Here is a 144,179-nt window from a genome sequence, read left to right as displayed (position 1 = left end):
GGTAGACTTTGTTCTGGTCCTCTACAGGAAACCAGGGAGACAGACAAACAAGTGTCGGCGTACTTTCCTCTCACACACTCATCTCTCTCTTTCATATACCCCTTCCAGTAAGTAAAGTCTGAGAACCAGTATCTGGCCCACCAGGGTCCTCGTCTTGACTTTCTGATGCTTTTCCAAATCATAGAGCTGAGAGCGAGTAATTGCCAGAGTCTAGGAAATGAGGCATGAACTTGTCATCTTGGGTGTTTCTCAGTTTCCTGTATCTATTGCCTCCTTCATATGGTTACACACTGAGGGCCCAGGTTGCCTCCTGACCTCACAATGATCAGGATGACTAGGAGGCATGACTTAATCATGGGTAACATCTTAGTTGCTCTGTGACTTGGGAGCTACTTATTCATCCTCTCTAGGCTTTTTGTTTCTTGTGTACAATATGGATGGCAACAATACATATGATATGGAGTCACTCTAATGGTGAATTAAATATATAAATGTACAGACTATGTGGAGAACGTGTGTTTGGTGTGTGTGCGTGTGTGTATGTATGTATGTATGTATGTCTTGCTATGTAACATGGGCTACGTAAACATGGGCGAAATAATCCAGGGAGGCCTCATAGTTCTAGATTGTTGTTAGTAAGTATTGCAACCTGAACTTAGGTCCACTGGTTAAGAGCACTATCCAGATCAAAGTATGGATCTTATTATTATTTCAGCTTTTGTTCATTTTAATTTTATTTGTATGGTTATTTAACCTGCGTGTGTGTCTGCCCACAGAGATCATAAGATCGTGTCAGATCCCTTGAACTGGAATAACAGGCAGTTGTGAGCCACCATTTGGGGTCTCAGGACTGAAGTCAGGTCCTCTGAAATTGCCATCCCCTCAGTCTTGCCTCAACATATATATTTTACTTTTAAGTTTTTTATGTTTTTAAAATTTTAATTTATTTTTATCATATTTTCTCCCTTCCCCAACTCCTCCCAACTCAACATCATGCTCTTTCTCTTGCTTAAAACAAACAAAACAGTCCTTTTATAAGTCAAAAACAGAATCATGGAGTCCTATTTATACTGGAAACTAATGGGCATGGGGCCTGTTCTAGGGTTTCTTTGCCATACCCAGTGTAACTCCATTGAGAAAGCAGCTATCCATCACAAACAGCTACTTGATAGGTATAAGGCTTTGTGGCCACTTCCCCTCCTCCTGCCTGGGATTTTATCTGCTTGAGCTCCTGCCAATCTTGTGAGTGATCTCACGGTCTCTGTGAGGTCCTATGTGCATCAGTTCTGTTGGGTCTGGAGAACGATGTTACCTTGGAGTCATCCACCTCCTATGTAGATTCAGATAGATGCAGACTCCATGAGTTATCATCCGTGACAGAGTGGGCTTTTAGTGATGCAAGTGCTTTAGAATCACCCTGTTTCTGTAAACTCCTTAACCACAATTTGGTCTGACATGGGTTCCCTACCCAGGAAAAGTGTCACCAATGCCATCACGGTGCTGTTAATGGTGACCCTGTCACATGGTGGAGATTCCTCATGTGGCAATGGACAGGATGCAAAGCGTTATAGATCAGATTCAGTGAGTGGTAAGTGTAACAGCCTTCAAAGGCCCTGCCCTCATGCTACAGGCCTGGGATGCTCCACACAGTCCTCCAACAGTGCCACCTACATGCAAACCCCACCTACAATCTAAGTAGACTAAACTGAACTGAAGTTAGCAGCTATTCCCTGCAACCAGCCCTTACTAAATGAGCAGTAAATGATTCTAAAGGCAGAGACAGCTTCACCACTGTCGCCAGCATCTTTTTCATCTATTTTAAATAGAATTACTTATTTTTAATTTATGTGTGTGAATGTTTGATCTGCATGATATAGGTGTATGTGAGGGTGCCAGGTCCCGTGGAATTGTAGTGACTGCCAGCTGTGAGCTGCCATGTGGGTGCTGGGAATTGAACCCTGGTCCTCTGGAACAGCAGTCAGTGATGCTGACTGATGAGCCATCCTCCCAGCCCTCAAACACACTTCTTTAATTACCTAGCTTACTAATAAGGTATTACTGTTCTTGCTTTTGTAACTGTTCAGAAAATATTCCTCCTCTATTTGCAGTGTTTTATGCATTAATAGCTAATGTATCTGTTGTTACGTTCTATTCTTTATCATTTGCACTCTTATCCCCCTCATATTTTGATTCTCTAATTTTTATTTTTAATATTTTAACTTTAGAGTATTCTCATTTCTCATCAGCATTTCTGATATGCCTTAGTGATTATAAATTATATGTCCTTACTATTTTATAGTCTACACAGTATTGCTTTTTGCCCCCTTTATCCAGAAAGTAAATCCTGATATTAGTGTGGTGCCCCATACCTGTAATCCCAGGGCTCAAGAAGTGGAAGCAAAGGGTTTGACATGATTTTGATGCCAGGAGGGGTCACATGGTGAGGTTCAGTTTATTATAGTTTACAGGGTGAGGCCATATTTCAAAAGTAAAACTTTTTAACAATAGAAAATCATTTGCCATTTTCTAGTGCTCTTTATTCTACAATACACTGTGGTTAATTCATGTGCATATATGTTAAACATACCTAAAATATCATCATTTGCTTTTTAGCATTCACATATATTTTACATTTTGTGCACATGTATTTATGCCTGTCACAATATACACGTGGAGGTAGCAGGCTACTTGTAGGAGTCACTTCTTTCTTTTCACTGTACCCATGGAGTCGAACTCAGGTCATTGTGCTTGACGCAAGCATGTGTAGGCACTGGGCCATCTTGTCAGGCACTGTGTGTATTATAAAGAAAAACGTGGAAATAGGGAACTTGGTATTAAGATGACATTCAAGCCTTCTGATGGTCTTTAGTTGCACCAAAGGATATTGTTGTTTCTGGTCATTTTCTTCAACCTGAAGAATTTCTGATTATTTATATTTGTGTATTCCTCTTGTTCCCAGGACTCTTACTTTTCTTTCTTTCTGAAAACATCTCTGTCACCTTCAGACATGAACAATGTTGTCAATGGATAAGAGACTGAGTTAACTTTTTCTGTCACCACCTTTTAGAGGAAGTTGCTCTCTTGATAGGGAAGCTCGGCCAATCTCTTTTGGCTAGGTTGTGGCTGCCTGCGGCGAGGGAAGAAAACCTGGGAATCCAGCTGCCCTTGCTCTCTTTTGCACTCTTCTTGCTGCAGCCAGACCAGTTTTGGACGTGGGAAACTTTATCCGGTCGTGTGAGTTTCTCCTTTTCAATTATTAAATTATATCAGTTTTTTTTCAGCTGGTCTGCTTAATTCTAGCTTATTGGTAAAATATGCCACCCCCTGTCTTCTAGGGTCCAAGGTCACTGATGAGAAAGTCACAGCGTTTTGAATAAAACACATCATACTAGATGTGCTAGCACCTCAAGTGGATGGAGGGGAGTGGCCATCATTTCAATACGTGGTCTTGGGATTTCCGGCTATCCATGTATACAAATGAGGCTTTTTTCACTCACTCTTTCCACTCACACGAAAAATCAATTCCATGGTACCTTTAAAGGAAGTCATCGTAGATCAATTCATCTCATACCAGCAGTAGTATTAGAAAGCCCAAGAGACGGGAGGACTTTGGTGGCTCTGAGAGGAGAGAATGAACATTAGAGACAGGCATTGGCATACCATGACACAGCAGAATACTGTTGTTCAGCGACCTGTATTCCTAAGAGTGGATTTACACTTTCATTTTGTGGTTATCACTATGGTTTTGACTTTAATTTTTGATTCAATGTTTCATTATGTAGCCCAGACTAGTCCGGAATGTGCCTTCCCTAGCCCGTGCCTGCCAACAGGGTGGGCCACAGTAGCAGTTTCTGGTGCTGTTATAAAACACTCCAACACAAAATCAGCTTAGAGAAGAAAGGGTTTATTTGCACAGGCTTCCATGTCACAGTTCATCACTGGGGAAATGCAGGCAAGAACTCAAGGCAGGAACCTGGAGGAGGGAAGCCTGGAAGGAAGAGCACTGTTTCTTTGTCCCTTCTCTGGCTTGCTCATAGGCTCATGCTTCCCTGGTACTTTTATCTAACCCAGAGCCTCCTCCCTAGGAATGGTATTGCCTAAGGTGGTCGGGACCTCTTACCTGAGTTAATAATCAAGGAAACCACATGCAGATGTGCTTAAAGACCAACCTCCTAATCTGATGTAGGTAGTTTCTCCTTAGAGGATTCCCTCTCAGTAGACACTGTGGTAGGTCAAAAAATAACTAGGACTGCCAACATGTCTGTGAGGCTTCCATTTCTGGAGGGAGCTTTTATAAAATGAACAATATACAACATGAAGAACTTGATGTTCTCTGCAACCTTTATGGTGGTGATCTACTTCAGAGAAGAACTTCTTATGGAAGCCTCATCAAGGTGTAGTGTGCGCATGCTCTTCCCAAAGGTGACTCCATTGAGATAAAGACAGGAGGGAAGGATGCAACACACTAACGTTTCATTTTACCCTGGAAATCTAAGAAATGATTTCTTAGCACAAACTACACACACACACACACACACACACACACACACACACACACATACACACACGACATGGTCTTACAGGAAAGCCATGTGAACCACTGTTGTATGAATTAGGCTCCTCGCGGGATTTTGTAATGGACAATGGTAAAGAGTAATGGTAAAAGGTAAGGAAATCTCAATAAACCATGGATTCAGTAATTATAAATGACTTGATTGTCTCAACAATTGTGATACATCCACTCAAAGTAGTACTAAAATAGTCAGCTAGGAGCAGGGCATTTGGGAATATTCTGTCCCATATTTGCAACTTTTCCGTAAAATACAAATTTCTAAATTTAAAGAAATTTTCTTAGAAAAAACTGATCTTATGGTGGTTAGGGGCTCTGAATGCAGGGTATGTGTCACACTGAAGATTATGGATGGCTCAAATGTGATGTTTAAAGTTTTCTGGTTTATCCCCCACTAGGGAATATGTTGTCTTAGTTTAAATTGTAATCACTGTGGTAAAAGTCAAGATGAAAGTGTTCATTTAAGTTTACAGATGTAGTTCATTGTGTAAGGAAATAAAGGAAGGAATCTTGAAGCAGGAATCAAAGCAGAGGTGTAGCAGAATAATGCAAACCCAGATACAGTTATTGGGGTCCAAGCTGAAGTTCAGAAACGCAAAGCAGCAAACACTAGAGAGAACTTTTACCTCTACCAACTGTTCAGACTCAAAGGGCGAGATCCTGTCTCCACGATCCCTCAGTCTCCACACTCCAGTGAGTGCCTGTCTCTTCCCCTTTATATTCCTCTCTCTTCCCAGCATATTGCTCCTGTCTCCAACTCCCTAGTGCTGGGATTTATAGTGTGTGACACCCAAACACTGAGGTGAAATGTATAAACCACTACCATCTGGATCTATTTCTGGATCAATCTTGTATAGCCCAGGACAGCCTTGAAATCACTGAGATTTGCCTGTCTGTGTCTCCTGAGTCCTGGGATTAAAGGTGTCTGCCACCCCCCCATTCCTGTGTAGCTGACGAGTGTGGCTGCTTTGCCCACTGATCTTCAGGCAAGCTTTATTCATTTAAACACAGATATACCAGCATACAGAGGTCATGGCGGGAATGTTGCTTACTGGCCTGCTTCCCATGGCTCTCTCACCTTCCTTGTTATACACCATATCTCCATCTACCTGCTGAAGTCTCTTTATGCAAGGGTGTCGGGCTTTGGGCAGGTGTCATTAGACTCTCACCTGTGAATCCAGCCTCTCTGTGAGGCATGTCCTTTTCAGCTGTGTGTGATTGTGCCCCAGTTACATGTGGTTCCGTAGCCTCTGGAGACGCTAGAGTACCGAGAGTGTAGAAGGTCGATTGATGGGGCAGGCACTTCCATCTATCCAGCTACAGAGAAGGACTCCTCCTTCCACGCCACAGTCAGTTGTTGCTTTGCTCCTGTAAGTAATCCCTCATCTGTTAGCTGTAAGTTTTAAAGTCTTTGGCTCACCAAGTTGGGTTATGGAGGAATAATACCTTGGTCTGTTGGAGTCCTAGCTGATTTGGGAAACACTTATCTCTCAGGGTCTTAGTCAATGTATTCAGAATATACCCATTTTTAAAAAAAATATATCTACTTTTTTAAAAACTATATTTTTGATTATCTTGTATCCCAATTAAAAACTTCATTGTCAGATCTGAAGGCATATGTCAGTTAACAAGGTGCTTTCTTTCCAATCCCCAGAATCTACATAAAACTCCAGTTGTGGTATCCCAGCACAAAACTGTGGAGACATAATGTTCCTTGGGTTTACCGGTCAGACAGCTTACCCTATTTTGTGAACTTCGGGCCAATGAAAGACTCTGTCTGAGAAAATAAGTGGACAGCACCTGAGGAAACACACCCAAAGCTGTCCTTTGGCATCCACCACAAGTGTGCAAAGACACCTTCGCTCGGGAGCTCACACACACACACACACACACACACACACACACACACACACACACATCCTTACATTGGATCATCTGGTGTGGAGGTTCTCCTCCCTGGATACCTCACGAAATCATACTAGAAACTTACATACCACACACACCATTATAACCTCACAACATAGTATCCCACTCACACACACACACACACACACACACACACACACACACACACACACAGAGGGTAGGAGAGAGTGTGAGAGAATTTTGGACCTTATGCCCAAAGGATAATTTGATTTCCCTGAAAGGAGGTTCAGGTATCAGTGCTAAAATATCAGGTGATATTACCCTATCTAATTCCGGCCTCCTGACTCCTACTTCCAGTTACCTCACTGGTTTTTCTTATTAAGTGGAGAGGATCTCTGTTTTTCTCTGGTCTTGACCTTACCAGCAGTTTCATCCTTTCTTTCTTAATTCCTTCCTTTCTTCCTTTCTACTTTTAGCCCATTTTTCATTCATTTGTACATTTGATCCTTCTTCTCAAAAGGGAAGAATTCTGATAGGATTCAGTAGTTGGTCAAGTACTCAAGAATGTAAGCAGAGCAATCAAGGAGGCAAAGCAGACTGGCCAAGTTGAGATTCAGCAACCTAGATCATGGTAGGCACAGGGCTTAAATTTCTCTTCTCACTGTCCATGTCTCCTTTGTGCTCTCCCTAGAATGGATACTTCAAGGGAAAGACTGTTCTTTACCCAGAAGCACAGCTTACCTAGAATTCATTCTAAGTAAGTACGTGTATAAGATGCAAAAATATATAAAGAAGTTTAAGAAACAGCTGAAGTTTGGCGGGCATGGGGGTGCATGCCTTTAATCCCAGTACTCTGTAGGCAGAGGCAGAAAGAAAGAACAGACCTAAGTTGAAATTATACTAGGGAAAGGAGTTAGCGCACTCTGCAAGCCACAGTGTAGAGGACCTCTTGAGACTGTTTTAATCTGATCCAGGTAATATGGACCACCATCCCCTTTGTCGGTTGCATCCTGTTTGGAGAGACATAATCTGGCTCTGTCCCAAGTCTCCCACTTCCATTCTACTTCTCTCTTGACCCCAGGTAGGCCACCCCCATTGTCTTTATACCATCTCAGGACCTTAGGCTGCCTACCCATTGTTCTATGGCCTGTCTTTGTGGTCTGTTGGTCCATCTCAGACATCACCTTATGCCTAATAGCTTCACTGTCAATTGCCATCATATTCCAAATCCTAGGTCTTTTCAGTCTTTTTCCTTCAGCACAATGGAGAGAGTAAGGTGTCCAGACATCTGCTTCAGATCTTGGTTACCCTCAGCTCATTTGGGGCAGTGCACCAGCTCTCAGAGAAGAAAGCAGCCAGCAACAGCCAGCACAGTCTTCCCAGAATCATGCTGAGTGGAAAGAGAAGATGATGAAACTGTACACCAGTCAGGGTGAGTCTAGCCATGTGGAAGTTTCTTTCTTGCTCATGTTTCAGGCCTGACCAACAAAAGCCTTTTAAGCAAGAATGGGCAACACAGCCTCCCTGGGTCCATGGGGACAGAACATGTTGGTCTGGCTGTGGTCAGGAAGGGCACTGAAGCCAACTGCAGTAGTAGATGGACGGCTTCAGCCTGGGGAGGAGGCAGAATCCTCAGACCTTAAACCTGGAAGGTAAGAATGAGGGGTTTGTCAGGCCTGACATAGACTCCAGGGATGCTGAACAGAGGGGAGAGCGGCAGGGTGTATTGCCAGTCCCTTCTGGCCAAGGAACTACATGGTCCCTACAGAGCAGGTCCTGTCAGATTTTCTGACTCCCAGGGGTGCCCATCTTGTGCCAGTAAGTTCTCCAGAATAGAAAGCAGGAAGCACAAGGCTAAGACCCTGCCTGTGGTTCCTATCTCAACAAGACCACTGGTAGATGTGTGGAGTCTTGGTCTCCACCCAAAACACATGAATTCATGGCTCCAGCTCTGGTTTTCAGGAACTTCGTGACATCAGTTTTATGCATCATAGTGCCCACTGTGGATAACGTGACAACAATTGCCAAGAAACGCATCAGAGCAGCGCCTCACAGTGACTTGGTGTTTGGTCTCAAAGCCCTGGCTCTTTTCCCCTTTGCTCCTGGTTCTTACTGTCTTCACTGCTGGACCCCACATGCACATTCCGTGTCAGGTGTCATTCACATTAACGACCACTAATTGTCGACAGAGATTCTGGCGAGCATCTTTTCTGTTCTTTTCATGCTGAGCCAAAATTTCCAATTACAGGTAGACTTTGTACTGGTCCACAGCAGGAAATGAGGGAAGCAGACAAACTAGCCTTCTCACTCTTTCCCATCACACATTTATATCTCTCTCTTTCATATACCCCTTCCAGTGAATAAAGTCTGAGAACCAGTATCTGGCCCACCTGGGTTACCCAGCCTTTACTTTCTGATCCTTTTCCAAATCATAGAGCAAGAGTGACCAGTTGCCAGAGTCTAGGAAATGAGCCCTGAATGTGTTATCTTGGGTGTTTCTCAGTTTCCTGTATCTACTGCCTCCTTCATTTGGTTACACACTGAGTGCCCAGGTTGTCTCCTGACCTCACAATGATCAGGATGACTAGGAGGCATGACTTAATCATGGGTAACATCTTAGTTGCTCTGTGACTTGGGAGCTACTTATTCAGCCTCTCTGTGCCTTACCATTTTCATGATAAATGTAGACGTCAACAATACTTATCATATAGAATCACGATAATAGTGAAATAAATATATAAATGTACAGACTATGTGGAGAACGTGTGTTTGTGTGTCGGTATATGTGTGTATGTCTTGCTATGTAACAAGGACTAGATAAACATGGGCTAAATAGCCCAGGGTGGCCTCACAGTTACAGATGGCTGTTATAGGTACTGAAACTGAACTCAGGTCTTCTGGATAAGAGCACTATCCAGGCCAACAGGTATATCATATTATTTTAGGTTTGTTTATTTTAATTTTATGTGAATGGGTATTTTACCTGCCTGTGAGTCTGTGGATTTTCCCTCAGAGGTCAAAAAGATGGTGTCAGATCCCTTGTAATTGGAATAACAGGCAGTCATGAGCCACCATTTGTGGTCTGGGGACTGAAGTTAGGTCTTCTGGAAGAGCCATTCCCTCAGCCTTGCCTCAACATATTTATTTTACTTTAAAGTTTTCTTTCTTTTTAAAATTTTTGTTTATTTTTATATTTTCCCCTTCTATAACTCCTTTCAACTAAACATCATGCTCTTTCTCTTGCTTAAACAAAACAGTCTGTATGTAAGTCAAAAACAAAACAATTGAGTTCTATTTATACTGGAAACTACTGCACATGGGGCCTGTTCCGGGGTGTGTTTGCCATACCCAGTGTCACTCCATTGAGAAAGCAGCTATCAATCACAAAAGCTATTGGCTAGGTGTAAGGCTTTGTGACCACTTCCCATCCTCCATGCAGGGATTTTTTCTGGCTTGAGCTCCTGCAGATCCCGTGAGTGATGTCACAGTCTCTGTGAGGTCCTATGTGCGTCAGCTCTGTTGGGTCTGGAGATCGATGTTACTTTGGAGTCATCCACCACCTCCGGACATTCAGATAGATGCAGACAATGTGAGTCCTCACCCGTGAGAGAGTGGGGTTTTCGTGATGCAAGTGCTTCAGAATCACCCCTGTTGTGTAAAGTCCTCACCCACAATTTGGTCTTACATGGGTTCCCTACCCAGGAAAAGTGTCACACAATGCCATCACGATGCTGTTAATGGGGACCGCAGCACATGGTGGAGACTCCTCATGTGGCAATGGCCAGGATACAAAGCTTACAGATCAGATTCAGTGAGTGCTAAGTGTAACAGCCTTCAAAGGCACTGCCCTCATGCTACATGCCTGGGATCTTCCACACACTTCTCCTACAGTGCCACCTGCTGGGGGCTAAGTGCTCAAGCAGCAGACTTGCAAACCCCACCAACAGTCTAAGTAGACTAAACTGAACTGAGGGCAGCAGCTATTCCCAGCAACCAGCCCTGAGTAAATGAGCAGTAAATGATTCTAAAGGCAGTGACAGCATCACCACTGTCGCCAGCATCTTTTTCTTCTACTTTAAAGAGAATTACTTATTTTTATTTTACGTGTGTAAGTGTTTGGCCTCATGATACAGGCCTGTGTAAGGTTGCCAGGTCCCCTGGAATTGTAGTGACAGCCAGCTGTGAGCTGCCATGTTGGTTCTGGGAGTTGAATCCGGGTCCTCTGGAAGAGCAGACAGTGATGCTAACTGCTGGGCCATCCTCCCAGCCCTCAAACACACTTATTAAACTCGCTAGATTACGGACAAGGTATTACTGTTTTTGCTTTTGTATCTGTTCAGAAAATATTCCTCCTCTATTTGCACTGTTTGGTCCATTAATATCTAATGTATCTGTTGTGACGTTCTACTATGTGTCATTTGCACTCTTATCCCCTCATAGTTTGTTTCTCTAATTCTTATTTTTAATGTTTTAGCTTTAGAACATTCTCATTTCTCATCAGACTTTCTGATATGTTTTAGTGATTAGAAATTATATGTCCTTACTATTTTATAGTCTACACAGTATTGCTTTTTGACCACTTTCTCCAGAAAGTAAATCCTGATGTTAGGTGTGATGCCTCATTCCTGTAATCCCAGGACTCAAGAAGTGGAAGCAAAGGGTTTGACATGAATTTGAGGCCAGTGGGGTACACATGGTGAGGTTAAGGCCAATATGGGTTACAGAGTGACATCACATCTCAAAAGTAAAACTTTTTAACAATAGACACCCCTTGCGATTTTTTAGTGTTCCATATTCTACAATACACTATAGCTAATCCACGTTCATATGTGTTAAAAACTCATAAAATATCATTATTTGCTTTTAAGCATTCACATATATTTTATGTTTTATCTGTGTTTATATGTTGATGCATGTGTGTCACAATATACACATGAACGTAGCGGGCTACTTTTAGGAGTCACTTCTTTCTTTTTGCTGTATCCAGGTAGGCACACTCAGGCCATCATGCTCGGTGCAAGCATCTGTACGCACTGAGCCATCTTGCCAGGCACTGTCCATATTTTATTTTTTTTTAATTTATTTATTTATTAAGGACTTCTGCCTCCTACCTGCCACCGCCTCCCATTTCCCTCCCCCTCCCCCCACTGTACATATTTTAAAGGAAAAATGTGGAAATAGGAGACTTGGCATTAAGATGACATTCAAGACTCCTGATGGTCTTTATTAGCAGCAAAGGAAGTTTATATTTCTAGTATTCTTTTTCTTCAACCTGAAAAATTTCTGATTCATCAGTGTCAGGCATTGGAATTCCATGACACAGCTAATAATCTTGGTCAGCGACCAGTATTCCTAAGAGTGGATTTACACTTTTATTTTGGGGTTATTACTATGGTTTTGGTTTTACTTTTTGATTCAGTGTTTTGTTATGTAGCCCAGACTAGTCTGGGATGTGCCTTACCTTGCCTGTGCCTGACAACAGAGTCTGTTACAGTAGCATTTTCTGCTGCTGTTCTAAAACACTCCAACACAAAGCCTCTTAGAGATGAGAGGGATTATTTGAAACAGGCTTAAAATTCACAGTTCATCCCTGGGGAAATGGGGGCAGGAACTCAAGGGAGGAACCTAGAGGAAGAAAGCCTAGAAGGAAGAGTGCTGTTTGCTAGTCCCTTCTCTGGCTTGCTCATAGTCTCATGCTTCCCTGGTACTCTTATCTAACCCAGAGCCTCCTCCCTAGGAATGATATTGCCTACAGCGGACTGGGACTTCTTATGTGAGTTAATAATCAAGGAAACCACACAGAGAGTTGTCCAAAGACCAACCTCCTCAGTTTCTCAGTAGACGCTTCCCTCTCAGCTGACACTGTGTTAGGTAGACAATAAAACTAGGACAGCCACCATGTCTGTGAGGCTTCCATTTCTGGAGGGAGCTTTTATAAAATGAACAATATACAACATGAAGAACTTGATGTTTTCTGCAACCTTGATGGAGGTGATCTACTTCAGAAAAGAACATCTTATGGAAGCCTCATTATGGTCTAGTGTGCACATGACTTTGCAAAGTTGACTCCATTGAGATAAAGACAGGATGGAAGGATGCAAAACACTAATCATATCGGAAAGTCATTGGTTAATTAATAAAGAAACTGCTTGGTCCGATAGGTCAGAACATAGGTGGGTGGTGTAAATAGAACAGAATGCTGGGAGGAAGAGGCAGTAAGGTAAGACACCTCAGACACACTCCATAGCTCTCCTCTCTGAGGCAGAAGCAATGAATCTCCGACCCAAGATGGACAGAGGCTAGAAAATTCCCAGTAAGCACACCTCGTTTTGCTACACACATTAATAGAAATAGGCCAGGCAGTATTTAAATGAATACAGTTTGTCTGTTGTTATTTCAGGGTCTAAGCTAGACAGGCAGTCAGGAGCTGGGTGGCAGGAATGCAGCCCGCTGCCCCTTCTATACACTAACATTTCATTTTACCATAGAAGTATAATAAACGATTCCTCAGCACAAACTACCTATATTAGATAATGGTGGTAGCCTACCTGGGTTCAAGAGAGAAGGGGAATGGGAGTGGGAGATTCAGGAAGGGCCAGCTCAGGACATTCCAAACAAGTTGTGATCAACAATGGGGGACGGTGATTCATATTGGTTGGATCAGATTAAAACAGCCTCAATACTTCCTCTGTAGGGTAGTATGCAGAGTGCTCTAACCCTTTCCCTAAAACATTCCTTTGTCTCTTCTTGTCCTTTCTTTCTTACTCTTTCTTTCTTTCCTTCTTTCTTTCTTTCTTTCTTTCTTTCTTTCTTTCTTTCTTTCTTTCTTTCTTTCATTCTTCCTTCCTTCCTTCCTTCTTTCCTTCCTCCTTACTTCTTGTGTATCTGAGTATCTCTGTGTAGCCCTGGCTGTTCTGGAACTTTCTCTATAAACCAGACTGTCCAAGAACTCAGAGATTTATCTACCTCTTCCTGCAGAGTAGTGGGATTATAGACGTGCACCACCATGCCCGGTGAACTTCAGCTATTTCTTAAACTTCTTTACATATTCTTGCATCTTATACACCTACTTACTTATAACAGATTGAATTCTAGATAAGCTGGGCTTGTGAGAAAAGCACAGCCTGTTCCCAGAAGTATCCATTCTAGGGGGAGGACAAAGGAGAGATGGACAGTTAGAGGAGCAATTTAGGCCCTGTGCCTACCAGGATCTAGTTTGTTGCATCTCGACTCGGCCAGTTTGCTTTGCCTCCTTGATTGTTCTACTTACACTCTTGAGTACTTGACCAGCTACTGCATCCCATCAGAATTATTCCCTTTTGAGAAGAAAAAAGATCAAATGAACAAATGAATGAAAGAAAGACAGACAGAAAGATGAAAGGAATGAAGAAAGGAGGGAAACTGCTGTTAAGGTCAAGACCAAAGAAAAATAGAGATCCTCTGCACTTAGTAAGAAAACCAGTGAGGTAACTAAAAGTAGGATTCAGAAGGCCGGAATTAGGTTGGTTAGTATCACCTGATTTCTTAGTACTGATACCTGGACCGCCTTTCAGGACAATCAAATTAGACCTTAGACATAAGGTCCATAATTCACTCTCTCTCTCCATCCCTCTGTGTGTGGCGGCAGAGCGTGTTGTCAGGTTGTAGTGGTGTGTGTGGTATGTAAGCTCCTAGTATGATTTCACAGGGTATCCAGGGATGAGAATATCCACACCAGGTGATCAAATGTAGGTGTGTGTTTGTGTGTGTGGGGGGGTCGGTGGGTTGGTGTGGGTCTGGGTATCTGTGCACACTTGTGGTAGATGCCTAAGGACAGCTTTGGGTGTGTTTTCTCAAGTGTGGTCCTCTTTTTTTTTGAGACAGAGTCTTTCATTGGCCTGAAGCTCACAAAATAGGGTAAGCCTTCTCACAAGTAAACCCCAGGAACATTACATCTGCACAGTTTTGTGCTGGGATTCCAAGTACAGGCTACCAGAACTAGAGTTTTTATTTAGATTCTGGAGGTTGAATCTGTGTCCTCGTGCTAGCAAAGCAAGCCCCTTGCTAACTGAGCTATCCCCTCAGATCTAGAATGAAGTGTGTAGCTGGGATACAAGATAATCAGAAATGTAGTTTTTTTTTAAAAAAGTGGATGTACTAAAAGAGACGGTGGGTATAGTCTGAAAACATTGACTTAGACCCTGAGAGTTATGTGTTTCCCAAATCAGCTAGGCCTCCAACAGACCAAGGTATTATTACACAAAAACAGAACTTAGTGAGCCAAAGAGTTTAAAACTTACAGCTAACGGATGAGGGATTACTTAGAGGTGCAGAGCAGTGACTGACTGTGGCGTGAAAGAAGGAGTCCTCTGTAGCCGGATAGATGGAAGTGCCTGCCCTGTCAATCGACCTTCCACACTCCTGGTACTCTGGAGTTTCCAGAGGCTACAGAACCACATGTAACTGGGACAAAATCTCACACAGCTAAAAAGGAGATTTTTCAAGGAGAGGCGGGAATCTCAGGTGAGAGTCTAATGACACCGTCCCCAAGTCTTGTATAAAGAAACTTCAGCAGGCAGGTGGTGGTAGGGTGTATAACAGGGAAGCTGAGTAAGCCATGGAAAGCAAGGCAGTAAGCAGCATTCCCGCCATGGCCTCTGTATACTGGTATATTTGTGTTTAAATGAATAAAGCTTGCCTGAAGATCAGCGGGCATAGCAGCCACACTCGTCGGCTATACAGGACAAGGGGGTAGTGGTAGCACACCCCTTTAATCCCAGGACTCAGAAGACAGAGCCAGGCAAATCTCTGTGAGTTCCAGGCTATCCTGGGCTATGCAAAATTGATCCAGAAACAGATCCTGGTGGTGGTTTACACCTTTAATCTCAGTGTTTGGGATCACACACTTTTAATCCCATCACTTTGAGTTGGAGACAGGAGTAATATTCTGAGCAGAGTGAGGAATATAAATGAGAAGAAACAGGCACTCACTGGAGTGTGGAGTCTGAGGATTCAGGGTGACAGGACTTCGCCCTTTGAGTATGAACACTTGGTGGAGGTAAAAGGTCTCTCTAGGGGTTGGCTGCTTTGCCAACCTTTGGGTGATACTACCCAACCTAATTTCGGCCACCTGAATCCTACTTCCAGTTACCTCACTGGTTTTTCTTATTAAGTGGAGAGGATCTCTGTTTTTCTCTGGTCTTGACCTTACCAGCAGTCTCTTCCTTTCTCTCTTCTTTCCTTTCTTATTTCTGTCTCTCTTTCATTCATTTGTTCATTTGATCCTTCTTGTTTTCAAAAGAGAAGAATTCTGATAGGATGCAGTAGTTGGACAAGTACTCAAGACTGTAAGCAGAGCAATCAAGGAGGCAAAGCAACCTGGCCAAGTTGAGATGCAGCAACCTAGACTCTAGTGGGCACAGGACCTAAATTTCTCTTCTCACTGTCCATCTCTCCTTTGTCCTCCCCCAAGAATGAATACTTCTCCGAAAAGTGTGTGCTTTTCTTAGAAGCCCAGCTTATGTAGAATTCATTCTGTTATAAGTAAGTAAGTGTATAAGATGCAAGAATATATAAAGCAGTTTAAGAAACAGCTGAAGTTTTTCAGGTATGGTGCTGCATGCCTTTAATCCCAGTACTCTGGAGGCAGAGGCAAATGAATCTCTGAGTTTGTGGACAGTCTGGTTTATAGAGAAAGTTCCAGGACAGCCATGGCTACACTGAGAAACTCAGATAAACAAAAAGGAAGGAAGAAGGAAGGAAGGAAGGAAGGAAGGAAGGAAGGAAGGAAGGAAAGATGGAAAGAAGGAAAGAAGGAAAGAAGGAAGGAAGGTGCCATGGACCGGCCCAGTGGAGCCACTCAGACCGTGGGAGAAGCAGTGTCTTGATAACAGGAAGGCACAAGTTAGGCGAGTGACAGACAGACACAACACACAAGAGAGTGGTTGGAATCTGCTGCAATTTTAATGAATTCATGTTTTCATTATATAGTACTCAAACAACGGACAAATCAGAAGATCATGTATCATTGGGTGGCACAGTATGAATGCTTCTTTTAGTCACATCAGCGATATTTAAGAAAATTGTACTATCAGGAACAGGTGTTAGACATAAAGCGTACTTAGAAGAGGAAAACTTTTTTTGGGAATGTAAACCTTAGGCAAGTGGTTTCCTCTTATGAATAGAAAGTTTCTGTCTCATTATCGCTATCATGGCCCTTCCACTTCCTAACCATTTATTTCATCTAGTGACCAAATATACCTAATCATTTCTCTGCACCTGTTGAAATATACTTTTTAGTACCTCCTTATGCAGCAGACACTATGGGGGTTGGGATCTAGGAAGCCTATCCATAAAGTTTAAAGTATAACATAACAGTCTTTGTCTATCAACATGAACCCATCTATTCCCTAGGTCATCATACACCCTGTGTATGACACAGGTTCTGCTGTATTCTTATACATCTCCATATACTGCTTCCCTATCCCAGAGTTGTTACTGAAGAGATATTCCTTGTCTTGTAGATATAATGAATATCATTATTATATAAGAGATTGTGCAAAGCCCATATCTTGCATAGCCATCTAATCGAGAATTCCGTCTATGCCTCAAGGCCAGTCTATACCGAGGGTCTGCCATTGACCTCCAGGAAGCCTCGTCCTATAGGACATGTAGCTCTAGTCCAGGATAATGACAGATGTCATGTCACACCGACGACACTGGAGTTGATGTGGCAGGAAGGACAGAAAAAAGAAAGGAAGGAAAAAAGCAAGCAAGCAAGAAAGAAAGAAAGAGAGAGAAATAAAGAAAGGAAGAAAGAAAGATAGATAGAAAGAGACAGAAAGAAAGAAAGAAAGAAAGAAAGAAAGAAAGAAAGAAAGAAAGAAAGAAAGGAAGGAAGGAAGGAAGGAAGAAAGAAAGAAAGGACAAACCTAAGTTGAAAGTTTACTGGGGAAAGGGTTAGAGCACTGTGCATTCCACCCTGCAGAGGAAGTCTTGAGGCTGTTTTTATCTGATCCAGATAATAAGGACCACCATCCCTCATTGTTGGTCACATCTTGTTTGGAAGGTCCTGAGCTGGCCCTTCCAGAGTCTCCCACTGCTATTCTCCTTCTCTCTTGACCCCAGGTAGGCCACCATCATTGTCTTAATGGCACATCAGGACCTTAGGCTGCCTACCCATTGTTCTATGGCCTTTCTTTTGTGGTCTGTTTGTCCTGCCAAGAGATCACCTTATGCCTAATAGCTTCACTCTCAACTGCCATCATACTCCAAATCCAAGGTCTTTTTAGTGTTTTTCCTTCAGCAGAATGGAGACAGTCTGGTGTCCGGACATCTGGCTCAGACCTTGGTTATTCCTCAGCTCACTTGGGGCAGTGCAGCAGCTCTCAGAGAAGAAAGCAGCCAGAAACAGCCAGCACAGGCTTTCCAGAATCATGCTGAGTGGAAAGAGAAGATGATGAAGGTGTACACCAGTCAGGGTGAGACTAGCCATCTGGAAGTTTCTTTCTTGCTCATGTTTCAGGCCTTACCGACGATAAAGCCTTTTAAGCAAGAATGGGCAACTCAGCCTACATGGGACCATGGACACAGAATGAGTTGTTCTGGCCTTCGTCGGGAAGGGAACTGAAGCCACCTGCAGTAGTAGATGGACGGCTTCAGCCTGGGGAGGAGGCAGAATCCTCAGATCTTAAACCTGGAAGGTAAGAATGAGGGGTTTGTCAGGCCTGAGAAAGAACACAGGGACAATGAGCAGAGGGGAGAGCCGCAGGCTGTACCGCCAGTCCCTTCTGGCTAAGCAAAGGAGATGATCCCTACAGAGCAGGTCCTCTAAGATTCTGTGACTACCAGGGTGTCCATCTAGCTCCAGGAAGCCCTCAAGAATAGAAAGCAAGGAGCACAAGGCTAAGGCCCTGCCTGTGGTTCCTATCTCCACAAGAACAAGTCTAGATGGCTGAAGACTTAGTCTTTACTCAGAACATATGAATTCATGGTTGCAGCTGTGCTTTCAGGAGCTTTGTGACATCAGTTACATGCATCATGTGCCCAATGTGGGTAACGTGACAATGTTTGCCAAGAAACGTATCAGAGCAGCTCCTCACAGTGACTGGATGTCTTGTTCTCACAGCCCTGGCTCTTCTCCCCTTCTGTTCAAGGTCCTTCCTGTCCTCACTGCTGGGCCCCACAGGAAGATTTTGTGTGAAGTGTAATTCACATCCTTGACTACTAGATGTTGAGAGAAATACTGGCGAGAAGACATTCTGTTCTCTTCAGGCTAGGGAACATTTCCAGTCACAGGTAGATTTTTGTTCTGCTCCACCGCAGGAAATTAGGGAGACAGACAAACAAGTGTCTGCATACTCTCTCCTCACACACTCATATCTCTCTTTCATATACCACTTCCAGTGAATAAAGTCTGAGAACCAATATCTGGCCCACCTGGGATCCCCTGTCTTGACTTTCTGATCCTTTTCCAAATCATAGAGAGGAGAGTAAGTACTTGCCAGACCCTAGGACATGACCCATGAATGTCCCGTCTTGGGGTGTTTCTCAGTCTCCTGTATCTACTGCCTCCTTCATATGGTTACATAGTGATGGCCCATGTTGCCTCCTGACCTCGCAATGATCAGGATGACTAGGAGGCATGACTAAATCATGGGTAACATCTTAGTTGCTCTGTGACTTGGAAGCTACTTATTCAGCCTCTCTGGGCCTTTCGTTTCTTGTGTACAATGAGGATGGCAACAATGCTTATGATATGGAGTCACACTAATAGTGGAGTAAATATATAAATGTACAGATATGTGGAGAACGTGTGTGTGTGTGATTGTGTATGTATGTCTTGCTATGTAACATGGGCTAAAAAAACATGAACTAAATAGCCAAGGGTGGCCTCACATTACAGATGGCTGTTAGTAGTTACTGCAAACTGAACTCAGTTCCTATGACTGAGAGCACTATCGAAATCAATAGTTGTATCATATATTTCAGGTTTTGTTTATTTTAATTTTATGTGTTTGGGTATTTTATCTCTGCGTGTTTTTGTGGATTTGCCCACATACATCATAAGATGGTGTCAGTTTGCTTGGAACTAGATAACAGGCCATTGTGAGTCACCATTTGGGATCTGAGAACTGAAGTCAGGTCTTTTGCAAGAGCCATCCCCTCAACCCCACCTCAACATATATATTTTAATTTTCATTTTTCTTTATTTTTAAATTTTTCATTCATTTTTATCATATTTTCTCCCTTCGGTAACTTTTCCAAATTTAACATTATGCTCTTTCTCATGCTTAAAACAAACAAAATTGTCTGTTTATAAGTCAAAGACAAAACCATGGAGTCCTATTTATACTGGAAACTACTGGGCATGGGGCCTGTTCTGGGGTGTGTTTGCTATACCTATTGTCACTTCATTGAGAAAATTGTTTTCATTCTCCAAGCAGCTATCAATCACAAATAGCTACTTGGCTAGCAGTAGGGCTTTGTGGCCACTTCCCCTCCTCAATGCTGGGATTTTATCTGGCTTGAGCTCCTGCAGATCTCGTGAGTGATCTCACAGTCTCTGTGAGGTCCTATGTGCATCAGGTCTGTTTGGTCTGGAGATTGATGCTGCTCTGTAGTCATCCACCACCTCCGGAGATTGAGTTAGATGCAGCATCCGTGGGTCGTCAACCGAGAGAGTTGCTTTAGAATCACCCCTGTTTCTATAAACTCCTTACCCACAATTTGGTCTGACATGGGTTCCCTACCCAGAAAAATTGTCACACAATTCCATCACGGTGCTGTTAATGGGGACCGCGGCACATGGTGGAGACTCCTCATGTGGCAATGGACAGGATGCAAAGCTTACAGATCAGATTCAGTGAGTGCTAAGTGTAAAAGCCTTCAAAGGCCCTGCCTTCATGCTACAGGCCTGGGATGCTCCACACACTCCTCCAACAGTGCCACCTGCTGGGGGCTAAGTGCTCAAACAGCAGACTTGCAAACCCCACCAACAATCTAAGTAGACTAACCTAAACTGAGAACAGAAACTGTTCCCAGCAACTAGCAGTAAATGATTCTAAAGGCAGTGACAGGTTCACAACTGTCGACAGCATCTTTTTCTTCTACTTTAAAGAGAATTGCTTATTTTTATTTTACGTGCGTGAGTGTTTGGCCTGCATGATATAGGCCTGTGTATGCGTGCCAGGTCCCCTGGAATTTTAGTGACAGCCAGCTGTGAGCTGCCATGTAGGTGCTAGGAATTGAACCCGGATCCTCTAAAAGAGCAGTCAGTGATGCTGACTGCTGAGCCATCTTCCCAGCACTCAAACACACTTCTTAATCTATCTATCTTACTGATAAGGTATTACTGTTCTTTCTTTTGTAACTGTTCAGAAAATATTTATCCTTTATTTGTAGTGTTTGATGCATTAAGAGCTAATGTATCTGTTATTATGTTTTATTCTTTATCATTTGCAATCGTATCCCCCTCATATTTTGTTTCTCTAATTCTTATTTTTATATTTTAGCTTTAGAGCATTTTCATTTCTCATTAGCCTTTCTGATATGTTTTAGTGATTATAAATTATATGTCCTTACTATTTTATAGTCTACAGAGTATTGCTCTTTGTCGCCTTTCCCCAGAAATTAAATCCTGATGTTAGGTGTGGTGCCTCACACCTGTAATCCCAGGGCTCAGGAAGTGGAAGCAAAGGGTTTGACATGAGTTTGAGGCCAGCCGGGGACACATGGTGAGGTTCAGTAAAGTATGGGTTTCAGGGTGAAATCATATTTTAAAAGTAAAATATTTAACAATAGTAATACATTTGCCATTATCTAGTGCTCTTTATTCTACAATACACTGCGGTTAGTTCATGTGCATATATGTTAAACATACCTAAAATATCATTATTTGCTTTTTAGAATTCACATATATTTTACATTTTGTTCACATGTATTTATGCATTTGTGTCACAATATACACGTGGAGTTAGCAGGCTACTTGTAGGAGTCACTTCTTTCTTTTCACTGTACCCAGGAAGGCAAACTCAGGCCATTGTGCTTGACGCAAGCATCTGTAGGCACAGGGCCATCTTGCCAGGCACTGTGTGTATTATAAAGAAAAACGTGGAAATAGGGAACTTGGTATTAAGATGATATTCATGCGTTCTATCGTCTTTATTTGCAACAAAGGATATTGTGGTTTCTGGTCTTTTTCTTCAACCTGAAGAATTTCTGATTGTTTATATTTGTGTATTTCTCTTGTTCCAAGGACTCTTACTTTTCTTTATTTCTGAAAACATCTATGTCACCTTCAGGCATGGAGAATGTTATCAATGGATAAAAGACTGAGTTAACTTTTTCTGTCACCACCTTTTAGAGGAAGTTGCTCTCTTGATAGGGAATCTTGGCCAATCACTTTTGGCTGGTTGTGGCTGCCTGCAGCCAGGGAAGAAAACCTGGGAATCCAGCTGCCCTTGCTCTCTTTTGCACTCTTCTTGCTGCATTAGCCAGACCGGTTTTGGACGTGTGAAACTTTACCTGGTCGTGTGAGTTTCTCCTTTTCAATTATTAAATTATATCAGTTTTTTTCAGCTGGTCTGCTTAATTCTAGCTTATTGGTAAAATACGCCCTCTCCCTTCTAGGGTCCAAGGTCACTGATGAGAAAGTCACAGCTTTTTGAATAAAACACATCATACTTGATGTGCTAGCACCTCAAGTGGATGGAGGGGAGTGGCCATCTTTTCAATACGTGCTCTTGGGATTTCCAGCTAGCCATGTATACAAATGAGGCTTTTTCCCTCACTCTTTCCACTCACACGAAAAATCAATTCCATCGTCCCTTTAAAGGAAGTCATGGTAGATCAATTCACCTTATACCTGCAGTAGTATTAGAAAGCCCAAGAGGCGGGAGGACTTTGGTGGCTCTGAGAGGAGAGAATGAACATTAGAGACAGGCATTGGCCTACCATGACACAGCAGAATACTGTTGTTCAATGACCTGTATTCCTAAGAGTGGATTTACACTTTCATTTTGTGGTTATCACTATGGTTTTGGTTTTAGTTTTTGATTCAGTGTTTCATTATGTAGCCCAGACTAGTCCAGAATGTGCCTTCCCTTGTCCGTGCCTGCCAACAGGGTGGGCCACAGTAGGAGTTTCTGGTGCTGTTATAAAACACTCCAACAAAAAATCAGCTTAGAGAAGAAAGGGTTTATTTGCACAGGCTTCCAAGTCACTGTTCATCACTGGGGAAATGAGGGAAGGAACTCAAGGCACGAACCTGGAGGAGGGAAGCCTGGAAGGAAGAGCCCTGTTTCTTTGTCCCTTCTCTGGCTTACTCATATGCTCATGCTTCGCTGTGATTTTTTCTAACCCAGAGCCTCTGACCTAGGAATGGTATTGCCTACAGCCTTCGGGACCTCTTATGTGAGTTAATAATCAAGGAAACCACACAGATGTGCCCAAAGACCAACCTCCTAATCTGATGTAAGCAGTTTCTCATTAGAGGATTCCCTCTCAGTAGACACTTTGGTAAGTCGACAAATAACTAGGACAGCCACCATGTCTGTGAGGCTTCCATTTCTGGAGGGAGCTTTTATAAAATAAACAATATACAACATGAAGAAAATGATATTTTCTGCAACCTTGACGGAGGTGATCTACTTCAGAGAAGAACTTCTTATGGAAGCCTCATCAAGGTGTAGTGTGCACATGCTCTTCCCAAATGTGACTCCATTGAGATAAAGACAGGAGGGAAGGATGCAACACACTAACGTTTCATTTTACCCTGGAAATCTAAGAAATGATTCCTCAGCACAAACCACACACACACACACACGAGACATGGTCTGACAGGAAAGCCATGTGAACCACTGTTGTATGAATTAGGCTCCTCGCGGGATTTTGTAATGGACAATGGTAAAGAGTAATGGTAAAAGGTAAGGAAATCTCAATAAACCATGGATTCAGTAATTAGGAATGCCTTGATTGGCTCAGTTTTGACACATCTACTCAAAGTAGTAACAAAAGAATCAAACAGCTGCATGGCATTTGTGAATATTCTGTCTTTATTTTGCAACTTTTCCATAAAATAAAATCTCTAAAATTAAAAAAAAAAATTTTCTTAAAAGGACGTGGCCTTATGGTGGTTAGAGGCTCTGAATGCAGGGTATGTGACACACTGAAGATTATGGATGGCTCAAATGTGAGGTTTAAGGTGTCTGGTTTATCCCCCACTAGGGAATATGCTGTCTTAGTTTTAAATTGTAATCACTGTGTTCAAAGTCAAGTTGAAAAGATTTATTTAAGTTTACAGATGTAGTCCTTTGTGAAAGGAACTGAAGGAAGGAATCTCGAAGCAGGAATCAAAGCAGAGGTGTAGCAGAATAATACAAACCCAGAGATAAGTATTGGGGTCCAAGCTGAAGATCAGAAAAGCAAAGCAGCAAACCACTAGAGAGACCTCTTACCCTACCAAGTGTTCAGACTCAAAGGGTGGGGTCCTGACTCCACGAATCCTAAGACTCCACACTCCAGTGAGTGCCTGTCTCTTCTCCTTTATATTCCTCTCTCTGCTCAGAATATTGCTCCTGTCTCCAACTCCCTCTTGCTGGGATTAAAAGTGTGTGACTCCCAAACACTGAGATTAAAGGTGTAAACCAACACCACCTGTATGTTTCTGTACTAATCTTGTATATTCCAGGATAGCCTGGAACTCACAGAAATTTGCCTGCCTCTGTCTTCCAGTTCTAGGATTATAGGTGTGTGCCACCACACCCCTCGCCCTGTCCCTTATAGACGACGAGTGTGGCTGCTTTGCCCGCTGATCTTCAGGCAAGCTTTATTCATTTAAACACAAATATACCAGTATACAGAGGTCATGGCGGGAATGCTGCTTACTGCCTTGCTTTCCATGGCTTACTCAGCTTCCCTTTATACACCCTACCACCACCTGCCTCCTGAAGTTTCTTTATAAAAGGCTTGGGGCCAGTGCCATTAGACTCTCACCTGAGATTCCAGCCTCTCCTTGAAGCATCTCCTTTTCAGCTGTGTGAGATTCTGTCCCAGTTACATGTGGTTCTGTAGCCTCTGGAGACTCTAGAGTACCGAGAGTGTAGAAGGTCGTTTTACAGGGCAGGCACTTCCATCTATCCAGCTACGGAGAAGGAATCCTTCTTCCACGCCACAGTCAGTCGCTGCTCTGCACCTGTAAGTAATCCCTCTTCCGTTAGCTGTAAGTTTTAAACTCTTTGGCTCACTAATTTGGGTTTTGGTGGAATAATACCTTGGTCTGTTGGAGGCCTAGCTGATTTGGGAAACACTTAACTCTCAGGGTCTAAGTTAAAGTTTTTAGAATATAGCCACTTTCTTTTTAGTACATCCACTTTTTTAAAAACTACATGTCTGATTGTCTTGTATCCCAAATTAAACTTCATCCTAGCATCTGAAGGATAACTCAGTTAGCAAGGTGTTCTCTTTGCAAGCACGAGGACATAAATTCCACCCCCAGAATCTAAGTAAAAACTCCAGTTCTGGTAGTGTGTACTTAAAATCCAGCACAAAACTGTGCAGTCGTAATGTTCCTTGGGTTTACCAGTCAGACCACTTACCCCATTTTGTCAGCTTCAGGCCAATAAAGACCCTGTCTCAGAAAAAAAGTGGACAGCGCATGCGAAAACACACCCATAGATGTCCTTAGGCATCTACCAAAAGTGTGCACAGAAACCCACACCCACCCACGCACACCACTGCCACACACACACCTATATTTGATCACCCGGTGTGGTTATTCTTTTCCCTGGATACGCTGTGAAATCATACTAGGAGCTTACATATCCCACACATCACTACAACCTCACAACAACCTCCCCCCAACACGCAGAGGATGGAGAGAGTGAGAGAGCGGGAGGGAGGAAGGGAGAGAGGTATAGAGAGAGGAACGGAGAGGGAGGGAGAGGGAGAGGGAGGGAGGGAGGGAAGGAGAGGGAAAGGGAGAGAGAGAGAGAGAGAGAGAGAGAGAGAGAGAGAGAGAGAGAGAATGAATTATGTACCTTATGCCCAAGGTCTAATTTGATTAGCCAGAAAGGAGGTTTAGGTATCAGTGCTAAGAAATCAGGTGACACTGCTCAACCTAATTTCGGCCTCCTGACTCCTACTTCCAGTTTCCTTGCGGGTTTTCTTACTAAGTGGAGAGGATCTCTCTTTTTCTCTCCTCTTGACCTTACCAGCAGTCTCTTCCCTCCTTTCTCTCTTTCTTCATTCATCTTTCTGTGTCTTTCTTTCATTCATTTGTTTATTTGATCCTTCTTGTTCTCAAAAGAGAAGAATTCTGATAGGATGCAGTAGTTGGTCAAGTACTCAAGAGTGTAAGCACAGGAATCAAGGAGACAAAGCAAACTGGCCAAGTTGAGATGCAGCATCCTAGATTCTATTGTGCACATGACCTAAAAGTCTCTTGTTACTTTACTTCTCTCCGTTGTGCGCCCCCTAGGATGGATACTTCTAGAAAAACATTGTGCTTTTCTGAGAAGTCCAGCTTACTTAAAATTCAATCTTTTATAAGTAAGTAGGTTTATAAGATGCAAGAATATGTAAAGAAGTTTAAGAAACAGCTGAAGTTTGTCAGTTATGGTGGTACATGCCATTAATCCTAGCACTCTGAAGGCAGAGACACATGAATCTCTGAGTTCTTGGCCAGTCTGGTTTATAGAGAATGTTCCAGGATATTTAGGGCTACACAGAGAAACTCAGAAACAAAAAAGGAAGGTAGAAATTAAAAAAATGAAGAAAGGAAGGAAGGTAGAGAGAGGCATAGAGAGACAGAGAGAGAGAGAGATAGAGAGAGAGAACAAAGCTGAGTTGAAAGTTTACTAGGGGAAAGGGTTAGAACACTCTGCATGCCACCCTGCAGAGGAAGTCTTCAGACTATTTTAATCTGATCCAGCTATTATGGACCACCACAGCCATTGTTGGTCACATCCTGTTTGGAAGGACCTGAGCTGGGCCATCCCTAGACTCCCACTGCCATTCTCCTACTCTCTTGACCCCAGGTAGGCCAACACATTAACTTTATGTCACTTAGGATGCTAGGCTGCCTAACCATTGTTCTATGGCCTGTCTTTTGTGGTCTGTTGGTCCTCCCAGAGCTCACGTTATGCCTAATAGCTTCAGTGGCAACTGCCTTCATACTCAAATCCTAGGTTTTTTTGTGTTTTTCCTTCAGCACAATGGAGAGAGGCTGGTGTCCAGACATCTGGCTCAGATCTTGGTTATTCCTCAGCTCATTTGGGGCAGAGCAGCAGCTCTCAGAGAAGAAAGCAGCCAGAAACAGCCAGCACAGGCTTCCCAGAATCATGCTGTGTGGAAAAAGAAGATGATGAAACTGTCAGGGTGAGTCTAGCCATCTGGAAGTTACTTTCTTGCTCATGTTACAGGCCTGACCAACAAAAGCATTTTAAGCAAGAGTGGGCACCTCAGCCACCTAGGACCATTGGGACAGAACGAGTTGTTCTAGCCGTGGTCGGGAAAGGCACTGAAGCCGACTGCAGTAGTAGATGGACGGCTTCAGCCTGGGGAGGAGGCAGAATCCTCAGACCACAATCCTGGAATGTAAGAATGAGGGGTTAGTCAGGCCTGAGAAAGGCCCCAGGGATGCTGAACAGAGGGGAGAGCAGCAGGTTGTACTACCAGTTCCTGCTGGCCAAGGAAAGGAGATGGTCCCTACAGAGCAGGTCCTGTAAGATTCTCTGACTCCCAGGGGTGCCCATCTCGAGCCCTGAAGCCCTCCAGCATAGAAAGCAGGAAGCACAGGGCTAAGGCCCTTTCTGTGTTTCCTATCTTCACAAGACCAAGGCTAGATGGGTGGAGACTTGGTCTCTACCTGGAACACATGAATTCATGGATCCAGCTCTAGTTTCAGGAGCTTTGTGACATCAGTTTTCTGTAACATAGCGCCCACTGTGGATAACATGACAACCGTTGCCAGGAATCGCTTCAGAGAAGCTCCTCACAGTGACTGGCTGTGTCTTGTTCTCACAGACCTGGCTCTGTCTTGTTCTCACAGCCCTGCCTCTTCTCCCCTTCTGCTCATGGTCCTTACTGTCTTCACTGCTGGGCCCCACAGGAACATTTTGTGTGAGGTGTCGTTCACATCTACAACCACTAGATGTCAACAGAGATACTGGTGAGAAGTTTTTCTGTTCCTTTCAGGCTGGGTCAACATTTCCAACAGCGGGTAGATTTTGTTCTGGTCCACCGCAGGAAATTAGGGAGGCAGACAAACAAGTGTCCTTGTACTTTCCCCTCACACACTCATATCTCTCTTTCATATACCCCTTCCAGTGAATAAAGTCTGAGAACCAAAACTGGCCCACCTGGCATCCCCTGCCTTGATATTCTGATCCTTTTCCAAATCATAGACCTGAGATTGAGTAGTTGCCAGAGTCTAGGAAATGAGCCATGAATGTGCCATTTTGGGTGTTTCTCAGTCTCCTGTATCTACTGCCTCCTTCATATGGTGATATAGTGTTGGCCCATGTTGCATCCTGACCTCACAATGATCAGGATGACTAGGAGGCATGACTAAATCATGGGTAACATCTTAGTTGCTCTGTGACTTGGGAGCTACTTATTTAGCCTCTCTGGGCATTTCGCTTCTTGTGTACAATGTAAATGGCAACAATACTTATGATATCTAGTCACTCTAATGGTGAAGTAAATGTATGTGGAGAACATGTGTGTGTGTGTGTGTGTGTGTGTGTGTGTGTGTCTTGCTATGTAACATGGTTTAAGTAGCCCAGGGTGGCCTCACAGTCACAGATGGCTGTTAGTAGTTTCTGCAAACTGATCTCAGGTCCTCTGGCTAAGAGTGCTATCCAGATCAAAAGATATATCTTATTATTATTATTTCAGGTCTTGTTTATTTTAATTTTATGCGTATGGATATTTTCCCTGCGTGGGTGTCTGTGGATTTGCCCACTGAGACCATAAGATGCTGTCATATCCCATGGAACTGGAATAACATGCAGTTGTGAGCCACCAATTGGGGTCTTGGGACTGAAGTCAGGTCCTCTGCAAGAGCCATCTCCTCAGCGCCTCCTCATCATATATATTTTTCTTTTAATTTTTCCTTATTTTTAAATTTTACATTTTTTAACATATTTCCCCCTTCCCCACTCCTCCCAACTTAACATTATACTGCTTCTCTTGCTTAAAACAAACAAAACAGTCCTTTTATAAGTCAACAACAAAACCATGGAGTCCTATTTATACTGGAAACTACTGTGCATGGGGCCTGTTCTCGGGTTTCTTTGCCATACCCAGTGTCACTAAAGTGAGAAAGCAGCTATCCATCACAAACAGCTACTTGCTAGGTGTAGGGCTTTGTGGCCACTTCCCCTCCTCCAGGCTGGAATTTTATCTGGCTTGAGCTCCTGCAGATCCTGTGAGTGATCTCACAGTCTCTGTGAGGTCCTATGTGCATCAGCTCTGTTGGGTCTGGAGAACGATGTTCCTTTGGAGTCATCCACTACCTCCGGAGATTCAGATAGATGTAGACTTCGTGAGTCATCACCCATGACCGAGTGGGCTTTTAGTGATGCAAGTGCTTTAGAATCACCCCTGTTTGTACACCCACACACTGAGACAATGGGGATGTTCTACTGGGAACTCACCAAGGCCAGCTGGCCTGGGCCTGGTAAGGCCTGGGACAAAACCGGACTCTCTGAACATAGCAGACAATGAGGAATACTGAGAACTCAAGAACAATGGCAATGGGTTTCTGATCCTACTGCACGCACTGGCTTTGTGGGAGCCTAGGCAGTTTGGATGCTCAACTTACTAGACCTGGATGGAGGTGGGGGTTCCTTTGACTTCCCACAGGACAGGGAACCCTGATTGCTTTTTGGGCTGAGGAGTGGGGGGACTTAATTGGGGAGGGGGAGGGAAATGGGAGGCAGTGGCGGGGAAGAGACAGAAATCTTTAATAAATAAACAAATTAAAAAAAAAAGAATCACCCCTGTTTGTGTAAACTCTTCATTCACAAATTGATCTGGCATGGGTTCCCTACCCAGTAATAATGTCACACAATGCCACGATGGTGCTGTTAATGGTGACTGTGGCACATGGTGGAGACTCCTCATGTGGCTATAGACAGGATGCCAAGCTTACAGATCAGATTCAGTGAGTGCTAAGTGTAACAGCCTTAAAGGCCCTGCCCTCATGCTACATGCCTGGGATGCTCCACACAGTCCTCCAACAGTGCCACCTGCTGGGGGCTAAGTGCTCAAACAGCAAACTTGCAAACCCAACCAACAATTTAAGTAGACTAAACTGAACTGAGGGCAGCAGCTATTCCCAGCAACCAGCCCTGACTAAATGAGCAGTAAATGATTCTAAAGGCTGTGACAGCATCACCACTGTCGCCAGCATCTTTTTCTTCTACTTTAAAGAGAATTACTTATTTTTTTTACATGCGTGAATTTTTGGCTTGCATGATATAGGCCTGTGTGAGGGTGTGTGGGAATATTCTGTCCTATTTTTTCAACTTCTCCATAAAATATAAATTTCTAAAATTTAAAAAATTTTAAAAGCAAGTGGCCTTATGTTGGTTAGGGGCTGTGAATGCAGGGTTTGTGTTACTCTGAATATTATGGATGGCTCAAATGTGAGGTTTAAGGTGTCTGGTTTATCCCACTCTTGGGAATATGCTGTTTAAGTTTTAAATTGTAATCACTGTGTTCAAAAGCAAGTTGAAAGGGTTCTTTTAAGTTTACAGCTTTAGTCCATCATGACAGGAACTCAAGAAAGGGATCTGAAGCAGGAGTCAAAGCAGAGGTGTAGCAGAATAATACAAACCCAGAAACAGGTATTAGGGTCTTATCTGAAGATCAGAAAAGCAAAGCTGCCAACCGCTAGAGAGACCTTTTACCCTACACCAAGGCTTCAGACCAAAAGGGTGAGATCCTATCTCCACAAATCCTAAGACTCCACACTCCTGAGTTCCAGTCTCTTCTCCTTTATATTTCTCCTTCTACTCAGATTATTGCTCCTGTCTGCACCTCCCTAGTGCTGGGATTAAAAGGGTGTGACTCCCAAACGCTGAGATTAAAGGTGTGAACCACCACCACCTGGACCTGTTTTTGGATCAATCTTGTACAGCCCAGGGTAGCCTTGAACTCACAGAGTTTTGCCTGCCTCTGTCTCCTGAGTCCTGGGATTAAAGCCATGTACTACCACCATGCTGTCCTGTATAGCTGACGAGTGTGGCTGCTTTGCCCGCTGATCTTCAGGCAAGCTTTATACATTTAAACACAAATATGCAGTATACATTGGCCATGGCGGGAATGCTGCTTACTGGCTTGCTGTCCATGGCTCACTCACCATCCTTGTTACACACCCTACCACCACCTGCCTGCTGAAGTTTTTTATAACAAGGGTGTTGGGATTGGGGCAGGTGTTATAAAACTTTCACCTGTGATTCCAGCCTCTCTTTGAGGCATCACCTTTACAGCTGTGTGATTCTGTCCCAGTTACATGTGGTTTCCTCGCCTCTGGAGACGCTAGAGTACCAAGAGTTTGGACGGTCCACTGACATGGCAAGCACTTTCATCTATCCAGCTACAGAAAAGGAATCCTTCTTCCACACAGCAGTCAGTTGCTGCTTTGCTCCTGTAAGTAATCCCTCATCCGTTAGCTGTGAGTTTTAAACTCTTTTGCCCACCAAGTTGGGTTTTGGTGGAATAATACCTTGGTCTGTTGGAGCTCTACCTGATTTGCGAAACACTTAGCACTCAGAATCTAAGTAACTGTTTTCAGAATACACCCCCTCCTTTTTTAAAAAGTACAGCCACTTTTTAAAAATCACATTTCTAACTGATTATCTTGTTCCCCAATTAAAAACTTCATCCTAGGATTTGAGGGGATGGCTCAGTTAACAAGGTGCTTGCTTTGCAATCCCCAGAACCTACATAAAACTCTAGTTGTGGAATCCCAGCACAAAACTGTGGAGACGTATTGTTCCTGGGGTTTACCGGTCAGACAGCTACCCTATTTTGTGAGATTCAGGCCAATGAAAGACTCTGTCTCAGAAAAAAAGTGGACAGACCTGAGAAAACACACCCAGGCTGTTCTTTGGCATCCACCAAAATTGTGTACAGACACCTGTGTGCGTTCGCACACGCACACACACACACACACACACACACACACACACACACACTCACACACCCCTACATTTGATCATCTGGTGTGGAGGTTCTCCTCCCTGGATACCTCACGAAATCATACTAGGAGTTTATATACCACACACACCAATACTACCTCACAACATTCCCACACACTCACACACACAAAGGGTGGGAGAGAGAGTGAGTGAATTTTGGACCTTATGCCCAAAGGCTAATTTGATTTATCTGAAAGGAGGTCCAGATATCAGTGCTAAGAAATCAGGTGATATTACCCTATCTAGTTCCGGCCTCCTGACTCCTACTTCCAGTTACCCCACTGGTTTTTCTTATTAAGTGGAGAGGATCTCTGTTTTTCTCTGGTCTTGACCTTACTAGCAGTCTCTTCCTTCCTTTCTCTCTCCCGTCCTTCATTCTTCCTGTCTGTCTTACTTTCATTCATTTTTCATGTGATCCTTCTTGTTTTCAAAAGGGAAGAATTCTGGTAGGATGCAGTAGTTGGTCAAGTACTAAAGACTGTAAGCAGAGCAATCAAGGAGGCAAAGAAACCTGGCCAAGTCAAGATGCAGCAACCTAGATTCTAGTGGGCACAGGGCCTAAATTTCTCTTCTCACTGTCCATCTCTCCTTTGTGCTCGCCCAAGAATGGATACTCGTAGAAAAAGTGTGTGCTTTTCTCAGAAGCCCAGCTTACCTAGAATTCAATCTGTTATAGGTAAGTAGGTGTATAAGATGCAAGAATATGTAAAGAGGTTAAGAAACAAATGAATTTTGTCAGTTATGGTGGTGCATGCCATAAATCCTAGCACTCTGAAGGCAGAGGCCCATGAATCTCTGAGTTCTTGGCCAGTCTGGTTTACAGAGAATGTTCCAGTACAGCCGATGCTACACAGAGAAACTCAGAATAATAAGACGGAAGGAAGGAAGGAAGGAAGGAAGGAAGGAAGGAAGGAAGGAAGAAAGGAAGGAAGGAAGGAAGGAAGGAAAGGAGGGAGGGAGGGGGACGGAGGGAGGAAGGAAAGAAACAGAAAGGAAGGAAGGAAGAAAGAAAGAAAGAACAAAAGAAAGAAGAAAGAAAGACAGAGAGAGAGAGAGAAAGAAAGAAAGAAAGAAAGAAAGAAAGAAAGAAAGAAAGAAAGAAAGGGCAAAGCAAAGTTGAACATTTACTAGGGGAAAGGTTTAGAGCACTCTGCATGCCACCCTGCAGAGGAAGTCTTGAGGCTGTTTTAATCTGATTCAGCTCATATGGACCACTGTCCCCCATTGTTGGTCACATTCTGTTTGGAAGGTCCTGCAGTGGCTCCATCCTGAGTCTCCCATTGCCATTCGCCTTCTCTCTTGACCCCAGGTAGGCCACCAAATTATCTTTATACCACTTCAGGACCTTTGGCTGCGTACCCATTCTTCTATGGCCTGTCTTTGTGGTCTGTTGGTCCTCCCAGAGCTCACCTTATGCCTAATAGCTTCACTGTCAACTGCCATCATACTCAAATCCTAGGTCTTTTTAGTCTCTTTCCTTCAGCACAATGGAGACAGGCTGGTGTCCGGACATCTGGCTCAGATCTTGGTTATTCCTCAGCTCATTTTTGGCACTGCAGCAGCTCTCAGAGAAGAAAGCAGCCAGTGACAGCCAGCACAGGCTTCCCAGAATCATGCTGAGTGGAAACAGAAGATGATGAAACTGTCCACGAGTCAGGGTGAGTCTAGGCATCTGGAAGATTCTTTTTTGCTCATGTTTCAGGGCTGACCAACAATAAAGCCTTTTAAGCAAGAATGGGCATCTCATCCTACCTGGGACCATGGACACAGAATGAGTTGTTCTGGCTGTGGTCGGGAAAGGCACTGCTTCAGCCTGGGGAGGAGACAGAATCCTCAGACCTTAAACCTGGAAGGTAAGAGTGAGGGGTTAGTCAGGCCTGAGTAGGGCCCCAGGGATACTGAACAGAGAGGAGAGTGGCAGGGTGTACTGCCAGTCCCTCTGGCCAAGGAAAGGAAATGGTCCCTACAGAGCAGGTCCTTCAGATTCTCTGAGTGCCAGGGGTGTCCATCGGGCGGCAGGGGTGCCAGAATAGAAAGCAAGGAGCACAAGGCTAAGGCCCTGCCTGTGGTTCCTATCTCTACAAAACCATGGCTAGAAGGGTCAAGACTTGGTCTCTTCCAGGAACACATGAATTCATGGTTCCAGCTCTGGTTTCAGGAGCTTTGTGACATCACTTTTATGCATCATAGCGCCCACTGTGGATAACGTGACAACAATTGCTGGGAAACGCATCAGAGCATCTCCTCACAGTGACTGGGTGTCTTGTTCTCACAGCCCTGGCTCTTCTCCTCTTCTGCTCATGGTCCTTACTGTCTTCATTGCTGCCCCCATATCCTTGACTACTGGATGTCGACAGAGATCCTGGTGAGAAGCTTTTCTGTTCTGTTCAGGCTGGGCCAACATTTCTAAGCACAGGTAGAATTTGTACTGGTCCACCGCAGGAAAGTAGGGAGGCACACAAAATTGTGTTGTGGATGGCAACAATACTTGTGATATGGAATCACTATAATGGTGAAGTAAATATATAAATGTATAGACTATGTAGACAATGTGTTGTATGTATGTAAGTATGTATGTATGTATGTATGTATGGCCTGCTATGTACCATGGTCTAAATAAACATGGGCTAAATAGCCCAGAGTGGCCTCTCACAGTTACAGATGGCTGTCAGTAGGTACTGCAAACTGAACTCAGGTCCTCTGGCAAAGAGCACTATGCCGATCAACCGGTATATCTTATTATTATTTCAGGTTTTGTTTATTTTAATTTCATGTGTATGGGTATTTTACTTGCGTTTGTGCCTGTTGATTTGCCCACGGAGCTCATAAGATGGTGTCAGATCCCTTGGAACCGGAATAACAGGAACTTGTGAGCCATCATTTGGGGTCTGGGGACTGACGTCAGGGCCTCTGGAAGAGCCATCCCCTCAGCTTTGCCGCAACATAGATATTTAACTTTTAATTTTTCCGTATTTTAAATTTTTTTATTTATTTTTATCATATTTCACTCTTCCCTAACTCTCCCTAACACAACGTCGTGCTCTTTCTCTTGCTTAAAACAAATAAAACAGTCTGTTTATATGTCAAAAACAAAACCATGGAGTCCTATTTATACTGGAAACTACTGGGCATGGGGCCTGTTCTAGGGTGTGTTTGCTGTACACAGTGTCACTCCATTAAGAAAGCAGCTATCCATCACATATAGCTACATGGCTAGGTGTAGGGCTTTGTGGCCACTTCCCTCCTCCATGCAGGGATTTTATCTGGCTTGAGCTCCTGCCGATCTTGTGAGTGATCTCACAGTCTCTGTGAGGTCCTATGTGCATCAGCTCTGTTGGGTCTGGAGAACGATGTTACTTTGGAGTCATCCACCACCTCCGGAGATTCAGATAGATGCAGACTCCATGAGTCATCACCCGTGAGAGAGTGGGCTATCACTGATGCAAGTGCTTTAGAATCACCCCTGTTGTGTAAAGTCCTCACCCACAATTTGGTCTGGCATAGGTTCCCTACCCAGGAAGAGTGTCACACAATGCCATCACGGTGCTGTTAATGGTGACCCCGGCACATGGTGGAGACTCCTCATGTGGCAATGGACAGGATGCAAAGCTTTCAGATCACATTCAGTGAGTGCTAAGTGTAACAGCCTTTAAAGGCCCTGCCCTCATGCTGCAGGCCTGGGATGCTCCACACACTCCTCCAACAGTGCCACCTGCTGGGGGCTAAGTGCTCAAACAGCAAACTTGCAAACCCCACCAACAATCTAAGTAGACTAAACTGAACTGAGGGCAGAAGCTATTCCCAGCAACCAGCCCTTACTAAATGAGCAGTAAATGTTTCTAAAGGCAGTGACAGCTTCACCACTTTCACCAGCATCTTTTTCATCTACATTAAAGAGAATTACTTATTTTTATTTTACGTGTGTTAGTGTTTGGCCTGCATGATACAGGCCTGTTTAAGGGTGCCGGTTCCTCTGGAATTGTAGTGACAGCCAGCTGTGAGCTGCCATGTGGGTGCTGGGAATTGAACCCTCTGAAAGAGCAGTCAGTGATGCTAACTGCTGAGCAATCCTCCCTTCAGCTCTCAAACACACTTATTAAACTATCTTACTGATAATGTATTACTCTTCTTGCTTTTGTAACTGTTCAGAAAATATTCATCCTTTATTTGCAGTGTTTGATGCATTAATAGCTAATGTATCTGTTGTTACGTTCTACTCTTTATCATTTGCACTCTTATCCCCCTCATATTTCGTTTCTCTAATTCTTATTGTTAATGTTTTAGCTTTCGAATTCTCTAATTTCTCATCAGCCTTTCTGATATGTTTTAGTGATTATAACTTATATGTTCTTACTATTTTATAGTCTACACAGTATTTCTTTTTGTCCCCTTTCCCCAGAAAGTAAATCCTCATGTTAGGTGTGGTGCTCACACCTGTAATCCAAGGGCTCAGGAAGTGGAAGCAAACGGTTTCACATGAGTTTGAGGCCAGCCGGGGACACATAGTGAGGTTTAGTACAGTATGGGTTTCAGGGTGAAATCATGTTTCAAAAGTAAAATATTTAACAATAGAAATACATTTGCCATTTTCTAGTGCTCTTTATTCTACAATACACTATAGATAATCCACATGAATATGTGTTAAACATACCTAAAGGATCAGTATTTGCTTTTAAGCATTCAATATATTTTACATTTTGTGCACATGTGTTTATGCATGTGTGTCACAATATACACGTGGAGGTAGCAGGCAACTTTTAGGAGTCACTTCTTTCTTCACTGTACCCATGGAGTCTAATTGAGGCCATCATCATGGTCACAAGCATCTGTAGGCACTGGGCCATCTTGCCAGGCCCTGTGTGTATTTTAAAGGAAAAAGTGGAGATAGGGAACTTGGTATTAAGATGACATTCAAGCCTTCTGATGGGCTTAATTTGCACTAAAAGATGTTGTTATCTGTGGTATTCTTTTTCTGCAACCTGAATCACTTCTGATTGTTTATATTTATATATTTCTCCTTCTTCCCAGGACTCTTACTTTTCGTTCTTTTTGAAAACATCTACGTCACCTTCAGGCAGGAAGAATGTTATCAGTGGATAAGAGATTAAGTTTTTCTGTCAGGAAGAATGTTATCAATGGATAAGAGACTGAGTTAAGTTTTTCTGTCACTAACTTTAGAGGAAGTTTCTCTCTTGATGGGAAGCTCAGCCAATCACATTTGGCTAGGGTGTGGCTGCCTGGGGGCAGGGAAGAAAACCTGGGAATCCTGCTGCCCTTGCTCCCTCTGCCTCTCTTAGTGCAGTGTTCACTGTGTTCACAGACTGGTTTTGGACATGGGAACATTTACCCCAGTAGTGTTGACTTTCTCCGTTTTCAATTATTAAATTATATCTGCTGTTTTGAGCTGGTCTGGTTAATCCTTGTATACCAGTCAATACTCCACCACTCTAATAGCCTCCAAGGTCACTGATGAGAAAGTCAGAGCTTTTTGAATAAAATGTGTCTTGTGTGATATGCTAGCACCTCAAGTGTATGGAGGGGATTGGCCATCTTTTCAATACGTGGTCTTGGGATTTCCGGCTATCCCTGTATACATGTGAGGCTTTCATCCTCTCTCACTCTTTCCACACACATGAAAAATCAATTCCATGGTCCCTTTAAAGGAAATCATGGTAGATCAATTCACCTCATACTGCAATAGTATTAGAGAAAGCCTGAGAGACCGGAGGACTTCGATGGCTCTGAGAGTAGAGAATGAACATCAGAAACAGGCATTGTCATAACATGACACAGCAGAATACTGTTGTTCAGCGAACTGTATTCCTAAGAGTGGATTTACACTTTCATTTTCTGCTTATTGACAGAGATACTGGCGAGAAGCTTTTCTGTTCTTTTCAGGCTGGGCCACCATTTCCAATCACAGGTAAAATTTGTTCTGGTCCACTGCAGGAAATTAGGGAGGCAGACAAACAGGTGTCCGCATACTTTTTCTTCACATATTCGTATTTCTCTTTCATATACCCCGTCCAGTGAATAAAGTCTGAGAACCAGTGTCGGGCCCACCTGGGATCCCCTGCCTTGACTTTCTGATCCTTTTCCAAATCATAGAGCTGAGACTGAGTAGTGGCTAGACCCTAGGACATGAGCCGTGAATGTGCCATCTTGGGTGTTTCTCAGTTTTCTGTATCAACTGCCTACTTCATATGGTTAAACACTGAGGGCCCAGGTTGCCTCCTGACCTCACAATGATCAGGATGACTAGGAGGCATGACTTAATCATGGGTAACATCTTAGTTGCTCTGTGACTTGGGAGCTACTTATTCAGTCTCTCTGGGTCTTTTGTTTCTTGTATAAAATATGTTTGGCAACAATGCTTATGAGATGGAGTCACACTAATAGTGAAAGAAATATATAAATGTACAGATATGTTGAGAATGTGTGTGTGTTTGTGTGTGTGTGTGTGTGTGTGTGTGTGTGTATGTATGTCTTGCTATTTAACATGGGATTAATAGCCCATGGTAGCCTCATAATACAGATGGCTGTTAGTAGGTTCTGCAAACTAAACTCAGGACCTATGACTAAGAGCACTATCAAAACCAATAGTTGTATCATATTATTTCAGGTTTTGTTTATTTTAATTTTATGTGTAGGGATATTTTATCTCCGTGTGTCTTTGTGGATTTACCCACATAGGTCATAAGATGATGTCAGATTGCTTGGAACTAGATAACAGGCATTTGTGAGTCACCATTTGGCGTCTGGGAACTGAAGTCAGGTCTTTTGCAAGAGCCAACCCCTCAGCCCCACCTCAACATATACATTTTACTTTTCATTTTTCATTATTTTTAATTTTTCATTCATTTTATCATATTTTCTCCCTTCCCTAACTTTTCCCAACTTAACATTATGCTCTTTCTCATGCTTAAAACAAACAAAACAGTCTGTTTATAAGTCAAAAACAAAACCTTGGAGTCCTAGTTATACTGGAAACTACTGGGCATGGGGCCTGTTCTGGGCTGTGTTTGCTATACCCAGTGTCACTTCATTGAGAAAACTTAATTTCCTCTCCAAGCAGCTATCAATCACAAAAGCTTTTGGCTAGGTGTAGGGCTTTGTGGCCACTTCACATCCTCCATGCTGGGATTTTTTCTGGCTTGAGCTCCTGCAGATCCTGTGAGTGATCTCACAGTCTCTGTGAGGTCCTATGTGCGTCAGCTCTGTTGGGTCTGGGAACGATGTTACTTTGGAGTCTTCCACCACCTCTGGAGATTCAGATAGATGCAGACTATGTGAGTCCTCACCCGTGAGAGAGTGGGCTTTTAGTGATGCAAGTGCTTTAGAATCACCCCTGTTGTGTAAAGTCCTCACCCACAATTTGGTCTGACATAGGTTTCCTACCCAGGAAAAGTGTCACACAATGCCATCACGGTGCTGTTAATGGGGACCGCGGCACATGGTGGAGACTCCTCATGTGGCAGTGGACAGGATGCCAAGCTTACAGATCAGATTCAGTGAGTGCTAAGTGTAAAAGCCTTCAAAGGCCCTGCCCTCATGCTACAGGCCTGGGATGCTCCCCACAGTCCTCCAACAGTGCCACCTGCTGGGGGCTAAGTGCTCAAACAGCAGACTTGCAAACCCCACCAACAGTCTAAGTAGACTAACCTAAACTGAGAACAGAAGCTGTTCCCAGCAACTAGCAGTAAATGATTCTAAAGCCAGTGACAGGTTCACAACTGTCAACAGCATCTTTTTCTTCAATTTAAAGAGAATTACTTATTTTTATTTTACGTGTGTTAGTGTTTGACCTGCATGATATAGGCCTGTGTACGCGTGCCAGGTCCCCTGGAATTCTAGTGACAGCCAGCTGCCAGCTGCCATGTGGGTGCTGGGAGTTGAACCGTGGTCCTCTGGAAGAGCAGCCAGTGATGCTAACTGCTGTGCCTTCATCCCAGCCCTCACACACTTCTTAAAGTCTCTATCTTACTGATAAGGTAGTAATGTTCTTGCCTTTGTATCTGTTCAGAAAATATTTATCCTTTATTTGTATTGTTTGATGCATTAATAGCTAATATATCTGTTGTGACCTTCTACTCTTTTTCATTTGCACTCCTATACCCCTCATATTTTGTTTCTCTAATTCTTATTTTTAATGTTTTAGCTTTAGAGCTCTCTAATTTCTCATCAGCCTTTCTGATATGCCTTAGTGATTATAACTTATATGTTCTTACTATTTTATAGTCTACACAATATTTCTTTTTGACCCCTTTCCCCAGCAAGTTAATTCTGATGGTAGGTGTGGTGCCTCATTCCTGTAATCCCAGGGCTAAGGAAGTGGAAGGTAAGGGTTTGACATGAGATTGAGGCCAGCCGGGGACACATGGTGAGGTTCAGTACAGTATGGGTTTCAGGGTGAAATCATGTTTTAAAACTAAAATATTTAGTAATAGAAATACATTTGCTGTTTTTTAGAGCTCTTTATTCTACAATACCCTATAGATAATCCACGTGCATATGTGTTAAACACTCATAAAATATCATCATTTGCTTTTAAGCATTCACATATATTTTATATTTCATCTGTGTGCATGTATTTATTCATGTGTGTCACAATATACACGTGGAGTTAGCAGGCTACTTTTAGGAGTCACTTCTTTCTTGTTACTGTACCCAGGGAGGCCAACTCAGGCCATCATTGTCCGCACAAGCACCTGTTGGAACTGGGCCATCTTGCCAAGCCCTGTTAGTATTTTAAAGGATAAAAGTGGAAATAGGGAACTTGGCATTAAGAAGACATTCAAGTTTTCTGATGGTCTTTATTTGCAGCAAAGGGTGTTGTTGTTTCTGGTATTCTTTTCTTCAGCCTGAAGAATTTCTGATTGTTTATATTTGTGTATTTCTGCTTGTTCTCAGGACTCTTACATTTCTTTCTTTCTGAAAACATCTATGTCACCTTCAGGCATGAAGAATCTTTTCAATGGAAAAGAGACTGATTTAACTTTTTCTGTTACCACCCTTTAGAGGAAGTTGCTCTCTGAATGGGAAAGCTCAGCCAATCACATTTGTCTAGGGTGCAGCTGCCTGGGGCCAGGGAAGAAAACCTGGGAATCCAGGTGAATTAGCTCTCTTTGTCTCTCTTTGCATGGTGTTCTTCAGACCTGTTTTGGACATGGGAACTTTTACCCAGTTTGTGTGAGTTTCCCCATTTTCAATAATTAAATTGTATCTGTTGTTTTCAGCTGGTCTGGTTAATTCTAGCATGCCGATCGAATGCACCATCATTTGGTGCCCTTCCTTGGGGCTTTTTAGAGCCCTTTAAGGCTCTTACCAGTTGAGGCCACACCACATCCATTCGTTCGTTGATATCAGCACCATCACATGCCCTTCCTGCAGGCAGCTTTCTCCCACATCCCAGCCAGAGTGAGGGTATCTAAGAGCCATGAGCTTGTGCCTGCAGGCCACACTTGGTGCTATGTGCTAGGTTCTTTCCTTAGGTCTGAAGCTCACCTGTTCAGAGCAAACTGCCATTGGCTCCCCTCCATCTGGCCTGCAGGCTTCCAGCTCTGCTCACTCACAATGCTTTATTAACCTTGAATTTTTCAACGCTACTGAGAAGGGGATAATGTGCGCAAAAAGACATTGAATAATGGAAAAGTCTGCAGAATTAAATCAACCAGTTTATTTCAAGGTTATGCTGACCTCGCAATGGAAGCCAATGTTTTGCGTTGGGGAAGTGGTTTTGCTCATGATTTTACAAGAGAAGAAGAATTTTGGGTACCATCAAAATAAATAAAGGTTCAGTTTGAAGAGGAGGAATCTCTTGGAAAGAAGAAATGATAGCTCATCCACAATGATGATAATCATACCGATGGTAAGAACAACACATAGGATGGGGCAGGGATCTCTCCTTATCTCCGCAGGAAAACACTCATCTTCAAAGAATTCAAGGGACCTTGGATGTTTGAATACTGAAAGATGGAAACTATTTACAACCCAATAAGGATCAGCAAGAAAACTGAATAGGTTCAGTAAATAAATTTTAATAAACCTATTTTCAAATATGTGTTAATATGCATTTATTTATAAATATAGAGAGCTGGTTTTGGAGTTGGACTCTGGCTCAGTCCCTCTCCAATTCCAAGCCTGTTCATAAGAGATATCCCAGAGTTTCTGTCTCATGTCAAGAGCCATGATATGGGACAGAATAATAATAATAATAATAATAATAATAATAATAATAATAATTTATATACTTTCTTTGCCTTTCCTCATATCTGTTTCTGTCTTTATTATATCTTTCATTGAATATATATGTCTGTATATGTCTTTATATATAATGCTTAGTTTCCCAGAAGAAATAATAAATTTTCCTGCCGTGAACTTTTAAGTTTCCAAGAAGAAGATGGGGACACACAATATCGACTCCACCTGGCTAATAAGACATCATCATGTTGATAGTGCTATTACAAGATCTGATTTTTGGTACCAACCGCACAAGACAGTTCCTAATGGTGCACATCTTTTACAACACCCTGGCCAGACCTCCTCAAAACTCTCAGACACTATTTCCAATTTTCCCAGACCAAATATTAATCTTTAAATTTTACCATATTTACTTTCACAGGAACCCCTAAGAAGAACGTCACCCCCATGACAGCTGTAAACAATTTTAGGGCATAATGTCCCCTCTCCCAGCAGAGTTTGCCTTCAGGTTTAGGGACATCCTTTTGGGGTTGGTTGTAATTGGTATATGGTTGACGGATAGGGGAAGTATTTCATAGGCTCATGGGTATTCTTGAAAAAAAAAAAGAGGGAAAATTGGTGATAGGATAATAGATTGGTATTTGTGAGTTATTGTTTTTAGTAAATTATATTGTTATTGATTTTTATATATTGATACAAAGTTAAATAATATTGAATAGTGTATGTGAGTCTGTTTAAATCATTTTTATGTATATATATATTGTATTGATGTATGTATATATATACATATATCTACCATGTTGCAATGTACATTTCTACCTCTGATTAAGTTACTTACATAGTGTTTATGTAATGATATATATTGCTTACATTTCGAGATCATTATCCTCATTTATTAGACAGTTGTTAATTCTCTTAGACTTTAAGTTAGATAGGCATCAAGCATTAGAGATCAATAGTCATCTATGTTTATCCTATTTATATTTAGGCTAATCAGGTTCTTTAGATACATAGAGATTATATTTAGTATAGATAGTAGAATCTTCAACCTCTTCAACGAGCTGTAGAAAACGGCCTTTACTCTAACCTACAGTTCTGTGGTAGTGAGACACAATCACTCCTGGCAACACCGTTCTACTCCCAAGAGAATGTTGAGCAACAAAGACATTCCACTTGGAGCTTGTCTACTTCTTGGCAGAACTGGCCTTTGGGCAAATAAAAGCCCATACCTTGACCACTGACAGAGCTACAGAGTATCCATAAATGGATAAAAACAGGATTGTCATATCCTACCAAAACAAGGTAAGATAGTTCTGAAAAGTTTCTTGCCTTTTAAAATGGTATGTCAGTTACATTAGGCCTTAGCCAAAGTTGGTTGACTCAACATTGCAAAGGAGACATTGGGTGATTGCCCAGGAGTCAGTTGTCTCTATCATTTGGCACATTTTGGAAGTTTCTCGTTTGTACTTACTGGTTGCTCATATAATATTACTTCCCTTCTCAGAATTTTGATGGAGTTTAAGATTAGAGAATTGTAGTTACCCTCCTCATGGTTTAGCTAAACTTAATTTCAACAAGTTTTTTAGACTCCTTGAAATAAAATGCTTAGTAAAACTTTAGTTATGTGTTTCTTAATATTGATTATTGCTTGTAATTTCATATTTGGTATCTGTTCCTATTGTATATGGTATGATTTGATCTTGTTTAGACAGAAAGTGGAGATGATGAGGAAGCTCAGCCAATCACATTTGGCTAGAGTGTGGCATCCTGGGTCTAGGAAAAAAATCTGGGAATCCAGGTGCCCTTGCTCTCTTCGAAATGTGTTCACCAAACCCATTTTGGACATCGGAACCTTTACCCAGGTCCTGTGACTTTCCCTGTTTTCAATTATTAAGTTATATTTGTTGTTTTGAGCTGGTGTGGTTAATTCTATCATATCAATCGAAAGCGACACCACTCTCTTCTAGGGTTCAAGGTCACTTATGAGAAAGTCAAAACTTTTGAATTAAACATGTCATGCGTAATATGCTAGTACCTCAAGTGTATGGAGGGGATTGTCCATGTTTTCAATACGTGGTCTTGGGATTTCCAGCTATCCATGTATACAAATGAGGTTTCCTCCTATCTCACTCTTTCCAGACACATGAAAAATCATTCTATTGTCCCTTTAAAAGAAGGCATGGTAGATCAATCCATCTCATGTATGCAGTAGTATTAGAGAAAGCCAAAGAGACAGGAAGACTTTGATGGCTCTGAGAGGAGAGAATGAACATTAGAAACAGGCATTGGCATAACATGACAGAGAAGAATACTGTTGTTCTGCGACCTGTGTTCCTAAGAGTGGATTTACACTTTCATTTTGTCTTTATCCCTATGGTTTGGGTTTTACTTTTTGATTCAGTGTTTCATTATGTAGCCCATACTACTATTCTGGAATGTGCCTTTCCTTGCCCCTGCCTGCCAACAGGGTGGTCCACAGTAGCAGTTTCTGGTGCTGTTATAAAACACTCCAACACAAAATCAGCTTAGAGATGAAAGGGTTTATTTGGTACAGGCTTTCAAGTCATAGTTCATCCCTGGAGAAATTGGGGCAGGATCTCAAGGTAGGAACCCATAAGAAGGAAGCCAGGAAGAAAGAGCACTGTTTGCTAGTCCGTTCTCTAGCTTGGTCATAGGCTCATGATTCCCTAGTACTTTTATATAAACCAGAGCCTCCTCCCTAGGAATGGTATTGCCTACAGCGGACCAGGACCTCATGTGAGTTAATAATCAAGGAAACCACACACAGATGTGTCCAAAGACCAATCTCCTAATCTGATGTAGGCAGTTTCTCATTAGAGGATTCCCTTTCAGTAGACACTGCAGTAGGTCGACAAATAACTAGGAAAGCCACCAAGTCTGTGAGGCTTCCATTTCTGGAGGGAGCTTTTATAAAATGAACAATATACAACATGAAGAACTTGATGTTCTCTGTAAGCATGACGGAGGTGATCTACTTCAGAAAAGAACTTCTCATGGAAGCCTCATCATGGTGTAATGTGCACATGCTCATCCCAAAGGTGACTCCATTGAGATAAACACAGGAGGAAAGGATGCAACACACTAACCTTTCATTTTACTTTAGAAGTCTAAGAAATGATTTCTCAGCACAAACTACACACACACACACACACAGACACACACGACATGGTCTTACAGGAAAGGAATGAAAACCACTGCTGTATGAATTAGGCTCCTCTCAGGATTTTGTAATGGACAATGGTAAAGAGTAATGGTAAAAGGTAAGAAAATCTCAATAAACCATGGTTTTAGTAATTAGAAATGTCTTGATTGGCTCAACAATTGTGATACATCCACTCAAAGTAGTACCAAAAGAATCAACTAGGAGCAGGGCATTTGGGAATATTCTGTCCCATATTTGCAACTTCTCCGTAAAATACAAATTTCTAAATTTAAAGAAATTTTCTTACAAACAAGTGATCTTATGATTGTTAGGGGATCTGAATGCAGGGTATGTGTCACGCTGAAGATTATGGATGGTTCAAATGTCATGTTTAAGGTTTTCTGGTTTATCCCCCACTAGGGAATATGCTGTCTTGCTTTAAATTGTAATCACTGTGGTAAAAGTCAAGATGAAAGTGTTCATTTAAGTTTACAGATGTAGTCTATTGTGTAAGGAAATAAAGGAAGGAATCTTGAAGCAGGAATCAAAGCAGAGGTGTAGCAGAATAATACAAACCCAGATACAGTTATTGGGGTCCAAGCTGAAGGTCAGAAAGGCAAAGCAGCAAACACTAGAGAGACCTTTTACCTCTACCAAGTGTTCAGACTCAAAGGGCGAGGTCCTGTCTCCACGATCCCTCAGTCTCCACACTCCAGTGAGTTCCTGTCTCTTCCCCTTTATATTCCTCTCTCTTCCCAGCATATTGCTCCTATCACCAACTCCCTAGTGCTGGGATTAAAGAGTCTGACACCCAAACACTGAGATGAAAGGTATAAACCACAACCATATGGGTCTGTTTCTGGATCAATCTTATATAGCCCAGGACAACCTTGAAATCACCGAGATTTGCCTGCCTGTGTCTCCCGAGTCCTGGGATTAAAGGTTGCTGCCATCCCCCCCATTCCTGTGTAGCTGACAAGTGTGGCTGCTTTGCCCGCTGATCTTCAGGCAAGCTTTATACATTTAAACACAGATATACCAGCATACAGAGGTCATGGCGGGAATGCTGCTTACTGGCTTGCTTTCCATGGCTCTCTCACCTTCCTTGTTATACACCCTATCTCCATCTGCCTACTGAAGTCTCTTTATGCAAGGGTGTTGGGCTTTGGGCAGGTGTCATTAGACTCTCACCTGTGAATCCAGCCTCTCTGTGAGGCATGTCCTTTTCAGCTGTGTGTGATTCTGTCCCAGTTACATGTGGTTCCGTAGCCTCTGGAGACGCTAGAGTACCGAGAGTGTAGAAGGTCGATTGATGGGGCAGGCACTTCCATCTATCCAGCTACAGAGAAGGACTCCTCCTTCCACATAGCAGTCAGTCGCTGTTTTGTTCCTGTAAGTAATCCCTCATCTGTTAGCTGTAAGTTTTAAAGTCTTTGGCTCACCAAGTTGGGTTATGGAGGAATAATACCTTGGTCTGTTGGAGTCCTAGCTGATTTGGGAAACACTTATCTCTCAGGGTCTTAGTCAATGTATTCAGAATATACCCATTTTTAAAAAAAAAATATATCTACTTTTTTAAAAACTATATTTTTGATTATCTTGTATCCCAATTAAAAACTTCATTGTCAGATCTGAAGGCATATGTCAGTTAACAAGGTGCTTTCTTTGCAATCCCCAGAATCTACATAAAACTCCAGTTGTGGTATCCCAGCACAAAACTGTGGAGACGTAATGTTCCTTGGGTTTACCGGTCAGACAGCTTACCCTATTTTGTGAACTTCAGGCCAATGAAAGACTCTGTCTGAGAAAATAAGTGGACAGCACCTGAGGAAACACACCCAAAGCTTTCCTTTGGCATCCACCACAAGTGTGCAAAGACACCTTCGCTCGGGAGCTCACACACACACACACACACACATCCTTACATTGGATCATCTGGTGTGGAGGTTCTCCTCCCTGGATACCTCACGGAATCATACTAGGAACTTACATACCACACACACCATTACAACCTCACAACATACTATTTCACTCACACACACACACACACACACACACACACAGAGGGTAGGAGAGAGTGTGAGTGAATTTTCAACCTTATGCACAAAGGATAATTTGATTTCCCTGAAAGGAGGTTCAGGTATCAGTGCTAAAATATCAGGAGATATTACCCAATCTAAATCCGGCCTCCTGACTCCTACTTCCGGTTACCTCACTGGTTTTTCTTATTAAGTGGAGAGGATCTCTGTTTTTCTCTGGTCTTGACCTTACCAGCAGTCTCATCCTTTTTTTCTTCCTTCCTTCCTTCCTTCCTTCCTTCCTTCCTTCCTTCCTTCCTTCCTTCTTTTCTACTTTTTGTCCATTTTTCATTCATTTGTTCATTTGATCCTTCTTCTCAAAAGGGAAGAATTCTGATAGGATGCAGTAGTTGGTCAAGTACTCAAGAGTGTAAGCTGAGCAATCAAGGAGGCAAAGCAGACTGGTCAAGTCGAGATGCAGCAACCTAGATCATGGTAGGCACAGGGCTTAAATTTCTCTTCTCACTGTCCATGTCTCCTTTGTGCTCTCCCTAGAATGGATACTTCTAGGAAAAGACTGTGCTTTACCCAGAAGCATGGCTTACCTAGAATTCAATCTGTTATAAGTAAGTACGTGTATAAGATGCAAGAATATATAAAGAAGTTTAAGAAACAGCTGAAGTTTGCAGGCATGGTGGTGCATGCCTTTAATCCCAGTACTCTGGAGGCAGAGGCAGAAAGAAAGAACAGGCCTATGTTGAAATTATACTAGGGAAAGGAGTTAGCGCACTCTGCAAGCCACAGTGTAGAGGACCTCTTGAGGCTGTTTTAATCTGATCCAGGTAATATGGACAACCATCCCCTTTGTCGGTCACGTCCTGTTTGGAAAGACATAAACTGGCTCCATCCCAAGTCTCCCACTGCCATTCTACTTCTCTCTTGACCCCAGGTAGGCCACCCCCATTATCGTTATGCCATATCAGGACCTTAGGCTGCCTACCCATTGTTCTATGGAATGTCTTTGTGGTCTGTTGGTCCTCCCAGAGCTCACCTTATGTCTAACAGCTTCACTGTCAACTGCCATCATACTCCAAATCCTAGGTCTTTTTAGTCTTTTTCCTTCAGCACAATGGAGACAGTCTGGTGTCCGGACATCTGGCTCAGATCTTGGTTATCCTCAGCTCATTTGGGGCAGTGCACCAGCTCTCAGAGAAGAAAGCAGCAGGCAACAGCCAGCGCAGGCTTTCCAGAATCATGCTGAGTGCAAAGAGAAGATGATGAAACTGTACAACAGTCAGGGTGAGTCTAGCCATCTGGAAGTTTCTTTCTTGCTCATGTTTCAGGCCTCACCAACAATAAAGCCTTTTAAGCAAGAATGGGCAACACAGCCTACCTGTTACGATGGGGAGAGAACGAGTTGTCCTGGCTGTGGTTTGGAAGGGCACTGAAGCCGACTGCATTAGTAGATGGACGGCTTCAGCCTGGGGAGGAGGCAGAATCCTCAGACCTTAAACCTGGAAGGTAAGAATGAGGGGTTTGTCAGGCCTGACATAGACTCCAGGGATGCTGAACAGAGGGGAGAGTGGCAGGGTGTATTGCCAGTCCCTTGTGGCCAAGAACAAGATGGTCCCTACAGAGCAGGTCCTGTCAGATTTTCTGACTCCCAGGGGTGCCCATCTTGTGCCAGTAAGTTCTCCAGAATAGAAAGCAGGAAGCACAAGGCTAAGACCCTGCCTGTGGTTCCTATCTCAACAAGACCACTGGTAGATGTGTGGAGTCTTGGTCTCTACCCAGAACACAGAATTCATGGCTCTAGCTCTGGTTTTCAGGAACTTTGTGACATCAGTTTTATGCATCATGCGCGCACTGTGGATAACATGACAACAATTGCCAAGAAACACATCAGAGCAGCTCCTCACAGTGACTTCGTGTTTGGTCTCAAAGCCCTGGCTCTTTTCCCCTTTGCTCCTGGTTCTTACTGTCCTCACTGCTGGACCCCACATGCACATTCCGTATCAGGTGTCATTCACATTAATGACCACTAATTGTCGACAGTGATTCTGGCGAGCAGCTTTTCTGTTCTTTTCATACTGGGCCAAAATTTCCAATTACAGGTAGACTTTGTACTGGTCCACAGCAGGAAATCAGGGAAGCAGACAAACTAGCCTTCTCACTCTTTCCCATCACACATTTATATCTCTCTCTTTCATATACCCCTTCCAGTGAATAAACTCTGAGAACCAGTATCTGGCCCACCTGGTTTACCCAGCCTTTATTTTCTGATCCTTTTCCAAATCACAGAGCAAGAGTGACCAGTTGCCAGATTCTAGGAAATGAGCCCTGAATGTGCCATCTTGGGTGTTTCTCAGTCTCCTGTATGTACTGCCTCCTTCATATGGTTACACACTGAGGGCCCAGGTCGTCTCCTGACCTCACAATGATCAGGATGACTAGGAGGCATGCCTAAATCATGGGTAACATCTTAGTTGCTCTGGGACTTGGGCGCTACTTATTTAGCCTCTCTGGGCCTTTTGCTTTTTGTGTACAACGTGGATGGCAACAATACTTATGATATGGAGTCACACTAATAGTGAAATAAATATATAAATGTACAGACTATGTGGAGAACTTGTTTTGTGTGTCGGTATATGTGTGTATGTCTTGCTTTGTAACAAGGACTAAATAAACATGGGCTAAAATAGCCCAGGGTGGCCTCACAGTTACAGATGGCTGTTATAGGTACTGAAACTGAACTCAGGTCCTCTGGATAAGATCACTATCCACGCCAACAGGTATATCATATTATTACAGGTTTTGTTTATTTTAATTTTATGTGTATGGGTATTTTACCTGCCTGTGAGTCTGAGGATTTTCCCTCGGAGGTCTAAAGATCCCTTGGAATTGGTATAACAGTCAGTTATGAACCACCATTTGTGGTCTGTGGACTGAAGTTAGGTCCTCTGGAAAGCCATCCCCTCAGCCTTGCCTCAACATATTTATTTTACTTTAAAGTTTTTTTTCTTTTTAAAATTTTTGTTTATTTTTATATTTTCCCCTTCCTCAACTACTTTCAACTAAACATCATGCTCTTTTTCTTGCTTAAACAAAACAGTATGTTTGTAAGTCAAAAGCAAAACCATGGAGTTTTATTTTTACTGGAAACTACTGCACATGGGACCTGTTCTCGGGTGTGTTTGCCATACCCAGTGTCACTCCATTGAGAAAGCAGCTATCAATCACAAATAGCTATTGGCTAGGTGTAAGGCTTTGTGGCCACTTCCCATCCTCCATGCTGGGATTTTTTCTGGCTTGAGCTCCTGCAGATCCCGTGAGTGATCTCACAGTCTCTGTGAGGTCCTATGTGCGTCAGTTCTGTTGGGTCTGGAGAACGATGTTACTTTGGATCCATCCACCACCTCCGGAGATTGAGATAGATGCAGAATCCGTGAGAGAGTGGGCTTTTAGTGATGCAAGTGCTTTAGAATCACCCTTTTTGTATAAACTCCTCACGCACAATTTGGTCTGACATGGGTTCCCTACCCAGGAAAAGTGTCACACAATGCCATCCCGGTGCTGTTAATGCGGACCGTGGCACATGGTGGAGACTCCTCATGTGGCAATGGCCAGGATGCAAAGCTTACAGAGCAGATTCAGTGAGTGCTAAGTGTAACAGCCTTCAAAGGCCCTGCCCTCATGCTGCAGGCCTGGGATGCTCCCCACAGTCTTCCAACAGTGCCACCTGCTGGGGGCTATGTGCTCTAACAGCAAACTTGCAAACCCTACCAACAATCTAAGCAGACTAAACTGAACTAATGCCAGAAGATGTTCCCTGCAACCAGCCCTTCCTAAATGATCCGTAAATGATTATAAAGTCAGTGACATGTTCACAACTGTTGCCAGCATCAGTTCTTCTACTTTAAAGAGAATTACTTATTTTTATTTTACGTGGGTTAGTGTTTGGCCTGCATGATTTAGGTGTATGTGTGGGTGCTGTGAGCTGCCATGTGGCTGCTGGGAATCGAACCCGGGTCCTCTGGAAGAGCAGACAGTGATGCTAACTGCTGTGCCATCCTCCCAGCCCTCACACACTTCTAAACTTTCCATCTTACTGATAAGGTATTAGTGTTCTTGCTTCTGTATCTGTTCAGAAAATATTTACCCTTTATTTGTAGTGTTTGATGCATTAATAGCTAATGTTTTTGTTGTGACGTTCTACTTTGTATCATTTGCAATCTTATCCCTCTCATATTTTGTTTCTCTAATTCTTATTTTTAATATTTTAGCTTTAGAACACTTTCATTTCTCATCAGCCTTTCTGATATGTTTTAGTGATTATAAATTATATGTCCTTACTATTTTATAGTGTACACAGTATTGCTTTTTGATCACTTTATCCAGAAAGTAAATCCTGTTGGTAGGTTTGGTGCCTCCCCCCTGTAATCCCAGGACTCAAGAGGGTTTCATATAAATTTGAGGCCAGCCGGGGCCACATAGTGAGGTCCAGTCCAGTACGGGAGACAGGGTGAGATCATATTTCAAAAGTAAAACTTTTTAACAATAGAAATTCATTTGCCATTTTCTAGTGCTCTTTATTCTACAATACACTGTAGTTAATTCATATGCATACGTGTTAAACATACCTAAAATATCAAAACTTGCTTTTAAACATTCACATATATTTTACACTTTGTGCACATGTATTTATGCATGTGTGTCACAATATACACCTGGTGGTAGCAGGCAAATTTTAGGAGTCAGTTCTCCCTTTTCAGTGTACCCACGGAGGCAAACTCAGGCCATCATGGTGGACTCAAGCATCTGTAGGCACTTAGACATGTTCAAGGCCCTTGTGTATTTTAAAGGAAAAAGTGGAAATAGGGAACTTGGTTTTAAGATGACATTAAGCCTTCTGATGTTCATAATTTGCACCAAAGGATTTTCTTGTTTCTGGTATACTTTTCCTTTAACTTGAAGAATTTCTGATTGTTTATATTTGTGTATTTGTGCTTGTTCCCAGGACTCTTACTTTTCTTTCTTTCCGAAAACATCTCTGTCACATGCAGGCATGAAGAATGTTTTCAATGAATACGAGACTGAGTAAACTTTTTCTGTCACCACCTTTTAGAGGAAGTTGCTCTCTTGATGGGGAAACTCAGCCAATCACATTTGACTAAGGTATGGCTGCCTAGGGCCAGGGAAGAAAACCTGGGAATCCAGCTGTTCTTGCTCTCTTTTGCACTCTTCTTGCTGTGTTCCAGACCTGTTTTGGACATAGGAACCTTTACCCGGTCGTGTGAGTTTCCCCGTTTTCAATTATTAAATTATATCTGTTGTTTGAAGCTGGTCTGTTTAATTCTAGCTTACCGGTCGAATATGCCACCACTCTCTTCTAGGGTCCAAGGTCACTGATGAGAAAGTCACAGCTTTTTGAATAAAACCCGTCATGCTTGATATGCTAGCACCTCAAGTGTATGAATGGTTTGTCCACCTTTTCAATACGTGGGCTTAGTATTTCCGGCTATCCATGTATACAAATTAGGCTTTCCTCCTCTCTCATTTTCCACACACATGAAAAATCAATTCCTTGGTCCCTTTAAAGGAAATCATGGTAGATCAATTCATCTCATACGACACTAATAGTAGAGAAAGCCCAAGCAACAGGAGGACTTCGATGACTCTGAGAGGAGAGAATGAACATCAGAGACAGGCATTGGCATACCATGACACAGCAGAATACTGTTGTTCAGCGACCTGTATTCCTAAGAGTGGATTTACACTTTCATTTTGTCGTTATCACTACGGTTTGTGTTTTAGTTTTTGATTCAATGTTTCATTATGTAGCCCACACTAGTCTGGAATGTGCTTTCCCGTACCCGTGCCTGCCAACAGGGTGGGCCACAGTAGCAGTTTCTGGGACTGTTCTAGAACACTCCAACACAAAATCAGCTTTAAGAAGAAAGGGTTTATTTGGCACAAGCTTCCAAGTCACAGTTCATCCCTGGGGAAATCAGGGCAGGAACTCAAGGCAGGAACCTGCAGGAAGGAAGCCTGGAAGGAAAAGCGCTGTTAGCTTGTCCCTTCTCTAGCTTGGTCATAGCCTCATGATTCCCTAGGCTAGAAGGTTCGAGACTTGTCCTCTCCTGGGAACACATGAATTCATGGCTCCAGCTCTGGTTTCAGGAGCTTTGTGACATCAGTTTTATGCATCATATTGCCCACTGTGGATAACGTGACATTAATTGCTGGGAAACGCATCAGAGCAGCTCCTCACAGTGACTGGGTGTCTTGTTCTCACAGCCCTGGCTCTTCTCCTGTTCTGTTCATGGTCCTTACTCTCTTCTCTGCTGGCCCCCACATCCTTGACCATTGGATGTCAACAGAGATCCTGGTGAGAAGCTTTTCTGTTCTGTTTAGGCTGGGCCATCATTTCTAAGCACAGGTAGACTTTGTCCTGGTCCACTGCAGGAAAGTAGGGAGGCCCACAAAATTGTGTCCTCATACTTTTCCTCACACAATCATATCTCTCTTTCATATACCCCTTCCAGTGAATAAAATCTGAGAACCAGTGTCTGGCCCACCTGGGTTACCCAGCCTTGACTTTCTGATCCTTTGCCAAATCATAGAGCTGAGAGCAAGCAGTTGCCAGAGTCTAGGACATGAGGCGTGAATGTACCATCTTGGGAGTTTCTCACTTTTCTGTATGTACTGTCCCCTTCTTATGGTTATACACTGAGTGCCCAGGTTGCCTCCTGACCTCACAATGATCAGTATGACTAGGTGGCATGACTTTATCATGGGTAACATCTTAGTTGCTCTGTGACTTGGGAGCTACTTATTCAGCCTCTCTGGGTGTTTCACTTCTTGTGTACAATGTGGTTGGCAACAATACTTGTGATATGGAGTCACTCTAATGGTGAAGTAAATATATAAATGTACAGACTATGTGGAGAACGTATGTGTGTGTGCCTGTGTGTGTATGTATGTATGTATGTATTGCTATGTAACATGGGCTACATAAACATGGGCAAAATAACCCAGGGAGGCCTCACTGTTATTGATTGCTGTTATTAAGTATTGCAACCTGAACTCAGGTCTGCTGGTTAAGAGCACTATCCAGACCAAAGTATGTATCTTATTATTATTTCAGGTTTTGTTTATTTTAATTTCATGTGTATGGGTATTTTACTTGCGTTTGTGTCTTTGGATTTTCCCACGGAGCTCATAAGATGGTGTCATATCCCTTTGAACCGGAACAACAGGCAGTTGTGAACCACCATTTGGGGTCTAGGGACTGAAGTCAGGTCCTCTGTGTTGTTCTTTTAAAAATGCTCCTAGATCCCCACAGCAGTAGGCAGCAGAAAAGCTGTAGGTCCCAAATGGTGGCAGTCGGCCATGTGGTGGCAGGCAGCGGGCCCTGGGAGCAGCCAGTCCCAGGCAGAAATGGCTGCTGGTCCCACAGCGGTAGCCCGAGAGGTGGTGGTGGCGGGCCATGTGGCTGCAGACAGAGGGCCCTGGGAGCAGCCAATCCCAGGCAGAGACAGCTGCTGGTCTTGGAGCAGTGGTTGGTTCCCAGTCCAGAGCAGTGGCCAGGCAGTGGTGGTGGCGGGCCATGTGGCCTCAGACAGCGGGCCCTGGAGCAGCCATTCCCAGGCAGAGACAGCTGCTGGTCTCAGAGCAGTGATGGCGGGCCATGTGGCAGCCCACTCCTTTTTAACCTCTGCCCTCCGCCGGCCATTGCTCTCTCCCTGCATTCTCCCCCGGTGTACACACGGGGCTCTGCCTCTCCTCCTCTCTCTCCCTTCTTCTCTCCTCCTCCTCACTCTCTCCTTCTTTCCCTATCTTTCTTCTTCTTCTCTCTCTCCCTTCTTCTCTCCCCCCTTTATTAATAAACATTTGTAACTATTTCCTGTGTTTATATGTCTGACCCGCCGCCACAGCCACCGACTGTAGCCGCTTGTTCAGGTGCACTGGCGCCTGGCACTGCTGGGACGCACTGAGTTTGCTATGGTGCGGATGGACCCCAGGGATATTTTTTAAGAATAAGACTCTGGAAGAGCCATCCCCTCAGCCTCCCCGCAACATATATATTTTATTTTAATTTTTTCTGTATTTTTAAATTTTTCATTTATTTTTTATCATATTTCACTCTTCCCTAACTACCCCTAACTCAACGTCATGCTCTTTATCTTGCTTAAAACAAACAAAAAAAAAAAAACAGCCTGTGTATAAGTCAATAACAAAACCAGGGAGTCCTATATATACTGGAAACTAATGGGCATGGTGCCTGTTCTGGGGTGTGTTTGCTATTCGAGTGTCACTCCATTGAGAAAGCAGCTATCCATCACATATAGCTACTTGGCTAGGTGTAGGGCTTTGTGGCCACTTCACCTCCTCCATGCAGGGATTTTATCTGGCTTGAGCTCCTGCCGATCTTGTGAGTGATCTCACAGTCTCTGTGAGGTCCTATGTGTATAGGTCTGTTGTGTCTGGAGAATGATGTTACTTTGGAGTCATCCACCACCTCTGGAGATTCAGATAGATGCAGAATCCATGAGTCATCACCAGTGACCGAGTGGGCTTTTAGTGATGCAAGTGCTTTAGAATCACCCCTGTTGTGTAAACTCCTCACCCACAATTTGGTTTGGCATGGGTTCTCTGCTCAGGAAAAGTGTCACCAATGCCATCAAGGTGCTGTCAATGGGGACCCCGGCACATGGTGGAGACTCCTCATGTGGCAATGGACAGGATGCAAAGCTTACAGATCAGATTCAGTGAGTGCTAAGTGTAACAGCCTTCAAAGGCCCTGCCCTCATGCTAAAGGCCTGAGATGCTCCCCACAGTCCTCCAACAGTGCCACCTGCGGGGGGCTAAGTGCGCAAACAGCAGACTTGCAAACCCCACCAACAATCTAAGTAGACTAAACTGAACTGAGGAAAGCAGCTATTCCCAGCAACTAGCCCTTCCTAAATGAGCAGTAAATGATTCTAAAGGCAGTGACAGGTTCACCACTGTTGCCAGCATATTTTTCTTCTACTTTAAAGAGAATTACTTATTTTTATTTTACGTGTGTGAAGAATTGACCTGCTTGATATAGGCCTGTGTCAGGGTGCCAGGTTCCCTGGAGTTGTAGTGACAGCCAGCTGTGAGCTGCGTGTGGGTGCTGGGAGTTGAACCCTGGTCCTCTGGAAGAGCAGACAGTGATGCTAACTGCTGTGCCATCCTCCCAGCCCTCACACACACTTCTAAACTCTCTATCTTACTGATAAGGTATTACTGTTCTTGCTTCTGTATCTGTTCAGAAAATATTCCTCCTCTATTTGCAGTGTTTGATCCATTAATAGGTAATGTTTCTGTTTTGACGTTCTACTCTGTGTCATTTGCACTCTTACCCCCTCACATTTTGTTTCTCTAATTCTTATTTTTAATATTTTAGCTTTAGAACTCTATAATTTCTCATCAGTCATTCTGATATGTTTTAGTGATTATAAAGTATATGTCCTTACTATTTTATAGTCTACACAGTATTGCTTTTTGACCCCTTTATCCAGAAAGTAAATCCTGATGTTAGGTTTGGTGCCTCAAACCCATAATATCAGGACTCAAGAAGTGGAAGCAAAGGGTTTGACAAGAATTTGATGCCAGCCCGGTTTACATAGTGAGGTTCGGTCCATTATGGTTTATAGGGTGAGATCATAATTGAAAAGTAAAACTTTTTATGAATAGAAATTCATTTGCCATTTTCTAGTGTTCTTTATTCTAGAATACACTATAGTTAATTCATTTGCATATGTGTTAAACATACCTAAAATATCATAATTTGCTTTTTAGCATTCACATATATTTTATTTTTTGTGCACATGTATTTTGCATGTGGGTCCCAATATACACGTGGAGGTAGCAGGCTATGTTTAGGATTCAATTGTTTCTTTTTACTGTACCCAGGAAGGCAAACTCAGGCCATCATCTCGGCACAAGCATCTGTAGGCACTGGGCCATCTTGGGAGGCCCTTGTGTATTATAAAGGAAAAAAGTGGAAATAGGGAACTTGGTATTAAGATGACATTCAAGCCTTCTGATGGTCTTTATTTGCACTAAAGGATGTTGTTGTTTCTGGTCTTTTCCTTCAACCTGAAGAATTTCTGATTGTTTATATTTGTGTATTTGTGCTTGTTCCCAGGACTCTTGCTTTTCTTTCTTTTTGAAAACATCTATGTAATCTTCAGGCATGAAGAATGTTTTCAATGGATAAGAGACTGATTTAACTTTTTCCTTCACTACCTTTTAGAGGAAGTTGCTGTCTTGATAGGGAAGCTCAGCCAAACACATTTGGCTAGGGTGTGGCTGCCTGGGGCCAGGGAAGAAAACCTGGGAATCCAGTTGCCCTTGCTCTCTTTTGCATTCTTAGTGGGGTGTTCTCCAGAAATGTTGTGGACATGAGAAACTATACCCTGGTAGTGTGAGTTTCCCCTTTTCTTTTTATTTTTTTTAAGTTGTGTTTTTTTTTCTTTGTCTTTTTTTTATTGAGAAAAGGAAAAAAAACATATCCGCCTCCACCCAGCCTCCCATTTCCCTCCCCGTCCTCCCACCCTTCTACCTCTCCCCCAAACTCCTCTCCCCCTCCCTCTCCAGTCCATAGATCAGTCAGGGTTCCCTGCCCTGTGGAAAGTCCAAGGTCTGCCCCCCTCCGTCCATGTCTAGGAAGGTGAACAACCAAACTGGCTAGGCTCCCACAAAGCCAGAACATGAAGTAGGGTCAAAACCCTGTGCCATTGTCCTTGGCTTCTCATCAGCCCTCATTGTTTGCCATGTTCAGAGAGTCCGGTTTTATCCCATGCTTTTTCAGTCACAGTCCAGCTGGCCTTGGTGATCTCCTACTAGATCAGCCCCCTTGTCTCAGTGGGTGGGTATGCCATTCGTGGTCCCGACTTCCTTGCTCATCTTCTCCCTCCTTCTGCTCCTCATTGGGACCTTGGGAGCTCAGACCAGTGCTCCAGTGTGGGTCTCTGTCTCTATCTCCATCCATCACCAGATGAAGGATCTATATTGGTATACAAGATATTCGTCAGTATTGCTATAGGATGGGGTCATTTCAGGTTGCCTATCCTCAGCTGCCCAAGGGACTAACTGGGGACATCACCATGGGCTCCTGGGAGCCACTCTAGGATCAAGTCTCTTGCCAACCCTAAAGTGGCTCCCTTAACTAAGAATTGTTGTTCCGTGCTCCCCTGTCCAACCTTCCTTTTTCCCAATCCTCCTGTTTCCCCAAGTTCCTCCCCTCTTTCCCTTCTAACTTTTCTCTCCCCATCTCCCCTTACCCCCATCCCACTCCACCCCCAAGATCCCAATTTTCTCCCTGGCAATTTTGTCTACTTCCCATAGCCAAGAGGATAACTATATGTTTTTCCTTGGGTTCACCTTCTTATTTAGTTTCTTTAGGTTCACCAATTGTAGTCTCTGTGACCCTTATTTATTGCTAGAAACCAATTATGAGTGAGTACATCCCATGTTCATCTTTTTGGGTCTAAGATACCTCACTCAGAATAGTGTTTTCTATTTCCATCCATTTGCATGCAAAATTAGAGAAGTCATTGTTTTTTTTTTTTTTTTTTTTACCACAGCGTAGTACTCTAATGTGTATATATTCCATACTTTCTTCATCCATTCTTCCATTGAAGGGCATCTAGGTTGTTTCCAGGTTCTGGCTATTACAAATAATACTGCTATGAACGTAGTTGAACAAATGCTTTTGTCATATGATAGGGCATCTCTTGGGTATATTTCCAAGAGTGGTATTGCTGGGTCCAGGGGTAGGTTGATCCTGAATTTCCTGAGAAACCGAAACACTGATTTCCACAGTGGTTGCACAAGATTGCATTCCCACCAGCAATGGATGAGGGTACCCCTTCCTCCACAGCCTCTCCAGCACAGGCTATCATTGGTGTTTTTGACTTTAGCCATTCTGACAGGTGTAAGATGATACAAAGTTGTTTTGATTCGCATTTCCCTGATTGCTAAGGAAGTTGAGCATGACCTTAAGTGTCTTTTGGCCATTTGAACTTCTTCTGTTGAGAATTCTCTGTTCAGTTCAGTGCCCCATTTTTTAATTGGGTTAATTAGCATTTAAAAGTCTACTTTCTTAAGTTCTCTATATATTTTGGAGATCAGACCTTTGTCTGTTGCGGGGTTGGTTAAGATCTTCTCCCACTCAGTAGGTTGCCTATTTGTCTTAGTGACAGTGTCATTTGTTTTACAGAAGCTTCTCAGTTTTAGTAGGTCCCATTTATTCAGCGTTGCCCTTAATGTCTGTGCCGCTGGGGTTATACATAGGAAGCAATCTCCTGTGCCCATGTGTTGTAACCTACTTCCCACTTTCTCTTCTATCAGGTTCAGTGTGTTTGGGCTGATATTGAGGTCATTAATCCATTTGGACTTGAGTTTTGTGCATGGTGATAGATAGGGGTCTATTTTCATTCTTCTACAGGTTGACATTCAGTTCTGCCAGCACCATTTGTTGAAGATGCTTTCTTTCTTCCATTGTATACTTTTAGCTCCTTTATAGAAAATGAGGTGATCATAGGTTTGTGGGCTAAAATCCGGGTCTTCTATATGATTCCATTGGTCGACTTCTCTGTTTTTATGCCAGTACCACACTGTTTTCACTACTGTAGCTCTGTAATAGAGTTTGAAGTCAGGGATGGTAATGCCTCCAGAAGATCCTTTATTGTATAGGATTGTTTTGGCTATCCTGGGTTTTTTGTTTTTCCATTCAAAGTTGATTATTGTCCTCTCCAGATCTGTGAAGAATTTTGATGGGATCTTGATGGGGATTGCATTGAATCTATAAATTGCCTTTGGTAGAATTGCCATTTTTACTATGTTGATCCTCCCAATCCAAGAGCAAGGGAGGTCCTTCCATTTTCTGGTATCCTCTTCAATTTCTTTCTTCAATGCCTTAAAGTTTTTGTCAAAAAGATCTTTCACTTCCTTGGTTAGATTTACCCCAAGATATTTTATGCTGTTTGTGCCTATTGTGAATGATGAAGCTTCTCTGATTTCCCTCTCTGCTTCCATATCCTTTGTGTATAAGAGGGCGACTGATTTTTTGGAGTTGATCTTGTATCCTGCCACATTACTAAAGCTGTTTATCAGCTCTAAAAGTTCTTTGGTGGAGTTTTGGGGGTCGCTTATGTACACTATCATATCATCTGCAAATAACGAAAGTTTAACTTCTTCCTTTCCAATTCGAATCCCCTTGATCCCCTTATGTTGTCTTATTGCTATTGCTAGAACTTCAAGCACTATATTGAAGAGGTATGGCGAGAGTGGACATCCTTGTCGTGTTCCTGAGTTTAGTGGCATGGCTTTGAGTTTCTCTCCATTTAATTTGATGTTAGCTGTTGGCTTGCTGTATATAGCTTTTATTATATTTAGATATGACCCTTGTACCCCTAATCTCTCCAATACTTTTATCATAAAGGGATGCTGAATTTTGTCAAATGCTTTTTCAGCATCTAATGAAATGATCATGTGTTTTTTTTTCTTTCAGTTTATTTATATGCTGGATTACATTGATAGATTTTCGTATGTTGAACCAGCCCTGCATCTCTGGAATGAAGCCTACTTGATCATAATGGATATTTTTTCGGATGTGTTCTTGGATTAGGTTTGCCAGTATTTTATTGAGGATTTTTGCGTCGATGTTCATGAGTGAGATTGGCCTGTAATTCTCTTTCCTGGTTGAGTCTTTGTTTGGTTTTGCTATCAGAGTAACTGTAGCTTCATAAAAGGAATTTGGTAATGACCCTTCTGTTTCTATATTGTGGAATACATTAAGGAGTATACGTATTAGCTCTTCTTGGAAGTTCTGGTAGAATTCCGCATTGAAACCATCTGGTCCTGGGCTTTTTTGGTAGGGAGGTTTTTGATAACAGCTTCTAATTCTTCGCGCTGAACAGGTCTGTTTAGATTGTTCACCTGGTCCTGGTTTAACTTTGGTATATGGTATTTTTCTAAAAAAGTATCCATTTCTTTTACATTTTCCAGTTATACAGGCTTTTGTAGTAAGATCTGATGATTCTCTGAATTTCCTCTGTGTCTGTGGTTATGTCCCCCTTTTCATTTCTGATCTTATTAATTTGCGTATTCTCTCTCTGCTGTTTGTTTAGTTTGGATAGGGGTTTATCAATCTTGTTGATTTTCTCCAGGAACCAGTTTTTTGTTTCATTGATTCTTTGGATTGTTTTCTGTGTTTCTATTTTGTTGATTTCAGCCCTCAGTTTGATTATTTCCAGTCTCCTACTCCTCCTAGGTGAGTCTGCTTCTTTTTTTTCTAGAGCTTTCAGGTGGGCTGTTAAGTCTCCGATATATGCTTTCTCTGTTTTCTTTAAGTGGGCACTTAGTACAATGAACTTTCCTCTTAGGACTGATTTCATAGTGTCCCATAAGTTTGAGTATGTTGTTTCTTTATTTTCCTTGAATTCAAGTAAGACTTTAATTTCTTTCTTTATTTCTTCCTTAATCCAGGTATGGTTCAGTAGTTGACTGTTCAGTTTCCATGAGTTTGTAGGCTTTCTGCGGGTACCATTGTTGTTGAATTCTAACTTTAATCCATGGTGATCTGATAAGACACAGGTGGTTACTAATATTTTTTTGTAACTGTGTAAGTTAGATTTGCTACCGAGTATGTGGTCAATTTTTGAGAAGGTTCCATGAGCTGCAGAGAAGAACGTATAATCTTTCCTCTTTGGGTGGAATAATCTAAAGATGTCTGTTAAATCCATTTGTTACATTACCTCCATTAATTCTCTATTTTTTCTGTTAGGTTTCTGTTTGATTGACCTGTTCATTGGTGAGAGAGGAGTGTTGAAGTCTTCTACTATTAGTGTGTGCGGTTTGATGGCTGCCTTGAGTTTTAGTAATGTTTCTTTTACGTACGTGGGTGCTTTTATATTATGGGCATAGATATTCATGATTGAGACTTCATCCTGATGAATTGTTCCTGTTATGAGTATAAAATGTCCCTCTCTATCTCTTATGATTGATTTAAGTTTGAAGTCAACTTTGTTAGAAATTAGTATGGCCACACCTGCTTGTTTCTTAGGTCCATTTGCTTGATAAGCCTTTTCCCAGCCCTTTACTCTGAGTAGGTGTCTGTCTTTGTGGTTGAGGTGTGTTTCTTGTAAACAGCAGAATGTTGGATCCTGTTTTCGTATCCAATCTCTTAGCCTGTGCCTTTTTATAGGTGAGTTGAGCCCATTGACATTAAGTGATATTAATGACCAGTGTTTGTTAACTCCGGTCACCTTTTTAGTAGAAGGATTTGTGTGTTTCCCTTCTTTGAGTTGTGTTGGTGAAGGGTCTCTAGATGTCTGAGTTATTGTGGTCATTGTTGGACTCCTCGGTTAGTGATTTTCCTTCTATTATTTTCTGTAAAGCTGGATTTGTGGCTACGTATTGTTTAAATTTGTTTTTATACTGGAAAATTTTGTTTTCTCCATTTATAGTGAACGAAAGCTTGGCTGGGTACAGTAGTCTGGGCTTGCATCCATGGTCTCTTAGTTTTTGCAGTACATCTATCCAGGACCTTCTGGCTTTCATGGTTTCCATAGAGAAGTCAAGTGTAAGTCTGATACATTTACCTTTATAAGTAACTTGGCCTTTTTCCTTTGCGGCTCTTAATATTCGTTCTTTATTCTGTATGCTTTGTGTTTTGATTATTATGTGGCGAGGGGATGTTTTTTTGATCCAGCCTATTCGGTGTTCTGTATGCTTCTGGAACCTTCATAAGTACATCTTTCTTCAGGTTGGGAAAGTTTTCTTCTATAATTTAATTAAATATATTTTCTGGACCGTTTAGCTGTACTTCTTCTCCTTCTTCTATCCCAATTATTCTTAAGTTTGTTGTTTTTATTGTGTCCCATATTTCCTGAATGTTTTGTGATGAGGATTTGTTGGTTTTGCTGTTTTCTTTGATCAGTGTGTTTATTTTCTCTATGGTATCTTCAGTGTCTGACATTCTTTCTTCTATCTCTTGTAATCTGTTGTTAGTACTTGTCTCCATAGTTCCTGTTCGTTTACCCAGATTTTCCATCTCCATTCTTCCTTCGGTTTGTGTTTTCTTCATTGCTTCCATCTCATTTCTTCAAGTCTTGAACTGCTTCCCTAACCTGTTTGATTGCTTTTTCTTGTTTTTCTTGGTTTTCTTGCGTGTCTTTGAGCGATTTATTCATTTCCTCTACCTTTTTGTTTGTAATCTCTAATTGTTTATGGCAGTTTTTCACCTCCTGTTTAAGGTCCTCTATTATTTTCATATAGTTCACTTTTGAGTCGATTTCTTCTATTTCTTCTGGAGTAGGGTGTACAATTCTTCTTATTTCGGGATCCCTGGATTCTGGTGGTATCAAGTTGCCTTTCAGGTTGTTGAAGGAATTCTTGCATTGGCGCCTTCCCATCTCTTCCTTCAAATGGCCAGGAGAGGCCTGGTGTCTTGGTCCAGTCTCTGCTGTGATTGACTCTCTGGGTGTATCTCTTCAGTGTAGAAGCAGGAACCGTTCCCGTCCAGATGGGATTCCTCAGCAACTAAACAGGGCCGCTAGGTAGCTCAATGATCCAGGGACAAAAGGTTGAATGGAGCAAGGGGGGCGGGGGGGTGTAGCGGTATCCAGAAGAGCCCAGGAAGCCTGGCACAGGAGCTGGAGGTGTGCGGGCTCCCTTACAGGGGACCCTAAGGCCTGCCCGGTAGGCAGGCACTCACCGCTCTGGGTGGGTAGCCTTAGTGTAGGAGCTTAAAACTGTTCTTGAGCACTGGTCCTAGCCTACAGCAGGGCAGGGTTGGGGAAGGGGGCTGGGGGGCTGGGGGGCTGGGTTGTGTGAAAGAAAGACAGCCCTGCAGAAGGAGCTGGGGGAGGGGGGTTTGTGCTCTCTTCCAGGACAGTCTGCCCCTGGATAGCACACACTCACCCCTCCAGATAGAATTCCTCACAAACTACCACCAAATTATCTTTATAGCATCTCAGGACCTTAGGCTGCCTACCCATTGTTCTATGGCCTGTCTTTGTGGTCTGTTGGTCCATCCCAGACATCACCTTATGCCTAAAAGCTTCAAAGTCAACTGCCTTCATACTCCAAATCCTAGGTCTTTTCAGTCTTTTTCCTTCAGCAAAATGGAGAGAGTATGGTGACCGGACATCTGGCTCAGATCTTGGTTATTCCTCAGCTCATTTGGGGCAGTGCACCAGCTCTCAGAGAAGAAAACAGCCAGCAACAGCCAGCGCAGGCTTCCCAGAATCATGCTGAGTGGAAAGAGAAGATGATGAATCCCTACACCAGTCAGGGTGAGTCTAGCCATCTGGAAGTTTCTTTCTTGCTCATGTTTCAGGCCTGAGCAACAATAAAGTCTTTTAAGCAAGAATGGGCAACTCAGCATACCTGGGACCATGGACACAGAATGAGTTGTCCTGGCTGTGGTCGGGAAGGGCACTGAAGCCAACTGCAGTAGTAGATGGACGGTTTCAGTCTGGGAAGGAGGCAGAATCCTCAGACCTTAAACCTGGAAGGTAAGAATGAGGGGGTTGTCAGGCCTGACATAGACTCCAGGGATGCTGAACAGAGGGGAGAGTGGCAGGGTGTATTGCCAGTCCCTTCTGGCCAGGAATGAGATGGTCCCTACAGAGCAGGTCCTGTCAGATTTTCTGACTCCCAGGGGTGCCCATCTTGTGCCAGTAAATTCTCCAGAATAGAAAGCAAGAATTACAAGACAAAGGCCCTGCCTTTGGTTCCTATTTCCACAAGACCATTGGTAGATGTGTGGAGAATTGGTCTCTACCCCAAACACATGAATTCATGGCTCCAGCTCTGGTTTTCAGGAACTTTGTGACATCAGTTTTATGCATCATAGTGCCCACTGTGGATAACGTGACAACAATTGCTGGGAAACGCATCAGAGCAGCTCCTCACAGTGACTGGGTGTCTTGTTCTCACAGCCCTGAATCTTCTCCTCTTCTAGTCATGGTCCTTACTGTCCTCACCGCTGGACCCCACAGGCACATTCCATGTCATGTGTCATTCATATTACCAACCACTAGATGTTGACAGAGATTCAGGCAAGAAACTTTTCTGTTCTTTTCATGCTGGGCCAAAATTTCCAATTACATGTAGACTTTGTACTTGTCCACAGCAGGAAATCAGGGAAGCAGACAAACTAGCCTTCTCACTCTTTCCCATCACACATTTATATCTCTCTCTTTCATATACCCCTTCCTGTGAAGAAAGCCTAGAACCAGTATCTGGCCCACCTGGGTTACCCAGCCTTTACTTTCTGATCCTTTTCCAAATCAAAGAGCTGAGAGTGAGTAGTTGCCAGAGTGTAGGAAATGAGCCCTGAATTTCCCATCTTGGGTGTTTCTCAGTTTCCTGTATCTACTGCTTCCTTCATATGGTTACACACTGAGTGCCCAGGTTGTCTCCTGACCTCACAATGATCAGGATGACTAGGAGGCATGACTTAATCATGGGTAACATCTTAGTTGCTCTCTGACTTGGGAGCTACTTATTCAGTCTCTCTGGGCCTTACCGTTTTCATGATAAATGTAGACGTCAACAATACTTATCATACAGAATCACGATAATAGTGAAATAAATATATAAATGTACAGACTATGTGGAGAACGTGTGTTTGTGTGTCGGTATATGTGTGTATGTCTTGCTATGTAACAAACACTAAGGAAACATGGGCTAAATAGCCCAGGGTGGCCTCACAGTTACAGATGGCTGTTATAGGTACTGAAACTGAACTCGGGTCCTCTGGATAAGAGCACTATCCACGCCAACAGGTATATCATATTATTTCAGGTTTGTTTATTTTAATTTTATGTGTATGGGTATTTTACCTGCCTGTGAGTCTATGGATTTTCCCTCGGATCCTCCTGTTTCTCCAAGTCCCCCCTCCTTCCCTTCTACCTTTTCTCTCCCCATCTTCCCTTACCCCCATCCCACCCCACCCCCAAGATCCCACTTTTCTCCCTGGAAATTTTGTCTATTTCCCTTATCCAAGAGGATAACTATATGTTTTTCTTTGGGTTCACCTTCTTACTTAGCTTCTTTAGATTCGCCTATTGTAGACTCCGTGACCCCTATTTATGGCTAGAAACCAATTATGAGTGAGTACATCCCATGTTCATCTTTTTGGGTCTGGGATACCTCACTCAGGATAGTGTTTTCTATTTCCATCCATTTGCATGCAAAATTCGAGAAGTCATTGTTTTTTACCAAAGCGTAGTACTCTAGTGTGTATATATTCCATACTTTCTTCATCCATTCTTCCATTGAAGGGCATCTAGGTTGTTTCCAGGTTCTGGCTATTACAAATAATACTGCTATGAACGTAGTTGAACAAATGCTTTTGGCATGTGATAGAGCATCTCTTGGGTAAATTCCCAAGAGTGGTATTGCTGGGTCCAGGGGTAGGTTGATCCCGAATTTCCTGAGAAACCGAAACACTGATTTCCACAGTGGTTGCACAAGATTGCATTCCCACCAGCAATGGATCACACACTTTTAATCCCATCACTTTGAGTTGGAGACAGGAGTAATATTCTGAGCAGAGTGAGGAATATAAATGAGAAGAGACAGGCACTCACTGGAGTGTGGAGTCTGATGATTCAGGGTGACAGGACTTCGCCCTTTGAGTCTGAACACTTGGTACAGGTAAAAGGTCTCTCTAGGGGTTGGCTGCTTTGCCAACCTTTGGGTGATACTACCCAACCTAATTTCGGCCTCCTGAATCCTACTTCCAGTTACCTCACTGGTTTTTTTTATTAAGTGGAGAGGATCTCTGTTTTTCTCTGGTCTTGACCTTACCAGCAGTCTCTTCCTTTCTCTCTTCTTTCCTTTCTTCTTTCTGTCTCTCTTTCTTTCATTTGTTCATTTGATCCTTCTTGTTTTCAAAAGAGAAGAATTCTGATAGGATGCAGTAGTTGGTCAAGTACTCAAGACTGTAAGCAGAGCAATCAAGGAGGCAAAGCAACCTGGCCAAGTTGAGATGCAGCAACCTAGATTCTAGTGGGCACAGGACCTAAATTTCTCTTCTCACTGTCCATCTCTCCTTTGTCCTCCCCCTAAAATGGATACTTCTAGGAAAAGTGTGTGCTTTTCTAAGAAGTTTAGCTTACCTAGAATTCATTCTGTTATAAGTAAGTAGGTGTATAAGATGCAAGAATATATAAAGCAGTTTAAGAAACAGCTGAAGTTTTTCAGGTATGGTGCTGCATGCCTTTAATCCCAGTACTCTGGAGGCAGAGGCAAATGAATCTCTGAGTTCGTGGACAGTCTGGTTTATAGAGAAAGTTCCAGGAGAGCCATGGCTACACTGAGAAACTCAGATAAACAAAAAGGAAGGAAGGAAGGAAGGAAGGAACGAAGGAAGGAAAGAAGGAAGGAAAGAAGGAAAGAAGGAAGGAAGGTGCCATGGACCGGCCCAGGGGAGCCACTCAGACCGTGGGAGAAGCAGTGTCTTGGTAACAGGAAGGCACAAGTTAGGCGAGTGACAGACAGTCACAACACACAAGAGAGTGGTTGGAATCTGCTGCAATCTTAATGAATTCATGTTTTCATTATATAGTACTCAAACAACGGACAAATCAGACGGTCATGTATCATTGGTTGGCACAGTATGAAAGCTTCTTTTAGTCACATCATCGATATTTAAGTATATTACCAGGAACAGGTGTTAGACATAAAGCATCCTTAGAAGAGGAGATCTTTTTTCTTGGGAATGTAAACCTTAGACAAGTGGTTTCATCTTATGAATAGAAAGTTTCTGTCTCATTATCGCTATCATGGCCCTTCCACTTCCTAACCATTTATTTTATCTAGTAACCAAATATACCTAATCAGTTCTCTGCACCTGTTGAAATATACTTTTTAGTACCTCCTTATGCAGCAGACACTATGGGGGTTGGGATCTAGGAAGCCTATCCATAAAGTTTAAAGTATAACATAACAGTCTTTGTCTATCAACATGAGCCCATCTATTCCCTAGGTCATCATACACCCTGTGTATGACACAGGTTCTGCTGTATTCTTATACATCCCCATATTCTGCTTCCCTATCCCAGAGTTGTTACTGAAGAGATATTCCTTGTCTTGTAGATATAATGAATATCATTATTATATAAGAGATTGTGTAAAGCCCATATCTCGCATAGACAGCTAATCGAGAAACCCGTCTATGCCTCAAGGCCAGCCTATACCGGGGGTCTGCCATTGACCTCCAGGAAGCCTAGTCCCATAGGACATGTAGCTCTAGTCCGGGATAATGACAGATGTCATGTCACACAGACGAAACTGGAGTTGGTGTGGCAGGAAAGACAGAAAGGAAGAAAGGAAGGAAAAAAGAAAGAAAGAAGAAAGAAAGAAAGAAGGAAAGAAAGAAAGAGAGAGAAAAAAAGGAAGAAAGATAGATAGATAGAAAGAAAGAGAGAAAGAAATAGAGAAAGAAAAAGAAAGAAAGGACAAACCTAAGGTGAAAGTTTACTGGGGAAAGGGTTAGAGCACTCTGCATGCCACCCTGCAGAGGAAGTCTTGAGGCTGGTTTAATCTGATCCAGCTAATAAGGACCACCATCCCTCATTGTTGGTCACATTTTGTTTGGAAGGTCCTGAGCTGGCTCTTCCAGAGTCTCCCACTGCCATTCTCCTACTCTCCTGACCCCAGGTAGGCCACCATCATTATCTTAATTCCACATCAGGACCTTAGGCTGCCTACCCATTGTTCTATGGCCTTTCTTTTGTGGTGTGTTGGTCCTTCCAGAGCTCACGTTATGCCTAATAGCTTCACTGGCAGCTGCCATCATACTCCAAATCCTAGGTCATTTTAGTCTCTTTCCTTCAGCACAATGGAGAGAGTCTGGTGTCCGGACATCTGGCTCAGATCTTGGTTATCCTCAGCTCACTTGGGGCAGTGCAGCAGCTCTCAGAGAAGAAAGCAGCCAGCGGCAGCCAGCACAGGCTTTCCAGGATCATGCTGAGTGGAAAGAGAAGATGATGAATCTCTACACCAGTCAGGGTGAGTCTAGCCATCTGGAAGTTTCTTTCTTGCTCATGTTTCAGGCCTGAGCAACAATAAAGTCTTTTAGGCAAGAATGGGCAACTCAGCCTACTTGAGACCTTGGAAAGAGAACGAGTTGTTCTGACTTTGGCCGGGAAGGGCACTGAAGCCAACTGCAGTAGTAGATGGACCGCTTCAGTCTGGGGAGGAGGCAGAATCTCAGATCTTAAACCTGGAATGTCAGAATGAGGGGTTTGTCAGGCCTGAGAAATACCCGAGGGATGCTGAACAGAGGGGAGAGCGGCAGGGTGTATTGCCAGTCCCTTCTGCCCAAGGAATGAGAAGGTCCCTACAGAGCATGTCCTGTCAGATTTTCTGACTCCCAGGGGTGCCCATCTTGTGCCAGTAAGTTCTCCAAAATAGAAAGCAAGAATCACAAGGCAAAGGCCCTGCCTTTGGTTCCTATCTCCACAAGACCACTGGTAGATGTGTGGAGTCTTGGTCTCCACCCAAAACACATGAATTCATGGCTCCAGCTCTGGTTTCAGGAGCTTTGTGACATCAGTTTTATGCATCATAGTGCCCACTGTGGATAACGTGACAACAATTGCCAGGAAACGCATCAGAGCAGCTCCTCACAGTGACTGGGTCTCTTGTTCTCACAGCTCTGGCTCTTCTCCTCTTTGCTCCTGGTCCTTATTGTCCTCACTGCTGGGCCCCACATGCACATTCCATGTCACATGCCATTCACATTAACGACCACTAGATGTTGACAGAGATTCTGGCGAGCATCTTTTCTGTTCTTTTCATGCTGGGCCAAAATTTCCAATTACAGGTAGACTTTGTACTGGTCCACAGCAGGAAATCAGGGAAGCAGACAAACTAGCCTTCTCACTCTTTCCCATCACACATTTATATCTCTCTCTTTCATATACCCCTTCCTGTGATGAAAGCCTAGAACCAGTATCCGGCCCATCTCGGATCCCCAGCCTTTACACTCCGATCCATTTCCAAATCATAGAGCAAGAGTGACCAGTTGTCGGAGTTTTGGAAATGAGCCGGGAATGTGCTATTTTGGTGTTTCTCAGTTTCCTGTATCTACTGCCTCCTTCGTATCGTTACAAGGTGAGGGCCCAGGTTGCCTCCTGACCTCACAATGATCAGGATGACTAGGAGGCATGACTTAATCATGGATAAGATCTTAGTTGCTCTGTGACTTGGGCGCTACTTATTTAGGCTCTCTGGGCCTTTTGCTTTATGTGTACTACGTGGATTGCAACAATACTTATCATATAGAATCACAATAATAGTGAAATAACTATATAAATGTACAGACTATGTGGAGAACATGTGTTTGTGTGTCGGTATATGTGTGTATGTCTTGCTATGTAACAAACACTAAGGAAACTTGGGCTAAATAGCCCAGGGTGGCCTCACAGTTACAGATGTCTGTTATAGGTACTGAAACTGAACTCAGATCCTCTGGATAAGAGCACTATCCAGGCCAACAGGTATATCATATTATTTCAGGTTTTGTTTATTTTAATTTTATGTGTATGGGTATTTTACCTGCCTGTGAGTCTGTGGATTATCCCTCAGAGGTCAAAAGATGGTGTCAGATCACTTGGAATTGGAATAACAGGCAGTCATGAACCACCATTTGTGGTCTGGGGACTGAAGTTAGGTCTTCTGGACGAGCCATTCCCTCAGCCTTGCCTCAGCATATTTATTTTACTTTAAAGTTTTCTTTCTTTTTAAAATTTTTGTTTATATTTATATTTTCCCCTTCAATAACTCCTTTCAATTAAACATCATGCTCTCTCTCTTGCTTAAAAAAAACACTCTGTTTGTAAGTCAAAAACAAAACCATGGAGTTCTATTTATATTGGAAACTACTGCATATGGGGCCTGATCTGGGGTGTGTTTGCCATACCCAGTGTCACTCCATTGAGAAAGCAGCAATCAATCACAAAAGCTATTGGCTAAGTATAAGGCTTTGTGGCCACTTCCCCTCCTCCATGCTGGGATTTTATCTGGCTTGAGCTCCTGCAGATCTCATGAGTGATGTCACAGTCTCTGTGAGGTCCTATGTGCATCAGCTCTGTTTGGTCTGGAGATTGATGCTGCTTTGTAGTCATCTACCACCTCTGGAGATTCAGATAGATGCAGACTCCGTGGGTCCCCACCGTGAGAGAGTGGGCTTTGAGTGATGCAAGTGCTTTAGAATCACCCCTGTTTTTATAAACTCCTTACCCACAATTTGGTCTGACATGGTTCCCTACCCAGTAAAAGTGTCATCAATGCCATCATGGTGCTGTTAATGGGGACCGTGGCACATGGTGGAGACTCCTCATGTGGCAATGGACAGGATGCAAAGCTTACAGATCAGATTCAGTGAGTGCTAAGTGTAACAGCCTTCAAAGGCCCTGCCCTCATGCTACAGGCCTGGGATGCTCCCCACAGTCCTCCAACAGTGCCACCTCCTGCGGGCTAAGTGCTCAAACAGCAGACTTGCAAACCCCACCAACAATCTAAGTAGACTAAACTGAACTGAGAACAGAAGCTGTTCCCAGCAACTAGCAGTAAATGATTCTAAAGGCAGTGAATGGTTCACAACTGTCGACAGCATCTTTTGCTTCAATTTAACGAGAATTACTTATTTTTATTTTATGTGTGTTTGTGTTTGACGTGCATGATATAGGCCTGTGTACTGGTGTCAGGTCCCCTGGAATTTTAGTGACAGCCAGCTGTGAGCTGCCATGTGGGTGCTGGGAATTGAACCCAGGTCTTCTGGAAGAGCAGACAATGATGCTGACTGCTGAGCCATCCTCCCAGCCCTCAATTGCACTTCTTTATCTCCATCTTACTGATAAGGTATTACTGTTCTTGCTTTTGTAACTGTTCAGAAAATATATATCCTTTATTTCTAGTGTTTTATGCATTAATAGCTAATGTATCTGTTGTTATGTTCTATTCTTTATCATTTGCACTCTTATCACCCTCATATTTTGTTTCTTTCATTCTTATTTTTAATATTTTAGCTTTAGAGCATTCTCATTTCTCATCAGCCTTTCTGATATGTTTTAGAGATTATAACTTATATGTCCTTACTATTTTATAGTCTACACAGTATTGCTTTTTGCACCCTTTCTCCAGAAAGTAAATCCTGATGTTAGGTGTAGTACCTCACACCTGTATTCCCAGGGCACAGGAAGTGGAAGCAAAGGGTTTGATATGAGTTTGAGGCCAGCCGGGGACACATGGTGGGGTTCAGTAAAGTATGGGTTTTAGGGTGAAATCATATTTTAAAAGTAAAATATTTAACAATAGAAATACATTTGCCATTTTTTAGAGCTCTTTATTCTATAAAACCCTGTAGATAATCCACGTGCATATGTGTTAAACACACATAAAATATCATCATTTGCTTTTTAGCATTCACATATATTTTACATTTTGTCCACATGTATTTATGCATATTTGTCACAATATACACGTGGAGTTAGAAGGCTAATTTTAGGAGTCACTTCTTTCTTTTCACTGTACCCAGGAAGGCAAACTCAGGCCATTGTGCTTGGCACAAGCATCTGGAGGCACAGGGCCATTTGCCAGGCACTGCTTGTATTATAAAGAAAAACGTGGAAATCGGGAACTTGGTATTAAGATGACATTCATGCGTTCTGATGGTCTTTATTTGCACCAAAGGATATTCTTGTTTCTGGTCTTTTTCTTCAACCAGAAGAATTTCTGATTGTTTATATTTGTGTATTCCTCTTGTTCCCAGGACTCTTACTTTTCTTTATTTCTGAAAACATCTCTGTCACCTTCAGGCATGAAGAATGTTATCGATGGGTAAGAGACTGAGTTAACTTTTTCTGTCACCACCTTTTAGAGGAAGTTGCTCTCTTGATAGGGAAGCTAGGCCAATCTCTTTTGGCTAGGTTGTGGCTTCCTGGGGTGAGGGAAGAAAACCTGGGAATCCAGCTGCCCTTGCTCTCTTTTGCACTCTTATTGCTGCATTAGCCACACTGGTTTTGGACATAGGAAACTTTATCCGGTCATGTGAGTTTCTCCTTTTCAATTATTAAATTATATCAGGTTTTTCATCTGGTCTGCTTAATTCTAGCCTATTGGTAAAATATGCCCTCCCTCTCTTCTAGGGTCCTAGGTCACTGATGAGAAAGTCACAGCGTTTTGAATAAAACACATCATACTGGATGTGCTAGCACCTCCAGTGGATGGAGGGGAGTGGCCATCTTTTCAATACGTGGTCTTGGGATTTCTGGCTATCCATGTATACAAATGAGGGTTTGTTCACTCACTCTTTCCACTCACACGAAAAATCAATTCCATCGTCCCTTTAAAGGAAGTCATGGTAGATCAATTCATCTCATATTGCACTAATATTAGAGAAAGCCCAAGAGACGGGAGGACTTTGGTGGCTCTAACAGGAGAGAATGAACATTAGCGACAGGCATTGGCATACCATGACACAGCAGAATACTGTTGTTCAACGACCTGTATTCCTAAGAGTGGATTTACACTTTCATTTTGTGGTTATCACTAGGGTTTTGGTTTTAGTTTTTGATTCAGTGTTTCATTATGTAGCCCAGACTATTTCGAAATGTGCCTTCCCTTGCCCGTGCCTGCCAACAGGGTGGGCCACAGTAGCTGTTTCTGGTGCTGTTATAAAACACTCCAACACCAAATCAGCTTAGAGAAGAAAGGGTTTAATTGCACAGGCTTCCAAGTCAAAGTTCATCCCTGGGGAAATTGGGGCAGGAACTCAAGGGAGGAACCTGGAAGGAAGAGTGCTGTTAGCTTGTCCCTTCTCTAGCTTGTTCATAGTCTCATGTTTTGCTCGTACATTTATCTAACCCAGAGCCTCCTCCCTAGGAATGATATTGCCTACAGGGGACTGGGACTTCTTATGTGAGTTAATAATCACGGAAACCACATACAGATGTGTCCCAAGACCAACCTCCTCATCTGATGTAGGCAGTGTCTCAGTAGATGCTTCCCCCTCAGTTGACACTGTGTTAGATAGATAATAAAACTAGGACAGCCACCATGTCTGTGAGGCTTCCATTTCTGGAGGGAGCTTTTATAAAATGAACAATATACAACATGAAGAACTTGATGTTCTCTGCAACCTTGACGGAGGTGATCTACTTCAGAGAAGAACTTTTTATGGAAGCCTCATCAAGGTGTAGTGTGCGCATGCTCTTCCCAAAGGTGACTCCACTGAGGTAAAGATAGGAGGGAAGGATGCAACACACTGATGTTTCATTTTACCCTAGAAATCTAAGAAATGATTTCTCAGCACAAACTACACACACACACACACACACACATACACACACACACGCGACATGGTCTTACAGGAAAGCCATGTGAACCACTGTTGTATGAATTAGGCTCCTCGCGGGATTTTGTAATGGACAATGGTAAAGAGTAATGGTAAAAGGTAAGGAAATCTCAATAAACCATGGATTCAGTAATTAGGAATGCCTTGATTGGCTCAGTTTTGACACATCTACTCAAAGTAGTAACAAAAGAATCAACCAGCTGCATGGCATTTGTGAATATTCTGTCTTTTTTTTGCAACTTTTCTGTAAAATATAAATCTCTAAAATTAAAAAAAATTTTCTTAAAAGGAAGTGGCCTTATGGTGGTTAGAGGCTCTGAATGCAGGGTATGTGACACACTGAAGATTATGGATGGCTCAAATGTGAGGTTTAAGGTGTCTGGTTTATCCCCCACTAGGGAATATGCTGTCTTAGTTTTCAATTGTAATCACTGTGTTCAAAGTCAAGTTGAAAAGATTTATTTAAGTTTACAGTTGTTGTCCTTTGTGAAAGGAACTCAAGGAAGGAATCTCAAAGCAGGAATCAAAGCAGAGGTGTATCAGAATAATACAAACCCAGAGACAGGTATTGGGGTCCAAGCTGAAGATCAGAAAAGCAAAGCAGCAACCCAATAGAGAGACCTTTTACCTCTACCTTGTGTTCAGATTCAAAGGGCAAGGTCTTGTCACCACGAATCCTCACACTCCATACTCCAGTGAGTTCCCGTCTCTTCTCCTTTATATTCATCCCTCTGCTCAGCATATTTCTCCTGTGTCCAACTTCCTAGTGCTGGGATTAAAAGTGTGTGACTCCGAAACACTGAGATTAAAGGTGTAAACCAACACCACCTGGATCTGTTTCTGTATTAATCTTGTATATTCCAGAATAGCCTGGAACTCACAGAAATTTGCCTGCCTCTGTCTTCCCAGTTCTAAGATTATAGGTGTGTGCCACCCCATCCCCTGCCCTGTCCCGTATAGCTGAGGAGTGTGGCTGCTTTGGCCGCTGATCTTCAGGCAAGCATTATTCATTTAAACACAAATATATCAGTATACAGAGGCCAGTGCGGGAATGCTGCTTACTGCCTTGCTTTCCATGGCTTACTCAGCTTCCCTGTTATACATGCGACCACCACCTGCCTGCTGAAATTTCTTTATACAAGGCTTTGGGCAGGTGTTATTAGACTCTCACCGGAGATTCCAGTCTCTCTTGAGGCTTTTCCTTTTCAGCTGTGTGAGATTCTGTCCCAGTTACATGTGGTTCTGTAGCCTCTGGAGACTAGAGTACCGGGAGTGTAGAAGGTTGATTGACAGGGCAGGCACTTACATCTATCCAGCTACAGAGAAGTAATCCTTCTTCCATGCCACAGTCAGTCGCTGCTCTGCACCTGTAAGTAATCCCTCATCCGTTAGCTGCAAGTTTTAAACTCTGGCTCACCAAGTGGGGTTTTGGTGGAATAATACCTTGGTCTGTTGGAGGCCTAGCTGATTTGGAAACACTTAACTCTCAGGGTCTATGTTAATGTTTTCAGAATATAGCCACTTTTTTTTAGTAATCCACTTTTTAAAAACTACATGTCTGATTATCTTGTATCCCAAATTAAACTTCATCCTAGCATTAGAAGCATAGCTCAATTAGCAACGTGCTCTCTTTGCAAGCACGAGGACACAAATTCCAGCCCCAGAATCTAAGTAAATATTCCAGTTCTGATAGTCTGTACATAAAATCCAGCACAAAACTGTGCAGTCGTAATGTTCCTTGGGTTTACCAGTCAGACCACTTACCCCATTTTGTCAGCTTCAGGCCAATAAAGACCCTGTCTCAGAAAAAAAGAGACAGAACCTGCGAAAACACACCCATACCTTTCGTTAGGCATCTACCAGAAGTGTGCACTGAAACCCACACCCACACACGCACACCACTGCCACACACACACCTATATTTGATCACCGGTGTGGTTATTCTCTTCCTTGAATATGCTGTGACATCATACTAGGAGCTTACATATCCCACACATCACTACAACCTCACAACAACCTACCCCCAACACGCAGAGGATGAAGAGAGAGAGAGAGAGAGAGAGAGAGAGAGAGAGAGAGAGAGAGAGAATGAATTATGGACCTTATGCCCAAGGTTTAATTTGATTATCCTGAAAGGAGGTCCAGGTATCAGTGCGAAGAAATCAGGTGACACTGTTCAACCTAATTCTGCCCTCCTGACTCCTACTTCCAGTTTCCTTGTGGGTTTTCTTACTAAGTGGAGAGGATCTCTCTTTTTCTCTGCTCTTGACCTTACCAGCATTCTCTCCCTTCCTTTCTCTCTTTCTTCCTTTCATCTTTCTGTGTCTTTCTTTCATTCATTTGTTCATTTGATCCTTCTTGTTCTCAAAAGGGAATAATTCCAATAGGATGCAGTAGTTGGTCAAGTACTCAAGAGTGTAAGCACAGCAATGAAGGAGGCAAAGCAAACTGGCCAAGTTGAGATGCAGCATCCTAGATTCTAGTGTGCACATGACCTAAAATTCTCTTCTTACTGTCCTTCTCTCCGTTGTGCTCCCCCTAGGATGGATACTTCTAGAAAAGCATTGTGCTTTTCTGAGAAGTCCAGCTTACTTAAAATTCAATCTGTTATAAGTAAGTAGGTGTATAAGATGCAAGAATATGTAAAGAAGTTTAAGAAACAGCTGAAGTTTGTCAGTTATGGTGGTGCACGTCATTAATCCTAGCACTCTGAAGGCAGAGACACATGAATCTCTGAGTTCTTGGCCAATCGGGTTTATAGAGAATGTTCCAGGATATTCAGGGCTACACAGAGAAACTCAGAAAAAAAAGAAGGAAGGTAGAAATCAAAAACTTGAAGAAAGGAAGGAAGGGAGAGAGAGAGAAAGAGAGAGAGAAAGAGAGAGAGAGAGAGAGAGAGAGAGAGAGAGAGAGAGAGAGAGAGAGAGAGAGAGAGAGAGAGAGAACAAAGCTAAGTTTGAAATTTATTAGGGGAAAGGGTTAGAAAACTCTGCATGCCACCCTGCAGAGGAAGTCTTGAGACTATTTTAATCATATCCAGCTATTATGGACCACCGCACCCATTGTTGGTCACATCCTGTTTAGAAGGTCCTGAGCTGGGCCATCCCTAGTCTCCCACTGCCATTCTCCTACTCTCTTGACCCCAGGTAGGCCACCACATTAACTTGATGTCACTTGGGACCCTAGGCTGCCTACCCATTGTTCTATGGCCTGTCTTTTGTGGTCTGTTGGTCCCTCCCAGAGCTCACATTATGCCTAATAGCTTCACTGGCAACTGCCATCATACTCCAAATCCTAGGTCTTTTTGTGTTTTTCCTTCAGTACAATGGAGACAGTCTGGTGTCCGGACATCTGGCTCAAACCTTGATATTCCTTAGCTCATTTAGGGCAGTGCACCAGCTCTCAGAGAAGAAAGCAGCCAGCCACAGCCAGCACAGGCTTCTCAGAATCATGCTGAGTGGAAAGAGAAGATGATGAATCTGTATACCAGTCAGGGTGAGTCTAGCCATCTGGAAGTTACTTTCTTGCTCATGTTTCAGGCTTGACCAACAAAAGCATTTTAAGCAAGAGTGGGCAACACACCCTACCTGTGAGCATTGGGACAGAACGAGTTGGTCTGGCCGTGGTCGGTAAGGGCACTGAAGCCGACTGCAGTAGTAGATGGACGGCGTCAGCCTGGGGAGGAGGCAGAATCCTCAGAACTTAAACCTGGAAGGTAAGAACGAGGGATTTGTCATGCCTGAGAAAGGCCCCAGGGATGCTGAACAGAGGGGAGAGCAGCAGGTTGTACTACCAGTCCCTGTTGGCCAAGGAAAGGAGATGGTCCCTACAGAGCAGGTCCTGTAAGATTCTCTGACTCCCAGGGGTGCCCATTTCGAGCCCGAAAGCCCTCCAGTATAGAAAGCAGGAAGCGCAGGGCTAACGCCCTTTCTGTGGTTCCTATCTTCACAAGACCAAGGCTAGATGGGTGGAGACTTGGTCTCTACCTGGAACACATGAATTCATGAATCCAGCTCTAGTTTCAGGAGCTTTGTGACATCAGTTTTCTGTAACATAGCGCCCACTGTGGATAACATGACAACAGTTGCCAGGAACCGCTTCAGAGAAGCTCCTCCCAGTGACTGGCTGTGTCTTGTTCTCACAGCCTTGACTCTTTTCCACTTCTGCTCATGGTCCTTCCTGTCCTCACTGTTGGGACCCACAGGAACATATCGTGTGAGGTGCCGTTCATATCTACTACCACTAGATGTCCACAGGAATACTGGTGAGAAGCTTTTCTGTTCTTTTCAGGCTGGGCCAACATTTCCAATCACAGGTAGATTTTGTTCTTGTCCACCGCAGGAAATTAGGGAGACAGACAAACAAGTGTCCTTGTACTTTCCCCTCACACACACATATCTCTTTTTCATATACCCCTTCCAGTGAATAAAGTCTGAGAACTAGTATCTGGCCCACCTGGGATCCCCTCCCTTGACTTTCTGATCTTTTTCCAAATCATAGAGCTGAGAGTGAGTAGTTGCCAGAGTCTAGGAAATGAGCCGTGAATGTGCCATTTTAGGTGTTTCTCAGTCTCCTGTATCTACTGCCTCCTTCATATGGTTACATAGTGACGGCCCATGTTGCCTCCTGACCTCACAATGATCAGGATGACTAGGAGGCATGACCAAATCATGGGTAACATCTTAGTTGCTCTGTGACTTGGGAGCTACTTATTTAGCCTCTTTGCTCATTGTACATAAGAAGCCATTTTGCTTCTTATGGACAATGTAAATGGCAACAATATTTATGACATGGAGTCACTCTAATGGTGAAGTAAATATATAAATGAAGAGACTATGTGGATCACATGTGTGTGTGTGTGTGTGTGTGTGTGTGTGTGTGTGTGTCTTGCTATGTAACATGGGTTAAATAGCCCAGGGTGGCCTCACAGTCACAGATGGCTGTTAGTAGTTTCTGCAAACAGATCTCAGGTCCTCTGGCTAAGAGCACTATCCAGATCAAAAGATATATCTTATTATTATTTCAGGTTTTGTTTATTTTAATTTTATGCGTATGGATATTTTCCCTGCGTGGGTGTCTGTGGATTTGCCCACTGAGGTCATAAGTTGCTGTCATATCGCATGGAACTGGAATAACATGCAGTTGTGAGCCACCATTTGGGGTCTTGGGACTGAAGTCAGGTCCTCTGCAAGAGCCATCTCCTCAGCGCCTCCTCTTCATATATATTTTACTTTTAATTTTTCCTTATTTTTAAATTTTACATTTTTATCATATTTCCCCCTTCCCCAACTCCTCCCAACTTAACATTATGCTGTTTCTCTTGCTTATAACAAACAAAACAGTCCTTTTATAAGTCAACAACAAAACTGTGGAGTCCTATTTATACTGTAAACTACTGTGCATGTGGCCTGTTCTCGGGTTTCTTTGCCATACCCAGTGTCACGAAATTAAGAAAGCAGCTATCCCTCACAAACAGCTACTTGCTAGGTGTAGGGCTTTGTGGCCACTTCCGCTCCTCCATGCTGGGATTTTACCTGGCTTGAGCTCTTGCAGATCTCTTGAGTGATGTCACAGTCTCTGTGAGGTCCTATGTGCATCAGCTCTGTTGGGTCTGGAGAACGATGTTCCTTTGGAGTCATCCACCACCTCCGGAGATTCAGATAGATGTAGACTTCGTGAGTCATCACCCATGGCTGAGTGGGCTTTTAGTGATGCAAGTGCTTTAGATTCACCCTTGTTGTGTAAAGTCTTAATTCACAATTTGATCTGGCATGGGTTCCCTACCCAGTAATAATGTCACACAATGCCACGACGGTGCTGTAAATGGTGACCATGACACATGGTAGAGACTCCTCATGTGGCAATAGACAGGATGCAAAGCTTATACATCAGATTCAGTGAGTGGTAAGTGTAACAGCCTTCACAGGCCCTGCCCTTATGCTACAGGCCTGGGATGCTCCCCACAGTCCTCCAACAGTGCCACCTGATGGGGGCTAAGTGCCCAAACAGCAGACTTGCAAACCCCTTACTAAATGAGCAGTAAATGTTTCTAAAGGCAGTGACAGGTTCACCACTGTCGCCAGCATCTTTTTCATCTACATTAAAGAGAATTACTTATTTTTATTTTACGTGTGTTAGTGTTTGGCCTGCATGATACAGGCCTGTTTAAGGGTGCCAGTTTCCCTGGAATTGTAGTGTCAGCCAGCTGCCATGTGGGTGCTGGGTATTGAACCCGTGTCCTCTGGAACAGCAGTCAGTGATGCTAACTGCCGAGCAATCCTTTCAGCCCTCAAACACACCTCTTAATCTCTCTATCTTACTGATAAGTTATTACTGTTCTTGCTTTTGTATCTGTTCAGATAATATTCATCCTTTATTTGCAGTGTTTGATCCATTAATATCTAATGTATCTGTTGTGACGTTCTACTCTTTATCATTTGCACTCTTATCAACGTCATATTTTGTTTCTCTAATTCTTATTGTTATTGTTTTAGCTTTAGAACTCTCTCATTTCTCATCAGCCTTTCTGATATGTTTTAGTGATTATAAATTACATGTCCTTACTATTTTATAGTCTACACAGTATTGCTTTTTGACCACTTACTCCAGAGTGTAAATCCTGATGTTAGGTGTGGTGCCTCATACCTGTAATCCCAGAACTCAGAAAGTGGAAGCCAAGGGTTTGACATTAGTTTGAGGCCAGCCGGGGACACATGGTGAGGTTCAGTATAGTATTGGTTTCAGGGTGAAATCATATTTTAAAAGTAAATTATTTAGCAATAGAAATACATTTGCCGTTTTCTAGTGCTCTTTATTCTACAATACACTATAGATAATCCATATGAATATGTGTTAAACATACCTAAAATATCAGTATTTGCTTTTAAGCATTTAATATATTTTACATTTTGTGCACATGTGTTTATGCATGTGTGTCACAATATACACGTGGAGATAGCAGGCAACTTTTAAGAGTCACTTCTTTCTTCAGTGTACACTAGGAGGAAAATTGAGGCCATCATCGTGGTCACAAGCATCTGTACGCACTGGGCCATCTTTCCAGGCCCTGTGTGTATTTTAAAGGAAAAAGTGGAGATAGGGAACTTGGTATTAAGATTACATTCAAGCCTTCTGATGGGCTTAATTTGGACAAAAAGATGTTGTTATCTGTGGTATTCTTTTTCTGCAACCTGAATAATTTCTGATTGTTTATATTTGTATACTTCTCCTTGTTCCCAGGACTCTTTCTTTTCTTTCTTTTTGAAAACATCTCTGTCACCTTCAGGCAGGAAGAATGTTATCAATGGATAAGAGACTGAGTTAAGTTTTTTGTCACTACCTTTTAGAGGAAGTTTCTCTCTTTATGGGGAAGCTCAGCCAATCACATTCGTCTAAGGTGTCGCTGCCTGGGGGCAGGGAAGAAAACCTGGGAATCCAGGTGCCCTTGCTCTCTTTGGCTCTCTTAGTGCAGTTTCACAGACTGGTTTTGGACATGGGAACCTTTACCCCAGTAGTGTTGAGTTTCTCCGTTTTCAATTATTAAATTATATCTGCTGTTTTGAGCTGGTCTGATTAATCCTAGCATACCAGTCGAATACACCACCACTCTAATAGCCTCCAAGATCACTGATGAGAAAGTCACAGCTTTTTGAATAAAACGTTTCTTGTGTGATATGCTAGCACCTCAAGTGTATTGAGGGGATTGGACATCTTTTCAATACGTGGTCTTGGGATTTCCGGCTATCCCTGTATACAAGTGAGGCTTTCCTCCTCTCTCACTCTTTCCACACACATGAAAAATCAATTCCATAGTCCCTTTAAAGGAAATCATGGTAGATCAATTCACCTCATACTGCAATAGTATTAGAGAAAGCCCAAGAGATGGGAGGACTTCGATGGCTCTGAGAGTAGAGAATGAGCATCAGAAATGGGCATTTGCATAACATGAAACAGCAGAATACTGTTGTTCAGCGACCTGTATTCCTAAGAGTGGATTCACACTTTCATTTTCTGCTTATCGACAGAGATACTGGCGAGAAGCTTTTGTTCTTTTCAGGCTGGGCCAACATTTCCAAAAAAGGTCGATTTTGTTCTGGTCCACTGCAGGAAATTAGGAAGGCAGACAAACATGTGTCCGCATACTTTCCCCTCACACACTCACATCTCTCTTTCATATACCCCTTCCAGTAAATAAAGTCTACGAACCAGTGTCTGGCCCACCTGGGATCTCCTGCCTTGACTTTCTGGTTCTTTTCCAAATCATAGAGCTGAGACTGAGTAGTTGCCAGATCCTAGGTCATGAGCCGTGAATGTGCCATCTTGGGTGTTTCTTAGTTTCGTGTATCTATTGCCTCCTTCATATGGTTAAACACTGAGGGCCCAGGTTGCCTCCTGACCTCCCAATGATCAGGATGACTAGGAGGCATGACTTAATCATGGGTAACATCTTAGTTGCTCTGTGACTTGGGAGCTACTTATTCAGTCTCTCTGGGCTTTTCGTTTCTTGTGTACAATGTGGATGGCAACAATACTTATGATATGGAATCACACTAATAGTGAAGTAAATATATAAATATACAGATATGTGGAGAATGTGTTTGTGTGTGTGTGTTTATGTGTGTGAGTTTGTGTGTGCATGTGTATGTCTTGCTATTTTACATGGGCTTAATAGACCAGGGTGGCCTCACATTACAGATGGCTGTTAGTAGGTTCTGCAAACTGAACTCAGTTCCTATGACTAAGAGCAGTATAGAAACCAATAGTTGTAATCTTATTATTTCAGGTTTTGTTCATTTTGATTTTATGTGTAGGGATATTTTATCTCTGTGTGTCTTTGTGTATTTGCCCACATAGGTCATAAGATGGTGTCAGATTGCTTGGAACTAGATAACAGGCAATTGTGAGTCACCATTTGGCCTCTGGGGACTGAAGTCAGGTCTTTTGCAAGAGCCATCCCCTCAACCCCACCTCAACATATATATTTTACTTTCATTTTTCCTGATTTTTAAATTTTTAATTCATTTTTATCATATTTTCTCCCTTCCCTAACTTTTCCCAACTTACCATAATGTTCTTTCTCTTGCTTAAAACAAACAAAACAGTCCTTTTATAAGTCAAAAACAAAACCATGGCGTCTTATTTATACTGGAAGCAACTGGGCGTGGGGCCTGTACTGGACTGTGTTTGCTATACGCAGTGTCTTTTCATTAAGAAAATTGTTTTCCCTCTCCAAGCAGCTATCAATCACAAATAGCCACTTGGCTAGGTCTAGGACTTTGTGGCCACTTCCACCCTTCCATCTTGGGATTTTATCTGGCTTGAGCTCCTGCAGATCTCGTGAGTGATGTCACAGTCTCTGTGAGGTCCTATGTGCATCAGCTCTGTTGAGTCTGGAGAACGATGTTACTATGGAGTCATCCACCACCTCCGGAGATTCAGATAGATGCAGACTATGTGAGTCCTCACCCATGATAGAGTGGGCTTTTAGTGATACAAGTGCTTTAGAATCACCCTTGTTTCTGTAAACTCCTCACCCACAATTTGTTCTGACATGGGTTCCCTACCCAGGAAAAGTCTCACCAGTGCCATCAAGGTGCTGTTAATGGGGACCGCGGCACATGGTGGAGACTCCTCATGTGGCAATGGCCAGGATGCAAAGCTTACAGATCAGATTCAGTGAGTGGCAAGTGTAACAGCCTTCAAAGGCCCTGCCCTCATGGGACAGGCCTGGGATGCTCCACACACTCCTCCAACAGTGCCACCTGCTGGGGGCTAAGAGCTCAAACAGCACACTTGCAAACCCCACCAACAATCTAAGTAGACTAAACTGAACTGAGAACAGAAGCTGTTCCCAGCAACTAGCAGTAAGTGATTCTAAAGGCAGTGACAGGTTCACAACTGTCGACAGCATCTTTTTCTTCAATTTAACGAGAATTACTTATTTTTATTTTATGTGTTTTTGTGTTTGACCTGCATGATATTGGCCTGTGTAAGGGTGCCAGGTCCCCTGGAATTGTAGTGACAGACAGCAGTGAGCTGCCATGTGGGTGCTGGGAATTGAACCCGGGTCCTCTGGAAGAGCAGTCAGTGATGCTAACTGCTGTGCCATTTACCCAGCCCTCAAACACACTTTTTAAAATTATTTATTTATTTATTATGTATACAATATTCTGTCTGCAGGCCAGACAAGGGCACCAGACCTCATTACATATGGTTGTGAGCCACCAGTTGGTTGCTGGGATTTGAACTCAGGACTATTGGAAGAACAAGCAATGCTCTTAATCGCTGAGCCATCTCTCCAGCCCTCAAACACACTTATTAATCTTTCTATCTTACTGATAAGGTATTACTGTTCTTGCTTTTGTAACTGTTCAGAAAATATTTATCATTTATTTATAGTGTTTGATGCATTAATAGCTAATGTATCTGTTGTGACGTTCTACTCTTTATCATTTGCACTCCTATCTGCTCATATTTTGTTTTTCTAATTCTTTTTTTTATTGTTTTAGCTTTAGAGCATTCTCATTTCTCATCAGCGTTTCTGATATGTTTTAGTGATTATAAATTATATGTCCTTACTATTTTATAGTCTACACAGTATTGCTTTTTCACCACTTTCTCCAGAGTGTAAATCATGATGTTAGGTGTGGTACCTCACACCTGTAATCCCAGGGCTCAAGAAGTGGAAGCAAAGGGTTTGACATGAGTTTGAGGCCAGCCAGGGACAAATCGTGAAGTTAAGTTTAGTATGGGTTTAGGGTGAAATCATATTTCAAAAGTAAAACATTTAACAATAGAAATACATTTGCTGTTTTCTAGTGCTTTTATTCTACAATACCCTATAGATAATCCATGTGCATATGTGTTAAACACACATAAAATGTTATCATGCTTTTAAGCATTCACATATATTTTATATTTCATCTGTCTGCATGTATTTATTCATTTGTGTCACAATATACACGTGGAGGTAGCAGGCGACTTTTAGGAGTCACTTCTTTCTTTTTACTGTACCCAGGGAGGCAAACTCAGGACATCCTGCTCCACACAAACATCTGTTGGAACTGGGCCATCTTGCCAGGCCCTGTGTGTATTTTAAAGGAAAAAAGTGGAAATAGGGAACTTGGCATTAAGAAGACATTCAAGCCTTCTGATGGTCTTTATTTGCAACAAAGGATGTTGTTGTTTCTGGTATTTTTTTCTTCAGCCTGGACAATTTCTGATTGTTTATATTTGTGTATTTCTGCTTGTTCTCAGGACTCTTACTTTTCTTTCTTTCTGAAAACATCTATGTCACCTTCAGGCATGAAGAATGTTTTCAATGGCTAAGAGACTGAGTTAACTTTTTCTGTCACCACCCTTTAGAGGAAGTTGGTCTCTGGATGGGGAAGCTCAGTCAATCACATTTGGCTAGGGTGCAGCTCCCTGGGGCCAGGGAAGAAAACCTGGGAATCCAGGTGAATTAGCTCTTTTTGTCTCTCTTTGCATGGTGTTCTTCAGACCTGTTTTGGACATGGGAACCTTTACCCAGGTCATGTGAGTTTCCCCATTTTCAATTATTAAATTATATCTGTTGTTTTCAGCTGGTCTGGTTAATTCTAGCGTGACGATCGAATGCACCATCACTTGGTTCCCGTCCTTGGGGCTTTTTGGAGCTCTTTAAGGCTCTGGCCAGTTGAGGCCACACCACATCCATTTGTTCATTGATATCCGCACCATCTCATGCCCTCACTGCAGGCAGCTTTCTCCCACATCCCAGCCCAGAGCGAGGGGACCTGAGAGCAAGGAGCTTGTGCCTGCACCAGCGGCCACACTTGGTGCTATGTCCTGGGCTACTGCCCCAGGTCTGGACCTCAACTGTTCTGAGCACCCAGCCATTGGCTCCCAGCTCCCAGCTCTGCTCACTCATAATGCTTTATTAACCTTGAGTTTTCTCATCGCTCATGAAAAGGGGACAATAGCTGCAGAAAGTCATTGGATAATGGAAAAGTCTGCTGAATTAAATCAACCAGCTTATTTAAAAGATGTGTTGACCTCGCAATGGATGCCAGGATATGTGCTGTGTTGGGGAAGTGGTTTTGCTCTTGTTTCCACTGGAGAAGAAAAATTGTGGATACCATCAAAATTAATAAAGGTTCAGTTTGAAGAGGAGGAATCTCTTAGAAAGAAGAAATGACAGCTCATCCACAATGATGATAATCATACCGATGGTAACAACAACATATAGGATGGGGCCAGGGTTCGCTGCTTATCTCCCCAGGAAAACACTCATCTTGAAAGTATTCAAGGGACCCTGGATATTTGAATACTGACAGATGGAAACTATTTACAACCCAATAAGGATCAGCAAGAAAACTGAATAGGTTCAGTAAATAAATTATAATAAACATATTTTTAAATATGTGTTAATGTGCAATTTTTTATAAATATAGAGAGCTGGTTTTGGAGTTGGACTCTGGCTCAGTCCCTCTCCAATTCCAAGCCTGTTCATAAGAGATATCCCAGAGCTTCTATATCATGTCAAAAGCTATGATATGGGACAGAATAATAATAATAATGAGAATAATAAAAATTTATAAACTTTCTTTGCCTTTCCTCATATCTGTTTCTGTCTTTATCATACATTTCATTGAATATATATGTCTGTATATGTCTTCATAAGAGGAGTCATGCACCACCTCCGGAGATTCAGATAGATGCAGACTATGTGAGTCCTCACCCGTGATAGAGCGGGCTTTTAGTGATGCAAGTGCTTCAGAATCGCCCCTGTTGTGTAAAGTCCTCGCCCACAATTTGGTCTGGCATATGTTCCCTACCCAGGAAGAGTGTCACACAATGCCATCACAGTGCTGTTAATGGGGACCGTGGCACATGGTGGAGACTCCTCATGTGGCAATAGACAGGATGCAAAGCTTATACATCAGATTCAGTGAGTGGTAAGTGTAACAGCCTTCAAAGGCCCTGCCCTTATGCTACAGGCCTGGGATGCTCCCCACAGTCCTCCAACAGTGCCACCTGCTGGGGGCTAAGTGCTCAAACAGCAAACTTGCAAATCCCACCAACAATCTAAGTAGACTAAACTGAACTGAGGGCAGAAGCTGTTCCCAGCAACCAGCCCTTACTAAATGAGCAGAAAATGATTCCAAAGGCAGTGACAGCTTCACCACTGTCGCCAGCATCTTTTTCATCTACATTAAAGAGAATTATTTATTTTTATTTTACGTGGGTTAGTGTTTGACCTGCATGATATTGGCCTGTGTAAGGGTGCCGCTTCCCCTGGAATTGTAGTGACAGCCAGCTGCCAGCTGCCATGTTTTACTGGGAATTGAACCCAGGTCCTTTGGAACAGCAGTCAGTTATGCTAACTGCCGAGCTATCCTCCCAGCCCTCAAACACACTTCTTAATCTCTCTATCTTTTTTTTTCAATATAGGTCAATATATTTAATCATTCTTTTTTTTATTGATAAAAGGAGAATAAAGAAAAGAAAAAAAAACAAATTTCCACCTCCTCCCAGCCTCCCATTTCCCTCCCCTTCCCCCCACTCCTCTCCCCCTCCCTCTCCAGTCCAAAAAGCAGTCAGGGTTCCCTGCCCTGTGGTAAGTCCTAGGTCCTCCCCCCTCTGTCCATATCTAGGAAGGTGAACATCCAAACTGGCTAGGCTCCCACCAAGCCAGCACATTGAGTAGGATCAAAACCGCATGCCATTGTCCTTGGCGTCTCATCAGCCCTCATTGTTCGCCATGTTCAGAGAGTCCAGTTTCATCCCATGCTTTTTTGGTAACAGTCCAGCTGGCCTTGGTGAGCTCCCAGTAGATCCGCTTCACTGTCTCAGTGGGTGGGTGCACCCCTCGTGGTCCCGACTTCTTTGCTCATGTTCTCCCTCCTTCTGCTCCTCCTTGGGACCTTGAGAGCTCAGTCCAGTGCTCCAGTGTGGGTCTCTGTCTCTATCTACATCCATAGCCAGATGAAAGTTCTAGGATGATATGCAAGATATTCGTCAGTATTGCTCTAGGATAGGGTCATTTCAGGTTCCCTATCCTCAGCTGCCCAAGGAACTAACTGGGGACCTCGGCTTGGGCACATGGGAGCCCCTCTAGGGTCAAGTCTCTATCTTACTGATAAGGTATTACTGTTATTGATTCTGTATCAGTTCAGAAAATATTCCTCCTTTATTTGTTGTGTTTGATAGATTAATAGCTAATGTATCTGTTGTGACCTTCTATTCTTTATCATTTTTACTCTTATCCGCTCATATTTTGTTTCTCTTATTCTTATTTTTAATGTTTTAGCTTTAGAACTCTCTCATTTCTCATCAGCCTTTCTGATATGTTTTAGAGATTATAAATTATATGTCCTTACTATTTTATAGTCTACACGGTATTGCTTTTTGGCCACTTTCTCCAGAGTGTAAATCCTGATGTTAGGTGTGGTGCCTCATACCTGTAATCCCAGGACTCAAGAATTGGAAGCCAAGTGTTTGACATGAGTTTGAGGCCAGCTGGGCCCACATAGTGAGGTTCAGGCCAGTATGGGTTACACGGTAAGATCGTATTTCAAAATAAAACATTTTAACAATAGAAATTCTTTTGCCATTTTCTAGTGCTCTTTATTCTACAATACACTGTAGTTAATTCATGTGTGTATATGTTAAAAATACCTAAAATATGATTATTTGCTCTTAAGCAATTAACATATGTTACATTTTGTGCGCATGTGTTTATGCATGTGTGTCACAATATGCACTTGTAGGTAGCAGACAACTTTTAGGAGTCACTTCTTTCTTCAGTGTACACAGGGAGGAAAACTGAGGCCATCATCATGGTCACAAGCATCTGTAGGCACTGGACCATCTTTCCAGGCCCTGTGTGTATTTTAGAGGAAAAAGTGGAGATAGGGAACTTGGTATTAAGATGACATTCAAGCCTTTTGATGGGCTTAATTTGCACTAAAAGATGTTGTTATCTGTGGTATTATTTTTCTGCAACCTGGATAATTTCTAATTGTTTATATTTATGTATTTCTCCTTGTTCCCAGGACTCTTACTTTTCCTTCTTTTTGAAAACATCTATGTCACCTTCAGGCAGGAAGAATGTTTTCAATGGATAAGAGATTAAGTTTCTCTGTCAGGAAGAATGTTATCAATGGATAAGAGACTGAGTTATGTTTTTCTGTCAGGGAGAATGTTATCAATGGATAAGAGACTGAGTTAAGGTTTTCTGTCAGGAAGAATGTTATCACTGGATAAGAGACTGAGTTAAGTTTTTCCAGTCACCACCTTTAGAGGAAGTTTCTCTCTTAATGGGGAAGCTCAGCCAATCACATTCGGCTATGGTGTGGCTGCCTGGGGGGAGGGAAGAAAACCTGGGAATCCAGCTGCCCTTGCTCCCTCTGCCTCTCTTAGTGCAGGGTTCACCAGACTGGTTTTGGACATGGGAACCTTTACCCCAGTAGTGTTGAGTTTCTCCGTTTTCAATTATTAAATTATATCTGCTTTTTTGAGCTGGTCTGATTAATCCTAGCATACCAGTCGAATACACCACCAGTCACTAATAGCCTCCAAGGTCACTGATGAGAAAGTCAGAGCTTTTTGAATAAAATGTATCTCGTGTGATATGCTAACACCTCAAATGTGAGGAGGGGATTGTACATCTTTTCAATACGTGGTCTTGGGATTTCCGGCTATCCCTGTATACAAGTGAGGCTTTCCTCCTCTCTCACTCGACACAAATGAAAAATCAATTCCATGGTCCCTTTAAAGGAAATCATGGTAGATCAATTCACCTCATACTGCAATAGTATTAGAGAAAGCCCAAGAGACTGGAGGAATTCGATGGCTCTGAGAGTAGAGAGTGAACATCAGAAACAGGCATTGTCATAACATGACACAGCAGAATACTGTTGTTCAGTGACCTGTATTCCTAAGAGTGGATTTACACTTTCATTTTCTGCTTATCGACAGAGATACTGGCGAGAAGCTATTCTGTTCTTTTCAGGCTGGGCCACCATTTCCAATCACAGGTAGATTTTGTCCTGGTCCACTGCAGGAAATTAGGAAGGCAGACAAACAAGTGTCCGCATACTTTCCCCTCACACACTCATATCTCTCTTTCATATACTCCTTCCAGTGAATAAAGTCTACGAACCAGTGTCTGGCCCACCTGGGATCTCCTGCCTTGACTTTCTGATCATTTTCCAAATCATAGAGCTGAGACTGAGTAGTGGCTAGACCCTAGGACATGAGCCATGAATGTGCCATCTTGGGTGTTTCTCAGTTTCCTGTATCTACTGCCTCCTTCATATGGTTAAACACTGAGGGCCCAGGTTGCCTCCTGACCTCCCAATGATCAGGATGACTAGGAGGCATGACTTAATCATGGGTAACATCTTAGTTGCTCTGTGACTTGGGAGCTACTTATTCAGTCTCTTTGGGCCTTTTGTTTCTTGTATAAAATGTGGATGGCAACAATGCTTGTGATATGGAGTCACACTAATAGTGAAGTAAATATATAAATGTACAGATATGTGGAGAAAGTGTGTGTTTGTGTGTGTGTGTATATCTGTATGTCTGTGTGTGCTCGTGTATGTCTTGCTATTTAACATGGGCTTATCTGTTCATAAGAGATATCCCAGAGTCTCCTTCTCATGTCAAGAGCCTTGATATGGGACAGAATAATAATAATAATAATGATAATAATCATTTTTAAACTTTCTTTGTCTTTCCTCATATCTGTTTCTGTCTTTATTATACTTTTCATTGAATATATATGTCTGTATATATCTTTATATATAATGCTTAGTTTCCCAGAAAAAAATAATAAATTTTTTTGACGTGAACTTTGAAGTTTCCAGGAAGAAGATGGGGACACACAATATCGACTCCACCTGGCTAATCAGACATCATCATGTTGATAGTGCTACTACAAGACCTGATTTTTGGTACCAACTGCACAAGACAGTTCCTAATGGTGCACATCTTTTACAACACCCTGGCCAGAACTCCTCAAAACACTCAGACACTATTTGCAATTTTCCCAGACCAAATATTAATCTTGGAATTTTACCATATTTACTTTCACAGGACCCCCTAAGAAGGACGTCACCCCCATGACAGCTGGAAGCAATTTTGGGGGATAACGTCTCCTCTTGCAGCAGAGTTTGCCTTCAGGTTCAGGGACATCCTTTTGGGGTTCTTTATGATTGGTATATGGTTGAGGGATGGGGGAAGTATTTCATAGGCTCATGGGTGTTCTTGAAAAAAAAGAGGGAAAATTGGTGATAGGATAATAGATTGGTGTTTGTAAGTTACTTTTTTTATAATATTATATTGGTATTAATTCTTGTATATAGATACAAAGTTAAATTATATTGAATATTGTATGTGAGTCTGCTACCTCTGTTTAAATCATTTTTATGTATTGATATATATATTGTATATATATATATATATATATATATATCATGTTGCAATGTACATTTCTACCTCTGATTAAGGTACTTACATAGTGTTTATGTAATGATATATATTGTTTACATTTTGAGGTCCTTGTCCTCATTCATTACACAGTTGTTAATTCTCTTAGTCTTTAAGTTAGATAGGCATTGAGAATTATAGATCAATAGTCATCTATGTTTATCCTATTTATGTTTAGGCTAATCAAATGAATGAAAGAAGGACAGACAGAAAGATGAAAGGAAGGAAACTGCTGTTAAGGACAAGACCAGAGAGAAATAGAGATCCTCTGCACTTAGTAAGAAAATCAGTGAGGGAACTAAAAGTAAGATTCAAAAGCCGGAATTAGGTTGGTTAGTATCACCTGATTACTTAGTACTGATACCTGGACCTCCTTTCAGGCTAATCAAATTAGCCTTTGGCCATAAGGTCCATACGTCACTCTCTCTCTCTCCATCCCTCTGTGTGTGGTGGCAGAGGGTGTTGTCAGGTTGTATTGGTGTGTGGGGTATGTAAGCTCCTAGTATGATTTCACAGGGTATCCAGGGAAGAGAATCTCCACACCAGGTGATCAAATGTAGGTGGTGGTAGCACACCCCTTTAATCCCAGGACTTGGAAGACAGAGGCAGGCAAATCTCTGTGAGTTCCTGGCTATCCTGGGCTATACAAGATTGATCCAGAAACAGGTCCAGGTGGTGGTGCTTTACACCTTTAATCTCAGTGTTTGGGATCACCCCCTTTTAATCCCATCACTTTGAGTTGGAGACAGGAGCAACATTCTGCACAGAGTGAGGAATATAAATGAGAAGAGACAGGCACTCACTGGAGTGTGGAGTGTGAGCATTCCTAGTGACAGGACCTTGCCCTTTGAGTATGAACACATGGTAGAGGTAAAAGGTCTCTCTAGGGGTTGGCTGCTTTGCCAACCTTTGGGTGATACTACCCAACCTAATTCCGGCCTCCTGAATCCTACTTACAGTTACTTCCCTGGTTTTTCTTTTTAAGTGGAGAGGATCTCTGTTTTCCTCTGGTCTTGACTTTAGGAGCATTCTCTTCCTTCCTTCCTTCCTTCCTTCCTTCCTTCCTTCCTTCCTTCCTTTCTTCTTTCTGTCTGTCTTTCTTTCATTCATATTTTCATTTGATTCTTTTTGTTCTCAAAAGAGAAGAATTCAGATAGGATGCAGTGGTTGGACAAGTACTAAAGAGTGTCAGCAGAGCAATTAAGGAGGCAAAGCAAACTGGCCAAGTTGAGATACAGAAACCCCAATTAACATGGGCACAGGGCCTCACTGTCCATGTCTCCTTTTCGCTCTCCCTAGAATAGATACTCCTTGGAAAAGGCTGTGCTTTTCTCAGAAGCCCAGCTTACCTAGAATTCAATCTGTTATATGTAAGTACGTGTATAAGATGCAAGAATATGTATAGAAGTTTAAGAATCAGCTGATGTGCCAGGCATGGTGGTGCACACCTTTAACCTCAGAACTCTGGAGGCAGAGGCAGATGAATCTCTGAGTTGTTGGCCAGTCTGGTTTGGAGATAATGTTTCAGGACAGCCAGGGCTACACAGAGAAACTCAGATAAACAAGAAAGAAGGAAGGAAAGAAAGAAGGAAGGATGGAAGCAAGGAATAAAGAGAAGAAAGGAACAAAGACACAAAGAAAAAAGAAAGAATGAAAGGAAGGAAGGAAGGAAGGAAGGAAGGAAGGAAGGAAGGAAGAAAGAAAGAAACAAAGAAAGATTATATCTAAATTGAAAGTTTACTAGGGGAAAGGGTTAGAGTACTCTAGATGCCACCCTGCAGAGGAAGTCTTGAGGCTGTTTTAATCTGATTCAGCTAGTATGGACCACCGCCCCCATTGTTGGTCACATCCTATTTGGAAGAACCTGAGCTGACTCTTCCAGAGTCTCCCATTGTCATTCTCCTTCTCTCTTGACCCCAGGTAGGCCACCCCCATTATCTTCATGCCATCTCAGGATCTTAGGCTGCCTACCCATTGTATGTGGTCTGTTTGTCCCTTCCAGAGCTCACATTATCCTAATAGCTTCACTGTCAACTGCCATCATACTCCAAATCCAAGGTCTTTCTAGTGTTTTTCCTTCAGCACAATGGAGACAGTCTGGTGTCCGGACATCTGGCTCAGATCTTGGTTATTCCTCAGATCATTTGGGGAAGTGCAGCAGCTCTCAGAGAAGAAAGCAGCCAGCGACAGCCAGCATAGGCTTCCCAGAATCATGCTGAGTCGAAAGAGAATATGATGAAACTGTACACCAGTCAGGGTGAGACTAGCCATCTGGAAGTTTCTTTCTTGCTCATGTTTCAGGCCTTAGCAACAATAAAGTCATCTAGCACCCAGAAGCCCTCCAGAATAGGAAGCAGGAACTACAGGGCTAAGGCTCTTCCTGTGGTTCCTATCTTTACAAAACCATGACTAGAAGGGTGGAGACTTGGTTTCTACTGTGAACACATGAATTCATGGCTCCAGCTCTGGTTTCAGGAGCTTTGTGACATCAGTTTTATGCATCATAGCGCCCACTATGGACAACGTGACAACAATTGCCAGGAAACGCATCAGAGCAGCTCCTCACAGTGACTGGGTGTCTTGTTCTCACAACCCTGAATCTTCTCCCCTTCTAGTCATGGTCCTTACTGTCCTCACTGATGGACCCCACAGGCACATTCTGAGTGAGGTGTCATTCACATCTTCGACCACTAGACGTTGACAGAGATACTGGCGAGAAGCTTTTCTGTTCTTCTGAGGCTGGGCCAACATTTCCAATCACAGGTAGACTTTCTTCTGTTCCACTACAGGAAATTAGGGAGGCAGACAAACAAGTGTCTGCGTACTTTCTCCTCACACACTCATATCTCTCTTTCATATAAGTCTTCCAGTGAATAAAGTCTGAGAACCAGTATCTGGCCCACCAGGGTCCTCGGCTTTACTTTCTGATGCTTTTCCAAATCATAGAGCTGAGAGCGAGTAATTGCCAGAGTCTAGGAAATGAGGCATGAACTTGCCATCTTGGGTGTTTCTCAGTTTCCTTTATCTACTTCCTCCTTCATATGGTTACATACTGAGGGTCCATGTTGCCTCCTGACCTCACAATGATCAGGATGACTAGGAGGCATGACTTAATCATGGGTAACATCTTAGTTGCTCTGTGACTTGGGAGCTACTTATTCATCCTCTCTGGGCATTTTGTTTCTTGTGTACTATATGGATGGCAACAATAGATATGATATGGAGTCACTCTAATGGTGAAGTAAATATATAAATATACAGACTATGTGGAGAACGTGTGGTGTGTGTGTGTGTGTGTGTGTATGTATGTATGTATGTATGTATGTATGTATGTATGTCTTGCTATGTAACATGGGCTACATAAACATGGGTGAAATAACCCGGGAGGCCGCACAGTTCTAGATTGCTGTTAGTAAGTACTGCAACCTGAACTTAGGTCCACTGGTTAAGAGCACTATCCAGATCAAAGTATGTATGTTACTATTATTTCAGGTTTTGTTTATTTTAATTTTATTTGTATGGTTATTTAACCTGCGTGTGTGTCTGTGTATTTGCCCACAGAGGTCATAAGATGGTGTCAGATCCCTTGAACTGGAATAACAGGCAGTTGTGAGCTACCATTTGGGGTCTCGGGACTGAAGTCAGGTCCTCTGAAAGAGCCATCCCCTCAGTCTTGCCTCAACATATATATTTTACTTTTAAGTTTTCTTTGTTTTTAAATTTTTAATTTATTTTTATCATACTTTCTAACTTCCCCAACTCCTCCCAACTCAACATCATGCTCTTTCTCTTGCTTAAAACAAAAAAAAAAAAAACAGTCTTTTTATAAGTCAAAAACAAAACCATGGAGTCCTATTTATACTGGAAACTACTGGGCATGGGGCCTTTTCTGGGGTGTGTTTGCTGTATGCAGTGTCACTCCATTAAGAAAGCAGCTATCAATCACAAACAGCTACTTGCTAGGTGTAGGGCTTTGTGGCCACTTCCCCTCCTCCAGGCTGGGATTTTATCTGGCTTGAGCTCCTGCCAATCTTGTGAGTGATCTCACAGTCTCTGTGAGGTCCTATGTGCATCAGTTCTGTTGGGTCTGGAGAATGTTGTTGTTTGGAGTCATCTACCACCTCTGGAGATTCAGATAGATGCAGAATCCGTGAGTCATCACCCACGACAGAATGGGCTTTTAGTGATGCAAGTGCTTTAGAATCACCCTGTTTCTGTAAACTCCTTACCCACAATTTGTTCTGACATGGGTTCCCTACCCAGGAAAAGTGTCACCAATGCCATCAAGGTGCTGTTAATTGGGACCACGGCACATGGTGGAGACTCCTCATGTGGCAATGGACAGGATGCAAAGCTTACAGATCAGATTCAGTGAGTGCTAAGTGTAAAAGCCTTCAAAGGCCCTGCCCTCATGCTACAGGCCTGGGATGCTCCCCACAGTCCTCCTACAGTGCCACCTGCTGGGGGCTAAGTGCTCAAGCAGCAAACATGCAAACCCCACCTACAATCTAAGTAGACTAAACTGAACTGAAGTTAGCAGCTATTCCCAGCAACCAGCCCTGAGTAAATGAGCAGTAAATGATTCTAAAGGCAGCGACAGCTTCACCACTGTCGCCAGCATCTTTTTCATCTATTTTAAAGAGAATTACTTATTTTTAATATATGTGCGTGAATGTTTGATCTGCATGATATAGGTTAATGTGAGGGTGCCAGGTCCCCTGGAATTGTAGTGACTGCCATCTGTGAGCTGCCATGTGGGTGCTGGGAATTGAACCCTGGTCCTCTGGAACAGCAGTCAGTGATGCTGACTGATGAGCAATCCTCCCAGCCCTCAAACACACTTCTTTAATTACGTAGCTTACTGATAAGGTATTACTGTTCTTGCTTTTGTAACTGTTCAGAAAATATTTCTCCTCTATTTGCAGTGTTTTATGCATTAATAGCTAACCTATCTGTTGTGACGTTCTACTCTTTATCATTTGCACTCTTATTCCCCTCATATTTTGTTTCTCTAATTTTTATTTTTAATATTTTAGCTTTAGAGCTCTCTAATTTCTCATCAGCCTTTCTGATATGCCTTAGTGATTATAAATTACATGTCCTTACTATTTTATAGTCTACACAGTATTGCTTTTTGCCCCCTTTATCCAGAAAGTAAATCCTGATATTAGTGTGGTTCCCCATACCTGTAATCCCAGGGCTCAAGAAGTGGAAGCAAAGGGTTTGACATGATTTTGATGCCAGGAGGGGTCACATGGTGAGATTCAGTTTATTATAGTTTACAGGGTGAGGCCATATTTCAAAAGTGAAACTTTTTAACAATAGAATTTCATTTGCCATTTTCTAGTGCTCTGTATTCTACAATACACTGTGGTTAATTCATGTGCATATATGTTAAACATACCTAAAATATCATTATTTGCTTTTTAGCATTCACATATATTTTACATTTTGTCCACATGTATTTATGCATGTGTGTCACAATATACACCTGGAGGTAGCAGGCTACTTTTAAGAGTCACTTCTTTCTATTCACTGTACCCATGGAGTCAAACTCAGGCCAATGTGCTTGACACAAGCATGTGTAGGCACTGGGACATCTTGTCAGGCACTGTGTGTATTATAAAGAAAAACATGGAAATAGGGAACTTGGTATTAAGATGACATTCAAACCTTCTGATGGTCTTTATTTGCACCAAAGGATATTTTTGTTTCTGGTCTTTTTCTTCAACCAGAAGAATTTCTGATTGTTTATATTTGTGTATTACTCTGGTTCCCAGGACTCTTACTTTTCTTTCTTTCTGAAAACATCTATGTCACCTTCAGACATGGAGAATGTTATCAATGGATAAGAGACTGAGTTAACTTTTTCTGTCACCACCTTTCAGAGGAAGTTGCTCTCTTGGTAGGGAAGCTCGGCCAATCTCTTTTGGCTAGCTTGTGGCTTCCTGGGGTGATAGAAGAAAACCTGGGAATCCAGCTGCCCTTGCTCTCTTTTGCACTCTTCTTGCTGCATTAGACAGCCTGGTTTTGGACAAGGGAATCTTTATCCGGTCGTGTGAGTTTCTCCTTTTCAATCATTAAATTATATCAGTTTTTTTCAGCTGGTCTGCTGAATTCTAGCTTATTGGTAAAATGCGCCCTCACTCTCTTCTAGGGTCCAAGGTCACTGATGAGAAAGTCACAGCGTTTTGAATAAAACACATCATACTAGATGTGCTAGCACCTCAAGTGGATGGAGGGGAGTGGCCATCTTTTCAATACGTGGTCTTGGGATTTCCGGCAATCCATGTATACAAATGAGGCTTTTTTCACTCACTCTTTCCACTCACACGAAAAATCAATTCCATGGTACCTTTAAATGAAGTCATGGTAGATCAATTCATCTCATACCTGCAGTAGTATTAGAGAAAGCCCAAGAGACGGGAGGACTTCGATGACTCTGAGAGGAGAGAATGAACATTAGAGACAAGCATTGGCATACCATGACACAGCAGAATACTGTTGTTCAGCGACCTGTATTCCTAAGAGTGGATTTACACTTTCATATTGTGTTTATCAATACGATTTTGTTTTTAGTTTTTGATTCCGTGTTTCATTATGTAGCCCAGACTAGTCCAGAATGTGCCTTCCCTTGCCCGTGCCTGCCAACAGGGTGGGCCACAGTAGCAGTTTCTGGTGCTGTTATAAAACACTCCAACACAAAATCAGCTTAGAAAAGAAAGGGTTTATTTGGAACAGGCTTCCAAGTCACAGTTCATCACTGTGGAAATGGGGTCAGGAACTCAAGGCAGGAACCTGGAGGAGGTAAGCCTAGAAGGAAGAGCGCTGTTTGCTAGTCTTTTCTCTAGCTTGGTCATAGGCTCATGCTTCCCTGGTACTTTTATCTAACCCAGAGCCTCCTGCCTAAGAATGGTATTGACTACATCATATCGGGATCTCTTATGTGAGTTAATAATCAAGGAAACCACACACAGATGTGTCCAAAGACCAACCACCAAAGTCAGGTGGTGGTAGGGTGTATAACAGGGAAACTGAGTATGTCATGAAAAGCAAGGCAGTAAGCAGCATTCCCGCCATGGCCTCTGTATACTGGTATATTTGTGTTTAAATGAATAAAGCTTGCCTGAAGATCAGCGGGCAAAGCAGCCACACTCGTCGGCTATACAGGACAAGGGGGTGGTAGCACACCCCTTCAATCCCAGGACTTGGAAGACAGAGGCAGGCAAATCTCTGTGAGTTCCTGGATATCCTGGGCTACACAAGATTGATCGAGAAACAGATCCAGGTGGTGGTGGTTTACACCTTTAATCTCAGTGTTTGGGATCACTCACTTTTAATCCCATCACTTTGAGTTGGAGACAGGAGTAATATTCTGAGCAGAGTGAGGAATATAAATGAGAAGAAACAGGCACTCACTGGAGTGTGGAGTGTGAGCATTCCTAGTGACAGGACCTTGCCCTTTGAGTATGAACACTTGGTAGAGGTAAAAGGTCACTCTAGGGGTTGGCTGCTTTGCCAACCTTTGGGTGATACTACCCAACCTAATTCCGGCCTCCTGAATCCTACTTCCAGTTACCTCACTGGTTTTTCTTATTAAGTGGAGAGGATCTCTCTTTTTCTCTGGTCTTGATCTTAGCAGGAATCTCTTCCTTTCTCTCTTTTTTCCTTTCTTCGTTCTGTCTCTCTTTCATTCATTTGTTCATATGATCCTTCTTGTTTTCAAAAGAGAAGAATTCTGATAGGATGCAGTAGTTGGTCAAGTAGTCAAAGTGTAAGCAGAGCAATTAAAGAGGCAAAGCCACCTGGCCAAGTTGCGATGCGGCAACCCAGATTCTAGTGGGCAGAGGGCCTAAATTTCTCTTCTCACTGTCCATCTCTCCTTTGTCCTCCCCCTAAAATGGATACTTCTAGGAAAAGTGTGTGCTTTTCTAAGAAGTTTAGCTTACCTAGAATTCAATCTGTTATAAGTAGGTGTATAAGATGCAAGAATATGTAAAGCAGTTTAAGAAACAGCTGAAGTTTTTCAGGTGTGGGGCTGAATGCCTTTAATCCCAGTACTCTGGAGGCAGAAGCAAATGAATCTCTGAGTTCTTGGTCAGTCTTGTTTATGGAGAAAGGTCCTGGACAGCCATGGCTACACAGAGAAACTCAGATAAACAAAAAGGAAGGAAGGAAGGAAGGAAGGAAGGAAGGAAGGAAGGAAGGAAGGAAGGTGCCAAGGATCGGCCCAGGGGAACCACTCACACCGTGGGAGAAGCAGTGTCTTGGTAACAGAAAGGCACAAGTTTGGTGAATGACAGACAGACAGACACAACACACAAGTGAGTGCTTGGAATCTGCTGCAGTTTTACTGATTTCATGTTTTTATTATATAGTATTCAGACAAAGAACAAATCAGAAGGTCATGTATCATTGGTTGGCACAGTATGAAAGCTTCTTTTAGTCACATCATCGATATTTAAGTATATTACCCAGAACAGGTGTTAGACATAAAGCATCCTTAGAAGAGTAAATCTTTTTCTTGGGAATGTAAACCTCAGGCAGGTGGTGTCATCTTATGAATAGAAAGTTTCTGTCTCATTATCGCTATCATGGCCCTTCCTCTTCCTAAACCTTTCTTTCATCTAGTGACCAAATATACCTAATCAGTTCTCTGCACCTGTTGAAATACACATTTTTGTACCTTGTTATGCAGCAGAGAAATGGGGGTTGGGATCTAGCAAGCCTATCCATAAACTTCAAAATATAACATAACAGTCTTTGTCTATCAACATTAACCCATCTATTCCCTAGGTTATCATACACCCTGTGTATGACAAACGTTCTGCTGTAGTATTGTACATCCCCATATTGTGTGTCCCTATCCCAGAGTTGTTACTGAAGAGATATGCTTGTCTTGTAAATATATAGAATATCATTATTATAAAAGAGATTGTACAAAGTCCATATCTCACGTAGCCAACTAATCGAGAAAACCATCTATGCCTCAGTGGTGGCTAATACAGGGCCATTTGCCATTGTCCTCCAAGAAGCCTAGTCCCATAGGACATGTAGCTCTCGTCTGGGATAATGACAGATGTCACGTCACACAGACAACACTGCAGTTGGTGTAGCAGGAAGGAAGGAAAGAAAAAAAGGAAGGAAAAAAGAAAGAAAGAGAGAAAGAAAGGAAGAATGAGAGAGAGAGAGAGAGAGAGAGAGAGAGAGAGAGAGAGCGAGAGCGAGAGCGAGAGCGAGAGAGAGAGAGAGAGAGAGAGAGAAAGAAAGGACAAACCTAAGTTGAAAGTTTACTGGGGGAGGGTTAGAGCACTCTGCATTCAACCCTGCAGAGGAAGTCTTGAGGTTGTTTTAATCTGATCCAGATAATATGAACCACCATCCCCCATTGTTGGTCACATCCTGTTTGGAAGGTCCTGAGCTGGCCCTTCCAGAGTCTCCCACTGCCATTTTCCTTTTCTCTTGACCCCAGGTAGGCCACCATCATTATCTTAATGGCACATCAGGACCTTAACTGCCTACCCATTGTTCTATGGCCTTTCTTTTGTGGTCTGTTTGTCCTGCCAAGAGCTCACCTTATCCCTAATAGCTTCACTGTCAACTGCCATCATACTCAAATCCTAGGTCTTTTTAGTGTTTTTCCTTCAGCACAATGGAGACAGGCTGGTGTCCGGACATCTGGCTCAGATCTTGGTTATCCTCAGCTCATATGGGGCAGTGCACCAGCTGTCAGCGAAGAAAGCAAGGAGCCACAGCCAGGAGAGGCTTCCCAGAATTACGCTGAATGGAAAGATTAGATGATAAAACTGTACACCAGTCATGGTGAGTCTAGCCATCTGGAAGTTTCTTTCTTGCTCATGTTTCAGGCCTGATCAACAATGAAGCCTTTTAAGTAAGAATGGGCAACTCAGCCTACTTGGGACGATCGGGAGAAACGGGTTGTTCTTGTCGGTGTTTGGAAGGGCACTGAAGCCAACTGCAGTAGGAGATGGACAGCTTCAGCCTGGGGAGGAGGTAGAATCTCAGATCTTAATCCTGGAAGGTAAAAATGAGGGGTTTGTCAGGCCTGAGAAAGAACACAGGGACAAGGAACAGAGGGGAGAGCGGCATGGTGTACCGCCAGGCCCTTCTGGCCAAGCAAAGGAGATGATCCCAACAGAGTAGGTCCTCTAAGATTCTCTGACTCCCAGGGTGTCCATCTAGCACCAGGAAGCCCTCTAGAATAGAAAGCAAGGAGCACAAGGCTTATGGCTTGCCTGTGGTTCCTATCTCCACAAAAACAAGTCTAGATGGGTGAAGACTTAGTCTCTACCCAGAACGTATGAATTCTTGACTCCAGCTGTGGTTTCAGGAGCTTCGTGACATCAGTTTCATGCATCATGTGCCTAATGTGGATAACGTGACAACATTTGCCAAGAAACGTATCAGAGCAGCTCCTCACTGTGACTGGATGTCTTGTTCTCACAGCCCTGGCTCTTCCCCCCTTCTGCTCATGGTCCTTCCTGTCCTCACTGCTGGGGTCCACAGGAACATTTTGTTTGAAGTGTCATTCACATCTTTGACTACTAGATGTTGAGAGAGATACTGGCGAGAAGATTTTCCGTTCTTTTCAGGCTGGGGCAACATTTGCAATCACAGGTAGATTTTGTTCTGGTCCACCGCAGTAAAGTAGGGAGGCAAACAAGTGTCTGCGTACTTTCCCCTCACACACTCATCTCTCTCTTTCATATACCCCTTCCAGTGAATAAAGTCTGAGAACCAGTATCTGGCCCACCTGGCATCCCCTGCCTTGACTTTCTGATCTTTTTCCAAATCATAGAGCTGAGAGTTAGTAGTTTCCAGAGTCTAGGAAATGAGCCATGAATCTGCCTTCTTGGGTGTTTCTCAGTTTCCTGTATCTACTGCCTCCTTCATATGGTTACACACTGAGTGCCCAGGGTGCCTCCTGACCCCACAATGATCAGGAAGATTAGGAGGCATGAATAAATCATGGGTAACATCTTAGTTGCTCTGTGACTTGGGAGCTACTTATTCATCCTCTCTGGGCCTTTCGTTTCTTGTACAATGTGGATGGCAACAATGCTTATGATATGGAGTCCCATTAATAGTGAAGTAAATATAAAAATGTACAGATATGTGGAGAACGTGTGTGTGTGTGTGTGTGTGTGTGAGTGTGTATGTATGTCTTGCTATGTAACATGGGCTAATAAACATGAACTAAATAGCCCAGGGTGGCCTCACAATACAGATGGCTGTGAGTAGTTACTGCAAACTGAATTCAGGTCCTATGACTAAGCACACCATCGAAATCAATAGTTGTATCATATTATTTCATGTTTTGTTTATTTTAATTTTATGTGTATGGGTATTTTATCTCCATGTGACTTTGTGGATTTGCCCACATAGGTCATAAGATGGTATCAGTTTGATTGGAACTAGATAACAGGCCATTGTGAGTCACCATTTGGAATCTGGGAGCTGAAGTCAGGTCTTTTGCGAGAGCCATCCCCTCAGCCCCACCTCAATATATATATTTTACTTTTCATTTTTCCTTATATTTAAATTTTTCATTCATTTTTATCATATTTTCTCCCTTCCCTAACTATTCCAACTTAACATTATGATCTTGCTCTTGCTTAATACAAACAAAAGAGTCTGTTAATAAGTCAAAAACAAAACCATGGAGTCCTATTTATACTGGAAACTCCTGGGCATGGGGCCTGTTCTAGGGTGTGTTTGCTATACTTAGTATCACTCCATTGAGAAAAGTGTTTTAATTCTCCAAGCAGCTATCAATCACAAATAGTCACTTGCCTAGATGTAGGGCTTTGTGACCACTTCCCCTCCTCCATGCTGGGATTTTATCTAGCTTGAGCTCCTGCAGATCTCATTAGTGATCTCACAGTCTCTGTGAGGTCCTATGTGCATCAGCTCTGTTGGGTCTGGAGAACGATGTTACTTTGTAGTCATCCACCACCTCCGGAGATTCAGATAGATGCAGAATCTGTGAGTCCTCAACCATGAGAGAGTGGGCTTTTAGTGATGAAAGTGCTTTAGAATCACCTTGTTTCTATAAACTCCTTACCCACAATTTGGTGTGACATGGGTTCCCTACCCAGGAAAAGTCTCACCAATGCCATCACGGTGCTGTTAATGGGGACCGCGGCACATGGTGGAGACTCCTCATGTGGCAATGGACAGGATGCAAAGCTTATAGATCAGATTCAGTGAGTGGTAAGTGTAACAGCCTTCAAAGGCCCTGCCCTCATGGTACAGGCCTGGGATGCTCCACACAGTCCTCCAACAGTGCCGCCTACTGGGGACTAAGTGCTCAAACAGCAGACTTGCAAACCAACAATCTAAGTAGACTAACCTAAACTGAGAACAGAAACTGTTCCCAGCAACTAGCAGTAAATGATTCTAAAGCCAGTGACAGGTTCACAACTCTTGCCAGCATCCTTTTCTTCTACTTTAAAGAGAATTACTTATTTTTATTTTACTTGTGTTAGTGTTTGGCCTGCATGATATTGGCCTGTGTGAGGGTGCCAGGTCCCCTGGATTTGTAGTGACAGACAGCTGCCAGATGCCATGTCGGTGCTGGGAATTGAACCCTGGTCCTCTGGAAGAGCAGACAGTGATTCTAACTGCTGTGCCATCCTCCCAGCCCTCACATACACTTCTTAATCTCTCTATCTTACTTATAATGTATTATTGTTCTTGCTTCTTTATCTGTTCAGAAAATATTTATCCTTTATTTGTAGTGTTTGATCCATTAATAGCTAATGTATCTGTTGTTATGTTCTATTCTTTATCATTTGCACTCTTACCCCCTCATATTTTGTTTCTCTAGTTCTTATTTTTAATGTTTTAGCTTTAGAACACACTCATTTCTCATCAGCCATTCTGATATGTTTTAGTGATAATCAGTTATATGCCCTTATTATTTTGTTGTCTACACAGTATTTCTTTTTGACCCCTTTCTCCAGAAAGTAAATCCTGATGTTAGGTGTGGTGCCTCAAACCCATAATATCGGGACTCAAGAAGTGGAAGCAAAGGGTTTGACAAGAATTTGATGCCATCCCGGGTCACATAGTGAGGTTCGGTCCATTATGGTTTATAGCTTGAGATCATATTTCAAAAGTAAAACTTTTTATGAATAGAAATTCATTTGCCATTTTCTAGTGTTCTTTATTCTACAATACACTATAGTTAATTCGTTTGCATATGTGTTAAACATACCTAAAATATCATGATTTGCTTTTTAGCATTCTCATATATTTTACTTTTTGTGCACATGTATTTTGCATGTGTGTCCCAATATACACGTGGAGGTAGCAGGCTACGTTTAGGATTCAATTGTTTCTTTTTACTGTACCCAGGGAGGCAAACTCATGCCATCATCTCGACACAAGAATCTGTACGCACTGGGCCATCTTGGGAGGCCCTTGTGTATTATAAAAGAAAAAAGTGGAAATAGGGAACTTGGTATTAAGATGACATTCAAGACTTCTGATGGTCTTTATTTGCACTAAAGGATGTTGTTGTTTCTGGTCTTTTCCTTCAACCTGATGAATTTCTGATTGTTTATATTTCTGTATTCCTCTTGTTCCCCGGACTCTTACTTTTCTTTCTTTCTGAAAATATCTATGTCACCTTCAGGCATGAAGAATGTTTTCAATGGCTAAGAGACTGATTTAACTTTTTCCTCTGCTACCTTTTAGAGGAAGTTGCTCTCTAGATAGGAAACCTCAGCGAAACACATTTGGCTAGGGTGTGGCTGCCTGGAGCCAGGGAAGAAAACCTGGGAATCCAGTTGCCCTTGCTCTCTTTTGCACTCCTTGTGGGATGTTCTCCAGAAACGTTTCGGACATGGGAAACTTTACCCTGGTAGTTTGACTTTCCCCTTTTCAATTATTAAATTATATCTGTTGTTTTCAGCTGGTCTGCTTAATTCTAGCTTATTGGTAAAGTACGCACTCACTTTCTTCTAGGGTCCAAGGTCACTGATGAGAAAGTCATAGCTTTTTGAATAAAACCCGTCATGCTTGATATGCTAGCACCTCAAGTGTATCGAGGGGAGTGGCCATCTTTTTAATACGTGGTCTTGGCATTTCTGGCTATCCATGTATACAAAAGACGCTTTCCTCTCTCACTCTTTCCACTCACACGAAAAACCAATTTCATTGTCCCTTTAAAGGAAGTCATGGTATATCAATTCACCTCATACCTGCAGTAGTATTAGTGAAAGCCCAAGAAACAGGAGGACTTTGTTGGCTCTGAGAGGAGAGAATGAACATTAGAGACAGGCATTGGCATACCATGACACGGCAGAATACTGTTGTTCAGCGACCTGTATTCCTAAGAGTGGATTTACACTTTCATTTTGTGGTTATCACTATGGTTTTGGTTTTAGTTTTTGATTCATTGTTTGGTTATGTAGCCCAGACTAGTCTGGAATGTGCCTTCCCTTGTCCGTGCCTGCCAACAGGGTAGGCTACAGTAGCAGTTTCTGGTGCTGTTGTAAAACACTCCAACACAAAATCAGCTTAGAGAAGAAAGGGTTTATTTGGTACAGGCTTCCACGCCACAGTTCATCCCTGGGGAAATCGGGCCAGGAACTCAAGGCAGGAACCTGGAGGATGGAAGCCTGGAAGGAAGAGAGCTGTTTGTTTGTCCCTTCTCTAGCTTGCTCATAGTCTTATGCTTTGCTGGTACATTTATCTAACCAAGAGCCTCCTCCCTAGGAATGGTATTGCCTACAGCAGACCAGGACCTCTTATGTGAGTTAATAATCAAGGAAACCACACACAGATGTGTCCAAAGACCAACCTCCTAATCTGATGTAGGCAGTTTATCAGTAGAGACTTCCCTCTCAGTTGACACTGTGTTAGGTAGACAATAAAACTAGGACAGCCACCATGTCTGTGAGACTTCCATTTCTGGAGGGAGCTTTTATAAAATGAACAATATACAACATGAAGAACTTGATGTTCTCTGTAAGCATGACGGAGGTGATCTACTTCAGAGAAGAACTTCTTATGGAAGCCTCATCAAGGTATAGTGTGCACATGCTCTTCCCAAAGGTGACTCCATTGAAATAAATGATGGAGGAAGGTCATTGTTTAAAAAAATAAAGAAACTGCTTGGCTGGCCCTCATAGGTTAAAACATAGGTGGGTGGAGTAAACAGAACAGAATGCTGGGAGGAAGATGAAGTCAGCTCAGACTCCACAGATCTCCTCTCGGGGGCAGACGCCTCAGAGAGACGCCATGCCCCGCTCCCGGGCAGACATAAGCGATGAAGCTCCTACCCAGGATGGACGTAGGCTAGAATCTTCCCGGGAAGAAAGGTGCTCACAGATTATTAGAGATGGGTTGATCGGGATATCAGAATTAGCCAGTAATGGCTAGAGCTAAAGGGCCAAGCAGTATTTAAGTGAATACAGTTTGTGTATTGTTATTTCAGGGCATAAGCTAGCCAGGCTGCCAGGGTGCTGGGCACGCAACCCCACTGTTCCTATTACTACAGATAAAGACAGGAGGGAAGGATGCAACAAACTAATGTTTCATTTTACCATAGAAATCTTAAGAAATGATTCCTCAGCACAAACTATACACACACATGCACACACACACACACACACACACACACACACAAAAGACATGTTCTTACAGGAAAGCCATGTGAACCACTGTTGTATGAATTAGGCTCCTCGCAGAATTTTGTAATGGACAATGGTAAAGAGTATTGGTAAAAGGTAAGGAAATCTCAATAAACCATGGATTCAGTAATTAGGAATGCCTTGATTGGCTCAGTTTTGACACATCTACTCAAAGTAGTAACAAAAGAATCAACCAGCTGCATGGCATTTGTGAATATTCTGCCATTTTTTTTCAACTTTTCCGTTAAAGTCTCTAAAATTAAAAAAAAAAATTCTTAAAAGGACGTGGCCTTATGGTGGTTCGGGGCTCTGAATGCAGGGTATGTGACACACTGAAGATTATGCATGGCTCAAATGTGAGGTTTAAGGTGTCTGGTTCATCCCCCACTTGGGAATATGCTGTCTTAGTTTTAAATTGTAATCACTGTGTTCAAAGTCAAGTTGAAAAGATTTATTTAAGTTTACAGTTGTAGTCCTTTGTGAAAGGAACTCAAGGAAGGAATCTCAAAGCAGGAATCAACGCAGAGGTGTAGCAGAATAATACAAACCCAGAGACAGGTCCAACCTGAAGGTCAGAAAAGCAAAGCAGTAAACACTAGAGAGACCTTTTAACTCTACCTTGTGTTCAGATTCAAAGGGCGAGGTCTTCTCTCCACGAATCCTCAGACTCCACACTCTAGTGAGTTCCTGTCTCTTTCCCTTTTTATTCATCCCTCTGCTCAGTACATTGCTCTTGTCTCCAACTCCCTAGTGCTGGGATTAAAAGTGTTTGACTCCCAAACACTGAGATTAAAGGTGTAAACCAACACCACTTGTATCTGTTTCTGTACTAATCTTGTATATTCCAGGATAGCCTGGAACTCACAGAAATTTGCCTGCCTCTGTCTTCCCAGTTCTAGGATTATAGGTGTGTGCCACCCCACCCCCCGCCCTGTCCGGTATAACTGAGGAGAGTGGCTGCTTTGCCCGCTGATCTTCAGGCAAGCTTTATTCATTTAAACACAAATATACCAGTATACAGAGGCCAGTGCGGGAATGCTGCTTACTGGCCTGCTTTCCATGGCTTACACAGCTTCCCTATTATACACCCTACCACCAACTGCCTGCTGAAGTTTCTTTATACAAGACTTGGGGCCGGTGTCATTAGACTCTCACCTGAGATTCCCGCCTCTCCTTGAAGCTTCTCCTTTTCAGCTGTGTGAGATTCTGTCCCAGTTACATGTAGTTCTGTAGCCTCTGGAGACTCTAGAGTACCGAGAGTTTGGGAGGTCCACTGACAGTGTGGCACTTCCATCTATCCAGCTACAGAGAAGGACTCCTTCTTCCACGCCACAGTCAGTCACTGCTCTGCACCTGTAAGTAATCCCTCATCCATTAGCTGTAAGTTATAAACTGTTTGGCTCAACAAGTTGGGTTTTGGTGGAATAATATTTTGGTCTGTTGGAGGCCTAGCTGATTCGGGAAACACTTAACTCTCAGGGTCTAAGTTAATGTTTTCAGAATATAGCCACTTTTTTTTAGTACATCCACTTTTTTTAAAAAAAAAAACTACATGTCTGATTATCTTGTATCCCAAATTAAACTTCATCCTAGCATCTGAAGGATAGCTCAGTTAGCAAGGTGCTCTCTTTGCAAGCACGAGGAAACAAATTCCGCCCACAGAATCTAACTAAAATCTCCAGTTCTGGTAGTCTGTACTTAAAATCCAGCACAAAACTGTGCAGTCATAATGTTCCTTGGGTTTACCAGTCAGACCACTTACCCCATTTTGTCAGCTTCAGGCCAATAAAGACCCTGTCTCAGAAAAGAAGAGACAGCACCTGCGAAAACACACCCATACCTTTCCTTAGGCATCTACCAGAAGTGTGCACTGAAACCCACACCCACACACGCACACCACTGCCACACACACACCTATATTTGATCACCCGGTGTGGTTATTCTCTTCCCTCGATACACTGTGAGATCAAACTAGGAGCTTAAATATCCCACACATCACCTCACAACAACCTCCCCCCAACACACAGAGGATGGATGGATGAAGAGGAAGAGAGAGAGAGAGAGAAAGAGAGAGAGAGAGAGAGAGAGAGAGAGAGAGAGAGAGAGAGAATGAGAATGAATTATGTACCTTAAGCCCAAGGTCTAATTTGATTAGCCTGAAAGGAGGTCCAGGTATCTGTGCTAAGAAATCAGGTGACACTGCTCAACCTAATTCCGGCCTCCTGACTCCTACTTCCAGTTACCTCACTGGTTTTCTTACTAAGACAAGAGGATCTCTGTTTTTCTCTCCTCTTGACCTTACCAGCAGTCTCTTCCCTCCTTTCTCTCTTTATTCCTTTCATCTTTCTGTGTCTTTCTTTCATTCATTTGTTCATTTGATCCTTCTTGTTCTCAAAAGAGAAGAATTCTGATAGGATGCAGTAGTTTGTCAAGTACTAAAGAGTGTAAGCACAGCAATGAAGGAGGCAAAGCAAACTGGCCAAGTTGAAATGCAGCATCCTAGATTCTAGTGTGCACATGACCTAAAATTTTCTTCTTAATGTCCTTCTCTCTGTTGTGCTCCCCCTAGGATGGCTACTTCTAGAAAAACGTTCTGCTTTTCTGAGAAGTCCAGCTTACTTAAAATTCAATCTGTTATAAGTAAGTAGGTGTATAAGATGCAAGAATATGTAAAGAAGTTTAAGAAACAGCTGACATTTTTCAGTTATGGTGGTGCAAGCATTAATCCTAGCACTCTGAAGGCAGAGACACATGAATCTCTGAGTTCTTGTCCAGTCGGGTGTATAGAGAATGTTCCAGGATATTCAGGGCTACACAGAGAAACTCAGAAAAAAAAGAAGGCAGGTGGAAATCAAAAAATGAAGAAATAAAGGAAAGGAGGAGAGACAGAGAGAGAGAGAGAGAGAGAGAGAGAGAGAGAGAGAGAGAGAGAGAGAGAACAAAGCTAAGTTGAAAGTTTACTAGGGGATGTGGTTAGAACACTCTGCATGCCACCCTGCAGAGGAAGTCTTGAGACTATTTTAATCTGATCCAGATATTATGGACCACAGTACTCATTGTTAGTCACATCCTGTTTAGAAGGACCTGAGCTGGGCCATCCCTAGTCTCCCACTGCCATTCTCCTACTCTCTTGACCCCAGGTAGGCCACCACATTAACTTTATGTCACTTAGGACCCTAGGCTGCCTACCCATTGTTCTATGGCATGTCTTTTGTGGCCTGTTGGTCCTCCCAGAGCTCACGTTATGCCTAATAGCTTCAGTGGCAACTGCCATCTTACTCAAATCCTAGGTGTTTTTGTGTTTTTCCTTCAGCTCAATGGGGACAGTCTGGTTTCTGGACATCTGGCTCAGATCTTGGTTATCCTCAGCTCATTTGGGGCAGTGCACCAGCTCTCAGAGAAGAAAGCATCCAGCAACAGCCAGCCCAGGCTTCCCAGAATCATGCTGAGTGGAAAGAGAAGATGATGAAACTGTACACCAGTCAGGGTGAGTCTAGCCATCTGGAAGTTACTTTCTTGCTCATGTTTCAGGCCTGACCAACAAAAGCATTTTAAGCAAGAGTGGGCAACACACCCTACCTGGGACCATTGGGACAGAACGAGTTGGTCTGGCCGTGGTCGGGAAGGGCACTGAAGCCGACTGCAGTAGTAGATGGAAGGCTTCAGCCTGGGGAGGAGGCAGAATCCTCAGACCTTAATCCTGGAAGGTAAGAATGAGGGGTTAGTCAGGCCCGAGAAAGGCCCCAGGGATGCTGAACAGAGGGGAGAGCAGCAGGTTGTACTACCTGTCCCTGTTTCCCAAGGAAAGGAGGTGGTCCCTACAGAGCAAGTCCTCTAAGATTCTCTGACTCCCAGGGGTGTCCACCTCGAGCCCAGAAGCCCTCCAGAATAGAAAGCAGGAACAACAGGGCTAAGGCCCTTTCTGTGTTTCCTATCTCTGCAAGACCAAGGCTAGATGGGTGGAGACTTGGTCTCTACCTGGAACACATGAATTCATGAATCCAGCTCTAGTTTCAGGAGCTTTGTGACATCAGTTTTCTGTAACATAGCGCCCAATGTGGATAACGTGACAACAGTTGCCAGGAAACGCATCAGAGCTGCTCCTCCCAGTGACTGGCTGTGTCTTGTTCTCACAGCCCTGGCTCTTCACCCCTTCTGCTCATGGTCCTTCCTGTCCTCACTGTTGGGACCCATAGGAACATTTTGTATGAGGTGTCATTCACATCTACAACCACTAGATGTCCACAGAGATACTGGTGAGAAGCTTTTCTGTTCTTTTCAGGCTGGGCCAACATTTCCAATCACAGGTAGATTTTGTTCTGGTCCACCACAGGAAATTAGGGAGGCAGACAAACAAGTGTTCGTGTACTTTCCCCTCACACACTCATCTCTCTCTTTCATATACCCCTTCCAGTGAATAAAGTCTGAGAACCAGTATCTGGCCTACCTGGGATACCCTTCCTCTACTTTCTGATTCTTTTCCAAATCATAGAGCTGAGAGTTTGTAGTTTCCAGAGTCTAGTAAATGAGCTCTGAATGTGCCATTTTGGGTGTTTCTCAGTTTCCTGTATGTACTGCCTCCTTCATATGGTTACATAGTGAAGGCCCATGTTGCTTCCTGACCTCACCATGATCAGGATGAGTAGGAGGCATGACTTAATCATGGGTAACATCTTAGTTGCTCTGTGACTTGGGAGCTACTTATTTAGCCTCTCTGGGCTGTTTGCTTTTTGTGTACAACGTGGATGGCAACAATACTTATGATATGGAGTCACTCTAATGGTGAAGTAAATATATAAATGTACAGACTATGTGGAGAACGTGTGTGTGTGTGTGTGTGTTTGTGTGTTTGTGCGTATGTATGTCTTGCTATGTAACATGGGTTGAATAGCCCAGGGTGGCCTCACAGTCACAGATGGGTGTTAGTAGTTTCTGCAAACTGAACTCAGGTCCTCTGGCTAAGAGCACTCTCCAGATCAAAAGATATACCTTATTATTATTTCAGCATTTGTTTATTTTAATTTTATGTGTATGGATATTTTCCCTGCATGGATGTCTGTCGATTTGCCCACTGAGGTCATAAGACGCTGTCATATCCCATGGAACTGGAATAACCTGCAGTTGTGAGCCACCATTTGGAGTCTTGGGACTGAAGTCAGGTCCTCTTCATAAGCCATCTCCTCAGCGCCTCATCATCATAAATATTTTACTTTTAATTTTCTTTATTTCTAAATTTTACATTTATTTTTACCATATTTTCCCCCTTCCCCAACTCCTCCCAACTTAACATTATGCTTTTTCTCTTGCTTAAAACAAACAAACAGTCCTTTTATAAGTCAACAACAAAACCATGGAGTCCTATTTATACTGGAAACTACTGTGCATGTGGCCTGTTCTCAGGTTTCTTTGCCATACCCAGTGTCACTCCATTGAGAAAGCAGCTATCCATCGAACAGCTACCTGCTAGGTGTTGGGATTTGTGGCCACTTCCCCTCCTCCATGCTGGGATTTTATCTGGCTTGAGCTCCTGCAGATCTCGTGAGTGATCTCACAGTCTCTGTGAGGTCCTATGTCTATCAGCTCTGTTGGGTCTGGAGAACAATGTTCCTTTGGAGTCATCCACCACCTCCGGAGATTCAGATAGATGCAGACTTCGTGAGTCATCACCCGTGACGGATCAGGTTTTTAGTGATGTAAGTGCTTTAGAGTCACCCCTGTTTGTGTAAACTCTTCATTCACAGTTTGGTTTGGCATGGATTCCCTACCCAGTATTAATGTCACACAATGCCATGACGGTGCTGTTAATGGTGAAAACGGTACATGGTGGAGACTCCTTATGTGACTGCCAGTTGCTAGCTGCCATGTGGGTGCTGGGAATTGAACCCGGTCCCCTGGAAGAGTAGACAGTGATGCTAACTGCTGAGCCATCCTCCCAGCCCTCAAACACACTTATTAAACTCTCTATCTTACAGATAAGGTATTATTGTTCTTGCTTTTATAGCTGTGCAGAAAATATTTAGTCTTTATTGGTAGTGTTTGATCCATTAATAGCTAATTTATCTGATGACACTTTCTACTGTTTATCATTTGCATTCTTACGTCACTGATATATTGTTTCTCTAATTCTTATTTTTAATGTTTTAGCTTTAGAACACTCTCATTTCTCATCAGCCTTTCTGATATGTTTTAGAGATTATAAATTATATGTCCTTACTATTTTATAGTGTACACAGTGTTGCTTTTTGATCCCTTTATCCAGAAAGTAAATCGGGTTGGTAGGTTTGGTGCCTCACCCCTGTAATCCCAGGACTCAAGAGGGTTTCATATAAATTTGAGGTGACATAGTGAGGTTCAGTCCAGTATGGGATACAGGGTGAGATCATATTTCAAAAGTAAAACTTTTTGCTGTGCGGTGGTGGCGCACGCCTTTAATCCCAGCACTTGGGAGACAGAGGCAGGCGGATCTCTGTGAGTTCGAGATGCCTGGTCTAAAAGAACTAGTTCCAGGACAGGCTCCAAAACCACAGAGAAACCCTGCCTCGAAAAAAAAAATAAAACTTTTTAACAATAGAAATTATATTTGCCATTTTCTAGTGCTCTCTATTCAACAATACACTATAGTTAATTCATGTTCATATGTGTCATACATACCTAAAATATCAAAACTTGCTTTTAAACATTCACATATATTTTACATTTTGTGCACATGTATTTATGCATGTGTGTCACAATATACATGTGGTGGTAGCAGGCAAATTTTAGGAGTCAGTTCTCCCTTTTCAGTGTACCCACAGTGGCAAACTCAGGCCATCATGGTGGACTCAAGCATTTGTAGGCACTTGGCCATGTTCAAGCCCTTCTGTATTTTAAAGGAAAAAGTGGAAATAGGGAACTTGGTATTAAGATGACATTAAGCCTTCTGATGGACTTTATTTGCACCATAGGATTTTCTTGTTTCTGGTATACTTTTTCTTCAACTTGAAGAATTTCTGATTGTTTATATTTGTGTATTTGTGCTTGTTCCCAGGACTCTTACTTTTCTTCCTTTCTGAAAACATCTCTGTCACCTTCAGGCATGAAGAATGTTTTCAATGAATAAGAGACTGAGTTAACTTTTTCTGTCACCACCTTTTACAGGAAGTTGCTCTCTTGATGGGGAAACTCAGCCAATCACATTTGACTAGGGTGTGGCTGCCTAAGGCCAGGGAAGAAAACCTAGGAATCCAGCTGTTCTTGCTCTCTTTTGCACTCTTCTTGCTGTGTTCTCCAGACCTGTTTTGGTCATAGGAACCTTTACCCGGTCGTTTGAGTTTCCGGGTTTTCAATTATTAAATTAGATCTGTTGTTTTATTCTGGTCTGTTTAATTCTAGCATACCGGTCGAATATGCCACCACTCTCTTCTAGGGTCTAAGGTCACTGATGAGAAAGTCACAGCTTTTTGAATAAAACCCGTCATGCTTGATATGCTAGCACCTCAAGTGTATGGAGGGGAGTGGCCATCTTTTTAATACGTGGTCTTGTGATTTCCTGCTATCCATGAATACAAATGAGGTTTTCTCCTCTCTCACTCTTTCCACACACATGAAAAATCAATTTTTTGGTCCCTCTAAAGGAAGTCATGGTAGGTAGATCAATTCATCTCATACTGCACCAATATTAGAGAAAGCCCAAGCAACAGCAGGACTTCGATGACTATGAGAGAGGAGAATGAACATCAGAGACAGGAATTGGCATACCATGACACAGCAGAATTCTGTTGTTCAGCGACCTGTATTCCTAAGAGTGGATTTACACTTTCATTTTGTGGTTATCACTACAGTGTGGGTTTTAGTTTTTGATTCAATGTTTCATTATGTAGCCCAGACTAGTCTGGAATGTGCCTTCCCTTGCCTGTGCCTGCCAACAGGGTGGGCCACAGTAGCAGTTTCTGGGACTGTTCTAGAACACTCCAACACAAAATCAGCTTTGAGAAGAAAGGGTTTATATGGCACAAGCTTCCAAGTCACAGTTCATCCCTGGGGAAATCAGGGCAGGAACTCAAGGCAGGAACCTGCAGGAAGGAAGCCTGGAAGGAAGAGTGCTGTTAGCTTGTCCTTTCTCTAGCTTGGTCATTGCCTTAAGATTCCCTAGGCTAGAAGGGTCAAGACTTATTCTCTCCCTGGAACACATGAATTCATGGCTCCATCTCTGGTTTCAGGAGCTTTGTGACATCACTTTTATGCATCATATTGCCTACTGTGGATAACGTGACAACAATTGCTGGGAAACGCATCAGAGCAGCTCCTCACTGTGACTGGGTGTCTTGTTCTCACAGCCGTGGCTCTTCTCCTCTTCTGTTCATGGTCCTTACTGTCTTCATTTATGGCCCCCACATCCTTGACCACTGGATGTTGACAGAGATCCTGGTGAGAAGCTTTTCTTTTCTGTTCAGGCTGGGCCAACATTTCTAAGCACAGGTAGACTTTGTCCTGGTCCACCACAGGAAAGTAGGGAGGTACACAAAATTGTGTTGTGGATTGCAACAATACTTGTGATATGGAATCACTATAATGGTGAAGGAAATATATAAATGTACAGACTATGTAGACAATGTGTTGTGTGTATGTATGTATGTATATATGTATGTATGTATGTATGTATATCCTGCTATGAACCATGGTCTAAATAAACATGGGCTAAATAGCCCAGAGTGGCCTCTCACAGTTACAGATGGCTGTCAGTAGGTATTGCAAACTGAAGTCAGGTCCTCTGGCTAAGAGTACTATCCAGAACAACCGGTATATCTTATTATTATTTCAGGTTTTCTGTATTTTAATTTCATGTGTATGGATATTTTACTTGCGTTAGTGCCTGTTGATTTGCCCACAGAGCTCATAAGATGGTGTCATTTCCCTTGGAAATCTAATAACAGGAAGTTGTGAGCCACCATTTGGGGTCTGGGGACTGAAGTTAGGGCCTCTGGAAGAGCCATCCCCTCAGCTTAGCCGCAACATTTATATTTTACTTTTAATTTTTTTTGTATTTTTAAATTTTTCATTTATTTTTATCATATTTCTCTCTTCCCTAACTATCCCTAACTCAACGTCATACTCTTTCTCTTGCTTAAAACAAAACAGTTTGTATATATGTCAAAAATAAAACCATGGAGTCCTATTTATACTGGAAACTGCTGGGCACTGGGCCTGTTCTGGGGTGTGTTTGCTGTACACATTGTCACTCCATTAAGAAAGCAGCTATCCATCACATATATCTACTTGGCTAGGTGTAGGGCTTTGTGGCCACTTTCCCTCCTCCATGCAGGGATTTTATCTGCCTTGAGCTCCTGCCGATCTTGTGAGTGATCTCACAGTCTCTGTGAGGTCCTATGTGCATCAGCTCTGTTGGGTCTGGAGAACGATGTTACTTTGGAGTCAACCACCACCTCAGGAGATTCAGATAGATGCAGACTCCATGAGTCATCACCTGTGACCGAGTGGGCTTTTAGTGATGCAAGTACTTTAGAATCACCCCTGTTGTGTAAAGTCCTCACCCAACACTTTGGTCTGACATGGGTTCCCTACCCAGGAAAAGTGTCACCAGTGCCATCAAGGTGCTTTTAATGGGGACCGCGGCACATGGTGGAGACTCCTCATGTGGCAATGGACAGGATGCAAAGCTTACAGATCAGATTCAGTGAGTGCTAAGTGTAACAGCCTTCACAGGCCCGGCCCTCATGCTGCAGGCCTGGGATGCTCCACACACTCCTCCAACAGTGCCACCTGCTGGGGGCTAAATTCTCAAACAGCAAATTTGCAAACCCCACCAACAATCTAAGTAGACTAAACTGAACTGAGGGCAGCAGCTATTCTCAGCAATCAGCCCTGACTAAATGAGCAGTAAATGATTCTAAAGGCAGTGACAGCATCACCACTGTCGCCAGCATCTTTTTCTTCTACTTTAAAGAGAACTACTTCTACTTATTTTTATTTTACGTGCGTGAGTGTTTGGCCTGCATGATACAGGTCTGTGTGAGGGTGCTGGGTCCCCTAGAATTGTAGTCACATCCAGCTGTGAGGTGCCATGTGGGTGCTGGGAATTGAACCCAGGTCCTCTGGAAGAGCAGACTGTGATGCTAACTGCTGAGCTATCCTCCTAACTCTCAAACACTTCTTAAACTCTCTAGCTTACGGACAAGTTATTACTGTTCTTGCTTTTGTATATGTTCAGAAAATATTTATTCTTTATTTGTAGTGTTTGATCCATTAATAGCTAATGTATCTGTTGTGATGTTCTATTCTTGATTATTTGCACTCCTATCCTTCTCATATTTTGTTTCTCTAATTCTTATTTTTAATGTTTTAGCTTTAGAACTCTATAATTTCTCATCAGCCTTTCTGATATGTTTTAGAGATTATAAATTATATGTCCTTACTATTTTATAGTCTACACAGTGTTGCTTTTTGTCCCTTCTCCAGACAATAAATCCTGATGGTAGGTGTGGTGCCTCACATCTGTAATCCCAGGACTCAAGAAGTGGAAGCCAAGGGTTTGACATGAGTTTGAGGCCAGCTGGGGCCACATAGTGAGGTTCAGGCCAGTATGGGTTACACGGTAAGATCGTATTTCAAAAGTAAAATTTTTAACAATAGAAATTCTTTTGTCATTTTCTAGTGCTCTTTATTCTACAATACAATGTAATTAATTCATGTGCTTATATGTTAATCATACCTAAGATATCATTATTTGCTTTTAAGCATTTAATATATTTTACATTTTGTGCACATGTGTTTATGCATTTGTGTCTCAGTATACAAGTGGAGGTAGCAGGCAACTTTTAGGAGTCAGTTTTTTCTTCAGTGTACACAGGGAGGCAAACTGAGGCTATCTTGGTGGGCACAAGCATCTGTAGGCACTGGGCCATCTTTCCAGGCCCTGTGTGTATTTTAAAGGAAAAAGTGGAAATAGGGAACTTGGTATTAAGATGACATTCAAGCCTTCTGATGGTCTTAATTTGCACAAAAAGATGTTGTTATCTGTGTTATTCTTTTTCTGCAACCTGAATAATTTCTGATTGTTTATATTTGTATACTTCTCCTTGTTCCCAGGACTCTTTCTTTTTTTTTCTTTCTGAAAAATCGACATCACATTCAGGCAGGAAGAATGTTATCAATGTATAAGAGACTGAGTTAACTTTTTCTGTCACCACCTTTTAGAGGAAGTTTCTCTCTTGATGGGGAAGCTCAGCCAATCACATTTGACTAGGGTGTGGCTGCCTAGGGCCAGGGAAGAAAACCTGGGAATCCAGCTGCCCTTGCTCACTTTGGCTCTGTTAGTGCAGTGTTCACAGTGTTCACAGACTGGTTTTGGACATGGAACCTTTACCCCGGTAGTGTTGACTTTCTCTGTTTTCAATTATTAAATTATATCTGCTGTTTTGAGCTGCTCTAATTAATCCTAGCATACCAGTCAAATACACCAGCAGTCTCTAATAGCCTCCAAGGTCACTGATGAGAAAGTCACAGATTTTTAAATAAAACGTGTCTGTTGTGATATACTAGCACCTCAAATGCATGGAGGGGATTGGCCATCTGTTCAATATGTGGTCTTGGGATTTCCAGCTATTCCTGTATACAAATGAGGCTTTCCTCCTCTCTCACTCTTTCCACACACATGAAAAATCAATTCCATGGTCCCTTTAAAGGAAGTCTTGGTAGATCAACTCATCTCATACTGCAATAGTATTAGAGAAAGCCCAAGAGATGGGAGGACTTCGATGGCTCTGAGAGTAGAGAATGAACATCAGAAACAGGAATTGGTATAACATGAAACAGCAGAATACTGTTGGTCAGTGACCTGTATTCCTAAGAGTGGATTTACACTTTCATTTTTGGCTTATCGACATAGATACTGGCAAGAAGCTTTTCTGTTCTTTTCAGGATCGGCCAACATTTCCAATCAAAGGTAGATTTTGTTCTGGTCCACTGCAGGAAATTAGGGAGGCAGACAAACAATGTCCACATACTTTCTCCTCACACACACATATCTCTCTTTCATATACCCATTCCAGTGAATAAAGTCTGAGAACCAGTGTCTGGTCCACCTGGAATGTCCTGCCTTTATTTTCTGATCCTTTTCCAAACCATAGAGCTGAGACTGAGTAGTTGCCAGACCCTAGGACATGAGCCGTGAATGTTCCATCTTGGGTGTTTCTCACTTTCCTGTATCTGCTGCCTCCTTCATATGGTTACACACTGAGGGCTCAGGTTGCCTCCTGACCTCACAATGATCAGGATGACTAGGAGGCATGAATAAATCATGGGTAACATCTTAGTTGCTCTGTGACTTGGGGGCTACTTATTCAGCCTCTCTGGGCCTTTCCTTTATTGTGTACAATGTGGATGTCAACAACACCTGTGATATGGAATCACACTAATAGTGAAGTAAATATATAAATGTACAGATATGTGCAGAATGTGTGTGTGTGTGTGTGTGTGTTTATGTGTGTGAGTGTGTGTGTGTGTGTGTGTATGTCTTGCTATTTTACATGGGCTTAATAGCCCAGGGTGGCCTCACATTACAGATGGCTGTTTGTAGGTTCTGCAAACTGAACTCAGGTCCTATGACTAAGAGCAGTATCAAAACCAATAGTTGTATCTTATTATTTCAGGTTTTGTTTATTTTAATTTTATGTGTAGGAACAATTTATCTCCGTGTGTCTTTGTGGATTTGCTCACATAGGTCATAAGATGGTGTCAGATTGCTTGGAACAAGATATAAGGCAATTGTGAGTCACCATTTGGCTTCTGGGAACTGAAGTCAGGTCTTTTGCAAGAGCCATCCCCTCAGCCCCACATCAACATATATATTTTACTTTTCATTTTTCCTTATTTTTAAATTTTTCATTCATTTTTATCATATTTTCTCCCTTCCCTAACTTTTCCCAACTTAACATTATGCTCTGACTCTTGCTTAAAACAAACAAAACAGTCCTTTTATAAGTCAAAAACAAAACCATGGAGTCCTAGTTATACTGGAAACAACTGGGCATGGTGCCTGTTCTGGGCTGTGTTTGCTATACTCAGTGTCACTTCATTGAGAAAATTATTTTCCCTCTCCAAGCAGCTATCAATCACAAATAGCCACTTGGCTAGGTCTAGGACTTTGTGGCCACTTCCACCCTTCCATGTTGGGATTTTATCTGGCTTGAGCTCCTGCAGATCTCGTGAGTGATCTCACAGTCTCTGTGAGGTCCTATGTGCGTCAGCTCTGTTGGGTCTGGAGAACGATGTTACTTTGGAGTCATCCACCACCTCTGGAGATTCTGATAGATGTAGACTATGTGAGTCCTCACCCGTGAGAGAGTGGGCTTTTAGTGATGCAAGTGCTTTAGAATCACCCCTGTTGTGTAAAGTCCTCACCCACAATTTGGTCTGGAATGGGTTCTCTGCCCAGGAAAAGTGTCACCAATGCCATCACGGTGCTTTTAATGGGGACTGCAGCACATGGAGGAGACTCCTCATGTGGCAATGGACAGGTTGCAAAGCTTACAGATCAGATTCAGTGAGTGGTGAGTGTAACACCCTTAAAGGCCCTGCCCTCATGCTACAGGCCTGGGATGCTCCCCATAGTCCTCCAAAAGTGCCTCCTGCTGGGGGTAAGTGCTCAAACATTAGACTTGAAACCCCACCAACAATCTAAGTAGACTAAACTGAACTGAGAACAGAAGCTGTTCCCAGCAACTAGCAGTAAATGATTCTAAAGGCAGTGATAGATTCACAACTGTCGACAGCATCTTTTCCTTCTACTTTAAAGAGAATTACTTGTTTTTATTTTATATGTGTTTATGTTTGACCTGCATGATATAGGCCTGTGTAAGGGTGCCAGGGCCCCTAGAATTTTAGTGACAGACAGTTGTGAGCTGCCATTTGGGTGCTGGGAATTGAACCCTGGACCTATGGAAGAGCATACAGTGATGCTAACTGCTGTGCCATCCTCCCAGCCCTCACACACACACTTATTAAACTCTCTATCTTACAGATAAGATATTAATGTTCTTGCTCCTGTATCTGTTCAGAAAATATTTATCCTTTATTTGCAGTGTTTGATGCATTAATAGCTAATGTATCTGTTGTGACGTTGTACTGTTTATCATTTGCACTCTTATCCCCCTCATATTTTGTTTTTCTAATTCTTATTTTTAATGTTTTAGCTTTAGAGTTCTCTAATTTTTCTTCTGCATTTCTGATAAGTTTTAGTGATTATAAATTATATGTTCTTACAATTTTATAGTCTACACAGTATTGCTTTTTGGCCCCTTTCCCCAGAAAGTAAATCCTGATGTTTAGTGTGGTGCTTCATACTGTAATCCCAGGGCTCAGGAAGTGGAAGCAAAGGGTTTGACATGAGTTTGAGGCCAGCCGCGGACACATGGTGATGTTCAGTACAGTATGGGTTGCGGGGTGATATCATATTTTAAAAGTAAAATATTTAACAATAGAAATACATTTGCCGTTCTCTAGTGCTTTTTATTCTACAAAACCCTATAGATAATCCACGTGAATATGTGTTAAACACACATAAAATATTATCATGCTTTTTAAAGCAATCACATATAGTTTATATTTCATCTGTGTGCATGTATTTATTCATGTGGGTCACAATATACACGTGGAGGTAGCAGGCTACGTTTAGGAGTCACTTCTTTATTATTACTGTACCCAGGGAGGCAAAATCAGGACATCCTTTTCCGCACAAGCATCTGTTGGAACTGGGCCATCTTGCCAGGCCCTGTGTGTATTTTATAGGAAAAAAGTGGAAATAGGGAACTTGGCATTAAGAAGACATTTAAGCCTTCTGATGGTCTTTATTTGCAACAAAGGATGTTGTTGTTTCTGGTATTCTTTTCTTCAGCCTGAAGGATTTCTGATTGTTTATATTTGTGTATTTCTGCTTGTTCTCAGGACTCTTACTTTTCTTTCTTTCTGAAAACATCTATGTCACCTTCAGGTATGAAGAATGTTTTCAATGCATAAGAGTCTGAGTTAACTTTTTCTGTCACCACCCTTGAGAGGAAGTTGCTCTCTGGATGGGGAAGCTCAGTCAATCACATTTGTCTAGGGTGCAGCTGCCTGGGGCCAGGGAAGAAAACCTGGGAATCCAGGTGAATTAGCTCTTTTCGTCTCTCTTTGCATGTCTCTCTTTCCCTGTTTTGGACATGGGAATCTTTTCCCAGGTCGTGTGAGTTTACCCGTTTTCAATTATTAAATTATCTGTTGTTTTAAGGTGGTCTGGTTAATTCTAGTGTGCTGATCGAACGCACCATCACTTGGTTCCCTTCCTTGGGGCTTTTTAGAGCCCTTTAAGGCTCTGGCCAGTTGAGGCCACACCACAAGGATTTGTTCATTGATATACGCACTGTCTCATGCCCTTGCTGCAGGCACCTTTCTCCCACATCCCTGCCCAGAGCGAGGGGACCTGAGAGCAAGGAGCTTGTGCCTGCACCAGTGGCCGCACTTGGTGCTATGTCCTGGGCTAGTGCCCCAGGTCTGGACCTCACTTGTTCTGAGCACCCAACCATTGGCTCCCAGCTCCCAGCTCTGCTCACTCATAATGCTTTATTAACCTTGAGTTTTCTCAACGCTCATGAAAATGGGACAATGGCTGAAGAAAGTCATTGGATAATGGAAAAGTCTGCTGAATTAAATCAACCAGCTTATTTAAAAAATATGTTGACCTTGCAATGGATGCCAGGATATGTGCTGCGTTGGGGAAGTGGTTTTGCTCTTGTTTCCACTGGAGAAGAAAAATTGTGGATACCATCAAAATTAATAAAGGTTCAGTTTGAAGAGGAAGAATCCCTTAGAAAGAAGAAATGACAGCTCATCCACAATGATGATAATCATACTGATGGTAAGAACAACACATAGGATGCGGCCAGGGTTCTCTGCTTATCTCCCCAGGAAAACACTCATCTTCAAAGAATTCAAGGGACCCTGGATATTTGAATACTGACAGATGGAAACTATTTACAACCCAATAAGTTCAGCAAGAAACCTGAATAGGTTCAGTAAATAAATTATAATAAACATATTTTTAAATATGTGTTAATGTGCATTTATTTATAAATATAGAGAGCTGGTTTTAGAGTTGGACTCTGGCTAGGTCCCTCTCCAAATTCCAAGCCTGTTCATAAGAGATATCCCAGAGCTTCTTTCTCATGTCAAGAGCTATGATATGGGACATAATAATAATAATAATAATAATAATTTATAAACTTTGTTTGCCTTTCCTCATATCTGTTTCTGTCTTTATCATACCTTTCATTGAATATATATGTCTGTATATGTCTTTATATATAATGCTTAGTTTCCCAGAAGAAATAATGTATTTTCCTGCAGTGATCTTTGAAGTTTCCAAGAAGATGGGGCTCCACATATTGACTCCACTTGGCTAATTTGACTTCATCATGTTGATAGTGCTACTACAAGACATGATTTTTGGTACCAACCGCACAAGACGGTTCCTAATGGTGCACATCTTTTATAACACCCTGGCCAGACCTCCTCAAAACACTCACTATTTGCAATTTTCCCAGATCAAATATTAATCTTGGAATTTTATCACAGAACCCCCTAAGAAGAACGTCACCGCCATGACAGCAATTTTAGAGGATAACATCCCCTCTCCTAGCAGAGTTTGCCTTCAGGTTTAGAAACCTCCTTTGGGGGTTTTTATAATTGGTATATGGTTGATGGATGGGGGAAGTATTTCATAGGCTCATGGGTATTCTTGAAAAAAGAGAGGGTAAATTGGTGATGGGATAATAGATTGGTATTTGTGAGTTATTGTTTTTAGAAAGTTATATTGGTAATGATTCTTATATATTGATACAAAGTTAAATTATATTGAATATTTTATGTGAGTCTGCTAACTCTGTTTAAATCATTTATATATATATATATATATATATATATATATATATAATATTGATGTACATTGCAACATGGTAGATATATATATACATTTCTACCTCTGATTAAGTTACTTACATAGTGTTTATGTGATGATATATACTGTTTACATTTCGAGGTCATTGTCCTCATTTATTAGACAGTTGTTAATTTTCTTAGTCTTTAAGTTAGATAGGCATCGAGAATTATAGATCAATAGTCATCTAAGTTTATTCTATTTATTTTTAGGCTAATCAGGTTCTTTAGATACATAGAGATTATATTTAGTATAGATAGTAGAATCTTCAACCTCTTCAAAAAGCTGTAGAAAATGGCCTTTAATCTAACCTACAGTTTTGTGGTAGTGAGACACAATCACTACTGGCAACACCGTTCTACTCCCTAGAGAATGTTGAGCACCAAAGACACTCCACTTGGAGCTTGTCTACTTGTTGGCAGAACTGGCTTTTGGGCAAAGAAAAGCCCATACCTTGACCACTGACAGAGCTACAGAGTATCCATAAATGGATAAAAACAGGATTGTCATATCCTGCCAAGACAGGGTAAGATAGTTCTCAAAAGTTTCTTGCCTTTGAAAATGGTATGTCAGTTACGTTAGGCCTTAGCCAAAGTTGGTTGACTCAACATTGCAAAGGAGACTTTGGGTGATTGCCCAGGAGTCAGTTGTCTCTATCATTTGGCACATTTTGGAAGTTTCTCGTTTGTACTTCCTGGTTGCTCATATCATATTACTTCCCTTTTCAGAATTTTGATGGAGTTTAAGAATAGAGAATTGTAGTTACCCTCCTCACAATTTAGCTAAACTTAATTTCAATAAGTTATTTAGACTCCTTGAAATAAAATGCTTAGTAAAACTTTTGTTATGTGTTTCTTAATATTGTTTGTTGCTTGTAATTTCATATTTGATATCTGTTCCTATTGTATATAGTTGTATTGGGTATGATTTGATCTTGTTTAGACAAAAGGGGGAGATGATGGGGAAGCTCAGCCAATCACATTTGGCTAGAGTGTGCCATCCGGGGGTAGGAAAGAAAATCTGGGAATCCAGGTGCCCTTGCTCTCTTCGAAATGTGTTCACCAATCCCATTTTGGACATCTGAACATTTACCCAGGTCCTGTGAGTTTCCCTGTTTTCAAATATTAAGTTATATTTTTTGTTTTGAGCTCGTCTGGTTAATTCTATCATATCAATCGAAAAAGCCACCACTCACTTCTAGGGTCCAAGGTCACTGATGAGAAAGTCAAAACTTTTTGAATAAAACATGTCGTGCGTAATATCCTAGCATCTCAAGTGTATGGAGGGGAATGGCCATGTTTTCAATACGTGGTCTTGTGATTTCCAGCTATCCATGTATACAAATGAGGCTTCGTCCTATCTCACTCTTTCCACACACAAGAAAAATCATTCCATTGTCCCTTTAAAAGAAGGCATGGTAGATCAATCCATCTCATACATGCAGTAGTATTAGAGAAAGCCAAAGAGACAGGAGGACTTCAATGGTTCTGAGAGGAGAGAATGAACATTAGAAACAGGCATTGGCATACCATGACAGAGAAGAATACTGTTGTTCAGCGACCTGTATTCCTTAGAGTGGATTTACACTTTCATTTTGTCCTTATCCCTATGGTTTGGGATTTACTTTTTAATTCAGTGTTTCATTATGTAGCCCATACTAGTCTGGAATGTGCCTTTCCTTGCCCTTGCCTGCCAACAGGGTGGGCCACGGTAGCAGTTTCTGGGGCTGTTCTAAAACACTCCAGCACAAAATCAGCTTAGAGATGAAAGGGTTTATTTGGAACAGGCTTTCAAGTCACAGTTCATGCCTGAAGAAATTGGGGCAGGATCTCAAGGTAGGAACCTTTAAGAAGGAAGCCTAGAAGAAAGAGTACTGTTTGCTTGTCCCTTCTCTAGCTTAGTCATAGGCTCATGCTTCCCTGGTACTTTTATCTAACTCAGAGCCTCCTCCCTAGGAATGGTATTGCGTACAGCAGACCAGGACCTCATGTGAGTTAATAATCAAGGAAACCACACACAGATGTGTCCAAAGACCAACCTCCTAATCTGATGTAGGCAGTTTCTCAGTAGACGCTTCCCTCTCAGCTGACACTGTGTTAGGTCTACAATAAGACTAGGACAGCCACCATGTCTGTGAGGTTTCCATTTCTGGAGGGAGCTTTTATAAAATGACCAATATACAACATGAAGAACTTCATGTTCTCTGTACGCATGACAGAGGTGGTCTACTTCAGAGAAAAACTTCTTATGGAAGCCTCTTCATGGTCTAGTGTGCACATCCTCTTCCCAATGGTGACTCCATTGAGATAAAGACAGGAGGGAAGGATGCAACACAATAACGTTTCATTTTACCCTAGAAGTCTAACAAATGATTCCTCAGCACAAACTACACACACACAGACACACACACACAGACACACACACATACACACATGACATGGTCTTACAGGAAAGCCATGTGAACCACTGTTGTATGAATTAGGCTCCTAGCGGGATTTTGTAATGGACAATGGTAAAGAGTAATGGTAAAAGGTAAGGAAATCTCAATATACCATGGTTTTAGTAATTAGAAATGTCTTGATTGAACTTTGTCGAATGCTTTTTCAGCATCTAATGAAATGATCATATGATTTTTTTCTTTCAGTTTATTTATATGGTGGATTACATTGATAGATTTTCGTATGTTGAACCTGAGGCTGAGAAGCTTCTGTAAAGCAAAGGACACTGTCACTAAGACAAAAAGGCAACCCACTTACTGGGAGAAGATTTTCACCAACCCCGCAACTGACAAAGGTCTGATCTCCAAAATATATAAAGAAATCAAGAAACTAGACCGTAAAAGGCTAATCAATCCAATTATAAAATGGGGTACTGAGTTGAACAGAGAATTCTCAACAGAAGAACTCCAAATGGCCAAAAGACACTTAAGGTCATGCTCAACTTCCCTAGCGATCAGGGAAATGCAAATCAAGACAACTTTAAGATACCATCTTACACCTGTCAGAATGGCTAAAATAAAAAACACCAATGATAGCCTTTGCTGGAGAGGTTGTGGAGAAAGGGGGACACTCACCCATTGCTGGTGGGAATGCAAACTTGTGCAACCACTCTGGAAAGCAGTGTTTCGGTTTCTCAGGAAATTCGGAATCAACCTACCCCTGGATCCAGCAATACCACTCTTGGGAATATACCCAAGAGAGGCCCTATCATACAACAAAAGTATATGCTCAACTATGTTCATGGCAGCATTGTTTGTAATAGCCAGAACCTGGAAACAACCTAGATGCCCTTCAACGGAAGAATGGATGAAGAAAGTATGGAATATATACATATTAGAGTATTACTCAGCAGTAAAAAACAAGGACTTCTTGAATTTTGCATACAAATGGATGGAAATAGAAAACACTATCCTGAGTGAGGTAAGCCAGACCCAAAAAGAGGAACATGGGATGTACTCACTCATATTTGGTTTCTAGCCATAACTAAAGGACATTGGGCTTATAATGCATGTTCCTAGAGAAGCGAAATAAGAAGGTGAACCCAAAGACAAACACATAGGCATCCTCATAAATATTAACCTTCATCAGGCGATGAAAGGAGACAGAGACAGAGGAGCACGGGACAGAAATCTCAAGGTCCAAATCAGGAGCAGAAGGAGACGGAGCACGAGCAAGGAACTCAGGACCGCGAGGGGTGCACCCACACACTGAGACAATGGGGATGTTCTATCGGGAACTCACCAAGGCCAGCTGGCCTGGGTCTGAAAAAGCATGGGATAAATCCGGACTGGCTGAATATAGAGGACAATGAGGAATACTGAGAACTCAAGAACAATCGCAGAGGGTTTTTGATCCTACTGCACGTACTGGCTTTGGGGGAGCCTAGGCAGTTTGGATGCTCACCTTAGGAGACCTGGATAGAGGTGGGCAGTCCTTGGGCTTCCCACAGGTCAGGGAACCCTGATTGCTCTTCGAGCAGATTAGGGAGGGTGACTTGATCGGGGGAGGGGGAGGGAAATGGGAGGCGGTTGCGGGGAGGAGGCAGAAATCCTTAATAAATAAATAAATAAATAAATAAATAAATAAATAAAAAAGAAATGTCTTGATTGGCTCAACAATTGTGATACATCCACTCAAAGTAGTACCAAAGGAATCAACTAGGAGCAGGGCATTTGGGAATATTCTGTCCTAGTTTTGCAACTTCTCCGTAAAATACAAATTTTTAAATTTAAAAAAAATTTCTTAAAAACAAGTGATCTTATGATGGTTAGGGGCTCTGAATGCAGGGTATGTGTCACGCTGAAGATTATGGATAGCTCAAATGTCATGTTTAAGGTTTTCTGGTTTGTCCCCCACTAGGGAATATGCTGTCTTAGTTTAAATTGTAATCACTGTGGTCAAAGTCAAGATGAAAGGGTTCATTTAAGTTTACAGATGTAGTACATTGTGTAAGGAAATAAAGGAAGGAATCTTGAAGCAGGAATGAAAGCAGAGGTGTAGCAGAATAATGCAAACCCAGATACAGTTATTGGGGTCCAAGCTGAAGGTCAGAAAGGCAAAGCAGCAAACACTAGAGAGACCTTTTACCTCTACCAAGTGTTCAGACTCAAAGGGCGAGATCCTGTCTCCATGATCCCTCAGTCTCCAAACTCCAGTGAGTTCCTGTCTCTTCCTAGCATATTCCTCACTCTTCCCAGCATATTGCTCCTGTCAACAATCCCTAGTGCTGGGATTTAAAGTGTGTGACACCCAAACACTGAGATGAAAGCTATAAACCACCACCATCTAGATCTGTTTCTGGATCAATCTTGTATAGCACAGGACAGCCTTGAAATCACCGAGATTTGCCTGCCTGTGTCTCCCGATTCCTGGGATTAAAGGTGTCTGCCACCACGCCCCCCCCCATTCCTGTGTAGCTGACGAGTGTGGCTGCTTTGCCTGCTGATCTTCAGCCAAGCTTTATTCTTTTAAACACAAATATACCAGCATACAGAGGTCATGGCGGGAATGCTGCTTACTGGCTTGCTTTCCATGGCTCTCTCACCTTCCTTGTTATACACCCTACCTCCATCTGCCTACTGAAGTCTCTTTATGCAAGGGTGTTGGGCATTGGGCAGATGTCATTAGACTCTCACCTGTGATTCCAGCCTCTCTTTGAGGCATGTCCTTTTCAGCTGTGTGAGATTCTGTCCCAGTTACATGTGGTTCTGTAGCCTCTGGAGACTCTAGAGTACCGAGAGTGTAGAAGGTCGACTGACAGGGCAGGCACTTCCATCTATCCAGCTATGGAGAAGGAATCCTTCTTCCACGCCACAGTCAGTTGCTGCTCTGCAACTGTAAGTAATCCCTCATCTGTTAGCTGTAAGTTTTAAAGTCTTTGGCTCACCAAGTTGGGTTTTGGAGGAATAATACCTTGGTCTGTTGGAGTCCTAGCTGATTTGGGAAACACTTATCTCTCAGGGTCTTAGTCAATGTATTCAGAATATACCCACATTTTTTTAAAATACATTTACTTTTTTAAAAACTATATTTCTGATTATCTTGTATCCCAATTCAAAACTTCATTGTCAGGGGGCTGGAGAGATGGCTTAGTGGTTAAGAGCATTGCCTGCTCTTCCAAAGGTCCTGAGTTCAATTTCCGGCAACCACGTGGTGGCTCACAACCATCTGTAATGGGGTCTGGTGCCCTCTTCTGGCCTGCAGAATACACACAGACAGAATATTGTATACATAATAAATAAAATATAAAAAAAGAGAAAAAAACAAAACTTCATTGTCAGATCTGAAAGGATATCTCAGTTAACAAGATGCTTTCTTTGCAATCCCCAGAATCTACATAAACCTCCAGTTGTGGAATCCCTGCAAAAAACTGTGGAGACATAATGTTCCTAGGGTTTACTGGTCAGACAGCTTACCCTATTTTGTGAGCTTCAGGCCAATGAAAGACTCTGTCTGAGAAAAAAATTTGACAGCACCTGAGGAAACACACCCAAAGCTGTCCTTTGGCATCCACTACAAGTGTGCAAAGACACCTTCGCTCGGGAGCGCACGCGCGAGCACACACACACACACACACACACACACACACACATCCCTACATTAGATCATCTGGTGTGGAGGTTCTCTTCCCTGGATACCTCACGAAATCATACTAGGAGCTTACATACCACACACACCACGACAACCTCAAAACATACCATCCCACTCACACAGACACACACACACACACACGCACACACACACACACACAGAGGGTGGGAGAGAGAGTGAGTGAATTTTGGACCTTATGCCCAAAGGATAATTTGATTTGCCTGAATGGAGGTCCAGGTATCAGTGCTAAAAAATCAGGTGATATTACCCTATCTAGTTCCGGACTCCTGACTCCTACTCGCATTTACCTCACCGGTTTTCCTTATTAAGTGGAGAGGATCTTTGGTTTTCTCTGGTCTTGACCTTACCAGCAGTCTCACCCTTCCTTCCTCCCTTCCTCCCTTCCTTCCTCCCTCCCTTCCTTCCTTCCTTCCTTCCTTCCTTCCTTCCTTCCTACTTTCTGTCCATTTTTCATTCATTTCTTTATTTGATCCTTCTTCTCCAAAGGGAAGAATTCTGATAGGATGCAGTAATTGGTCAAGTACTCAAGAATGTAAGCAGAACAATCAAGGAGGCAAAGCAGACTGGCCATGTCGAGATGCAGCAACCTAGATCATGGTAGGCACAGGGCTTAAATTTCTCTTCTCACTGTCCATGTCTCCTTTGTGCTCTCCCTAGAATGGATACTTCTAGGAAAAGACTGTGCTTTACCCAGAAGCACAGCTTACCTAGAATTCAATCTGTTATAAGTAAGTACGTGTATAAGATGTAAGAATATATAAAGCAGTTTAAGAAACAGCTGAAGTTTGCGGGCATGGTGGTGCATGCCTTTAATCCCAGTATTCTGGAGGCAGAGGCAGATGAATCTCTGAGTTTTTGGCCAGTCTGGTTTATAGAGAAAGTTCCAGGACAGCCATGGTTACACAGAGAATCTCAGATAAACAAGAAGGAAGGAAGGAAAGAAGGAAGGTAGGAATAAAGGAAGGAAGGAAAGAGGAAGGAAGGAAGGAAAGAAGGAAGGAAGGAAGGAAAGGAAGGTAGAAAAGAAAGAAAGAAAGAAAGAAAGAAAGAAAGAAAGAAAGAAAGAAAGAAAGAAAGAAAGAGAAAAAAAGAACAGACCTAAGTTGAAATTATACTAGGGGAAAGAGTCAGCGCACTCTGGAAGCCACAATGTAGAGGACGTCTTGAGACTGTTTTAATCTGATCCAGGTAATATGGACCACCATCCCCTTTGTCAGTCACATCCTGTTTGGAAAGACATAAACTGGCTCCTTCCCAAGTCTCCCACTGCCATTCTTCTTCTCTCTGGACCCCAAGTAGGCCACCCCCATTATCTTTATAGCATCTCAGGACTTTAGACTGCCTACCCATTGTTCTATGGCCTGTCTTTGTGGTCTGTTGGTCCCTCCCAGAGCTCACCTTATGCCTAATAGCTTCAATGTCAACTGCCATCATACTCCAAATCCTAGGTCTTTTTAGTCTCTTTCCTTCAGCACAATGGGGACAGTCTGGTGTCCGGACATCTGGCTCAGATCTTGGTTATCCTCAGCTCATTTGGGGCAATGCACCAGCTCTCAGAGAAGAAAACAGCCAGTAACAGCCAGCGCAGGCTTCCCAGATTCATGCTGAGTGGAAAGAGAAGATGATGAATCTCTACACCAGTCAGGGTGAGACTAGCCATCTGGAAGTTTATTTCTTGCTCATGTTTCAGGCCTGAGCAACAATAAAGTCTTTTAAGCAAGAATGGGCAACTCAGCCTACATGGGACCATGGAAGGAGAACGAGTTGTTCTGACTTTGGCCGGGAAGGGCACTGAAGCCAACTGCAGTAGTAGATGGATGGCTTCAGTCTGGGGAGGAGGCAGAATCTCAGATCTTAAACCTGGAAGGTAAGAATGAGGGGTTAGTCAGGCCTGAGAAAGACCCGAGTGATGCTGAACAGAAGGGAGAGCAGCAGGGTTCATTGCCAGTCCCTTCTGGCCGAGGAATGAGATGGTCCCTGCAGAACAAGTCCTGTCAGATTTTCTGACTCCCTGGGGTGCCCATCTTGTGCCAGTAAATTCTCCAGAATAGAAAGCAAGAATTACAAGAAAAAGGCCCTGCCTTTGGTTCCTATCTCCACAAGACCATTGGTAGATGTGTGGAGTCTTGGTCTCCACCCAAAACACATGAATTCATGGCTCCAGCTCTGGTTTAGGAGCTTTGTGACGTCAGTTTTATGCATCATAGCGCCCACTGTGGATAACGTGACAACAATTGCCAGGAAACGCATCAGAGCAGCTCCTCACAGTGACTGGGTCTCTTGTTCTCACAGCTCTGGCACTTCTCCTCTTTGCTCCTGGTCCTTACTGTCCTCACTGCTGGGCCCAACATGCACATTCCATGTCACGTGTCATTCACATTACCGACCACTAGATGTTGACAGAGATTCCGGTGTGAAACATTTCTGTTCTTTTCATGCTGGGCCAAAATTTCCAATTACAGGTAGACTTTGTACTGGTCCACAGCAGGAAATCAGGGAAGCAGACAAACTAGCCTTCTCACTCTTTCCCATCACACATTTATATCTCTCTCTTTCATATACCCCTTCTGTGAAGGAAGCCTAGAACCAGTATCTGACCGATCTCTGATCCCCAGCCTTTACTTTCCGATCCTTTTCCAAATCATAGAGCAAGAGTGACCAGTTGTCAGAGTCTTGGAAATGAGCCGGGAATGTGCCATTTTGGTGTTTCTCAGTTTCCTGTATCTATTGCCTCCTTCATATGGTTACATGGTGAGGGCCCAGGTTGCCTCCTGACCTCACAATGATCAGGATGACTAGGAGGCATGACTTAATCATGGGAAACACCTTAGTTGCTCTGTGACTTGGGAGCTACTTATTCAGCCTCTATGTGCCTTACCATTTTCATGATAAATGTAGATGTCAACAATACTTATCATATAGAATCACGATAATAGTGAAATAAATATATAAATGTACAGACTATGTGGAGAACGTGTGTTTGTGTGTCGGTATATATGTGTATGTCTTGCTATGTAACAAGGACTAGATAAACATGGGCTAAATAGCCCAGGGTGGGCTCACAGTTACAGATGGCTGTTATAGGTACTGAAACTGAACTCAGGTCCTCTGGATAAGAGCACTATCCAGACCAACAGGTATATCATATTATTTTAGGTTTGTTTATTTTAATTTTATGTTTATGGGTATTTTACCTGCCTGTGAGTCTGAGGATTTTCCCTCAGAGGTCAAAAAGATGGTGTCAGATCCCTTGTAATTGGAATAACAGGCAGTCATGAACCACCATTTGTGGTCTGGGGACTGAAGTTAGGTCTTCTGGAAGAGCCATTCCCTCAGCCTTGCCTCAACATATATATTTTACTTTAAAGTTTTCTTTCTTTTTAAAATTTTTGTTTATTTTTATATTTTCCCCTTCCCCAACTCCTTTCAACTAAACATCATGCTCTTTCTCTTGCTTAAACAAAACAGTCTGTATGTAAGTCAAAAACAAATCCACGGAGTTCTATTTATACTGGAAACTACTGCACATGGGGCCTGTTCTGGGGTGTGTTTGCCATACCCAGTGTCACTCCATTGAGAAAGCGGCTATCAATCACAAAATCTATTGGCTAGGTGTAAGGCTTTGTGGCCACTTCCCATCCTCCATGCAGGGATTTTTTTCTGGCTTGAGCTCCTGCAGATCCCGTGAGTGATGTCACAGTCTCTGTGAGGTCCTATGTGCGTCAGCTCTGTTGGGTCTGGAGATCGATGTTACTTTGGAGTCATCCACCACCTGCGAAGATTCAGATAGATGCAGACTCCATGAGTCCTCACCCGTGAGAGAGTGGGCTTTTAGTGATGCAAGTGCTTTAGAATCACCCCTGTTGTGTAAAGTCCTCACCCACAATTTGGTCTTACATGGGTTCCCTACCCAGGAAAAGTGTCACACAATGCCATCACGGTGCTGTTAATGGGGACCGCGGCACATGGTGGAGATTCCTCATGTGGCAATGGCCAGGATACAAAGCTTACAGATCAGATTCAGTGAGTGATAAGTGTAACAGCCTTCAAAGGCCCTGCCCTCATGCTACAGGCCTGGGATTTTCCACACACTTCTCCTACAGTGCCACCTGCTGGGGGCTAAGTGCTCAAACAGCAGACTTGCAAACCCCACCAACAATCTAAGTAGACTAAACTGAACTGAGGGCAGCAGCTATTCCCAGCAACCAGCCCTGAGTAAATGAGCAGTAAATGATTCTAAAGGCAGTGACAGCATCACCACTGTCGCCAGCATCTTTTTCTTCTACTTTAAAGAGAATTACTTATTTTTATTTTACGTGTGTAAGTGTTTGGCCTCCATGATACAGGACTGTGTAAGGTTGCCAGGTCCCCTGGAATTGTAGTGACAGCCAGCTGTGAGCTGCCATGTTGGTTCTGGGAGTTGAATCTGGGTCCCCTGGAAGAGCAGACAGTGATGCTAACTGCTGTGCCATCCTCCCAGCCCTCAAACACACTTATTAAACTCACTAGATTACGGACAAGGTATTACTGTTCTTGCTTTTGTATCTGTTCAGAAAATATTCCTCCTCTATTTGCACTGTTTGGTCCATTAATATCTAATGTATCTGTTGTGGCGTTCTACTCTGTGTCATTTGCACTCTGATCCCCTCATATTTTGTTTCTCTAATTCTTATTTTTAATGTTTTAGCTTTAGAACATTCTAATTTCTCATCAGCCTTTCTGATATGTTTTAGTGATTAGAAATTATATGTCCTTACTATTTTATAGTCTACACAGTATTGCTTTTTGACCACTTTCTTCAGAAAGTAAATCCTGATGTTAGGTGTGATGCCTCATTCCTGTAATCCCAGGACTCAAGAAGTGGAAGCAAAGGGTTTGACATGAATTTGAGGCCAGTGGGGGACACATGGTGAGGTTAAGGCCAATATGGGTTACAGAGTGACATCACATCTCAAAAGTAAAAGTTTTTAACAATAGACACCCCTTGCGATTTTTTAGTGTTCCATATTCTACAATACACTATAGCTAATCCACGTGCATATGTGTTCAACACTCATAAAATATCATTATTTGTTTTTAAGCATTCACATATATTTTATGTTTTATCTGTGTTTATGTGTTGATGCATGTGTGTCACAATATACACATGGATGTAGCGGGCTACTTTTAGGAGTCACTACTTTCTTTTTGCTGTATCCAGGGAGGCACACTCAGGCCACCATGCTCGGTGCAAGCATCTGTATGCACTGAGCCATCTTGCCAGGCACTGTATATATTTTATTTTTTTTAAATTTATTTAATTATTAAGGACTTCTGCCTCCTACCCGCCACCGCCTCCCATTTCCCTCCCCCTCCCCCCACTGTACATATTTTAAAGGAAAAAAAGTGGAAATAGGAGACTTGGCATTAAGATGACATTCAAGCCTCCTGATGGTCTTTATTTGCAGCAAAGGATGTTTATATTTCAGTATTCTTTTTCTTCAACCTGAAGAATTTCTGATTCATCAGAGTCAGGCATTGGAATTCCATGACACAGCTAATAATGTTGGTCAGCGACCAGTATTCCTAAGAGTGGATTTACACTTTTATTTTGGGGCTATTACTATGGTTTTGGTTTTACTTTTTGATTCAGTGTTTTGTTATGTAGCCCAGACTAGTCTGGGATGTGCCTTCCCTTGCCCGTGCCTGACAACAGAGTCTGTTACAGTAGCATTTTCTGCTGCTATTCTAAAACACTCCAACACAAAGCCTCTTAGAGATGAGAGGGATTATTTGGCACAGGCTTAAAATTCACAGTTCATCGCTGGGGAAATGGGGGCAGGAACTCAAGGGAGGAACCTGGAGGAAGAAAGCCTGGAAGGAAGAGTGGTGTTTGCTAGTCCCTTCTCTGGCTTGCTCATAGTCTCATGCTTCCCTGGTACTCTTATCTAACCCAGAGCCTCCTCCCTAGGAATGATATTGCCTACAGCAGACTGGGACTTCTTATGTGAGTTAATAATCAAGGAAACCACACACAGAGGTGTCCAAAGACCAACCTCCTCAGTTTCTCAGTAGACGCTTCCCTCTCAGCTGACACTGTGTTAGGTAGACAATAAAACTAGGACAGCCACCATGTCTGGGAGGCTTCCATTTCTGGAGGGAGCTTTTATAAAACGAACAATATACAACATGAAGAACTTGATGTTTTCTGCAACCTTGATGGAGGTGATCTACTTCAGAAAAGAACATCTTATGGAAGCCTCATTATGGTCTAGTGTGCACATGACTTCCCAAAGTTGACTCCATTGAGATAAAGACAGGATGGAAGGATGTAACACACTAATCATATCGGAAAGTCATTGGTTAATTAATAAAGAAACTGCTTGGTCCGATAGGTCAGAACATAGGTGGGTGGTGTAAATAGAACAGAATGCTGGGAGGAAGAGGCAGTAAGGTAAGACACCTCAGACACACTCCATAGCTTATCTCTGAGGCAGAAGCAATGAATCTCTGACCCAAGATGGACAGAGGCTAGAATCTTCCCAGTAAGCACACCTCATTTTGCTACACACATTAATAGAAATAGGCCAGGCAGTATTTAAATGAATACAGTTTGTCTGTTGTTATTTTGGGGTATAAGCTAGCCAGGCAGTCAGGAGCTGGGTGGCAGGAATGCAGCCCGCTGCCCCTTCTATACACTAACATTTCATTTTACCATAGAAGTATAATAAACGATTCCTCAGCACAAACTACCTATATTAGATAATGGTGGTAACCTACCTGGGTTCAAGAGAGAAGGGGAATGGGAGTGGGAGATTCAGGAAGGGCCAGCTCAGGACATTCCAAACAAGTTGTGACCAACAATGGGGGACGGTGATTCATATTGGTTGGATCAGATTAAAACAGCCTCAATACTTCCTCTGAAGGGTAGTATGCAGAGTGCTCTAACCCTTTCCCTAAAACATTCCTTTGTCTCTTCTTGTCCTTTCTTTCTTTCTTACTCTTTCTTTCTTTCCTTCTTTCTTTCTTTCTTTCTTTCTTTCTTTCTTTCTTTCTCCTTCCTTCCTTCCTTCCTTCCTTCTTTCCTTCCTCCTTACTTCTTGTGTATCTGAGTATCTCTGTGTAGCCCTGGCTGTTCTGGAACTTTCTCTATAAACCAGACTGTCCAAGGACTCAAGAGATTTATCTACCTCTGCCTGCAGAGTAGTGGGATTAAAGACGTGCACCACCATGCCCAGTGAACTTCAGCTATTTCTTAAACATCTTTACATATTCTTGCATCTTATACACCTACTTACTTATAACAGATTGAATTCTAGATAAGCTGGGCTTGTGAGAAAAGCACAGCCTTTTCCCAGAAGTATCCATTCTAGGGGGAGGACAGAGGAGAGATGGACAGTTAGAGGAGCAATTTAGGCCCTGTGCCTACCAGGATCTAGTTTGTTGCATCTCGACTCGGCCAGTTTGCTTTGCCTCCTCGATTGTTCTACGTACACTATTGAGTACTTGACCAGCTACTGCATCCCATCAGAATTATTCCCTTTTGAGAACAAAAAAGATCAAATGAACAAATGAATGAAACAAAGACAGACAGAAAGATGAAAGGAATGAAGAAAGGAGGGAAACTGCTGTTAAGGTCAAGACCAAAGAAAAATAGAGATCCTCTGCACTTAGTAAGAAAACCAGTGAGGTAACTAAAAGTAGGATTCAGAAGGACGGAATTAGGTTGGTTAGTATCACCTGATTTCTCAGTACTTATACCTGGACCTCCTTTCAGGCTAATCAAATTAGACCTTAGACATAAGTTCCATAATTCACTCTCTCTCTCTCCATCCCTCTGTGTGTGGCGGCAGAGGGTGTTGTCAGGTTGTAGTGGTGTGTGTGGTATGTAAGCTCCTAGTATGATTTCACAGGGTATCCAGGGATGAGAATATCCACACCAGGTGATCAAATGTAGGTGTGTGTTTGATTGTGTGTGTGTGGGGGGGGGTCGGTGGGTTGGTGTGGGTCTGGGTACCTATGCACACTTGTGGTAGATGCCTAAGGACAGCTTTGGGTGTGTTTTCTCAAGTGTGGTCCTCTTTTTTTTTTGAGACAGAGTCTTTCATTGGCCTGAAGCTCACAAAATAGGGTAAGCCTTCTCACCAGTAAACCCCAGGAACATTACATCTGCACAGTTTTGTGCTGGGATTTCAAGTACACGCTACCAGAACTAGAGTTTTTATTTAGATTCTGGAGGTTGAATCTGTGTCCTCGTGCTAGCAAAGCAAGCACCTTGCTAACTGAGCTATCCCCTCAGATCTAGGATGAAGTGTGTAGCTGGGATACAAGATAATCAGAAATGCAGTTTTTTTTAAAAAGTGGATGTACTAAAAAAGACGGTGGGTATAGTCTGAAAACATTGACTTAGACCCTGAAATTTATGTGTTTCCCAAATCAGCTAGGCTTCCAACAGACCAAGGTATTATTCCACCAAAACAGAACTTGGTGAGCCAAAGAGTTTAAAACTTACAGCTAACGGATGAGGGATTACTTAGAGGTGCAGAGCAGCGACTGACTGTGGCTTGGAAGAAGGAGTCCTCTGTAGCTGGATAGATGGAAGTGCCTGCCCTGTCAATCAACCTTCCACACTCTTGGTACTATAGAGTCTCCAGAAGTTACAGAACCACATGTAACTGGGACAAAATCTCACACAGCTGAAAAGGAGATTTTTCAAGGAGAGGCGGGAATCTCAGGTGAGAGTCTAATGACACCGGCCCCAAGTCTTGTATAAAGAAACTTCAGCAGGCAGGTGGTGGTAGGGTGTATAACAGGGAAGTTGAGTAAGTCATGGAAAGCAAGGCAGTAAGCAGCATTCCCGCCATGGCCTCTGTATACTGGTATATTTGTGTTTAAATGAATAAAGCTTGCCTGAAGATCAGCGGGCATAGCAGCCACACTCGTCGGCTATACAGGACAAGGGGGTGGTAGCACACCCCTTTAATCCCAGGACTCGGAAGACAGAGGCAGGCAAATCTCTGTGAGTTCCAGGCTATCCTGGGCTATGAAAGATTGATCCAGAAACAGATCCTGGTGGTGGTTTACACCTTTAATCGCAGTGTTTGGGATCACACACTTTTAATCCCATCACTTTGAGTTGGAGACAGGAGTAATATTCTGAGCAGAGTGAGGAATATAAATGAGAAGAGACAGGCACTCACTGGAGTGTGGAGTCTGAGGATTCGTGGTGACAGGACTTCGCCCTTTGAGTATGAACACTTGGTACAGGTAAAAGGTCTCTCTAGGGGTTGGCTGCTTTGCCTACCTTTGGGTGATACTACCCAACCTAATTTCAGCCTCCTGAATCCTACTTCCAGTTACCTCACTGGTTTTTCTTATTAAGTGGAGAGGATCTCTGTTTTTCTCTGGTCTTAACCTTACCAGCAGTCTCTTCCTTTCTCTCTTCTTTCCTTTCTTATTTCTGTCTCTCTTTCATTCATTTGTTCATTTGATCCTTCTTGTTTTCAAAAGAGAAGAATTCTGATAGGATGCAGTAGTTGTTCAAGTACTCAAGACTGTAAGCAGAGCAATCAAGGAGGCAAAGCAACCTGGCCAAGTCGAGATGCAGCAACCTAGATTCTAGTGGGCACAGGACCTAAATTTCTCTTCTCACTGTCCATCTCTCCTTTGTCCTCCCCCAAGAATGAATACTTCTCTGAAAAGTGTGTGCTTTTCTCAGAAGCCCAGCTTATCTAGAATTCATTCTATTATACGTAAGTAGGTGTATAAGATGCAAGAATATATAAAGCAGTTTAAGAAACAGCTGAAGTTTTTCAGGTATGGTGCTGCATGCCTTTAATCACAGTACTCTGGAGGCAGAGGCAAATGAATCTCTGAGTTCTTGGTCATTCTGATTTATAGAGAAAGTTCCAGGACAGCCATGGCTACACTGAGAAACTCAGATAAACAAAAAGGAAGGAAGAAGGAAGAAAGGAAGGAAGGAAGGAAGGAAAGAAGGAAAGATGGAAAGAAGGAAAGAAGGAAGGAAGGTGCCATGGACCGGCCCAGGAGAGCCACTCAGACCATGGGAGAAGCAGTGTCTTGGTAACAGGAAGGCACAAGTTAGGCGAGTGACAGACAGACACAACACACAAGAGAGTGGTTGGAATCTGCTGCAATTTTAATGAATTCATGTTGTCATTATATAGTACTCAAACAACGGACAAATCAGAAGATCATGTATCATTGGGTGGCACAGTATGAAAGCTTCTTTTAGTCACATCAGCGATATTTAAGAAAATTGTACTATCAGGAACAGGTGTTAGACATAAAGCGTATTTAGAACAGGAAATCTTTTTTTGGGAATGTAAACCTTAGGCAAGTGGTTTCTTCTTATGAATAGAAAGTTACTGTCTCATTATCGCTATCATGGCCCTTCCACTTCCTAACCATTTATTTCATCTAGTGACCAAATATACCTAATCAGTTCTCTGCACCTGTTGAAATATACTTTTTAGAAACTCCTTATGCAGCAGACACTATGGGGGTTGGGATCTAGGAAGCCTATCCATAAAGTTTAAAGTATAACATAACAGTCTTTATTTATCAACATGAACCCATCTATTCCCTAGGTCATCATACACCCTGTGTATGACACAGGTTCTGCTGTATTCTTATACATCTCCATATACTGCTTCCCTATCCCAGAGTTGTTACTGAAGAGATATTCCTTGTCTTGTAGATATAATGAATATCATTATTATCTAAGAGATTGTGCAAAGCCCATATCTCGCATAGCCAGCTAATCGAGAATTCCGTCTATGCCTCAAGGCCAGTCTATACCGGGGGTCTGCCATTGACCTCCAGGAAGCCTAGTCCCATAGGACATGTAGCTCTATTCCAGGATAATGACAGACGTCATGTCACACCGACGACACTGGAGTTGATGTGGCAGGAAGGACAGAAAGGAAAAAAGGAAGGAAAAAAGCAAGCAAGCAAGAAAGAAAGAAAGAAAGAAAGAGAGAGAAATAAAGAAAGGAAGAAAGAAAGATAGATAGAAAGAGAGAGAAAGAAAGAAAGAAAGAAAGAAAGAAAGAAAGAAAGAAAGAAAGAAAGGACAAACCTAAGTTGAAAGTTTACTGGGGAAAGGGTTAGAGCACTCTGCATGCCACCCTGCAGAGGCCGTCTTGAGGCTGTTTTTATCTGATCCAGATAATAAGAACCACCATCCCTCATTGTTGGTCACATCTTGTTTGGAAGGTCCTGAGCTGGCCCTTCCAGAGTCTCCCACTGACATTCTCCTTCTCTCTTGACCCCAGGTAGGCCACCATCATTATCTTAATGGCACATCAGGACGTTAGGTTGCCTACCCATTGTTCTATGGCCTTTCTTTTGTGGTCTGTTTGTCCTGCTAAGAGATCACCTTATGCCTAATAGCTTCACTGGCAACTGCCATCATACTCCAAATCCTAGGTCTTTTTAGTGTTTTTCCATCAGCACAATGGACACAGGCTGGTGTCCGGACATCTGGCTCAGATCTTGGTTATTCCTCAGCTCACTTGGGGCAGTGCAGCAACTCTCAGAGAAGAAAGCAGCCAGCGACAGCCAGCACAGGCTTTCCAGAATCATGCTGAGTGGAAAGAGAAGATGATGAAACTGTACACCAGTCAGGGTGAGACTAGCCATCTGGAAGTTACTTTCTTGCTCATGTTTCAGGCCTTACCAACGATAAAGCCTTTTAAGCAAGAATGGGCAACTCAGCCTACATGGGACCATGGACACAGAATGAGTTGTTCTGGCCTTGGTAGGGAAGGGAACTGAAGCCACCTGCAGTAGTAGATGGACGGCTTCAGCCTGGGGAGGAGGCAGAATCCTCAGATCTTAAACCTGGAAGGTAAGAATGAGGGGTTTGTCAGGCCTGAGAAAGAACACAGGGACAATGAGCAGAGGGGAGAGCCGCAGGCTGTACTGCCAGTCCCTTCTGGCTAAGCAAAGGAGATGATCCCAACAGAGCAGGTCCTCTAAGATTCTGTGACTGCCAGGGTGTCCATCTAGCTCCAGAAAGCCCTCAAGAATAGAAAGCAAGGAGCACAAGGCTAAGCCCCTGCCTGTGGTTCCTATCTCCACAAGAACAAGTCTAGATGGCTGAAGACTTAGTCTTTACTCAGAACATATGAATTCATGGTTCCAGCTGTGATTTCAGGAGTTTCGTGACATCAGTTACATGCATCATGCGCCCAATGTGGGTAGCGTGACATTTGCCAAGAAACGTATCAGAGCAGCTCCTCACAGTGACTGGATGTTTTGTTCTCACAGTCCTGGCTCTTCTCCCCTCTGCTCAAGGTCCTTCCTGTCCTCACTGCTGGGCCCCACAGGAAGATTTTGTGTGAAATGTCATTCACATCTTTGACTACTAGATGTTGAGAGAGATACTGGCGAGAAGACATTCTATTCTCTACAGGCTGGGGAACATTTCCAGTCACAGGTAGAATTTTGTTCTGCTCCACCGCAGGAAATTAGGGAGACAGACAAACAAGTGTCTGCATACTTTCTCCTCACACACTCATATCTCTCTTTCATATACCACTTCCAGTGAATAAAGTCTGAGAACCAATATCTGGCCCACCTGGGATCCCCTGTCTTGACTTTCTGATCCTTTTCCAAATCATAGAGAGGAGAGTGAGTACTTGCCAGACCCTAGGACATGACCCATGATTGTCCCATCTTGGGGTTTTCTCAGTCTCCTGTATCTACTGCCTCCTTGATATGGTTACATAGTGACAGCCCATGTTGCCTCCTGACCTCGCAATGATCAGGATGACTAGGAGGCATGACTAAATCATGGGTAACATCTTAGTTGCTCTGTGACTTGGAAGCTACTTATTCAGTCTCTCTTGGCCTTTCGTTTCTTGTGTACAATGAGGATGGCAACAATGCTTATGATATGGAGTCACACTAATAGTGAAGTAAATATATAAATGTACAGATATGTGGAGAATGTGTGTGTGTGTGATTGTGTATGTATGTCTTGCTATGTAACATGGGCCAAAAAAACATGAACTAAATAGCCAAGGGTGGCCTCACACTACAGATGGCTGTTAGTAGTTACTGCAAACTGAACTCAGTTCCTATGACTGAGAGCAATATCGAAATCAATAGTTGTATCATATTATTTCAGGTTTTGTTTATTTTAATTTTATGTGTTTGGGTATTTTATCTCCCCGTGTTTTTGTGGATTTGCCCACTGAAATCATAAGATGGTGTCAGTTTGCTTGTAACTAGATAACAGGCCATTGTGAGTCACCATTTGGGATCTGAGAACTGAAGTCAGGTCTTTTGCAAGAGCCATCCCCTCAACCCCACCTCAACATATATATTTTAATTTTCATTTTTCTTTATTTTTAAATTTTTCATTCATTTTTATCATATTTTCTCCCTTCAGTAACTTTTCCAACTTAACATTATGCTCTTTCTCATGCTTAAAACAAACAAAACTGTCTGTTTATAAGTCAAAGACAAAACCATGAAGTCCTATTTATCCTGGAAACTACTGGGCATGGAGCCTGTTCTGGGGTGTGTTTGCTATACCTATTGTC

Source organism: Microtus pennsylvanicus, chromosome X (genome assembly GCF_037038515.1).
Source record: "Microtus pennsylvanicus isolate mMicPen1 chromosome X, mMicPen1.hap1, whole genome shotgun sequence".
In the NCBI taxonomy this organism is placed as follows: Eukaryota; Metazoa; Chordata; class Mammalia; order Rodentia; family Cricetidae; genus Microtus; species Microtus pennsylvanicus.
The sequence above is the reverse complement of the archived record's forward strand: the minus strand, read 5'-3'. Positions refer to the sequence as shown.